The 121,384-nt window shown below is 44.5% G+C and overlaps 9 protein-coding genes and 1 long non-coding RNA gene across 12 annotated transcripts; 3 read left to right on the forward strand and 7 right to left on the reverse strand.

Annotated features, from left to right (window-relative positions):
• The first annotated feature begins 2,677 nt into the window (after positions 1-2,677).
• LOC149332044 (uncharacterized) lies at positions 2,678-5,752 on the forward strand. Its single transcript, XM_089557012.1, has 2 exons — positions 2,678-2,980; positions 5,509-5,752. The coding sequence occupies exons 1-2, from the start codon at positions 2,798-2,800 to the stop codon at positions 5,695-5,697; spliced, it is 372 nt and encodes a 123-aa protein (XP_089413138.1). The 5' UTR covers positions 2,678-2,797; the 3' UTR covers positions 5,698-5,752.
• Positions 5,744-34,721, forward strand: LOC149332045 (sulfotransferase ssu-1-like). 2 transcript variants are annotated; one of them, XM_089557011.1, is made up of 2 exons: positions 5,744-5,768; positions 33,334-34,721. In XM_089557011.1, the coding sequence occupies exon 2, from the start codon at positions 33,356-33,358 to the stop codon at positions 34,298-34,300; it is 945 nt and encodes a 314-aa protein (XP_089413137.1). In that variant the 5' UTR covers positions 5,744-5,768; positions 33,334-33,355; the 3' UTR covers positions 34,301-34,721. The 2 variants fall into 2 exon arrangements, with proteins under 2 accessions (XP_089413137.1, XP_089413136.1); XM_089557010.1 differs by lacking the exon at positions 5,744-5,768 and adding an exon at positions 30,081-30,343.
• On the reverse strand, positions 11,383-49,858 carry LOC149332046 (sulfotransferase 1C2-like). The gene is made up of 4 exons (XM_089557008.1): positions 49,717-49,858; positions 47,798-47,830; positions 28,870-28,950; positions 11,383-13,664 (listed from the first exon to the last, which is right to left on the reverse strand). Exons 2-4 carry the CDS (start codon positions 47,818-47,820, stop codon positions 12,698-12,700), a joined length of 1,071 nt encoding a protein of 356 aa, XP_089413134.1. The 5' UTR covers positions 47,821-47,830; positions 49,717-49,858; the 3' UTR covers positions 11,383-12,697.
• Positions 36,173-40,885, reverse strand: LOC149332047 (uncharacterized). Its single transcript, XR_016284868.1, has 3 exons — positions 40,575-40,885; positions 39,320-39,485; positions 36,173-36,962 (listed from the first exon to the last, which is right to left on the reverse strand). It is a non-coding gene; the product is annotated as an uncharacterized LOC149332047 (long non-coding RNA).
• A 3,182-nt stretch (positions 49,859-53,040) lies between the features above and the next one.
• LOC149332048 (sulfotransferase 1C2-like) lies at positions 53,041-64,746 on the reverse strand. The gene is made up of 2 exons (XM_089557015.1): positions 64,679-64,746; positions 53,041-54,223 (listed from the first exon to the last, which is right to left on the reverse strand). Exon 2 carries the CDS (start codon positions 54,189-54,191, stop codon positions 53,247-53,249), a length of 945 nt encoding a protein of 314 aa, XP_089413141.1. The 5' UTR covers positions 54,192-54,223; positions 64,679-64,746; the 3' UTR covers positions 53,041-53,246.
• Positions 59,225-64,753, reverse strand: LOC149332049 (sulfotransferase 1C2-like). Its single transcript, XM_089557013.1, has 2 exons — positions 64,679-64,753; positions 59,225-62,142 (listed from the first exon to the last, which is right to left on the reverse strand). Exon 2 carries the CDS (start codon positions 62,116-62,118, stop codon positions 61,174-61,176), a length of 945 nt encoding a protein of 314 aa, XP_089413139.1. The 5' UTR covers positions 62,119-62,142; positions 64,679-64,753; the 3' UTR covers positions 59,225-61,173.
• Positions 64,754-77,036: 12,283 nt separating this feature from the next.
• On the forward strand, positions 77,037-80,285 carry LOC149332050 (sulfotransferase 1B1-like). Its single transcript, XM_089557456.1, has 3 exons — positions 77,037-77,054; positions 78,082-78,443; positions 79,664-80,285. Exons 1-3 carry the CDS (start codon positions 77,037-77,039, stop codon positions 80,283-80,285), a joined length of 1,002 nt encoding a protein of 333 aa, XP_089413582.1.
• A 2,797-nt stretch (positions 80,286-83,082) lies between these two features.
• On the reverse strand, positions 83,083-85,535 carry LOC149332051 (sulfotransferase ssu-1-like). 2 transcript variants are annotated; one of them, XM_089555671.1, is made up of 2 exons: positions 85,490-85,535; positions 83,083-84,196 (listed from the first exon to the last, which is right to left on the reverse strand). In XM_089555671.1, the coding sequence occupies exon 2, from the start codon at positions 84,147-84,149 to the stop codon at positions 83,205-83,207; it is 945 nt and encodes a 314-aa protein (XP_089411797.1). In that variant the 5' UTR covers positions 84,150-84,196; positions 85,490-85,535; the 3' UTR covers positions 83,083-83,204. The 2 variants fall into 2 exon arrangements, with proteins under 2 accessions (XP_089411797.1, XP_089411796.1); XM_089555670.1 differs by having other exon boundaries at positions 85,376-85,532.
• An 11,731-nt stretch (positions 85,536-97,266) lies between these two features.
• Positions 97,267-104,425, reverse strand: LOC149332052 (sulfotransferase ssu-1-like). The gene is made up of 2 exons (XM_089557016.1): positions 104,209-104,425; positions 97,267-99,696 (listed from the first exon to the last, which is right to left on the reverse strand). The coding sequence occupies exon 2, from the start codon at positions 99,645-99,647 to the stop codon at positions 98,703-98,705; it is 945 nt and encodes a 314-aa protein (XP_089413142.1). The 5' UTR covers positions 99,648-99,696; positions 104,209-104,425; the 3' UTR covers positions 97,267-98,702.
• A 10,268-nt stretch (positions 104,426-114,693) lies between these two features.
• On the reverse strand, positions 114,694-115,662 carry LOC149332053 (sulfotransferase ssu-1-like). The gene has a single exon (XM_089555672.1). The coding sequence runs from the start codon at positions 115,642-115,644 to the stop codon at positions 114,694-114,696; it is 951 nt and encodes a 316-aa protein (XP_089411798.1). The 5' UTR covers positions 115,645-115,662.
• Between the last annotated feature and the right edge of the window lie 5,722 nt (positions 115,663-121,384).

Here is a 121,384-nt window from a genome sequence, read left to right on the forward strand (position 1 = left end):
CTTCTCGCAGCGCTGATCACCGGTAGCCGCATGGTCAAACCATTGCATCTGGAGCAACGGCTACGCGACTCGGGGAAATCGGAAATCGGATGCTTTGTGAACCCACGATTGATTTTTTTTTCACGCCACTGTGTGTTCGGAGCGCGTGTAAGGCTAACCGAGATTTTAGGCTTCACTACCCATTTCTTTACTTGAAACATAACACGGGGCACTAGTCGTCTCAAGGGAAGAGCAGCTCATAAGTATTCTAGAAGGTCTGTCCCTATAGCTACCATGTTAGGACTCCCTTGATTACATGTGTGTTCATTATGCCGGGGTGGGATAGCCTGGCTTGCATTAGCCTATTTGTGAGCACTCCAGAAGGATGTCGACCTGCTCTTCAGCACTCATATCCAGATGAGGAAGGGTGGTAATAGAACACACCACCTAAATATTTAAGGAGGGTGGAAGGGATGTCAAGTCGCTCCACGAGCACGTCGCTGCGTATATAAATAGACGCAAGTGGTGTGGACGTAGTGAAATGGTAGGATCGGTAGCCCGGGACAGTGCGGGCCATCCGAGTCTCCTGGAGAAGGAGAAAATAGGGCAGGGAGGGGCGGGCGAGTAGATACTGGCGGAGGGGGGTCTTATTATTGCACAGATTTCGGCAGTTCCACCCTGCAACGTGGCCTAGATCTCATCGACTCCTTTCTCACCACCCCCGGCCTCTCTCCTGCTTCTGAAAAATCCGAGCTTCTCCTTCTCAACCATTCCTCATACCAGCGCTCACACAACCACTTCGTCTCTCTCCACCTTTCTGGCTCTCCTATTCCTGTCGTCACGCGGTGTAAAGTTCTTGGCTTTCCTTTGCATGCGGCCAAGAACGTGCAAGCCCTCCACCGCACTGTCACCACCTGCCACTCAGTAACGCACCTCGTGCGGCACGTGGTCACTCGGCGCTCAGGTCTCCACGAGGTTCACGCGTGCCGAGTTGCCCACGCGCTGGCCGTCAGCAAGGTCTTGTACTTTGCACCCTACATTTCCTTAAAATCAGACTCAACTTAATGCTCTTCAGACTGCCCTCGTGGCCCTCTACAAGGCAGCTCTCAACCTCCCTATCACTACCTCTACCATTAAGACCTTTGCCACAGGTCACTTTCATCCTCTCCGTTCTCTTCACTCTCTCCATCGTGACTCCCAGCTTCCCCGGCTTTCATTTACCCGTCAGGGTCAGGGGTTACTGACTCAAGCGGGTATCTCGCCCATTCCCATCGCCCCGTTTACCTCTAAAATTCCCACTCCGGCTCCCAATCTTCGTATCCTCCCACTCCCGACCAACATGTCCCCCGTCCTGCACGCCGGCCGTCGTCATGCGGCAGCGCAGCACCATTCCCCTCTCTTTGATACCCAGGGTGTAGCGTACACGGATGCCTCCTTCGTGGCTCCTCGAGATTCCTGCGGCTACTCCCTGTACCATCCCCACCTCCACGCTCCTGAAACCCACACCAGCGGGCCGTAACTATAGGCCCTTCGGATGCATTCTCCCTCGAGGTCCTCGCCATTGCGCACACCCTCGTAACGTTGGTACGGTTCTTTTGCACTCAATTAGATGTCGGTGCTCAAAGATCGGTGACTTGCCTTGTTACTGATTTGTGAGGCGAGCCGTGGGGCGATACAATCACTTCAGGTATTTAACAGTTCAGAGGTGAGAATCACGCACTTTCTCCTCTTTGACAACTTATGCACCTAGATATCTATATATCCACCATATCACATCTCCACATTGGCAGTTCTTTTACCTTGTTCCCTCAGGCGCCCATCTGTAATTCTCCTCTTATGAGAAATTCTTCATCCATCTCATATGAACAGACCAAAGGAGCCTTGAGACCTGTAGTAGCCCTGTATCTGTGTTCGCCATGCATCTTATACGGTCATTCCGTACATAATAGTCATTGATTACTCCGCCCAAGCTGAACATCATTATCTCAACTAATCAACGAGGGGACCCAACACCTAACACTCGGAGGCACAAGCACGTAATTCGTTGATCGATGATTTGAAGTACTCAGCTAAATGACAGGACATATAAGCAGGCATTTAGTGCAGTAAAGATGGTCGCAGACAACGTTCACTGCTCTTAGCGCGCGGGGAAATAGGTTATGTAGTTCCAGCTCGAAGACTGCATGATGGAGCAATTATACATACGAAGTGCGCCTCCTTTTGCAGAGTTCAGCGCAATTACCGTCATAAAGAACAACTGACTAGCCTCCGTTCTTGTTTTGTTAGATGTCTTAGCCTGTATAGCACTAGCTTGTGGCATGCTGCATCATGCGCCTCGGAGCATTCTTAAAACATGCTTCCCTGCAAAGACGCTGCATCTGCGATGCTATGCAATTATGATTTAGGGACATACTAATGGCGTTTGCCACAAGAATGCGCTGCGAAATGCGTGCTGAGAAAATGCGAAAATTTTATCCAGAGGTTTTTCCTGAATTTATTTAAAACTTGCAGTTCTAAAGTTTACAGCAAACTCCAATAAGACATACGCGTCGGTAGTGTTCTGGTTGATGTTAGTTATTTAAGTTAGGAGGAGTGGCGGTTGCTCCTGGTATCTGTTGCGCATGCCGTCATTGCACTTGCCGCTTCGGTGGCTTGCCGCTTCGGTGGCTCAACAATGGTCTATGAAGAACGCCTAAAGGGCATAGTAAGGCTCTCGCTTTAATATCTGTTCCTGAGGTTACCTTATGCAGTCCAGCTGAAAGGCCACAAGGCACAGTTCCTGTCTGTTCTACGATATGACCATGTGCCCTCGTCCTCCATGCAGGTGGACCCTCAGGGCCGCGTCCTCTCTTCGTGGGTGAGTGAGGCCTCGGTACCGGCCTTCGAGAAACGCGCACGAGGCTGCCTAGCCCAGAACGAGAGCGTCTTCCCTGAAGTGCCGGCACTAGAAGTGGCCTACGCGGCTTTCAGCGATGCACCCACGCAAGACCGCATCTCGCCGGTTCGTACCAGAACAGACAGCGGGGACGCTGCTTCGACTTTTGCGCTCTATGACCAGGAAGAGGCGAGAATCGTTTCGGAGTTTCTCACCAACGCCTTTGCCGCCCAGCCACGCACTGACACCGCGCGTCGCGTCATGAAAAAGTATTTGTCTTCTTCAGGCAGCTCTGCACGCTTTGTAAGTCATTCGCCCACTTAAGCAAAGCGGATTCCGTTTTACGCTTCTTCGTTTCCTTCGCGCGAAGCGTCCCGGGAAAATAAAGTTCTGGTATGAACCTGGATGCTATTCGAATGTAAAGACAATGCTGCGATTTAAAACCAACTGGAGAGGCAAATGGGGCAAGCATACATCATGTGAACATCCAGTTTTGTTCATTGGATCGCTTCCGACCCACCTACCAGCCACTGCCTGAATTTTGCACCAGGAATCCATATGAGTACAGTGAGAAACGGGAACACGAGACACAAAACAGCACAGGACATGTGCTATTGCGGCATGCGGACGGTGAAAGTTCGCTTCTCACCGGAAGCACATTGTAGTTCTTCTATTTAACCACAATAAACCTTATTTGTATTGGGTAGCGAAGCAATAACTTCGCCTTCAAGAACATTTCTCATAATTCCTTAATTTCAAATGTGGTTAGCATCTCTACCTTCATATGTGTCTTCCGTTCTGCCTGGGTATTCCAGTGCGCGATTATATCCACGCTATGTATATGTTAATGGGAAGGCATTATATGGCACATGCCAGCAAAAAGCAGTCACTGGAAGTTGACCGCAAGCCGCGTCCGCAAGATGTGTCCACAGGGAGTTTTGCCTACCTTTTTCCCTTAAGGCTTGGTGGAGGTGTCCATCGAGATGTCGAAATGTGAAAGGTACTGCACCCTTTTATCTCCTCAAAAGCCCATTTTCATATTGAAATTGTGACGTAACCAGATATTACGAAGCGGTGTACTATGTCCTAACTGGAATGCGGAAGTGACGTAGTATATCGTAGCTGGAAATGGCGAACTGTGTAATATGTCTTCACCGGTAATTACTAAATGCAGCATTCCACGTTATGAGTAAGAAAAAAGCGAAGATAAAAGGCATGCTTTCGCATTGCTCCACGTATGCAGACTTCAGTGCTCTCAATTTTTTTTCAGAAGCACAACTATGAGGCGAAATAGGTTGCTCGCCGCTAAACTTAGCGGGGCGCACGGCAAATTGGACGACCAAGTTGTTCAAACGTGTCGGCTGCTGATGTTGTTTTTTTTTGTATCCGTCATTGTCCTCATCTATAATATGCAGCTAAAATGCAGAAAATTACATATCTATGGTCGAGGAAAATTGTGACCGAATTGGCTTTGTCATACTACCAGCCCATGGCTGATTCCGCGGGTATCCCACGACGGGGGACAGCCATCTGAGTGTCGCCATAAGTAGCTAACATCACAACTCCCGCTGGTTGCAATGACCGATTTCTCGAAAGAAACGAAAAAAAACCAAACGAGGCCACTTACCAGCCAACGCGGGCACAAATTTCAAAGCTGGTTTTCTCAGCTCTCACTCTTTACACGATTGCTATCACTGATTGCTCCGGCATTTCGTAGAGAAGGCAGTAAAATTGTCTTTTTTTCATCAATTTTTAGATTTGCTAGGAGCTCAATAAAGCCCAGTTTTTCTATGTATAGGCAAAATAAGTTTTTTCAAGTTATTTTTGTTAGAAACACTTGCGTTTTAATATGCATGTTGGAGTACAACTTCTATCAACATATTGACTATCAGCAAAAGGAACAAAAAGGTTTATAGACGAGAAACAGGCTTTGCTCAAATCTAATATAAAAACTTGGTCACATTCCCTAACTTTTTAACGCCCATAGAATAACTTTCCGAGGCCTTTTAGTGCAATTACTCAGCAACTATACCTGCTAAGTCAAGTTAAATTGCAGTTCTGTAATTTTCATAAAGAGTTACGTAAGACTGATATTCTATTCCATGCAAAATAAGTGAAACTGGTTTCAATTACTGCATACACACTTAGCGCTAATTTCGCCTTATTTCGATATAGCGTAAGGGATCACGCGTTCTCTATAGACAGCAAATGTATCGCAGACTAACAACGTGGAGTAGAAGGTTCGAAAAACTGGAAGCAGTTTACGCAAAACTGACTCATTTGAGTTCCGTTTGGCAAATTCACTGCTAGGCATAATATTTAAGGAGCTCATCAGAGAAACGCCTGAAATACATTCCAGACCATACATCCACTGAAAGCCTAAATTGAAACAAAAACTGCACAGTTAAAGATCAAAGTTCGTCCTCAGTAAAATAGCCAGACGCCATGTCCAGGAGTAAAAACGTGTGACTAAATTCCACGCAAAGTAACTTCCAATACAGGAAGCTCGTACTGAAAGAAGTTATTACACTAGTGATGCAGGTAGTTACCTTTAATTCTGACCTTGCGCTGCTGTTTAGAATTGCCAATTCGCTTGCTATTCCTAGTGGAAGACAGCTAAGCTAATGAGTTCTTCCATCCCCTGCATCTCGTAGGAGCTGACTGAGGAGCAGGTCTTCTTTATCGCCCCCTGCAGCCCCTGGTGCACCAAGTCGGCGGCCGGAAATGCGTTCTCGGGCGAGTGCAACAAGGCGGTGATGAATTTCGCTCCGTTCGCCCAAGCCTTTGGTTGCCTCCCAGGCTCCAGAATGAATCCGGAGAAAAAGTGCGGCTTCTTCGACTGACGCCCTGGGCCCTATTCCTTACTGTGACTGTGGTACATTTTTCGTGGTGGAGTCATCTCTGCAGTACGGTGGTTCGTTTTTTTTTAATTTCATTTTATTTCGGACAACAATACATGGTGTCCGCGGGGAGAGGCTAAAGGAGACTGTAGTGTCTCCTGACGAGGCCTAACACCCGCTTTACACGTCGGTGCAGATGGTGCAGAGTGACATATCAGTGAAAACAGTGGTACATAAAACACAGTGGGACAGGAATTCAACATAAGGAATTACACAAACACTGATCAGGCAGAAAATAATACTCAAGAAGTCATCAACAATGTGACACTTTCGCCATTGATCGATTTATTGTTTATTTCCTACGTTGTAAGCACCTCTATGCACGTTGCAGATTAGTTCCAATATTGCTCAAGGAAAGTCTCGTAGTTTATTCATTTATTTATTTATTTATTGTACCCTCAGGGCCCGAAGGCATTACAGAGGGGAGTGGGAATGCATAAAAATTCAGCCTAAAAAGCAACAACAAGGAGAGAAAACAAAAACAAACCAGGAATACATAAAAAGTGAAAACACAGGAAGGCAATGAAATTAGAATGCAGTGGGGGATATATTAAAACAGTGTGTAGACAGTGAGAGGCAATTTTTATACAGTAATAAACGACACATACTCAGAAAGAATCATTAAGGACTTTACGAAATGCATTGTTATCAGAAATACCTGCGATGTCGTGGGGAAGGTGATTCCAGCTGACACAAGTTCGGGGTATGAATGAGTCATGAAAACATTTGGTGTGACAAGATGGGATTCCAACTTTATGACGGCGATCAACGCGTGCTGATATGTAACATGGTCTTGACAGTAACTTAGGATTGAGAAGGCTTTTGTGGTAAATTTTATGAAAAAGACACAATGAGGCTATTGATCTGCGGTAGGAAAGAAGTGGTAGGGACAAACTTGATTTCATGGCGGTTACACTGCTTGTTCGGTGATAATTCGAAAGAATGAAACGGCATGCGCGGTTCTGCACAGCTTCCAAATCTGAAACGAGTGAATCGATGCCAGGGCTCCAGACAGATGCAGCATATTCTAACTTGGACCGTACCAATGTTTTATAGAGTAATAATTTTATTGAAGTAGATGAACGTGAGAAATTTCTGCGAAGACACCCAAGCATGCGATCAGCGTTATTTATTATGTATTCAACGTGAGTTTTCCAAGACAGCTTACAAGAAACGTAAACACCTAGATATTTATAACATGACACGGCTTCGAGAGACACGTTGTTAATGTGATAAGAAGAAGGGGCATTAGAGAGACGAAAAATGCGTACATGTTTACACTTATTAATGTTGAGTTGCATGTTCCAAGTAAAACACCAGTCAAGAACCTTGTTAATATCGGATTGAAGACAAGAGACATCATTACCATCTTTAATTTCGCGTTAAATAACACAATTATCGGCAAAAAGATTAATTGAAGAAGAAATGTTAGCCGGTAAGTCATTTATATAGATGAGAAAAAGGAGGGGCCCAAGAACTGACCCCTGAGGCACGCCGGAACGGACAGGCAAAGAATGAGAGTTTATATTGTTCGCTGTTACGAATTGTGAGTAGTTAGAAAGAAAGCATTGTAGCCATGCAAGGACATTAGGGTCTATGTTAAGATTGCTTAATTTAAGGAAGAGAAGCTCATGTGAAACAGTGTCAAATGCTTTCGAGAAGTCCAAAAATATGCAATCTGCCTGAGACCCGTGGTCAAGGATGCAATAAAGGTCATGCATGAAACATATTAGCTGAGTTTCGCATGAAAAAGACTTACGAAAACCATGCTGGGCAATGCTGAAAAAGGAGTTAGATTCTAAAAAAGAGATGAGATGAGAATATATGACGTGTTCCATGATCTTGCACGGAATACTAGTGAGCGATATAGGTCTAAAGTTATCGGGAGAATGTTTACTTCCGGACTTATGCAGTGGAATCACCTTCCCAATTTTCCAATCATTGGGAATACAACCTGTAGCAAGAGACTGTTCAAATAATTTAGTAAGAATTATGGAACAATAGTACTTTGTATTAATTAAAAACTTCGAATTAATGTTGTCAACACCGCAGGAAGAGGAAACCTTATGATTTTCTATGATGCACTGGATGCCTGACGCGTCGAATATAACTGGATCCATAGGAAGAGCATCAAAAACAGGGCACACGCGATGAACAAGAGAAACATTGGTAGAAAATGCCGCAGCAAATATATCGTTTAGAACAGAAGCACATTCGTATGGAGGAAAGGCAACACCATCAGAAGAAGTAAGTAGTATTGTGGAAGGGTCTTTCTTGTTAACTACGTTCCAAAATTGTTTACGATTATTGACCAGCATAGCAGGCAGTGTGTGGTTAAAAAACGTGTCCTTTGCGTTTTTAGCGCACCTTTGTACTCTGCAGCTGCGGAAAAGTAGGCCTCCCATCGTTGTTTAGAATTCAACAACTTCGCAGAGCGGAACAAGCGCTTCTTTTTATTGGAGAGTCTTTTTAAAACATTATTAAACCAAGGTGATTCCCGATCGCACTTCAAAGATCTTAATGGTACAAAAGTGTTAATGAGATGTTCAACGATATCCTTGAACAAATCCCAGTTAGCGCAAAGAGAACGCTGTGAAAAGCCTGGTAAGTAATCATCCAAAAAACCAGCTAGTTCGCAGTTAATAGCGTTAAAGTCAGCCCGTTTATAATCTATAATGTGTTTAGTCTGACTAACTCGGATACACACAGGAATTTGTACATCAAAATGCAGCAAAGAATGATCACTGAGACCAGGCAGGTAAAAAATCGAAGGGATAAGATCAGGCACGTTAGTTAGAACAAGATCTAAAACATTCGATGAGGATAAAGTAGTTCGAGTAGGTTTAGAGACTAACTGCGAAAGATTGAAATCCATACAAGTTGACAAAAACTTTTTACACTCAGTAGAAAAAGAGCTGAGATAAGGTGATGTACTAGTCCACATGATACTAGGGTAGTTAAAGTCGCCAGCTAAGACAATAGGTGTACTCGGAAATCGTACAGTGATCATGTTAAGGGAATCATGCAATTCATCAACGAATGTTGGGCTCGAGGACGGAGGACGGTAACATATACCCAAAATCATTCTCTTAAAACGTACACTAAGTTCCACCCAAACGAGTTCCAGGCTAGTTGGAATATTAATAGGCGATGCGACAAAGTTATCCGCGACAGCTATTAAAACACCTCCTCCAGATCTCTCACTTCTGTCAGATCTAAACACGTTATAGCGTTTTTTGCAGTCAAATAGTTCAATGTCCGCTATCTTCGAAGAAAGCCATGTTTCGGTTAGTAAGACGACATCAGCATCACACGAATCAATGATAGGATTAAGTTAATCGCGCTTGGGTAGTAAGCTTCGTATTTTGGAAAAATGAAAAGAAAGCGAGTTGCCAGTATCGGACACCGGCCCACTGCCCCTCGCGCAGCCCTACGGCGCGTAGGTCGAGCCAGAGGTACCGTGATTTGACTGCTTATTGTGGACTGGCGAAGGAGACAATCGATCAGTCTGCTCAGCATGTGACGAAGCAGCGATACCGTGACTTGAGTTACTATCAGGAGAAGTTGGCGATGCCCGAAGATTAGCCTCCATGAAAACGCAGTCGCGAGCAGGGTTATAACTGTAGCATTTGTTCTTAATGTACAGTTTGTTGTACCTAAGCTTGTAAAATGAGTCCTGACCCTTAGCGAATTGAAGCAGCTTTTTCCTGGCCTGACGCGTTTCTAACGAGTAATCTTCACTTACGGTGATACCTTCTTCTTTAAGTTTGGCTGACTGGGATAGAATTTGTTCCTTTGCTTTAAAGGAGCAGATCTTCACGATGACCGGGCGACATTTATCATCCGTAAATGTACCAATCCTATGAGTACGTTCAAACGCATCCTTCGTAAGCGCCGGACTGACGGAGTTAGAGATAACGCTCAAAAGCTTGTCTTCCGTTCCTTCCCATGTTTTCGTTGGACTGTCACGTAAGCCAAAAAACAATAGATTGTCTCTTTGCTGCCTGTCTTCAAGCTGTGACTGACTAAGCCGCAGTTTGGCATTCTCGCTAATCAGGTTATCAGCGAGTTCGCGCAGGGTCAGCAGCTCTTGTTGAGCTTCGTCAGAAGCAGAAGCTTGAAGTTCAACTGCCGACAGCCTCGCATCAATATCGGAGATATTCTTTTTCATAGATTCCTGATTTTCTTTTATTTCATATATGGAAACAATTGGAAGCAATATGGAAGCAATCTTTTATTTCAGATATAGAAGTTGCGGCTGAATGCTACGAACAATATCTGCCTTTTTCGGTTAAGTTTATGTTTGCAGCTTAAGAATACCGCACCCCATTCACCATACCGCCGACTTGGGGGCGGACATTGCTGGTGTGTATTAATCTCCATGTTTTGAACGCATACTGTTTACCTACTTAAGCAACACCTGCACCGTTAGAGTCTCCGTGAAGATAAGTGTAAGTATAGTATGATACGAAAGAAGTGCGAAGTTTGAAAGATTGTAAATCAAAGATATTTTTAAATTTGAAATACCGTAGTGGTACCTTTTAAGAGAAATTAGGTACAATTAGTAAAGAAACCATTTAAATTAATTAATGTCACATTAATTTAAAGTGAAAATTAAAAAGATACATAATTCGTTATGCTTCAACTATCATTATACTGTTACTAGTCCTTCTCTCACCTTCAAGATTTCATTTCCTATTATATTCCTGAAAGAACATTAGGCACAGTAAGCTTACAGAAAGGGGTCATATTCGGTGTCCTCAAAGATCGTACCGGTTCTTTTTTTTTACACCGTATTCGAAATATTTAAGTCTGATTTAATGACCCTAGCTTCAGCTAGCGGGTGCGAGTTTAGAAGCGAATTCATCAACGCTTTTAAAGCGCTCAGTGGCCAGCAAACGACGTTTCTATAGGATGTGCCGATAACTTCTGCAGTGGCCGCCATTTTTGGCGCGCATGTGACAAGACTAAGTAAGGCCCTCCACGTGTGTCCAATCAGCTTACGGCCACCTGATTTAGCCTGTACGGCAGATTCTGAATGCTGTACCCCTAAATCGCACCCATGACGTTACGATATTACCACCTACACGGCATTTACTAACCGATACCTTAAATACAACACTTCCACACAAAAAGTACTCCTGACCATGCTTCAGAAATTCTGAACTAAGGTCCTCATTTGAGGAATTCACAAACGCAAAATGCGAGCCATTCTAGGAGACGCCTGGAGTACGTTTCGGTACTCAACCCGCGAAATAATTTTTTGAGGCTTGTCCACATTAGTTGGTCGACGCTAGTGGTTAGTTGAGCATTAATGACTTTGAAAGAGAGAGATAGGTGTTAACTGCAGGCGAACGTTTGTTGCATCTCTGCTGTTTTGGAAAATTCAGGCGATTAGCGACAACCACGCGCTCATTACTTTTGGTTAAATTAAAAACAAATATAAGTTTATAAAACGGCAATACCTAGAATCGAGCGATAGCTGAACCAGGAGATATTAACGCAGTATCCTGACGCAAGAGACGTTTGTCCCTTTGATGCCTTGTACTCTTACAAGCATCCCTTCTGTGTATTTTAATTTTCTCAGACTAATGTATTGTTTTATCGCGTACACTTGATTTCCCAGAGATATCTATTTCCATAGTCTGTTTTCCATTGAACACTTTTGTGCATATTTCTTATTGTGTATCGTGTATCTGCATTGCGTACATTATATCGTATATCTTCATGCGACGCTTTTTGCTTTCATTTTGTACACAGTCTCTTAACAGGGTGGGTATGCCTTCGTAAGGTGCTGATACACCTTTTGCCTGCTCTCCTTCGGTTTTGTTACGGAAACCAAAATAAAGATGCTAAAAAAAACTTAACGCCATGGATGCGGCACATCGATTGTACATATTTATTTGACGGGTCGCTTTAATAACTGGCGTTTCGTCTCTGAAGTATGTGCGCATAGCCTATCAGGTGTCATCGAGCAGGACTTTTGTTGGTGCCGTCTCAAGGGCGTGCTCCGTGTGAAGTCATCCAACGCTACAACGAATATGAACTGGAAGCGCTTGTTGACATCGCCGCTTACGTCACCAGGAAGGACGATTATCGTAGTACGATTCAAACCGAAGATGGACCATACTAATGCAAGGTGATATTATGGAGAGATGTTCCTGGGTGTTGTGCAGCGTGATACGACCATGAGCCATGAAACATGGTCTGCGTGCAAGAAGAACCCACAAGATCTCTCCAGACCACTCGTCCTCTCTGACGAAAACGCAGTTTTGCCGCCCGGTAGGCGTTAAACCAGGAGGAGGCCGGGAGCCCTTTAGGCGAGGAATTTCACAAAACAAACTAAAAAAAATTACGGAGGTAATTTAAGACTACTTACGTGCTTCGAATGGGAAAGCATTGTTTTGAATTTTTGTTTCTTTTTTACTTTTCCTTTTTTTTAACTTCCCTTGTGACACCCGTACTCATTAGCATACAGTCGTAGGGCAATGCCTGTACTATGTTCACCTTTTCTGTTTTAGAAGCAACGCTGTTTTGTGGCCTGTGGCATGCGTGTTCGCCTCGCATTCTGAGAGTTCAAGGTTTACTTCCTCGCATCTTGAGAAGAAATTTTATTTTTCTTTTATACAGAGGTATCGACATCTGGGATTTTTCGTGACCACTTTTCCGGTCAACGAGGACAATACAGGGTTTCTTTGCAGATTAGCCATATAATCCTTTCACATTTTGACAAATAAGCCGAACAAGATCTGCGGAGACCAGGCAATTTATATGCATAGCAAAGCACTTGTGTTCCTTTCCATAAATTGCCCCTTTTATTTAGTCTGGAGTGAAAGTCTGGAGAGTGAATCACCATCCGGACCTCAACACAGTGTACCAGAGAAGTACTCTTCTCAAAAAATATGGTGTTTATTAATTTTCTGAGCTCAGTAAAATTCTTAAATCATGGAATCTCAATATCACTCCACAGCTTCATAACGTCTGACCCTTCGGTCTTGCAGTCAATCCACTTTTTAGTTTTTGCGATCATCTCCGGAGTGAAGTGAGTCTTCCAGTCGCCCACAGTAGCCTTGCGGACAAAACATTCACACTCGTGCATTTCCTCTTTTCGGGACCGCTTACCACGGTACACTTCGACAGACTTCAACGCCTTATCCGGCGGCAGACTCAGTAGCTCCGTCTCCCACCTACTGTTCATATCACTGAACAGTTTCTTCATATTCTCCAATCTAGTGGCGTTTAAAACTTTTTCAAACAGCGCTCGGTCACTTCGAAGCTCGCTTGCGTAATCCTCTCCAAGAAATTCTGCAATCTTCAAAGCCGAAAAGCTCGGATCTTTCTTCATTTGCTCGTAGGTGATAAACAGCATATTCGACCTATCGCGGTATGCGTACCAAGATAGTAGATGGTCGAAGTAGTCGCCATAAGGCAGCATCCCTGTGACGAATAGTTCATGGAACCTCGCGAACGATACATCCTTTACACACTTTGGAGTGAAGCCTTTTATCTGGTAGTAAAAAGAAACACACACATCGTAAGGGTTCCTCGCGACGTAGATGTACTTGGCATGTTCTGCGTAGGGTGCCTTGTTAGCAGGTAGATGAGTCTTGATGGGGCCCGGCCGAGGCATTTTCTCTGCAGCTTCGACCCCCATGAACTCAAGAAAGGGAGAAGCCAGCAGGAAATCCTGCAGAGTTTTTGGTGGGTTGCCTCTGGACAGGATACTCAGGATGAGGTACTGCATCCAGGTTGTTCCGCATTTGGGATACGTTGCAACGAACACATCATCGTGACGTGGTTTGTAGGTGAACACTGAGCGCACTGTGTCCTCGTGGAAGATCCTCCGCATGCGTAGGCCATCAATGTATATATGGTTCTCATGGTCCATCGCTGCTCTAAAGTGGCCCTCCCTGCAGCATTAATAAAGAATGGTGACGATACAATAATTTTCATTTAGAGACTTGTTCCATTTCCAAATAATATTTGTTCGTTTCATAAGAACTGAACTAATGTAAATATAGATATTTCTGACTCAAATAAATGTTCAATTGCAGGGTCATACTTGTAATAAAAAGAAAAAAGCTTGCACGTGGATCAATCCTTCAGCTGCTTGACCTAGGGCATTCCATGTTACCATGTATTCCTTCGAAGGATAGGGTCACTTTGCGATTATATTAAGTGAGCTTCCAAGAATGTTCTCGTATTATTCGAGGCTATCCTTCCTGTTTACCACCGCCTGCAGTTCAGCATTTTTCTATAAGGCTCCTTGATATCATAGATAACTTAGCCTGGTATTTACGCATTCATGTATCATGTTCGCGGCCGTATGTATGTAGGCGTATGAATACTTGTGGGCTCCTCCGTCAATTAGGAGATAGGTTACTTGTATTGTTAGGCAGTTGAGGCGAACCTCGTTGGAAGCCTATGCACTTTATCCCAGCTACCTCTCTTTTGAAAGTTTGCTTATTTACCACAGCGCATGACAATACGAAATTACCGCTGCTCGGAGGCTATAAAACTAAGTTTTCCTACTGATGTAAACTGGAACACTCTATTCGGCCAGCAGCAAAATGAAACACTGATCTTTTATTAAAAGGCAATTAAAAGTATTGGCACTGAACACTGCTCAAAACAGAAAATAAACTCATGTTTTCAAGACTACAAATACTAAAGAAAATGAACTACGTTGAATGCAGCAGGGAAAGTTTTAGTTGCCTTTGAATGACATGAAGTACAGGTGAAAACTGAACCTTATAATCAAGAATACTGTTTGAAGCAGTTTCTTTATATTCCAGTGTTTCTCCGCCGTAATTACTGCCTTTCACGCCAAGAAGGAGTTCATACCAGGCGAAGGTCACGTAGATGCGTAGCGACCGCCGAAAGCGTGCAATTCTTAAAGGCAATGCATTTTTATCAATTTGGTTAATTAAGGAAGCAGTGTTATAAGTTACTAGGTTTCTTATGTATCTTAGATACCCTGAACTACAAAAAATTTTTTAGAATCTTAATACTAAATATTTTTTGCAACTATTAAAAGCGCTTCTTCGTGAGAAGCTTATAAGGAAGTCAAATACGATGATTGCTGGTATTCCCAAAAAACATATTCCAAATATTATGTGAGTGAACGAATGCGTGATAAAGATTAACAAGGAGATGTACTCGAAAAAAATTTTGGCTTTTGAAATGACGTGTAAGTCATATCAGGTTTTTTGAGTGACTCAGCGGACGTGTCAAGCTTGTGCTGGTTATCAATCACAAGACCTCACACTTTTGGGCTAGTGGTTAGGCCTGAGTTTGAAAATTGTAGCCCGAATGGTGCGAAAGAATTCATTTTTCTGATTAGAACAGATAAAATGTTTTACTCGAATTGGGGCTTTGTCGCCAGGCATCATTTTTCTATGTTTCATACTTTTGTGTTTACTAATTACGGCCGTAGCAACGTCGTCTCCTAATACTAGCAGCGTATCCCCGGCGTGTATCAGGATTTGATCATAGTTTAATGCCTACTGCAAATCATTGATATCAAACAGAAAAAGGGGATGACCCCAAGACGGAGCCATTAGGAACTTTGACAGCAAAATCCTTACCACTGGACTGAAATTTCCAAATAGAAGAACTTGACACAGTGCTTAGAATAATTTTCAGTAATTTCTAGGAGAATGCTATTTACGCCATCACGGGTTACTTCAAGAATGCTGTCGCTTAACCAATCAAATGCTTGAGTGAAGTGAAGAGAAATTACTGCTGGTGAGAACTAAAACCTATGCAGTTTTTAAATACGTTCTCAAAGGAGAAAACACAATAGCTCTTATAGATTATCTTTTTCTGGAGAAAAATTGGACGGATAAAAACAAACTCTGCTTTACCAAATAGTTCTTAAGTCTTGCCGGAAACTAATACGGTGACTACGCATTCATGTTACCTATTGGAACGTGACTTTTATTCGACCTCAGCTATGGTAAGCGCAATGACTACCACTCTGTCTTACATGTCATCCCGAAATCATTTATTATGGCGTCCATCTAAATATTGCAGTTACGAAGTCTACGATAGCGTTTGAACCAAGCACACAGTCCGTACTGTGGCAACTGTGGCTCACATGAGACTGTACTTCATATTCTCCTCGAATGTCTAGCGTACGCCAAACATCGTGCGCACTATGAACAATGCAAGCAGTCCGTCACCCCAGTGCCACCCACAGTGGTCCCTATATTAGGTCCTTTAGGCTGCTACAGACAGCCGCGACGTGCAGTGGTATTCGTATTTGCCTATTTAGACGCTATAGGTTTTTTCTGACAAACTCTAAATTGCTCGAACACTTTACCATGTGCAGAACTTGACTTCGGTCTCGTCCAAAGAAGCCGTCATGCAGTGAACTGTTGCATTACAACCCTCTTCAATGCCCACACTATTTTCTAGCACCCTTATTCCATCTTTACTCCCCCGTTGCCTCCCCTACGCAGAGTAGCATGTCAACGAATATTCACGCCGGCTAAAATCTCTGTTCTTCATTAAAGAGCTCTCTCTCTCTCTCAATGAATGAGTTTAAATCATAGGTTACGGAGCAGGGTAATCTAGGCGTAGCATGAATGAGGCTCAAAGATTCGGCTCCTGCAAAAAACTTGGGCCCCCTTGGCCTTGCTTTCAAACCGACCATCCCAAACTCAGTAGTAGAACACCTACGTTCGCGCAGTAGTAGAGCGCTTTTCCCCTACGGGTCGTAGTTGACAGCTATGTAGATGAACGCAAATAACACTGATAATCACAGTAACAATGGCCATTAAAATAAGGACGGATTCAACATCATCGCTTCGTTCATCTCATCGTGCGCACACTAGCAAGCGTTAGTCTTTCCTGAGTCCATGCCCAACCTCTGAAAAACGCTTGAACAAATTTTTCTTAAAAAAAGGCGGTTTTTAAGGAAATAACTGTATGTGTTTGTTATTAACGGGTAATTCTTCCAGTCCTGATTACATTTTAGTTTCTTCACGACGCAATCATTATTTCATTCACCAGCATTACGGTCGTTTATAATTATCAGCGGTCTAGAAGCGGCTGACTCCGAGTTTCTTTTACAACATTTGAAAAGGAGACAAATTCTAAAACAAAGCAGAAACAATTTCCTACAGCGAAGCGTGTGCAACGTAATTGTTGTCATTGTGAACAACCGACTAGAGAATATCTTCGCCTCAATATTGTTCCATTGGATGAGGACTTTGCTGATGCATATTATGGTCTCTTTACACATATGGACTTGTTTCTGTCTCAGTGCTGGCACTTTGTTCTTGGGTTAACAAATGTTGACATAAAATAGAGCACGTGAAGATTGTTTCCACTCGCAAAGTTCCTATCTCTGCCCGTAAATGTCGGTCAGAAATAAAGATAACGGACTGAGCGCTTTTTGTGTGGACTGCAGTGCCGTCATTAGGAGGTTCGCGCTTATGATGTCTACCGTAATATTGAGTGCCCTCTTCCCACTTGCCGAAAAATAAAGTTCACACAGAATTGCCCCTCATGACATTCTCAGTAGCTGTTACCTGATTTGTCAGCGTCGTAATGGTGGTTCCCGCAAAGCCTTCAAAGGGCACTACATTGTAGGCTGCGCAAGCGAATCAGATAAGCGGGGCACGTTTCCGTGGTTTCCCGGGGCAACCAACACAGGAGCACCTATGTCGTCATTACAACGAAGTGAAATAATTAACCTTCATTCTTGTTTAGCAGCTCACACACCTTGATCACATTAATTTCTCACGGATGACTTGCGAGGACTCATTACGGCAGTGTACGCCAACACAAAACTGCGGCAATAACAGATAACGTCACTACAAACAGCAGAACACCACCCGGAAAGAGCTATTTAAAGAAACATACCCAAGTGTGTTTCACTTGTTTCTAATAAGTACTGCCTTTGATAAAAGCCTACGGCCTACTAAGTCTGCTCCTTAATCATTCAATGTTCATTGTTTCCCGTTGACACGGTTCCAAGCCACACTGACGTGACAGCAGCATTCGTCTGTCTCGCCAATATCTTAGGCAATATCTGTGAGGACGAAATGCTCGGAAGAAAACTGCGAAAGCCGCAAATGTAGTGACGGCGTTCATTTAATCGTAGCTATTAACATATATGCAAAGCAAACCGCCCAGGGACACTCCCCCCCACCCTGATCCCCCCCATCTGCAACACTCGGCGAAGACCAACTTTGGTGCCCTAACTTCCTATGACTTGCCTTAGCCTGGTTATGGCACTCGTCCGCTGACCCGAAAGACGCGGGTTCGATCCCGGCCGCGGCGGTCGAATTTGGATGGATGGGAAATTCTAGAGGCCTCTGTACTGTGCGATGTCAGTGCACGTTAAGGGACCCCAGGTGGTCGAAATTTCCGGAGCCCTTCACTACGGCGTCCCTCATAGCCTGAGTCACTTTGGAACGTTAAGTCGCGTAAACCGTAAATAATTTCATCGCAGCTGTGCGTTTTCAAGAACAAATTATCAATCAATGCCAGAAAATTTGGTACTTACTCAGGTTATAGACCAACTGCCTTCGCGAAATCGTAAGACGCGTACTCTTCGAGCGGATACGGCGCTTCAGACGCAAGGTGTTGCCGTTAGAGCCACTAGGCCTGTCTAAATATGGCGGCACTCAGGCTTCTATGCACGTTCACTGGTCACGTAGCTCAGACTACAGCAACGGAGCTCATTTACGACGAGGCGCTGAAAGAACATATCAGGAAATAGCCGCCTCGATAAGACACACAAAAGAAAAGAATCTTTCATGGTCCTGGAGCGCATGCCAGGACAATCTTCGTGACACAACGTCGACCTCCAAGAATACAAGTAAAACGTCGTACGAAAGAAAGTGCGCCGAGGACGAGATAACTGTAAGCCGGGTTTCGCAAGGAGAACTTCATGATCGCAGTGCTTGGTTCGCACTGTGGCGTATCGTGTATTTGTTCACATCAGTACTACGGAAGGTACTAAGGCCTAAGGCCAACTGATAAAGGCATGAGGGGAAGCGGCTCCCCAACAATTTATCGGTCATATAATGAAGTAATTCCTTCGCAGAATTCCTCCTTTTGATTTGGAAACTATAAAAACTTATTAAGGCGAAAGCCTTTAATGTCTCATCGTTGTAAGCAGCAGTTGTCGACAGAGAATGTCACGCTTTTCAGTTCGTCGAAACGGTCGTGACGTCACAGTGCGCCAATTTCAAATGGGGCCAATTGTACTTTGGCTAGTACCCAGGCAACCAAATGAAGGGATCGTATAGTGATGCTCCAAGTGGAACTGAGCTTAGTTAATTGCTTAATTACTCAATTAGCCTAATTAACTTTTCTAATCAGGCCATATAAATAAATAAAGCCGAGTAAGAAATTGGTCGAGCTCGGGAATCGAACCCCGGTCTTCGGAGTGTGATACGAGCGTGCTATCCACTCCGCCATGCCAGCTCGATGGTTTGGGAATAACAAAGGTGCGTCTAGTGAATACGGTGTCTTCGCTCACTCCCATCCTCCTCCCTTCTCTTCCGGCGAGGTTTAGGTGTCCATCGAGATATGAGAGACAGATACATTTCCTTTCCTCAAAAACCAATTTACCGACGATCGAGGCATAGAACCGAATGGGCGATGGCGTTCTATGGACTCGTGGAAGCGTTGCAAGACGCTGTCGCGTTCCACTCTTAGAGGCGAAGCTTAACATCTTAACCACACATCAGTGACCGCACTTTAGGTAAAAAAAGTGCCCCCCTGAATTTTGACGGGTGTGCACCGAGATGTGTAAGACAGTTACTGCGTAATTTCCTTTCCTCAAATACAATTTTCATTTTCTTCATTACGGGCCATCTTTGTCTTTCTTCTTCCACTCCCACTTCCTCCCTTCCTCTATGGTGCGGTTCAGGTGTCCACCGAGATGACGGAGAATCACTGCGCCATTTCCTTTTCTCAAAAAGCGTTCAAAGGGCAAGGTATCGCGCCGAACGGGTGGTGGCGTTCCGTGGACTCCCTGGCAGCGCTACAACACGCTGTCGCGTTCCACTCCTAAAGGCGAAGCTTAAGCGTCATTAATTAGCATTTAATTAGTATTCAGGCACAAATCAGTAATTAACCATTAATTAGTGATTTGTCGTCACTTAGTAACTAATACTCAATTACATGTGACGCCACCAGTGCCACAGAAGCAGTCAAAGTGGTGCGGAAAACGCTTTCGCCTCTACGCACTTTAGACAGTCAAAGTGCCCCCTGAATTTTTTAGGCATTCACCAGTATGCCTGCTTTGGCGAATTGCGCCAGGGCCTATGATCTCTTGCTGATGTGTCCATGAAAGCGGTATCGAATCGAAGCCACGGTGGCCGCATTTCACTCGTGACGGATGTTAGTTCACGTCAAAAAACTTGATTTGATCTAACTTTCTCAGGAACCGCCAGTTAGGTGCAGCCCAAGGGCAGCTTTAAGACTATGAACACCGCATCTGACTTGCACTATCCTTCCTTTCGTTGCGCCACTCTGTCCCGCCTTCGGGGAGCAGTTCAGGTATCAAAATTGAATGAGACAATAGCTGGACCATTCCTCCGCACTTGGGCGACCCACCATTTTACGAGGCTATAAAATGTCTTGGAGGTGCCATCAAATTCTGGCCATGGCGTCCGTATTTCCAAGGACGCTAAACACACACACGAAAAAATGTTCGTCTTGAGCGTACAGTACGCATTCATGCATCTGGGGTGTACAGTGTGCCTTCGGCTCCAAGTGGAATGAAAATGGTTTCACCAGATGCTTTCGATGATAGATTTCCTTCGAGTCTAACGAGAATAAAGCATCCCTTTTAACAGCCGACTGTTACGATTACGTGCCGGTGAATTTCTATTTAATTAACGATAGATCTTCCGCAGCGAATTTACTGGTAGCTTTCGTTCCGCCTACAGCGAAATTCGACCGCCGCGGCCGGGATCGTACCCGCGTCTTTCGGGTCAGCAGCCGAGCGCCATAACCACTAAGCCACCACAGCGGGCTATTTGTGGAGCTAAAGGTATACCGCGTGAATGGGCAGACCGCCAAACAGAAAAAGGGTGGGCCCCTGTTTAACTAAAAGGATATATGGGACCCATGAACGAGACGGTATACAAAGTGTTCACATCTTTTTGGACCCAATTCTTACTCAGGCATATGGTTATAGCAGAAATCTGGAGCAATTTATATCACGCTATATGTTCTGCATTTTAATGCCGCAGTTTCATTTCCGGCCTCCGCTATAAATATTCAAGTGCCCAGAGAAACATCGTAGTCGTACAGCACGCGCGACGCCACGGTGCTTTATTGTTGATGGAACTCGGCTGTTGACCCGAAAGACGCGGGTTCGATGCCGGTCGTCGCAACTGAATTTCGATGAAGGGGAAATTCAAGAGGCCTGTGTAAACTATGCGACGTCAGTGCACGTTAAGAAACCCGAGGAGGTCGAAATTTCCGGAGCCCTCCACTACGGCATCCTTCAAAGCCTTAGTCGCTTTGGGACGTTAAACCTTAATAAACAAAACTAAACGTATACCAAGCGGCCACATGTAGAAATCAAAGGAAATTGCACAGCAGTGTTGACTGGGTAACCCTATCGCAGCTGTAGGCGAATAGAAGGAAGCTGAAAGAAAAACAGGGGGAAAACAAAGTTCGTCTAAACGAGCGCACATTGCAGCCCTGCGCATGCGAGGATGCGACAGCAATGGCTGCATGAGATCCTAGTGCACTTTACTCCGGATGAAAGTTTTCGAGCTCAGCGCTGAGACGTAGGTCTGTATTATAGTACCGGCTCCGCGTGGTAACACAGCGCATTTAAACAACTAAGTGACAAGATGCAGCCTCCAATGAGTCTTAACATATAAATTGTAATTTAATACTGTTTAAACTTACCGAAATAAAAACTATTACGGATAGTAACCTGCAAGATTTCAATTCAGTCTGAGGCGTGAACTCATTCTGGCTTTATTATGAAAAATCAAGGCGCTAACAAACGACACAGAGGGAACACAGCCCTTCCGTTGTTTAGTGCCTTGATTTTTGATAATGAACGTATACCAACTAGCTCAGTTTACTGCCCTGTTGCAACTCATTTTGGTAGGCGTTAGGGAGCAAAAATATAATGGCATAAATTCACCGGAATTTTGCTGACTCATCCATAAGAGGCTGAGCGCGGCTATCAATCGAACTTGGCTAATGCCGAAAGGCCTGATAGCGATGGCAAACGCTGCGAAAACACGAGCTTGATTTTGAACCTTGAGTTACGCACATTTGCGCCGGGACTTCGCAGGAACAGTTCCGCGCCTGCCTTTTGTGGCAAGAGTTCTGCAACCGGTCTGCAGAACCGACTTGTACACCCTTTTAACGCGATAGCAATGAGGATTTTGTGTCGCGGAAAACCCGGCGTCGTGGACGGCGTCTTTGACCAAGCGCAAAAAATTTATTTATTTATTTATCATCATACCCACAGCGCCATTGGCTGGCATTACAGTGGGGGGGTAGAAGAAAAAGTACACAAATGCCACCGCGTGCAGGTGGTTACAAAAAAAAAGATAACAATGAGATAAAAAGAACACGGAATTATTATACACAAAAAAATGTCACAGCATGGAAGAAAATGAATCATTTGATAATATGGACACTACTTCCTCAGGCAGCTTGTTCCATTCCGAAACCGTTTTGGGGAAAAAAGACATTTTAAAAAGGTCAGTCCGGCACCTGTATTCTTTAACTTTAAGTGAATGATCTCTACGTAAAGACACGTAATCAGGGTTGGCTATATATTTGGTTCTGTCTATTCCAGTTCTAGAATGAAATATATTATGAAATAATTTTAAACGCAGTACTTTCCTACGTTTTTGAAGTGAGTCCCAACCCAAAGATTTTTTCGCGCTCGTTACACTAAAATATCGCCCATAGTTATTGAAAACAAAACGAACGGCCAAATTCTGAACTCTTTCTAGCTTTTGAACGTCAAGCAAGGTTTTCGGATCCCAGACTGTTCAAGCATACTCAAGTATGCTTCTAACGTTTGTATTATACAGCAGTTCTTTAGTCTTTAAAGGGAAAAGTTTAGCGTTACGTCGCAGGAAACCTAAAACACGACAGGCTTTGGCAGTAACGAAATCCACGTGACGATGCCAAGACATTGAACTTGTTAAATATACACCAAGATATTTAAATTCCAACACTGAAAGCAGTCTGCTATTATTTATGTTATAAGTGAAAATATGGGGAACCTTCTTTTTAGTGAAACACATATGTACAGATTTTTGTAAGTTAATATGCATTCTCCAGTTCTCACACCACTGGGCCACTTTACACAAATCCTGTTGTAATGCATCGCAGTCACTTTGATCGTTAATAATTCTATACAATACACAATCGTCCGCAAAAAGACGCATGTATGAAGAAATACCTGAAAAGATGTCATTCATGTAAATTATGAACAGTAAAGGGCCCAAGACGGATCCCTGAGGCACCCCTGATGTTACAGCCACCTCATGCGATTGTTTCCCGTTGACAACAACACATTGACGCCTAACGCTCAAATATTCCTTTATCCACCTAATAACGTTCTCATTTATGTTGTACCAGTATAATTTTTGTATTAATAAGGAATGTGATACAACGTCAAAGGCCTTCTTAAAATCTAGAAAAATACAGTCAACAGAATATCCCTTATCTAAAGCACTTGACAGGTCATGTACAAATTCGGTAAGCTGGGTGACACACGAGTAACCACTGCGAAAGCCATGTTGATGAATGTATACTAAGATGATTCATAATACTAGTATAAAACACATGCTCTAAAACTTTGCATAATACACTGGTCAAGGACACTGGTCGATAATTTGAAACAACATTCCTAGGTCCCGATTTATGTATCGGTACAACATTAGCAAGCCTCCATTCATCAGGCAAGGAGCCTTCCTGTAATGACTTTGTGAAAAGAATTTGAAGGTACCTTGACAACGCAAAAGCGCAAGAAGAGAGCAGGATCGTGGGTAAGCCGTCCGGACCGGTGGCACTGTTATCTTTTAAGCGTTCTAAGAGCGACACAATTCCTCGCTGATCAAATTCAATGTTCTCCATGGGTTCCGTACAGTTCAAGGCAAGGCGAAAATCGGCAGGGCTATTGCTGTCCTCAGCAGAAAAAACTGAGCTGAAAAACGTGTTAAAGCACTTGGCTTTCTCCAGATTATCATGAACGATACTTCCGTTGTGATCGAGTGTCGGGATAGACAATTCATCCTTTCTGTTTTTTTTTATGTACTGCCAAAATTCTTTAGGGCGATCCTGGATACGCATGTCGAAAGACTGAAAGTAGGTAAATTTAGCCTCTTTGACCGAAGCATTCATATCCTTTGTAATCTTTTTTAACTGATCCATGTTATCTTCCGACGGATTTTTTTTGAAGCGCGCATATAGTTGTTGCCTCTTTTCAACGACTCTGCGCAGCGCTTTTGTGAACCATGGCTTGCTTTTGCTGCGACGTTTCGTCATCACCCATGACGGCACATGCTGCTCACGCAAATCAAAAAGTTTGGCTGTCAGTGTGCGCCACAGCTCATCAACGCTGAGTGAATCAGACAATGTTTCGTACACATCGACATAGGATTCAAGTGCCCAGGCTATCTCGGGGAAATTTGCCTTTCGGTAACTGTAAATGCGCCGATTGCCACAGTCTTCAAGTTTAACATACTGAAAGTTCATTTCCGCTAAAACACAACTGTGATCACTGATACCGGGCACTACAAGGGTAGAACAAGCTGCCGATGATTGGTTAGTGAATAATAAATCCAAAACATTGTTGCCACGGGTTGGCTGCAGCACTAATTGGGATAAGCTGAATGAATTGCACAGATTTAACAATTCTTTGCCTACTGCGGAATTGGCTCTAGACGGAAGACATCCTGAGCTCCAGTCAAATTCAGGAATGTTAAAGTCACCTCCAACAACTAAACAGTCAGTTTTAACAGTTTCAATCATATCAGTTAGGTCGCTGATGGGTTCAAGCTGATTTCCAGGTGGCCTGTAAAACGAGCAAACTGATAGTAATTTACCATTTAAAAGTCTAATTTGAGCTCATACTGCCTCACATGTCCCAACATCAATTTCCATCTTACGAGAACTAACTAAGACGTCCACCAGTATAAATACGCCTCCTCCGTGCCTGTCTCGATCTTTTCGATAGCTGATATAGTTACTCGGAAAAACTTCGCTATCGCTAACATCCCCATCCAGCCATGATTCACATCCGATCACAACGGAAGGTCTCGCCATGTCAATTAGACCATGTAGCTTGTCCACTTTATTCTTAATACTTCTGCAGTTTAGTACTAGAATCGACAAAACACAGTGATCCGGCTTAACTTGTCAAGAGGCTCGAACTACCTGCCCCTGAGATTCGTCGTAAATGTACTTGACATTATTCAAGTAAAGGACATCGTATTTCAGATGTGCTTTGCCATTGGGTCCCTTGCGAGGTTTGGCGTAGTCCCATAGCATTTTCCTCTTGTTTCGTACTGGTTCAGAGAAGTCCTCTGAAATGCTAGTAGAACTTCCTTTCAATTTCTTCGCATTTGACAGAACAGCCTCTTTCTCTTTGAATGAACTAAAATTAACAATTATTGGGCGAGTTCCTTCTGAACGGAACCGTCCGAGGCGATGGGCTCTTTCGATTCTGGGGTCGATACCCAGAGTAGATCTACACAAATCTAGGACAAGTTTTTCAGAAATTGGTTGTGACTCGCGTTCATCCTCGTCCTTAATTCCATAAAAGAGCAGATTGCACCGTCGAGATCGATTTTCAAGATCGTCCACTTTCTTCATCAGTCTGCCACTCGGAACGCTGTCTTTCACTACTCGCCCTACAGTCCTCGACAGCGGCCCTCATTTCCTCAAGACCTGCAATCTTTGCTTCTAAATTGGCCATACGGGCATTCAGATCCACGAAAAATACCCACAAAGGCAACCTAGGAGGCAGATGGGCCACCCAGGCCAAGATTTCTTCTGGCGTCGTCACAACCTGCCCACCGGATTGTGATCAAACTGCGCACTATGGTATGCACCAGTTAAATTGATGACTTGTCGTGAAAGCAATACGGGTTGTACAAGTCCCATGATGGCAGCCCCTGCCAGAAAAGGACAGTGGCGCAAAGACGAACCGCAGCACCAGGAGTGGTATGAGGACGGCCAGGGAACTATGAATGCTCAAACGAAAATGACCGATTCTGTGTATATGGGCAATAGCTCATTAATGCTATCGCGTCAAAGCCTTAAGGCGAAGCTCAGATGTCCCCTACAACTTTTTAACAAGCGAGAGGCATGGACTGCCCGCTGCTGCCCCGGAAGAAGGGTAGATGGTTGCATGCGAGGTAAAATTCCTGCCGCTGGTGTGAGCGCCGTCTCCTAGACTATTCTGATTAGTGGGAACCAACCGCTAGCCATCATCGGGGGTTATGCGTTAGAGCCCCAAAAAGCTGAAAAATTGTTTTTCAAAAAGCGGAGAGGATCCAGAGAGACTGTCAACCATAGCCGCGCGCCTAATAGTGTTCACCGTGAGTTCCGCCTCTTCTTTTTTAGCAACACTATGCAACGCCTTTCAGTTTACTTTAGTGTTAACCAACCAGGTCATACACAAACTATACTATACTGAACTGTTAACATCCGCTTCACACGGCGTAGGTGCTTCTGAAATCAAAACACACATTAGTAAACAGCATAGCATGCCCATAAAAGCAGTTACAATGCTTACTTACGAAAACCTCGTTCAAAATGAACGTCGGTTTTGGCGCATTAACTTGGTTCAAACAACCGTTCTCAGGACGCCGCCTGCAAATGCAACCTAGGCCTAGGGTGGCGCTTCGAAAGTTCGCTCTTCCTGTCTTCTGCTTTTTCCTGTGTATGTTTGTTCGTGTGCGCAACGCCATCCCAAGAAAACGGCATATGCGTTGCGTGCCCGCCTGGAACGCAAAGGGCATAGGCTCGAACCCCACTGTCGGCGAATCTCTTCTTCATTTCAAACTTCTGGGAACATTTCTTTCTCCTTTCTGAGGCCTTGTCAATTCTAGATTAGGGCGCGACTTTTCGATCGAACCAGCTGTATACGCTATCGCGTAAGAAATTTCTTTCAGAGACATTACCTGCTCTCGGGCGGCGCTGCACGGACATGCGAGCTACAAATGCTCGTGGACAGTCAAGAACACGGCTTCCACGCCTGCGATTGTTGACACCGGCCTCCTGGGACCGGCTGTGAATTTATCCACGTTGTTCCTGTGGGATCCCAACACACCCTACTTAAATTTTTCATACGAGCCGCTTGTATGGAGTTGAGGGAATACAGAGCCCGTAATATATAGAAAATTATATGCAATTCCATTACTGGTGTGGGGACTTCATAAGCATTCCACGATAATTCCTTACGATTTCTATACAGTGTACATGACGTCATATAGAGTCCGTGAGATTTTATACGTGCTTCCATATAGACCATACCGGCACCATATGCTCCAACTAACTGCATAACAGCTCTTGTGGAGACATATGGAATTATGAAATTCGTCATAGGCGAACTTTCAGTAGGGCACAACCGTCACCTTCCTCTTCTTGGCCTCCTATGTGTGAAACGAGGAACTGGTCCACGGCCAGAGTCCGCACGGGAACATCCTATATGTTACCATGGGCCAGACGGGTTGGGTAGTGGTGTACTCAATGGCACACGGTTCGTTCGTGTAAAGAAGGACGCCGTAAAATCCTGTGCCCAACTGCGTCTTCATCGTAGGCCACCGTATCACATTGAACTAGCGGGGCATGCAGCCATGTACGGTCAGTGCAGCTCTTCGGGCAACGTTCGTGCTCAATGCATGCAACTATTCTGTGCTCTCTGCGGCGTCCATGGTCACCCGAGCGACGGAAGGGTGCGTTCCTGACAGCCTTGCGAAGACGACCTGCCTCACACTGGCGTACGCGCCCTGTACGTTGCTCTTGCTTGGACATAGCCATTGTCGAATTCCTCCCGCTGGCTCTGTCTGCAGCAGCAGCTTCCGCCCCCTTTTCTGAACTTGACAAGCAGGACGGTAATCGTCACGAGACACCGAATACAATAGAGGAGGGTCCTTCAAGTGCTCTCCTTCGAGGAGGGTCCTTCAAGATGCCACCGGAGCACTCCACGAAAGTGCGGGGCCATCTCTCGCTTAGACAGTTAACTCAGTGAGGAAGTTTACAGGCCGCTTCCCAAACATTAAGGATTTTGTGATCTCACGGGCTTCTAAACACAAAAAAAGAGAACAAGAAAACAGTGGGAGCTTTTCAACCATAGACATGAACATCGATCACGCCGTTCCTGTGCTAAAATCCGCCTTTCTCGATATCTAAACGCCAGAAGAGGTAGACGCACAAATAGAATTTAAAATACACGATTTCGCAGCCGCGCGGATAGTTTGGCTCATAGAGCAACGTACACATATACGGATGCGGCGGAATCAGATCCTACTGGTGACATGTCGCATTTTTTATTCAATTATACTTCAGGCAAAGGTTGAACGAGCTAGTCGCTTTCCATTGATCAGCAACCGAAACCAAAACAACAACATCCTCTTATGCTTTCCTTAGTTTGGGTGGCAATAGGCTTTCTTCATAACCAGTGCTCCAAGGCAGACAGACTTTTAAAACCCTGTTTGTTTCCGAAGGCAGAGGTAAAGTAGGCCTCCTTGTCATCGTAAAATTCCTTGTTGTCTACCGCCAAGACGAGTATTAAGCTGCTATCGGTAGTACTAGAACTAATTCTGGTCTTTCGCTGTGCCAAGTGTTAGCACATTGTTTGAGTGTCTGAATCGGGAAGTTAAAGCTGCCAAGCTAAGAAAGAAAAGTTTAAACACATAGACATGCTTGTTGAAGCTTTGATTAAATATACAAGCGGGGAATGGTTTTCGGTGTGCAGCCCAAAAGCTACAGCTTTAAAACTTGTTGGAAACATGCGTTAAGTACGCTTTTTTTTTATTCCTCATAAATATTCCGGATAGATATCCACTGGAAAACCAACGGCGAATTAATGCACGTGGCACTAGCGACGATGCTAAAGGCATGTGACGTTTCCTCGGAGGGGAGGGTCACCTGATAGAGACGCTTGAAACAGGACATAGCCTTGCAGCAGGGCAGGAACACCTCAGCTGGGTAGCGGACGCTTGCACCAACCTAGGCATTCAAAGTTTAGGACTGTTTATTTCTTTGACACAATAATTAAAAAATACCTGCATGTTGGGAAGAATAAGTACAGCTTAGAAAGTGCTTAAAGTTTATATAAAATGCATCACGGTGCATATAGTTGAAAAACTAAATTTATTTATTTGACTTTGCTTTGTCTCGATGTACAGCCTTTGTCAAAAGTTTAGAGCCCAGGGGGTCTGCTTCTGGGCCATATTGCTTTGCTCGTAATGCGTCCTCAGCGTCCAAAATCTCCTGAAGGTAAGAAGATTTTTGGTCCTGCTCCCTCTGATGCGTAGGACTTCCATTAGTGCTACAGGAGCGCCACAATAGTGGTTAGAAGCAAACCCCCTGGGCTATAAACTTTTGACAAAGGCTGTACGTGGCCGGGCACTTTTAAGAAAAAAACCGTACACCCTTACTGCAAGAAAGAGAGTTAATGAGTATTTCGCTAGCGCATAAAAATTGTTAATATTAAACAGACGTGATCCCTAACTTCATTTTTAAGCGATATTTATTTTTGTGAACTTAGTGTACTATCTGAGTGACTGATATTTTTTTAATTCTGTTAGTTTCCATATTCTGTCCGACAATCAATATTAAGATCTGGCGTATAGCTTTTGCACGTGGAAGAAAAAATAATTTCCGTTGATTTCATTTAGGAATATCTAAGTGTTTTCAACACTTCATGACGTGGCTTCCATTCGCCTTTTCTTCTATTCACCGCTTTGTCTCTTGGACCTGTTTCGGATTAAACTGACTCTTGCAATCGCCCACTTTGCCGCTTCGCACTAGGCTAAACCTAGACGCCTTCCTGGTATTGCTGCAGTGGAAGGAGATTCCTTTTTTAACATTCCACTCTGGTACACAGCGACCCTCTAGAGCACCTAAATAAGTCTGCTCACTTCTATACGCTTGCAATTATGCATAAAACATTCGATAAAATACCTGAGTAAAGGCATATAAGTGGAGTATCTTTCATTATTTTCCGCGCCACTTTTGCGTCTCAGTTCGCACTAAATAGCCCAGAACAAGCATCCGTTATAAATATAAGTTGTGTCCTTGAACTGCAATGCGCACTTTTATATATATGTCCACGTGCTGTGAAAGTGATCCTCTTGACATGCACAGTTTGAAAAAAAAAAAATGAACGGCAAGCGTACATTGCTTTTAATATGCTGGAATGTTTTTGGAGAGAAAGCGTATGTGGCAGGTGGCCCGTGTCACTCGTGACACATATACAGCCAAGACACCATACGCAGTGCTTAGGAGCGACTGAGGTGGAGAGCTTATGCTGTGATGTTTGTGTCTCTCGTGTTTAGACACTTCCAATCCCTGCTTGGAGTGCCTATCGTCCGGAAGAAAGACGCGGTAAAAAAGAGACGTAAGCTATCGCTCTTTCTTACTCGACAAGTGTGGATTAAAACACATTTCGTACCTCTATTTATAAAGGTTTTAGTGAAAGAATAACATTCTATCTGAAGTGCAGGCTGCAAAGTAGGTTTTACAGTCTGGGAGTCGAAGGCCAGCATACGTCTTGCCTGGAACTAAAACATTCTTGTATGTAATTGCCTAAACGATGAGAAGAATTGTAAGGCCCATCTGTGCACTGTGGATGCGGATTAGTTAATTTTATTTGCATTTCGTTCAGATAGCGTTTACTAGACCGCCTTTATAAAACTTAGTGGTCCAATTCGTGCTACGTCCGATTACCTCCCTGATGTAACGCCTCCGTGCTTGTCAGTGTTTTCATCTCATGCATACACACGAAGCAACACAAAAAAGGTTGTCAATAACGAAATTTATATCCACTCCTTAAAATCCTTTGCTGGGCGCGTTGGTATTTCATTCTTTCATTCACAGCCCTCTTGTCCGTGTTCGTCGTCGCGCTGTGAATGAAAGTATACGCACTGCTTACGTTACGTCACTTTTAAGCGCCTAGCGACGACGTAGCGTGCACGACACGTGTGCTTTGAATCAGCGCTTGTTGTCGGCGTCCCGGCGCAAGCATTTGTTTTAGCGTGGGAGCGTTAAGGGCTATGTTCTGCAGATAAGCCGACGTTGTCGTCGGTGTCGTTGGTCATGCCAGGAAAATCCACGAAAATGTTTAGAGAAGCAACCTAGGGGGAGTAAAGGAGACCAGTAAAGTGAGATTCCAGAAGTATAAAGCACTGCATACGGGGGAACCCGTGTTTAGTCCGTAATTCGAGCGGAGGTTCAGGAACAATTGGCTGCTAAAAGTTACAAGCAGGTATCGACTGTTTGGTGTTCAATAGCACACCTGCTGCCCAAAGACACAAGGAGATTGTGGTGAGGTGAAATTCACCGAACAATAATCCTCAGCTGAGTATTTTCGCCTTTGGTGCCTTCTATAAAAGATGTAAACATTGCTGAGAAAGTCGAAGTTCAATAATCGAAGGTTTGTTTTCGCTGGTCAATTCAATATTGTGACGTCGAGTTAAGAAGTCGAGATGACTGGGGCTTTCGTAATCAATGAATAGAAGCGGATGATGGTAAGCTTTAAACTAAGAAATGCGCAAAAAAGAAATCCTTATCGCCATCGTACTTTGCAAGTGAAGGCAAGATCTGGGATACCTGTTATTCATTTTCGAGACTTTTTAGACTATCAAATTTCGCTTCTCAGTTAGCGAAGTCTCTGTTACTAGGTAACGAGAATGCATCATTATACCCCAAATTCAGCCCGTTCTCAGAGTCATTTTCAGCGTCCTAAACATAAAGAAAAATATATCATTGATAGTTGGGAACCTTTAACCCCTCAGTGCGCTGTGAGTAATTGATCCCTCTGGCTGACATACCAGGATGACACCATTTCTGCAAAGCGTTCATGATTAACTTCACTTTAGCTTTGAAGTACGCAAATCACAATAGGATAGTAATACGGCCCTTGTCGGAAATATTGAAGCTTTATTCGAATGTGAAAATAACTATAATAGTTGGAAAAGAACCAATTTGTTTTAAAATAACGCAGTATCTTGTTTCTCAAGCAATTTTAAGGATGTCGTGTGCTTATTGTTATCGCTCTAAGAAATGCATTATAATTTACATATTCACTCTACAGTGCAAGCTTACCATAAGTATCACCGGGACCACTACTTCGCTCATTCCATGCAAAATCCTCTCTACTCACAATCATTAAACTCCACAACTCCAACACCAACGTTTATACAGCCCCAAAAAAGCCAAGAAGTAAGAAGTGTTTGGAAATGGAAATTTGAAAATACCCTTGCGAACAAATGTAATACTGTTTTTATATTAATTTCTTTGATACTCTGCTTATCAGCAGTTTTTGTTATGAAAATTACCACTGTTCTATTTAGTTTCATTTTTGTTGAAATTATCTGTTAGCATTGTTACGAATAATGTATGTTCCTGGTTTTGCCCAATCTGCTTGGATCATACAAGGTCGGCAGTATCGTGTATGTAGTAACAATGATTACGGTCGACAAATACTGGAATTTAAGTTAGCTGATTTATGAAATAGTCTTGATTTTAAAGTAAATTGCCTACCTATGCCTCACGCCATTTCAACAGAGAACTTCCTCTGCTATGTTCAACATGGTTTATATGAGGGCTGCCTTTGTAGCCTTGAAAAAAAGTGTTTTATCTTTCCATCAACATTCAGTGCCTACTGCTGGAAATGTTCTTTTTGAAAGTAGTAGAGTTCATTTTTGCTCTCCTTTATAGAGAATGTTTTACCCTGCATTAGTTCGGATCCTTAAACAATTTTGTTCTGTCCATGCTGTTCTTGCTTAGCTCGTTGGTGGTATGGCAAATAATTAACCTTTCAAACAAACTCTGGGAAAGAGGGAAGCTTAGATGAAATGCACGAGCTTCTAAAAGGGTTCCTATTACTTCTCGAATACACAAATAAAAGGTAACCTAGACAACGCAGTAGCAGCAGCATATCATCACTCGTACACCATCACTGATAGCGCTCTACATGAAGGCGTAGGTTGCAGGTTACATTATCCAGGAGTACTTAGAGGAAAATGCCGAGTTGGTCGAAGTAGTAAGCAGAATGTGGCCTGGAAGACTGCATGAACTTTTTGGAAGATCAGTCTGCAGAAAGTAAAGGGAAAGCTCCTCTAGAGATTGAAGGATACACTTATACACACATTGCACCATGGAGACGCGGCCGCAGCTTGGATAAGTGTGCAAGCTTTGTTTCTTTTTCTTCTTGTTATTGTTCGTTTTTTACTGCAATTCCGGATATAAAATCGAGGTTTGTTATAGCCTCAGAAAACCTGCATTTACATTGCTTCGCTTTTAAGAAAGAGCGAAGAGGGTTTCGAAAGCCAATGAATGCTATAAAAGTACAGCCTTGTATTTTTACCGTTTTCATATATCTTGCAGGGAACGCCGCTTTGGGGCAGCGATGAACACGGATAATTATATATACATCGATGGCCTGCGGATGCAAAAAATCTTCCGCGAAGACATTGTGAGTTCAGTGTTCACTTACAAACCACGCCGCGACGATATATTCATCGCTACATATCCTAAATGCGGAACAACGTGGACGCAGTACCTCATACTCAGTATTCTCTCCAAAGGCAACCCACCAAGATCTTTCCCGGATTTCCTGCTGGCTTCTCCATACCTTGAGCTCATAGGTGCCGAAGCCGCAGAGAAAAGTTCCCGGCCTGGCCTCTTCAAGACTCATCTGCCTGCACACAAGGTACCTTACTCAGAGGATGCAAAGTACATCTACGTCGCGAGGAACCCTTACGATGTATGCGTTTCGTATTACTACCACTCAAAGGGATTCACTCCAAAGAGCGTAAAGGACGTATCGTTCGGGAGGTTCCTCGATCTATTCATCAATGGGAAGATGTCATACGGCGACTACTTCGACCATCTGCATTCCTGGTATCAGTACCGTGACAAGTCCAATGTGCTCTTCTTCACTTACGAGCAAATGACAAGGGATCGGCTCTTTTGGATTCTGAAGATTGCCGACTTTCTCGGAGAGGAGTACGCAAATGAGCTTCGAAATGACCGAGAGCTGTTGCAGAAAGTTTCAGACGCCACAAGTTTTCAAACTATGAAGGCACTCTTCTGTGACATGAACAGTACGTTGGTGGCGGAGCTGCAGAGTCTGCCGCCGGAGGAGGTTTTGAAGTCTGCCGAAGTGTGCCCTGATTCACGGACCCGAAAGGAGAAAATGCATGACGGTGAAGGTTTCCTCCGCAAGGGTGTTGTCGGTGACTGGAAGGCTCACTTCACTCTGGAAATGATAACAAAAACTAAAGAATGGATTCACCGCAAGACCGACAACTGCGATTTTATGCAGCTGTGGAGTGATATTGAGCTTCCGTGATTTAAACGTTTAATTCAGCGCATAAAATTAATAAAGCGTACATATTAAAGAGAAGCAATAGTCTGGCATTTTGTTTGCAGTTCAGGAAGGCGGATATGGTGCTTAATTTCTTTATTGCGAAAGCAATACTACTTGCACTTTCATGCATTTGCCGTGCCGCGGCCGGTGGCCACCATCGTGCCGCGGCGGTGACCACCATTGACCTTCATTTGACCTTGATTGCATTAGATTGGATTGGATTGGACTGAACTGGATTGATTAGATTAGATTAGGTTAGATTAGATTCCATTAGATTGGATTGCATTGGTTTGGATTACATTACATTGGATTGGCTTGAAGTGGATTGTATTGGATTGGATTGCATTGGATTGTATTGAATTGGTTTGGATTGCATTGGATTGGAGTGGATTGTGTTGGAGTGGATTGCATTGGATGGCATTGAATTGGATTGGATTAGTTTGGATTACATTACATTGTATTGGATTGGAGTGGATTGGATTGGATTGTAGTGGTTTACATTGGATAGCATTGCATTGCATTGGATTGGATTGGATTGCATTGAATAGCATTACATTGGATTGGATTGGAGTGGATTGTATTGAATTGGATTGCTTTGGATTGGATTGGTTTGGATTGGAATAAATTGGATTGGATTCTATAACCCATGCATCACCACAAGTCTAACCACAAGCACCACCAGCAGCTACACTGCCAGCTGTACCATGGCATAGGTACGGATATTGCTTTCGCAATTACCGGACTTAATCAAGCTAAGCGACAGCGAATTTTTTTGTCTAGGTTAAACAATAAGGGAAAGAAGTAGGAGGCAACACAACCGGCTTGGTATGCATAGTAGTTGTCTTGCCTGGATTGCAGGACGGCAGGATTGAGGTTTAAAACAAATTTGGTATCGCGAATTTCCGCACTTACGCGGTGTCCTCCGACGAGCGGCATGTGCCCCGACAGTGCGCGCAAGCGGCACTTTTGGGTTCATCGGGCGGGGTTAGGGGTCACCCGTGATCTCGTGGCGACCAAATAAAGTTGGATGAAACCCACGAAAGCCATAACCGCAGGTGAGTCTCAATGCTAAGCGCAAACAAAAGAGCCGCCGCGGTGGCTCAGTGGCTATGGTGCTCGGCTGCTAGCCCCAAAGACGCGGGTTCGATCCCGGCCGCGGCGGTTGAATTTCTTTGGAGGAGAAATTCGAGGCCCGTGTACTGTGCAAGGTCAGTGCACGTTAAAGAACCCCAGGTGGTCGAAATTTCCGGAGCCCTCCACTACGGCGTCTCTCATAGCCTCAGTCGCTTTGGGACGTTAAACCCCATAAGCCAGCCAGCCAAACAAAGGAGGTGAGAGCGAACAGCCCTGCCTAACGCGCAGGAAGACGGGGATGGGGAGGTCTCCCACACTGTAAAAAAAAATCCTTCAAAATGACGGTAAATATCTTGGCAGCTCTATTTCCAAGCATCTAACCGTCAAAATGACAGCCGGCCGTCATTTCCAAATGACGGTGTTTTTGATCATTTTGACGTTCTGCTTGTCAACTAGGAATACAACTGAGCCGTCAAAATGATGGCCTCATGTCTTTTCATATTACAGTATGGCGTCATTTAAACGGTTCGCTGTCAATATGACGGCATGGCGTCTATTCATTATACAGTGTTTTTGTCAACCTGAAATGCATTTATGTCGTCAGTATGACAGCCGGAGGTCTTTTCATGTAAAGTGTGGAATCAATTCGGAATAACAGGCACCAAATTTAAGTTTCGAATCTGGTTGCAAACGATGTGTTACACATTAGAATGCATAGATCAACGCATGGCGATCCGTGCATAACCGCAATTTACTAGTTAATTTCTAGATGTCTTTCGGTTTCACCGGCCAAGCAATACATGTGACATGTATTTGGATTATTCCACGTGAGGCATGAATCAAACTACACTATAATGGCTGACACATAGTGTTCATTCACGAAGATATGAGAACAAATGACGTATTAGCAATTATTTTTTTCATGCCTCACGCGACCTAAACAACTTCTACACATCACAGCAACCAATTGGCTCATGCAACCAAAATAGTACCAAGAAACTGGATTATCTGTAGCGGTTGCAGCTAAATACCATGTGGTGATCCATTTGTTCTAATGTGTTACGCATTATTTTAAAGATGAAAACACACAAGCAGAAATTTGTCTATACTTCAAATTTTTCTGTGTCAATCTCGAGCACACTTAGATTAATACGACAGCCTGGTGTGTTTTCTGCACAGTCAACCTATAATTCTGTACAGTTACGGTCCATATTTGTGTGTATTGCTACAGGCCTAAGCAAGGTCGAGCTGATGGTCATTATTCTTGACACGATCTCAACTGTTGTTTCTGTCCGTTGTTTGAACTTTCTCTTGCTCCTTCCTTGATCAAGGGTACCCAGAATACTGGAAGTCTACAAGATCGCTTGTATCTTTTGTTAGTTTCTGAAGCTAAAGTTGCTTGAATTATGCAATATCTTATGAAAGATGCTGCAAAAATTGATATCCTTTGAAGGTATTTATTGCTCATAAGTGGTTTGTTACTTGCCGAAATACAAAAATAGGCGTCAAAACTTGCAGCTCCTGTATCACCTTAGGTGCTTCCCCCAATAACATCCATGAACCATGGCATCTGAAAAACAGAAAATAACATATATCCAGGTTAGATACAATGATGATACACAAAGAATATGTACAAAATTGTACAATATGAAGCAATGAGAAAAGGGCCACACCAAGACAAAAAATGACAAGGAACAAATTTGTTGCCATCATTAAATACTTGTAAATGAAATCAAAACATAATTCTCTTTTCTATAAAAGGGAGATAACACATCTGTCCAACTTCCATTTATGAACTGTGTTGTGTTTCAGCTGTCATGCACAACAATGAATTTTAACCTGACTCTTTAACCTGGCGTGCAAGGCATGGGCTTTGTCAAGTTGCGACGATAGCCCACCACTGTAATATATCGCACCTTGTGGAAAATTTTTACTGTAGTTCGAAAGGTGCACTGTCTTGTTCCCTTATTGCATCACCCTTTTGTAAATGTAACCATTCAGGCTATATACACGACGTTACCTTTACATTTACCACTTGAAAGCAACATAGTCACTGTACTTTAATTTGTTGAAGAGAGGTACACATCACATTTCCTCAAGGCAAAGCTTTGATCAGCAGGCAACAGCACATAAACCAATCTAGGCAGTCTTAGGAGGGCAGGTCTGGAAGTGGAAGTTATCAGAAGCATTCCTTTCAACTGGACAACTTTTGCGGATCAATGCATCATTCTGGAGGAAAGCACTTGTGACCATCACAAGGTGTACAACAAATGTACTGATAGAGTTACGCATTACTTGCTTCAAGTCTGAGTGAGCATCATAGATGACCCAAGATATTTTGAATTACATAAACAATTATACCAGGTGTTTTCTGCAATGTCCTGAAAACCGTGGCATAGGACCAGAAGAAGTCGCACACTTTTGACAGACTTACAAATGGTTCATTTTGGGCTCATCCACGTACTTGAAGCCATTTTTTTCTCGCTCAAGCGCCCATGCAAATGAAAAAAATCAAGTTCGATCATCTTTCCATCCCCAGCAAAAAGCGGCACTCTTTCTCTATGCTAAGGATAGATGGCTCGCTTATGCAGGACCGCTCATTCTTTTTGATTAAAAATGCTTCAACCAGTCCTCGCTCGTGCAAGGACTTCCACCTGCTAGTAATGTTCATGCGGTGAAACAGAGGCAAACATTTGCTACAGTCCCTCACATGCAATGCCAGGTTGCTCCCTGTGCTCACATGTAATGTGTTTCCTGAGGCATTCATTCAGGCATTGCTCAGCCTGCTCGATGTATACTTTCCCACAGCACATGGGGTTGAATACACAACTACCACCGCACACTTTGTGAACCTTGTTTGGTGGTTGGTCTTGCATGCTCGTTCTCTGCACAGCCAGAGATGCGGGTGAAAAGACCAGATAGCTCATGAGGGGCTGAAAACACCATGTTGACACCAAATTTTTCGGTTGCTCTCTTCAGCCCATGGGAAATTTTATCGAAGAACAGGATCACCTGAGTGTTTCTTGTCCCATACTTCCATAAAATTTCCCATGGGTTGAAAGAGTGTCCGAAAATTTTGGTATCAAGTTTGTGTTTTCAGCCTGCAAGACCAACCACCAATTGGAGTTCACAATGTGTGTAATGAGGGTTGTGTATTAAATCCATATGTCCAGTGGGAAAGTATACATCAGGCAGACTCGGCAATGCCCGAATGAACGTCGCAGAGAACACGGCAAGAAGTTGCAAGCAGGCACCGGCAGCAACCTTGCTTTGCATGTGAAGGACTGTAGCAAATGCTCGCCTGTTTCACCGCACGAACATTATTAGCAGGGGTAAGTCCAGGCATTAGCAAGAACTGCTTGAAACACTTCTAACAAATTATAAAAAAGAATAAGTGGTTCTCTGTCCTTATCACAGAAAAAGAGTGGGGCTTTTTATCGGGAATGGAATGACAACTGGGCTTGAGTGTTTCATTTGCATATGGGCTTGCAAAAATAAATCAGCTGTAAGTTCGGCGGTAGTGTGTGTACCTTCTCATCGGCCTGTGTCTCAGTTTTCGCTGTTTTTTTCTTTGTTAGAACACGAAATAACATGTAACAAATTTGATAAACATTGTAAGCGATGATGCACGATATGAATAGTGCCAGCTTGCTGTGCTAAGGGCTGCCAAGTTATAAGATTACTCACAAGTGCATAAACCAGAAATCCCTGAAAGAAAAGATATCAGTCCCGCACCTTGTATTGCAGCACCCTATATGAGACCACAAAGCCAAGGAAGCTGACCAGAGGTCAGCTAAGCTTCTTCGTTCGAAGAAGAAGTACTCGATTTTAAGTCATGCATATTATTTGAATAAATTTTTTACTGGTCCTGAAATTCCAACCAACCTTTATAGAAAGGGTCTTTCTAATTATTTCACACTCATTTACCTCTGCAAACGTTCCATAGTGAGAGGGCTGCCGGGTGGATACCAGATGTTGAAACCAAGAAAGGCTCCAAGAAGGAGTCCCACTGCCTTGTCCAGACTGGTTTTGGAAATGCACTCCTCCCTGTCGACTGCAAGGGCAAGTAGGTGGATGTCGCCCACACCTGAGCCTGCATGGGAACAAAATTACTAGCACGTAATACTATTAAAAGTTTTGTTGTGTAATTTCAAGACTAACACAAACAACGCATACGGCAAGCTTTGTGCCATAGGAAAGACAGAAATTATACTCGGTTCACCCTTAAGGTTATAGGACAGCGAAGGCTCTTGGTCTGGCCTGATCTTTTGTTTTCGAATATTTATTCCTAACAAGGTGCTCGTTCTAGAAAATCGGGGTCCGCTTGCACGAAGCTATCACAGCTTGCTGCAGGTGCACCGGACTTCGGAGTTATCATGCCAAACTACGGCCAGTGCAGCAGGAACATACAACAACCAGCGGGCCGCCCGCCGCCGCCTCGCAATGGCTGCAGCGTTAGGAGCCGGGGCGAGTACAGCCGACCGAAGAGCTGCAGAACAGTTCCGGACAGATGAAATAGGCGCGGCAGAGCGCGCACGTAAACGATACAGGCGTGCTCGAGATGTCCCGGCAAAAAACGAAGGGAAAGGCGGACGCACTTACTACAGGTAGAACCAATACGGCAGCGAACACGCGGGATCATCGCGATGCGGGTCAATCGAGCCCCTGCGGCTGTTCTAAAAACTGGATGCAGGCCACGTCTTGAGCAAGATGATGAGTGCGTGCTATACTTTTGGAACAGTAAGAGTTTTACAAACAGTGAGGCCGATTTAATTCGAAAGCCGAATACGCACCGAAGGAGCACTATGGGGTGATAGCTGTCACGCCACATCTTGCCAGCCGCGCGACAGCGTTGTTTACAACAGCCACAAGCGCGTGATCGGCTCGCATCGCAACGGGCTCGCGTGTTCCCTCCACCTGTGTGTAGAAACATACAAGGCCACCTTTCGCGTTAGGAAGGAGCGGGCTCACAACGAACGCACAGAAGAAAGTTTGCAGAGATGGTAACGCTTGTGTAGGAAAGCGGGCGAGCACAGCGCGAGACGTATCCACGACGGGCTCACGCACGACGGCCACAGCGGTGTGCACGCCACGACGGCTCGAACGAGACTCTCCGAGCTTGTGTCATACACGTACCGAAAGGAAAATGTAAGCAAATATAGTAAACATGCAGTACACCTACCGTAATCAGGCGCACTTGGCTTGAGACAGCAGCCGCTTCCATGAATCCAAGCCTCGCCGTCATCTCACCAACGCGGAAAAACAAAATGGCGCGAGGACACGAAAAAAAACAAGGCCCGCAACATGGCCCGCAAACACCGACCACGCCAAGATCGCACGAGGAGGAGGCCAAAAAAGCTTCGCACGTAGCAGAGTCCGCGCCGCGCCAAACCCGACCGCATCGCGATAGGTCATCGGTCGTGTGACGTATGCAAAGAAGAGCTAATCAGAAGGCCGAGAATTTTGTTTATTTTTTTGCGCTCCTCGTTGCGCTGCCCTCTCCCCCTGATTCACGGCGAAGACACCGTCTTTTCCGAATGACGCCGAGGACCCGCCAAAAACAAAACGATGACCGTCAAAGTGACGGCTAGTTTTTACAGTGCAGGCGTCAATAACCTGAATGCAGCAAATACCGTCGTATACATTAAATTCAGGCGGAAACCCGAAAGCTTCAAACACGCTGAAGATGTAGGCATGTTGCAAGCTATCAAATGCCTTTTCTTAGTTCGAGGAAACCAGGAGAACACTTTCCAAACAGCCCGGGGTGCAGTCCAAACAGTTGCGAGTTGCACTTGACAGGTTCTGAATTTCGATACCAGGGACGCAGATCGCCTGATGGTTATCGGCGAGGGTAGCCATCACAATCATTAGGCGCTGAACCACAATGGCTCGAAAACCTTGTAACCGATGCTAGGAAGTGCGCTTAGTCTGCAGCCCTCCGAGGGGACCCTGGATCACCATTGGGAACCAGGTTAATTCATCCAGCCCGAGAATAATCAGGAAGGTCCTAACTATGGAATCACCGGCATAGAACTGAGGTCATAGAAGGACGGAAGATGTCGCAGAACTGATACTGATACCTCTAATACCCGATCCTAATTTCATAGAATTTAGGACAGCTCTGACGTCCTCCTCTAGATTTGGAGATGCACAAAACGAGTCATGCAACTCAGAAATTTGAGAAGCAACCTGCGGCAACGCGGCCGTCATTCTATGTGCAACAGCAGCCCCAAAATCTGGAGAAAATGGAAGAAATGCTCGATTGTGAACGCTTTGTTCGCGAGGGTGTCGTCGGTGACTGGAAGGCTCACTTTACTTTGAAGATCATCACAAAAGCTAAAGAATGGATTGGACGCAAGACCGGGGGGTCCGACGTTATGAACCTCTGGAGTGACACTAGAATTCCACGATTTAGGCATTTTATTCAGAGCATAAAATAATTAAAGAATTTATTTTATAAAAATAGTACTCGGCTGACACGTTGTGTTCAGTTTATTATTGTTATTCGAGTAGATGCTAATCGTAAGGGTGAATTTGTAGAAAGGAAGGCAACTGCTAGCTTGCTGTGCGTATCAGCTGTCTCAGCGCCGCAGATGTTGATCGGCAGAAATATTTTTGAAGAAATGTTTGTATTGCGAATTTCCCCACATATATATGCGGCGTCCTGTCTCCTGTGGCGTTAACTCTCACTGTTCTCAATAGCATTGAACGCGTTTTCATCGGACCGGGTGAGCGATCACTCGCCAACCATAGACCACAGTTAGGAGAGTAGAAAGTTGGGCTAAATGGTTGATATGCATACTGAAAAAATTGCGCAGAAAAACGAGAACAAAGCAAGATAGACCACAGAGCATAGACCTGCGGCCGCCTCGCTTAGACACGCATAAAAACCCCGCTCATGGTCAACGTTTTTAGATCGTTGCTCATGGTAGTGCGTGCAGATATTCGTAAAGTACATCATCTTCGGTTTGAATCGTATCACGCGAATCGTCCTTCATGGGCACTTAAGCGTCAACGTCATAAAGCACTTCCAATTCAGATTCGATGTTGCGTTAGAGGACTTCAGACTGAGCAGGCTCTTGAGATGCCGCCTAATAACGCGGTGCTCGGTGACATCCGCTACGCTTTGACCACAATTTTTGGAGAGAAAACACCAGTGATTAAGCCAACCTGTAACATAAATAAGCACAGTCGACTACCGTTACCTGTGGCGTCCATTGGGTTAATACGTCTTGACGCAGCTAGCGCTGACCTCTCGTTAGAACTTTGTTATAATTGTAACTAAATTTCTGTTCCCGGAAAAATTTCAGAGGAATCTTTATCTTTATTTAGTTCTGTTTTAAGTTCAGTGAAAGAAAGGAAGATTGACAAAAAGCAAAGAAAGTATAGTTCTCACTTGAAACCGGAATTGCCGGAGCTTATCGACTCTCGCTGTCGTCCAAATTCATTAATGCTCAACAAAGAATCAATGCTCCACTAAACAATGCGGTCAAGCTTCAGAATTTTGTTTCGCGAGTTAAGATCGTAAAGTATCGTCCAGGCAGCCGCTAGAATCCTAAAATGGGCTGCGTTCGGCTGTTTGGGATTACTCAAAGAGCATCTTGCTCCAATAACTTCTAAGCATGGGCAGGCATTTTTATTATGTGGAAGAGGTGTTATTCAGGTTCGTATTAGTGCATGCCGTAAAGGCGGTATTCTCGTAACGTAACGGGCGCCACTTTGGTGTACAGCACTCAGCTTCTGCATTACATGCCGGGTCAGGTGACCGTACGCCAAGTGGACACGTGGAGGGCATTTCGTTGTGTTCCATGAGTGACAAAATGAAGGACACTGAGGGAGTAGTGCGCACACTGCGTAGCCATATCGCTTGATCGCCACTGAGTGCTTTAGAAGCTTCGGTTAATTCGCTTTTATTCGCGCACCAGCTAGCTATATCCGGCTGTGACCATTAAATCGAAACTGTAGATTTCCATTGCGGTGAAAAAAAAAAAGCAGTATGACCTTTTAGGGCACGAAATATTATCTCTTCCTCTAAGCATGTTAACGTAATGCTATTTCAGGAATACAACACAAAGCCGCCGCGGTGGCTCAGTGGCTATGGTGCTCGGCTGATGGCCCGAAAGACGCGGGTTCGATCCCGGCCGCGGCGGCTGAATTTCTTTGGAGGAGAAATTCGAGGCCCGTGTACTGTGCGATGTCAGTGCACGTTAAAGAACCCCAGGTGGTCGAAATTTCCGGAGCCCTCCACTACGGCGTCTCTCATAGCCTTAGTCGCTTTGGGACGTTAAACCCCATAAACCAACCAACCAACGAAATGAAATTTCGGAGTTGAGGGAAGGAAAAGTAACACTATAATGCTAGTCGAAGCATAATGAATTGTACATGACGTTTTTTTTTATTTCTCGTTTGGAATTCACATGAAATTTACTTTTGTGAATGCTTGTGGTTACTAGTTAGTCCTATTCTAATTTAAAAGGTACCAGTACAGTACTTCACTTTTGGGGTATCTTCTTGCTTTACGTTCCTCAAATCCCCCACTTTTTTTCGCACCATACCGAGCTTCAACTTCATCTTCCCGGACACTCTACCGATCTAGGAGTTGCCTAGCTAGAGGTAGGTAAACAGTATTACGACTAAACATTGCGACTAATACAAACCAGTAATGTTCGCTCGCAAATAGTAATTTGCTGTCGCATGGAATGCGATATTCTGAAGCTGCAGAAATAAACTTCTCCGAAAAAGACAGATATTGTCAGAGGCATTGAGGAGGAACTAAGAGAATGTCATTGAGGAATATTGAGACTAATTTGTAACGTGCATATAGGTAATAGCAAGGCAGGAAATAAACAACAAATAAATGAATGCCGAAGTGTCCCTAAAACGTCCCACAGTACAGCAGAGATAACTTCACCACGAAAAATGCAAAATAGTCTCAGTAAAGAATAGGCTGCAGGGCGTCAGTCGAAGAGATGAAACTTTTTCTCCGGATTCATTCTTGAGCCTGGGGAGCAACCAAAAGCTTGGGCGAACGGAGCGAAATTCATCACCGCCTTGTAACATCCGCCCGAGAGCGCATTTCCGGCCGCCGATTTGCTGCACCAGGGGCTGCACGCGGCGATAAAAAAGACCTGCTCCTCACTCAGCTCCTGCAAGATGCAGGGGTTGGGAGTAGTTATTAGTATAGGTGTCTTTCACTAGATATCGCAAGCGAATATCACAACTCTTAACTGCAGTGCAATGCCGTAAATAAAGGTAATTTTCTGCATCGCCAGCCAAATATTTGCTTCCAGTACGAGCTTTTTCTATATCAGGTTGCTTATACTGGAATTTTTATCTACGTTTATAATATTGGACATGACGTCTGGCTATTTCGCATAGAACAGGCATCGATCCTTAACTGTGTACTTTTTGTATTTTCAGTTGCATTATTTTAGTGCGAAAGTCCTACTTCACTGGCAATCCTGTAAAACCTGATATTCTTCTGAAGGATCTCAGATACCTGCAGAAATCAAATAAATATTGCCGTGACTGGATTTCGAACCTGTGGCGCGGCGAACAGATCAGCTTCGCAGGCCACGGTGCAAGAACTCTACGTTTCCGCTGCTGCCGAACAGGCCTCGTGTTAAACTGCAACAAACTCTCGCGCAGTGCATTGGACGTCGTCGTCATAATCAACTTCCATCTGTGCGCAGAAGTCACGAAAGGAAAGAAAACGCGCCTAACTGGCTTCCCAGTTAAGTGGACACCTCAATCGCGCTCTCAGCTACGAGGCGGTAGTGACAGAGAGATGTGCGCTGCTTGCAACTGCGTTGCAGCGCTGCAGTTTCGCTAACAATCCCGTTGCTTTAGGCAGCCGTTTGACGCAACGTCTTTGCCATAAGTAACCGAGCGGCCCCGCTGCGGTCTCCGGCGTTGACCACTGCGCCTCGGCTGCGAATGTAAACTGACGTAAGCTGGCACCCTCTCTCTCCAGCACCGCGTGCCTCGCTCGTATGACAGCACTCCGAAGGAGCGAAATCATTATCATCATCACTCTGACTACACCCACTGCAGGGCAAATGCCTCTGCGATATGGCTCGAATTATACCTGTCCTTTGCCCGCTGCGCCCGCCGTCTCTCCGCATTCTTCTTTATCTAATTCGCGTGCCTAACTTTCTGCCGCCTCCTGCTACGCTTGCCTACTCTTGGATTCCAGTCCGTTACCCTCAAGGACCAGCGGTTATCTTGTCTTCGCATTACATGCCCTGCCCAAGCCCACACCTTCCTCTTCACTGCCACTAGTATGTCATTATACCATGTTTGTTCCTCGCCCACTCTGTCCACTTCCGTCTCTTAACGTTACACCTATCTTAGCTTCCCTTTTCTTGGAATCAACTCCGTTACCACTTAAAGGTTCACTGAAGAGGAATCTGAACTCGTCTTTTTGCCGCTGGAACTCAATGTACACGTTCCGAGCATTCTTAGAAACTGCGATTTATTGCCCTGTGTGGCCGATTTCCCTAATTAAATCGAATTAACGCCCGGCTCCCGCCTTTTTCTTTTAATTCTCCCTCGTACGGTGGGCGGAGTCGACCAACGCGGGGAGTGCCTTTCACCCAGTCCCGTGGCGGCTTGCCGCTCTGCCATCGGCGGAGTAATACGTAGTAGTCCCTAGAAGCAAATAGACCGCGCGTATTTTTATTTCTGCGAGCTTATTTTGCGGTTATATTATCGGCAAATGAAACTATTTATTCGCGGAAATGTAAAAACAAAATGAAGCAAAAGCAAAGCCTCCACAGAGCTAGCTGAAAGGCACTCCCCGCGGTGGTCGACTCCGCCCACCGTACGAGGGAGAATTTTAAAAAAAGGCGGGAGCCGGGCGTTAATTCGATTTAATTAGGGAAATCGGCCACACAGGGCAATAGGTCGCAGTTTTTAAGAATACTATGAACTTGTTGATCGAGTTCCCGCGGCAAAAAGACGAGTTTAGATTCCTCTTCAGTGCACCTTTAAGGACCAGCGGATATCTTGCCTTCGCATTACATGCCCTGCCCAAGCCCATTTCTTCCTTTTCAGCGCCACTAGGGTGTCGTTAAACCACGTTTGTTCCTCACCCTCTGCTTGCTTGGGGTCTCAACGTTACACCTATCATTTTTCTTTACATAGCTTGCTGCGTTGTCTTTTCTCAAGGTGAACCCTATTCTTTAGCCTCCACATTTCTGCCCCATAGGTGAGTACGAGTAAGATAAAAGTGTTGTATACTTGCAATGTGTGTTGTAATGTTGTAATGTATGCTGTAATATAATTTTGTAATGTAGCGTTGTAAGTAATGTTGAACAGTCTAGCAAGCAAAGAGCAGTCCACAATTCGTAGCGAGCTGCTAGAAGTTGTAAGAGAATACTTCTACTTAGGACAGGTAGGGACCGCTGTTCAGGTGTCCGCCGAGATATGTAAGACAGATACTGCGCCATTTCCTTTCCTCAAAAGCCAATTTACCAATTTATTTACCGCTGATCCGGATCATGAGAGGGAAATAACTAGAAAAACAAGAATGCGGTCGAGAGCATATGGCAGGCTCTCTCAGATCATGAATGGCAATTTACCAATCTCCCTCAAGAGGGCGCGAAATAGCTACTCGCAATTGCTACCCGCTCGCTTATTATCCATCCATGGATGGAGAGCGGGGCCGAAGCCTTACGTCAGGCAGTTTACTCTCGCAGCCAGGGAGCATGCTGGGGAGCAACGGCCAGCGCCGGGGACCACTGCGCCACCGCTCGGCTGCAAACCCTCTTCGGCCGCCGTCGTGGCCGCTCGGTTCTTTTTGTTTGGTTTGGTTTGGGTTGGCGTGGTTTGGTTTGGTTTACGGAGTTCTCCGCCCAAAGTGACTCAGGCTATGAGGGTCACCGTAGTGAAGGGCTCTGGAAATTTCGACCACCTGGGGTTCTTTAACGTGCACTGACATCATACATTGCACGGTCCTTTATAATTCCGCCTCCATCTAAATTAAGCCGCCGCGGCCGGGATCGAGCCCGCGTCTTTCGGGTCAGCAGCCGAGTGCCATAACCACTGGCCAACTACGGTACATAGCATCCAAAGCTGGTTGACGGAGAGGAAAAGACTCCCATGGTGCGAAGCGCATGAAGGAGAGTGTCAGTGAGCGGCTCTTCGACAGCACGGTGTTCAACAGCGTTCTGGGCAAGTTTGGAAACAAATCGCCCCTCGTCGTTTGCATACGGCGTAAAATGGCCAGCAGTGTCCGCGCTCTTTGTGCCGGTACGAACCGGCGAGAGGGGGTCTTGCGCGCGGTTGACGTCTTGGCGGAAGGCCGCGTAGACACTTCGAGTGCCGGCACCTAGGGAAGACGCTTTCGTCGTCAAGGCAGCCGCGCAGGCGTTTCTCGAAGACCGGTGCCGAGGCATCACTCACCCACGAGGAGAGGATGCGGCCATGAGGGTCCACCTGCGTGAAAGACGGAGACACGTCTTTTGAGTGCAGAACTAACATGAGCTGCACCTTGTGTTCTTTCAGCTGAACTACGTGAAGTTTTGAAACACATATTTGTCCACTTTACATGGCCTGTTGCCCCGCCGGCAAGTGCTCCATTACTGCCTCATTGACGCGCTAAGAACAGGCTTACTCCTTAACTTATCGCGCTCCCCACCATAAAAAAGGTTCTTTCGTACGGCGACTTCGAACACGCTACTTTCTTTTCTCATCTGTCACTAGTTTTCAAATGCAAGATAGGTTAATATCTTTTTGGTGTACTCCATTTTATAGACATTTCTAAACATCTAACCGTTGAATTATTACCTCGCGGCATTATCGACTAAATTTTAACGACTCGCCACTACTCGATTTCTTTAACGCATTGAGGGTGGATAGTAGACAAAGGCAGGAATCTCTTCTCTTTCGATACCTGGAGTCCCCAAGAGCTACTAAAAATCTACTAGAGAAAAAAAAGAGTTTTCAAATCCATTCTATAGATATCAGCAGGAAAATGTTTCAGTCAACTCTCGCTTGGGAACAAATACATTCAAGACAGCATCGCCACTTTGATTGCCAAGTGCATTGGGGTAATGTCCACATAAGGAGGCTTTCATTCCTTAAATGGGTAGCTTTTTATTATTTCAACAATAAGACTACTAACAAAACGCTTAGCTGCTCATGGATTAGCTTCCGATTAGAGCGCTGAGCGTGTCTGATTCAGAGGTCCACGCCTAGTCCAAGCTAGAGAACTTAGGTCCGAGTCCGCTGCTTTGATCCCGGGCCCGGCCCAGGCCCGGCGAGTTTTCTTTGTTCCCGGCCAGTCTCAGCTTGTAAATCTCTGCATAACACCCGAGTCCAGCCCGGCCTAGGCCCACGGTGCCAGCTCAGCCAAGGGGACGAATTTCTCATTCTGTATAGATACGTACAAAGCCTACGCACTAGCGGACATGATCCAATACACCCCACACCAAACTGTCGCAAACTGCGTGTTGCACGGCTTTCCTGCTTTAGCTATCAACAAAAATTTAAGGAAATCATCCAAAAAAATTTCGTTCCCTAGATTTCACGTTTTATTCACACTTAGTAGTGAATAAAACAGGCATTGGCCCAGTAATTCATGGAGAGACCGCATTGGCATATCAGGCAGACTTTTTAAGATAAAAAGCTGTACATATCAAGGAGAATCGCCCGGTAAGCTCTGTTGTCTGTGCTGCGGTTTTCCGATTAGCTAGGAACGTTAGCGCCAAATCGGCAAATTCTTGACTTCAGCCAAGTCGACATATTGAGTCTTTCAAGAACTAGCGTCCGCTTATGCAGTAAATTCCGTTTGCTTCCGAGATTACTGTGCACATCTGACGTATTTCAGAATGAAACTTAGAATAAAAGGTCGTAATGCTGCCAAGTCCGAATCAAGGGTAGTTTCGACGTCGGATGAGATGTGGAGCATAAATTTATATATAGACTTAGAGTTTTTTTTTTCCAATCAGGCTTATTTTCACATCAAGGATGTGAGGAGCGGGGTCAAAAAGCCTATAGAGGCTTGACGGAGGTCCCCGCCCCCTTCAGCAGCTACATTGTGCACAAAAACCCGCAATCACACAACGCTACAGTACATGTTATGCCTGTAACACATTTAAATGAAGAGCAGATTGCACCGAAAATAAACATGTTCAGGGCATCAATAAGCACATAACCATCAAACATTCATGCCAAGAGGGAAGGCATAATAGGAGGCTGTGTTAGTACAGTAAAGAAAATTTTTTTGTCTAATTCTATTTGTATTTCTGTCTAATAAATGAAATAAGCAATATGACTATGTGTTTCTGAATGTGCGTAGTAACAGGTCATGGATTACTTACGTCCAGCCGGTTGAATTTTTGAAGAACAATAGGCGACGACTCCAAGCTGCTATGAATGCCCAAACGACAAAGTAAAATCTCTGCGATTGCACAGGCTTTGCGCGCTCACATGATCAAAACTTGATTAGGTGTTTCCCATGGCGGTTCCAGAGAATTGCGGTTTCGCGACGTCAAAGGGCGTGGGCGTGTTCGGTGAAGATATGGATAAGCACTCCTTATCTCTTGAGAGGATGATGGCGCATCGCCACCTGTCTTGAGTGTGCTGTGAACACAAAGCAAAAAGGGAGTCCACACAATGTGCGAGTATGTATCGAAGTTCCGGTGATAACGGCAGTCGTGGTTCTAGTTTGTCTCTCGGCATAGCGGCCAGCCGAAATGGCGGTTCAAGAGACATGTTGATAGGTGCCTTCGTTCCCTTAAAAGAAATATAGAACTCTGTCACTGACGTTGTTCCAGAAACATTATATTTCGGCCGCAGTGTTTGCGAGAGTTGGGCCCATGCGATCTAAGTGGATTTCTTAATCAGATAGTTAGAACGCGTATGTGGACGAAAAACCAGCAGTGGTCGTCGGTAGGTGAACAGACTCCGAGAAAGCAGAAAAAAAAATGGCTGAGGCTTAACTTGGTTAAGCCTGGAGAATGCGAAGCATCATCGTGTCGCGTAATTTGGAGGCGCACAACCACAGCGACGGCGCGAGGTGGGCCCCCGTTTCTCGACTGTCGTGACGTCATCGTGTCACGTGGTGTGACGTCATGTATCACGTGATTTGGGGGCGCACAACCACAGCGACGGCGCGAGGTGGGCCGCCATTTCTGCACTGTCGTGACGTCATCGTGTAACGTGGTGTGACGTCATGTATCACGTGATTTGGAAGCGCACAACCACAGCGACGGCGCGAGGTGGGCCCCCGTTTCTCCACTGCCGTGACGTCATCATGTCACGTGGTGTGACGTCATGTATCACGTGATTTCGAGGCGCATAACCACGGTGAAGGGCTGAAGTGGTAGCTAAAGTAGTATGCTTCGCATAAAAACTATGTACTTACGGCCTCGAGAACGATTCCAACCAGCGGCAGCGCGAACAGATCAGATTGGTGGCCACTGTTTAGACCCCTCAGCCATCGGCGCTTTTTTCGTTAGCTGCCAATTGGGGAACGAAGAAATATCAATGTACCAAACAGTCCACTGGGCAGAGCGCGTTACATAACCTTTGGAAATGAAACTGAAATTTGGTTAATTACTTAACACTTCCGTTCTCGAAAGACTTTCTGCTGAAGGTTGCTGTATCTTCAACGCCTCAATAGATTTCTGGTAGATTTTTCAAAATATGACTTTAGAGGCCAAGCATCGTTATCAGAATGTCTAGCTGTAATTCTAGATCGCGAAATGTGTGAAGGCCAGCAGCATTATCATATCTAGTGGCATGTAGTCAAGATCTTCTACTGACATAAAACCTGTTTCCATAGGCATCTGCTAGGAAGACTTAGTTCAGTGTCTGTTTGAGAATGTATAAGAAAAAATAACCCTTCAACAGCCTAAAAAATATGCTCAATAGTCGGCAAATAAAAGAATGTGTGTTCTCCCCGATACAAAAAAAGTCCTTCTCCTCATGATAAGTCTTTAATTCTAATGGGCGCGTGTGTAATTTAAAGAAAAAAGCTTTGATCCCACCGTAATTGCGAATAATTTTGCACGCGGGTGTAGCATTATGGCCAGGGCCTTCACACCACAGGGAACGGTAACGGGATCTGCGGAAAGATTACACAGATCCTCATATAATTTTCTTTTCAGAGATACAGTGCTAAGACTGTCAAGACAGAAGCGGGCTTAAGGAAACGGCAGGCTAAATACAGCTCTGTAAAGTAACCGAAACATCTACTAGATATTTGCGTGGTTGAGCGAATTCAATTCAGTAAATATTTGCCCAGCCTAGATTGATGTAAAGTTCTCAAGAATGGGTCCGAAACGACTCGAAAGAAAAGAAATCTGGTGATCAATTATCGCAAGTATAGGATAACCGAACTGGATTCCCCACATCGTACTTGCCGAAGAAGACTCGTTCTGTGAACTCTCTTCCATGCACACCCCAAATCGAACACAACTGCAGTACTCGTCCGTTGGCGCAGCCTTTCGGCCCGAGTGTTTACTGCTAGCCTGTGGCGCTGTACTTTGGATGTCGTCATATAAGCCACATTTATCCGTGCCTCCCGCCCTGTGCTCCGGAAATCATAGTTTTCCTCAACGCTCATCCGCTTCCATATGCAAACGCACGTGGCAGCATGGACCAAAAAAAGAAGAGCCAAGGAACTGCCATGTGCCGAGCACGCAGCATTTCACATGGAACGGCGGAAGATTTGAACTCCTTCAGCAGGGCAACAAAGAAAATAAAATGAAATCGTTGTAAATGAATTCACTTCGTCAATTGAAAATGCTTACGTGACTGGTCGCTGGGGAAGGGCAACCTGGGTCGCACACGGCTCACCACTGGGAGCACTTGCCATTGCAGGAAAGTGCTTAACCACTGCACCACTGAGCCAGGAAGGGTATCAGGACTCCCAGAGATCAATGAATGCAATGTAGAGAATGATTTTGAGCACATACAGAAATTAGACACCTTTAGCATACTGTCTACCATGTTACCGGTACCGAAGTACCGAGAGCTTGCGCGCAGCCAATACGCATGCGCAAATCTCCTTGGCGTCGCCAGATGGCGCCACATACCCGGCAGCTGTGCTCGCGCCCGCAGCGTCAGGACCAATCAGCGAGTGCTCACCGCCGGTGGGCGGGCTCCCGGTACTCCGGTAACGGTAACGGCAACACGGTACACGATATGCTAAAGGTGTCTATTAGCTCGTTGCGCTATCGCGTCATACCCTTAAAGTGTAGCTGAAGAGTGGCCTGCAATTTTTTCTTCATCACTCTAACTTCCGGTTACATCTTTTAGGATTTGTATATTTATCTGTACCTAAATTCTGCCTCATATTATCTGGCTATATTCTCATCCCTGTGAAGCTAATCCACTCGTGCGTATCTCCCAAACTCCAGTGTACAACAACGACCAAGACTAGCTGTGACTGTCAACTGTTCACAGCCACTGACTCCGTTTATCAACCAAGTAGCAATTTTAACAGCCACAATGCCTATCGCCATTTTAACAGGCATTTTTTTTTTTCAGGGATGTCAAGGTACTGAAAGAGAACTGAGGACCTGGCCTTTAGTGCAGGATGGTACAAGTTTACAATAAGAAGGGCAAAACATGAATAAGTCGAACGAGAAATTAGGCAAAGTCGGTGTTCTGCATGCATTTATTTAACAATAAAGCGGGCCACAAGCTCTTATAAACAAAACATAATACACGTTGCCTACTTTTAGGAACTCATATTTGAAGCAGTCGTCCTTGTGCTGGTTTATAAAATTCTGTGAAGCCAACCCAACACCTTTTGATTGAGCAACCTTTAAATAAAGTGGCCTGTTTCTTTGTCTTCTATGATTACAACACCGCTTTTAGGGTTACTACAAGTCAATTCGCGTCAAGGAAGATCCATATCACTCCACAAGTCCATCACGTCCGATCCTTCAGTTTTCTTCTTAATCCATTCCTTTGTCTTCTCGATTTGGTCGGGCGTGAAGTGTGCCCTCCAGTCTCCAACGATGCCTTTCCGAATGAAGCCTTCACTTTCATGGAACCCGCCCGCAGGAGTACCAAGCTCACGGAGATATTCCACAGACTTAAGACACTTTTCTGGAGGCAAACTGAGCAGGTCCTTTATTAGCGTGGTCATGCTGTCGTTAAACACGTCCCTCATAATTTCCAAGCTGCAGTTGTCCATGATCCTGCGAAGTAAGGCCGAGTCATTTCGAAGCTCTTTTCCATATTCTTCTCCAAGGAAGTCCGCAATCTTTAGGACCCAGTGAGCTGTGTCATTCTTCAACTTTTCGTAAGTGAAGAATAGAACGTTCGCCCTGTCCCGTTGCTCATACCACGAGAGGAGGTGTTCGAAGTAGTCACCCCATGAGAGCTTCCCGTTGATGAACAGCTCATGGAACCTAGCGAACGACACATCTTCCACAGATTTCGGCGTGTAACCCTTCTTTTGGTAGTAGAGAGAAACGCAAACGTCGTAGGGGTTCCTGGTGACGCAGATATACTTTGCATTTGCGGAATAGGGCGTCCACTGAAAAGGCAGGTGCACTTTCAAAGGACCAGGCCTGACCATCTTCTCGGCCGCTTCTGCGCCCATCATCTCCAGGAAAGGTGAAGCGAGATAAAAGTCCAGTGCTGTTTTTGGAGGCTCACCCTTTCTCAAAATGTTGAGGACCACGTACTGAGTCCAAGTCGTTCCACACTTTGGATAAGTCGCAATGAAAACATCGTCCGGACGAGGCTTGTAAGAGAACACAGAACGTATGGTATTCTCGTGGAAACTCTTGTGTATCCAGAGGCCGTCCACATATCTGTAAGTTTTTAGGTCCATTGGTGCTTTTACTCTGCGCTGCTTTCTAGAATCTGAAAAAAAAAACGAATGTTGAAAAAGCAGTTAGAGCCTTCATTGACGAGTGTCTTGTATCTCTAGCGCTTGATGACATTTATTTCTGAAACCACTGAGGCGCAGTGATAGCAGCCATTTATCTCTTGTTCTACACTCTCAATAATTGAAAGATTTGGCAATTATGAGCTACCAGACGTTGGCGCGTTGTTATTAGCCTTTTGAGCCTTGCTATGCTTTGAGAAGAGTAGGTTCAATAACACACATCCAGTACTCGAAAAATTGTAAGAAATTATGAATGCTGCAGGTCATCGCTAGTGCAGCCTGACTAAAGAACGGGAAAGCAATATGTCGTTCATGAGGAGCATCTAGGTTTTATGATATGGATTGACACTAGAAATGGCTAAGAATTTCAAGACAATATTGTTGTTAAGAAGGATGCCTTACACACTGACCATAAGCTTTGTAATAAAGAGAATATCGCTTTGTACTTTGAATAAGGAAAGGCAATGCTGCTTCAGTTGAATTCCTTTCATGCATCCATATTGCCCTTTTGTGTGGAAGTTATATCAATTGTAAAATTATTTGTCAGACCAATTACCTTCCCCGCTACCTCTTCCAAAGAAAAATAGCTGATGTGGCATGGTTGTTTTCCAAATCAGTTTTACTTGCTTCTTTTTGTAATGCTAACACGATAAGGTTAAGTCCCCGTCGCCCACAAAATCCGTCGTCGTCGTTCTGAGCCAAAAATTACCAGCATCACTCTGGCAGGTGGCGCCCAGAGAGCAACCTGGGAGGCAGGTGGGCCACAGAGGTCACGTGACTACGTGGCATCAACACAACCTGCCCACTGGACAGGATAATGAGCAGACTGGCCACCGTGGCAGGTGGCAAGTAAATTAATGATTGGTCGCTGGGGAATAAGAACCTGGGTCGCGCAAGGCTCGCCTCTGGAAGCACCTGCCATCGCAGGGCAGTGCCGCATCGCTTAACCGCTGCAAAACTGCGCAAGCAGGGGTGACTGCAAAGGATCTATGAATGTAGCGTACAGAATGACCTGCTCCATATATGAGAATCAACGTGCTACGGTCTCGCGGATACCCTTAAGGCTGATCAATTGTCCCATCTATTATTTTTTACTTTATACTTGTATTTGTGATTGAAGCATGTGCTTCGCACAAATCGGTTGCAAGTGCTAAGGTTTCACAAACATTCACACAGAACTTCTTGCGGAAAAACGAGGCGAGACTATCATGACCCACAGATGTTATGTATTTCAATGACGTGCTAATATCGGTCACTTGTTTTGGCATAACAGGCTGTCAAAAAAAATGGCTGCCTTCTAAACCACATTATAAAAGAAGGAAATGCGGTGGAGTTTAGGTTGCCTGCTATGATGTCTGAAATGGTTTTCTAAAGGTTTTGCAAATTTTCCGTCCAGCCTCCAATTCGAGCCGGTTTTCGGCCCTTGAAAATGTTCGGGTACCTTCAATTGATTTATCATATGGGATTGTGCTCATCCTACCCACTAACATACCTTAATATACCCACTAGTCTCCACTAATCCATCTAGACCATTTCCTGAGGTGCGCCTACCTCACAAAATAATAGTGGTTCTCCGTAATTTTTCGGAATGGGCCAACTTCCAAATTTTTGTCATCCTCAGATTTTCAGATTTGGCGGTGGCTTAAAATTGGTCTATTGGTGGTCACGTGGATATGATGACGCAAGACCCTCTCATTCGCATTCATAGATCGAGGGAAGCCCTCATACCAGTAATGGGTCTGTGGTGCAGCGGTTAGCTATCCGCGCCTGTCAATGCAGGTAGCCTTTTGCAAACACAGACACCGTTCAGGCTAGTAACACGCAGGTTGCCAATCCCGGGCTGACGTAAGGCTGATGCATAGCGCCGCGGTTGGCTGGTGGCAGTTTCACTGCATTTGGCAACACTGGGCAGCGTGCTCGCAATCAGGCGGGCAGATTGTGAGACGTCACAAGTTCACGTGACCCCTCTCAACCCATTAGGCAATTTCGTGGCAGAGAAGCTAGGAATGTTTTTTAGATGTCAACCTAAGTACTATCTGTTAAAAGTCAGGTATTGTTCCTGCTACCTTTATAATCAAACATTATGTAGCGTCAATTTTCTTTTGGGCGATAGTCACGAATCAGCAGCACTTCTTAATTAAATGCCGCACTAATTTCACTCTAATTCTTCATTGCAGCTTTTTTGACGGTAATTAATGATATTGACTTATTAGACTAGGTCCTGTTAAAAGCACAGCTCGCAACATCTATCCTGCGCTGGGATTATTCGTTGCCACTTGAATTTCAATGACGAATTCGCGCTGTTTTTAGTTATCAATAGCTCAAAGTTTTGCGGTGAGATTAAAACACACGAATACCTAGGAACTTCCCAGGCCTTTTACAGAGCGTATCTGCAGCAAAAAGTGGCAAAAGTCTGTGACATCAATCGCCGTTGTTCTGGCTGCTATTGAAGAACAAAGGTAGCTCAAATGATATGACCAAGTATGCTTTCTTCTGCTATTGCAATTCCCATAGGGGTCGTCAGTAACTGCATTTGTAAGCAATGACAGTGTAAGTCGCTGTAAGCGTAGCATCCGGCATCGGTTCCTGTGCCACACATACTGCTGCGTCCATATTAATCTTTTGAGTGCTAAAATTGCAGTAAGTACCCAGCAGATTCGCGAGTTGGTCTAAGTGAGCTTTATTGCTTTCAGTGTCTAAATATTCCACCTAATAAAGTTGCCTTTGTTTAAATGTAACAAGGTGCTGTTTCTTGATGATCCGGTGCGGTTTCAGTAAATAGCCCTCCGCCATTCCGTCCATACTTTGCTGTCCCGTCTAACTTTGTTTTCGAGGAAACTTTTGACTTTAACTCTTACGCTTCCATGTTCGAACGTATAAACTGCTTGGTTTGATGACGCGTGGAGTCAGGTCTTGAATTCGAGGCTCTAAGAGCATTTCTACGCTGCGCCTTACTGCAAACACTGTGCTCTCTGACAGTAATATAGTCGGCACTTTTTAATTTGCCTCTATTCACAGTCACTTACCATACTCTTCCGAAACTTACGGATGCCCCTGCGGCACCTAAATATAACCCTTTAGATCATTCAAGAAAAGGTGTGGTTTTAACTTTTGACATATTCCATTTTATGGGCTCAAACAAGGCTTTTTTCCTTGAGCTAAAAATTTTGTACCTCAGGATAAAGTATGACCTGGGGGACATAGGGCCATGAGCGGGAGCCATGCCTTTCAAAATGTTCCCGCCTTCAACCGGTGCGCGCACCAGTGATACGTTAGGTAGCGTTATTCTTCCTCTTTTACAGATTTTTACGGACGGTGGATATTATCATTCGTTACTTTTTTGAAACTTAAAAGAATATGCCATGCGGAATCAAGCGCACAGCTTTTGCTAAGCGTATTAAACAGCAATATATGCAATATCGTTGAGTTTGGCACATGATAGCCCTAGCTGCTTATGTGCCATTCAACTCAACACAACACAACAATACATGCAATATATAAAGATATAACGCTGCACCGCGCAGCTCGTTCGTAACGAAGCGCCGAATGTTTACAATTTAATCGCCCGGTTGTTTTAAGAGTAAGGCTAAAGAAGAGTTGTTCATGTTTTCTACTTACTTTCTAACTGTTAGAAATTCACGCATGCTTCCTTGTCTTATCACAACACAAAATTTACATTTGCATCCGTTTGTCATCGTGAAAAAAACGTTTTTGTGTTTTTACTCCTAGTTGGCTGCCTTCTCCAAGGCACGTGTTGCAAACATATGCCTATTGTATGCCTCATCTGTTCTTCCTTGTTTTCTGCTATGGTTTGTTAGTTCAAATTTTTCGGTGTCTTTTTGCTTCTTTAAGAGAGAGCTCATAATATTAGCACAATACTATATGTGAATCGCCGCGTCGAATTTACCTGCGCACGAAAAAATCTGTCCGAATGATTATCTTGTGTCATGTTGTTTCAGTTTCGATTTCCTCAAGCGAATAGCGACGTAATAAATGTTTTGTAAAGGTCAAATGAGGCATACAAAATCTGTGATGTTGTCGCTATTTCGTTTTTTTTAGCTCACTTCGACTTAATTTAATCCAGTTTTTTCGCTTTTGTAGGCTCCAATACCCAATATCCAGTATTCATTCCGCCGCCGATTTACAGTCCAAAGGGCTCATTTATTACAGATATTTTTTTACTACATTACGGCATCTTGCACAAAACCGAAGGCAAAAGGTGTCCAACCAGTGCTTAAGACTCTGAGGGTAGGCAAAGCGCTGGTATCACAAAACCTCGTGATATAATAAGCACTGGGAGTCGCTTGTTCGCTTGAATCATCCATTCATAGATGGTATTCAATCCTGCAACCCGCAGAACTGTGGGGCCGCCGTAGACAAAGAAAAGAATTTCAGAGGTTCACACGCTGATGATGATGGTTTTGTTTATGGTTTAATGGGGTTTAATGAAGCTTCGTATGTTTTTAATGAAGACTAACTACGTTTCGTTTGGAATCCCCGGTCACAATTCTCTTGAGTGATCGCTTTACAGACGAGCACCCAGATGTGCACTTAAGGCGTTACTTTTGAATGTTTTTTTTTACCCTGGGATGGCATGTACACGTCAGCTGTGGCACACACACAGCGCTGGCTGGATCTTACTTGTCTGGTTCAATCTGTGCTAGCCCTATGTCCACATACAATATAAAGGCGACGACAGTGTAAATAACCACCACACATAACATTGGTGTGCCCCTACCTCTATCATTCTTCCTGATTCTTTTCTCGCACTTAACAACCACGATGACTGCCTTCATTTGATTACATGATCATATCTACGTGTTTCAACGGAGATACTTACTACCTTCTTTTAGATGCGGTTTCACTAACATTTACGTACGTTTGTTTTTAATTATCATATTATCATTTTTATTTAATTATCATATTATCATATTATCATATTATCATATTATCATATTATCATATTATCATTTTTTTGGAAACAAATGGACTACTTTCTGAATGTCAGCATGGCTTCCGTCGAGGGTTTTCAACGGTGACACAGTTAATTGAGACAATACATGACCTTTCTAAAGCTATAGATGACCGGGGACAGATTGATGTTATTTGTGTAGATTTTGAAAAAGCCTTTGATAAGGTTCCTCATGACAAATTACTCCTGAAAGTGCGAAGGGTTGGCATTAATGGAGACATCCTTAGATGGATAGAAGCGTACTTGGCGAAACGCAAACAGGCGGTACGTGTTGACAATTGCGAGTCTGGCTTTTTGGATGTGTATTCTGGTGTACCACAGGGTTCTGTGCTGGGGCCATTGCTATTTCTAGTTTATATCAATGACGTAGTATGTGCAGTTGGAAATTCTGTTAAACTGAAACTATTTGCGGATGATTGCCTCATTTATGCACCTGTCACATGTGAAGGAGATCAGATTAACATTAACCAAAACCTGCAGGCTTTTGCTCTTTGGTGTGAGAAATGGGAAATGAAAATCAACTTCAATAAGACCACATTTACCCATATAACTAACAAACGAAATATAATTTCTTTTCAGTACAGTATTGCAGGTCACGATTTGGTTAATGTTAGTACATTCAAGTATCTGGGGGTGTCAATTTCTCACAACCTAAGTTGGCACAATCATGTCGAAAATGTTTGTGCGGTGGCAAATAGAAAACTGTGTTTTCTAAGAGGAAAGTTGGGGAGAGCAACGAAAGATGTCAAACTTTTAGCATACAAATCTCTCATCCGGCCTTCCCTAGAATATGCATCTGTAGTATGGTCTCCTCGGCAGAAGATTCTTTCAACGGAAATAGAAAAGATTCAAAGACGTGCAGCGAGATTTATTTGTTCAAAATACAGGAAAACAGATTCGGTAACGGAGATGTTAAACTCATGTAGTCTAGAAACATTAGAAAAAAGACGTAAAAGGCAGAGATTAAAAATACTTTACCAAATCATTCACGGAGAAATTAACATCAATAAAGAAAAATATCTGCAGCCTCCAGGTAGACTAAGCTCCCGCCTTAACCACCACAAAGCAATTCGGCCATACTTGGCACGAACTAACGTCTTTCGCTGCTCATTCTTTCCGGATGCTATTGAGCACTGGAATAAACTGCCCGCTCACGTTGCTGAGTCTACAGGTGTAGCGGCATTCTTGAATGCACTTGGGAATTCCGTCTAGGCATGGGATTCTTGTAGATGGGCGCGTAACTGATTGTCCAATATTGCTTTTTGTACAGCAGGTGGTTCTACAGTGGTGTGAACTGTGTTGCGTTTCAATGCTCTCTTGTATTGTATGCTCAAAGAAGCTTGTTCATTCATGGTTATATGTGCATTTCTTTGTCTCTTCACTTTCCCTCCCTGTAATGACCCTCAAATGAGGGTTGACAGTATTCATAAATAAATAAATAAATAAATAAAAAAATTTTACCGAAACTTAATAAAAATTAGTTCTGATTTTTGAAAGAGGAGTATTTTTAACGCTAATATAGCAGTATCTAAGACCTTTATTTCAATATGAAAACCTCGGTCGCAACAGAACAGTGTCTTTTATAGGGTTTCTCTTTTTAATGATCGTAACAGACATTTTTGCAGTGGTGTGAAGGCACTGTAACGGAGCTTAGCAGTGGACCATAGGGTGTCGTGGAGAGAGAACTGACTTTATGTGAGAAAAAAACGTGAATACGTAGACCGAAGGATAAATCCCAGTCGGATAATCACAAACCTTAATATAAAAAACATGCAATATTGCCTACTAATATGGGATTAATATTCCTAGGCTTGCGGCGTGTGCTGCTGCTTAGGAGCTCCGCCTAAGCCGACCTGACCCATATTCGTTTATGAATCTTGAAATAAAATCATCTTTTTTCTGCAGGGTACTGTGAATCCAGGCCAGCTTTACGATTCCTACAAGTCGGTCGAGTCAGGGAAGGTCCATATCTCTCCACAAGTCCATCACGTCCGATCCTTCAGTTTTCTTCTTAATCCACTCCTTTGTCTTCTCGATTTGGTCTGGCGTGAAGTGGGCCCTCCAGTCTCCAACTGTGCCTTTCCGAATAAATTTCTCACTTTCGTGGCACCCGCCTGCAGGAGTGTCACGTTCGCGGTAAACTTCCATAGACTTAAGAGCCTTCTCTGGAGGCAAACTGAGCAGGTCCTTTAATAGCGTAGTCTTGGTGTCATTAAACACGTCTTTCATATTTTCCAAACTGCAGTTGTCAATGATCTTGCGAAGTAGCGTCGAATCTTTTCTGAGCTCTTCGCCATATTCTTCTCCAAGAAAGTCCGCAATCTTTAGGACCCAATTGGTTGTGTCCTTCTTCAACTTTTCGTAAGTGAAGAAAAGAACGTTCGCCCTGTCCCGTTGTTCATACCAAGAGAGGAGGTGATCGAAGTAGTCACCCCATGAGAGCTTGCCGGTGATGAACAGCTCATGGAACCTAGCGAACGACACGTCTTTCTCAGATTTCGGAGTGAAGCCCTTCATGTGGTAGTAAAAAGAGACGCAAACGTCATAGGGGTTCCTGGTGACGCAAATATACTTTGCATTTGCGGAATAGGAAGTCCACTGAAAAGGCAGATGCACTTTCAAAAGACCAGGCCTGACCATTTTCTCGGCCGCTTCTGCGCCCATCATCTCCAGAAAAGGAGAAGCGAGATAAAAGTCCAGCGTTGTTTTCGTGGGGTCGCCCTTTTTCAAAATGTTAAGGACAAGGTACTGAGTCCAAGTAGTACCGCACTTTGGATACGTCGCGATGAAAATATCGTCCGGACGTGGCTTGTAAGAAAACGCAGAACGTAAGTTGTCCTCGTGGAAAATCTTGTGCATCCAGAGGCCATCCACATATCGGTAAGACTCTATGTTCATTGTGCGTTTATTCGGCGCTCCTTTCTGCAATGAAAAGAAAAAAAATGTTTATAAATCTAGTTTCATACTTGGGTAGCCGTACGGCTGCTACACAGCACCTGTACAAGGATGAGATAAGATGTAACAACACAGCGCTGTGTCTTGTCTCACGTTCCCACGTCCTTGTTATAGCTAACTACGTAGTACCAACTCCTCCATAAATTTACGTTGCTTTAGTTCTGTTAACCAGTTTCTTAGCAGCTGTAGCGCTGGATGTTTTCTTTTTTCTAAAACCATAAACACGTAGTTTAGGAGGAAATCAGCTCCTGTTCCTTCGGGACTCTAAGCGCAAGGATTGGCCAATTCTGATGTAGCACGAGTTTCTGTAGGGTCAAAAGTGTTTTAAGCCTAATGATGTTCTGACAAGACTGGAGCCATAACTCAAAACTAGTATTGGTTGGCATATTGCAAGACTGAGCGCAGGATCGCAGGACCTGTTCTTAAATTCGATGTTATGTGCAGGTAAGACAGGACAGCGGAATTCATTATCCGTTCTCGGCACGTTATTGCACTCTTATAATTGACCACCTTGCAGGCTTGGGTTGTCGTTGCTACTGAAAGTCATCAGAGTGAATGCGAAATTGTCTGGTTTCGGTGCAGCTGGCTTGAAAGCCGTGCAAGCTGGAACACTATCATAAAAAGACAATTAAACAGCGACTACTGGCCTGATGTAAACGGCAGTAATAAAGTAAAATCATGACCATGTGCTTACTGATGCAATTCAACACATTTTCTTACCAGAACTGAAAACAATCGTCATTTGAAAGAGACGTTCGACTCTTTTGCAGCAGATTAACAACTGTGCGTACGCAACGCCTTTTTGGAAACACCGATGTCCATAAACGTGATGTATTGGGCACTTTGTAGTTCGACTTAATTCATATTCAGTAATTATAACTGGTGGAAACTTCGAAACACGCATACGACGCATATATATCATTTCAGATAACTAAACAAAATACATGGTTTGAAGGCTCATATGTTCCACTCATCCGATTCAAGCAAACGTTTTTCTATGAGCTAAAAATGTTGCACCTCAAGAGGAGTCATGTTCGTGAAGATACAGTGTAGTGACGGTCGAGAACCTATTTCAACTGACATTTTTCACGTTTAAACAGACACCGCCGCAAATTGCAAATTAGGAAACTTTATTCTTTCTTTTTCTTGTTGTTTTACGGATTGCGGCCGTAAAATTCGTCGCACTTGTAAAAATTTAAAGTAATATGATATACCTTCCGAGTTGAAACACGCTCGTTGCGTCCATTAAGAAGAAATACCTGCATTAACTTAAGTTAAATTGTGTCACAAGAACAATTTTTTGTAACCTATTAGAGAATGTAGATATTTTTTTTTTTTTTGCGCAGTCGCTTCCGCCCACAGTGTAAGGAGCTACTTCTTACACCGTGTTTCAGCTTAGCGTGAATGACCAGTTCAATTTTTGCCTCCTTCACATAATTTGTTAGCATTTTTCGCTTATTTCTTTCTGGTATGACACCATCAATTTTATGATAACACCTATTTTTCATCCAAAAAGCCGGAATGGGTGTTTTTTGCTGACACATGCTCTTATAGCATTAAACTCAGTGTAGCAAGCTGCTGCATATTTTTCTTCATATTTTATGCCTTGCGCTCGAAGATGGCTTGTTAGTAATGTTAGTAATATTCAATGTATTTAAACTAGCATTTAATAATTCTCTAAAGTAATAAATTATTCTAAAGCGCCATCAAGAAACAAACTTCGCATACATGGTCTGCAGCGTAACAGAGTTACCTACTCGCTGCGGTAAGAACTGAAGAAGGTAAAACAAATTTATAACAGTTATAAACACGTGTTACAAACGGAAGTAATTCAATCATGTCGACATATTTTGTGCTCAGGCTTGTTCTCTCAGTAAATGTATGGACAACATTTCTGAACTGAAAATACAAGGGAAGCATCAGGTCTGGTCTGCTTAACCACGAACGTTTAAGTTGTAGTTGGATTAACGGATTGCTGTATTTTTACATAGTAATCTGCACAGTATAATGGAGCAGTGAAAGCGTAGTCCTTGAACAACCATGAACTCAACTAGACGTATTTATGTAGCTCGTAAACGTTACGCACGAAAGTCAAAGTTTTTTTTATTAGAACAGCGCAATTTCCAGAAGCACTGTTTTCATTAGATAGATTAAAATATTTTTCTGCTCTTGCTTGTTCATACACATAAAGCCCTACGCGTGGTAACCACATGAGCCAGCATGGAGTATTTCGTCTATGTCATGCACTGTGCATGTAGAGCCAAAAAGATCATGCCGCACCTATCAAGTTGTTACTGAGTCACAAGCGCAACATATTCTACAGAGAACCAATAAACGGGTAGAGGAAATGCCGTTCAAATTGCATGCATAATTTAGAAACTTTATTTTAACTCATTCAGATTAATTTTCTGGCCTCGTATTGTGTAAAAAGACCGGCTGCCAGCCGTAACGTTCAGTCAACTACAGCGTGATAGTCTGCGCAGTGACGCAATGCGGTACTTACGAGAAGTGTGCTGCAGGCCTAGTGAGCAGAGTTCAAACAGCGACGCCTCCCGAAGCGCCCGAAGTCTTCCAGTCGAGCGTTCAAAGTGAGAAGATGCATCCCAGAATGCCGTCTCCAGATAACGATGCCTCCGCCAAAAACAGGGCTGGGTGCCTCAAGGAAGGCTGATAAGGTATATGCTGTGGCTTATTCTATATCTTAGCCGGGCTGGCAGAGATGGCATATTATCTTTGTATTTCGCGTGTCGTGCCAAAAGCGCAAACAATGCAAGATTGTGCCAGAGTGTTGTTGCCATATTTAGGAGGTCATAGAAATGGCGACATTCAGCCTCACGAAGCCTTGTGTGCAACGTGCTACCAGTGAGGGATTCTGAGGAAAAGTGTTAAATAGGTTGATTCAAAAATACAGTTAAGGCAAGATGGTTCACGCTCTCATAGTTCACGCTTTTTTCTTGTTTCAAGTGTCTATTTTGTTCATTGTTCTGCACGTGACAATTGACAGTTGACTGCTCTTTTCAGAGGACTGTTTTATCAATTTTTGTAAAACTATGTGCTGGGCAAGTGCTTGCTGTCTGGGTGGCGGGAGCTTTGTCGAGCTGCAACTAAGCAGCTTTTTCTTCCGTCACCTTTTTTTTGCTCAAGCAAAATAAAGAAACTTCTTCTACATATTGGGAAGAAACAGCGCAAAGTGTAGTCCCCAAACTCAAGGCTCACTCACAATAGGCAGGGCGCCTTCGCATATCGCCACTCTTGAGCATATCTTGGTAGTCATCCTCATGAATATAACGCCTTTTTACTTCATGAAAGATATTTTTGCAATAATGTTAGGCTTATCTATGTGTACCAAGGGGATTTCTTGAAGCTAGAACAGATGTATTTAAAAGAGTATCGCAAATTATTTTTTGTGTTCCGGGTTGATTCATTCGAACGGAGCTTAGGGAACTAACATATTGTTATCTGCGGACAATAATGCGCAATTTATGTAAGTGCGAAAAAAATATTGTAAAGGAGTTTCGAGTTTCATGCTCTTTCTATTTCGATTTCTACAGGGAATGGTAGCCACAATAGGAGAGTTCAGTTCGTGTAAACCAGGTACGGGGTTCGATTCCCAGTGCCACCGGCTACCCACCGGTGTTACAGTGGGTACAAGTATTCCGCTGGTCTGGTGCTCGGCTTATTTAGGGTGAAATGTTTGGGAAATGGGTTTCGGACCCCACCTTGAGTAAAAAAAAAACCTTATACGATGGCGCTCTTTGGCCACAGACGCCCGTGCGCCATAACAATCCATCATCAAGTCGTGTCAAGTAAGACCTGCAATATCTGCGGTGCGATCGCTGTTACGGCGGTTGAATTCGCTAGGACCTACTTAAAGTCCCTTTTCTGTTATTTTGATTTTTTTGTTTTTCGCTGCAATTTATTTATTTATGTTTACAACTTTCATGCCAGCCTGGCCGAAAATTCGTAATGAAACCGAGTTAAGAAGCAGAGTAAGGCCACAGTTTTTTTTTATGCCACATGTCACATGTATGCGGAACACTAACTTTCAAGTCATTATCATACTCGGCTGTTCAAGCTGAAACGAGAGAACATGAGAGAACTATCGTAGTTATTATTTAAGCCAGACCTTCTGCAATCGCCAAGTTGCTTTGGTGTTCTCCTCACCCCGAGGTCATATGGGGAGTTCCGTTTTCTATTTATTTACTTCAGTGCTAAATTAAATTTTTAAAAATGAAACACGATGGTGTGCCGTTCGGTAAAGATCCTTGAGAGTTTGTAGGGGAAAAAACAAATAGCGCAGAAAAAAAAACAATGAAGTCAGCTGAAAAGAAACTGCGCAATATCGCACCGGTCGCGCAAAATATACTAAAACAACATGGCGTCGTTTCCCGCACTTGGCGGGTTTCCAAACCACAAAACAAGGCTGTGCATTTACACGATCGTGTGTGCACCTGTAGATCTGTTCCATTTCTCTATATATCATGCTGCGGTACGGACAAATATGCGAGCGCTTCCCCGCGAACGGATGTTTACCGTAGCGGCAATGACTGGTGGTGTAGGAATTCAGGCTCTGCGTTTTAGAGCTGCAGCCTATTACTCGCGCCTCTTTTTATCTATAGTATACCTGAGCATCTGAGATCCATAAACATCCCATTCCGAGCCCTGGGGGATCACAGCTGCGTAGCTCATGGACAAGCTACGTCTACTTTACAGAGCTACAAATCACGTTCGAAACAGCCACGTAGTCCAGGTAGTATCTCTAATAAACTCGCGTAGGCAGTACTTCTTGCCTAAGGTACCAAAGTCGCCACTAGAGCCAGCGTCTCCGCTCCTCTGTCGTGTTCTGGCGTTCAGGAGGTTTATATGAAGTACTAATGGAGTAATTACTCATTGGCATCCACCGAAGCGCAGCCGTACGGCTACAAAGGAAAGCTATACAGCTTTCTCAGAAACCTCGTAGTTAATGAAAAATCCGTTGTCTTCCGGGGTTCAAACCCGGCCCCACTGCTTCACCGGAGCAGTCGCTCTACCAACTGAGCTAACCAGGACGGCAAGCATATGGTAGGGCGAGACCGAATTGATCATCTATCCGCCGCCGTAGCTCAGTGGTCACGGCGCTCGGCTGCTGACCCGAAAGACGCGGGTTCGATCCCGGCCACGGTGGCTGAATTTCGATGGAGGCGAAATTCTAGAGGCCCATGTACTGAACGATGTCAAAACACGTTAAAGAACCCCATGTGGTCGAAATTTCCGGAGCCCTTCACTACAGCGTCCCTTATAGGCTGAGTCGCAATGGGACGTCAAACCATAATACACCAAATCAAATTGAATTGATGAATAACTCGAAGTAGGAGCAGTGTTGGTCAAATTCCCCACGGTGGAGTAGCTTTGTAATAAGAGAGCCATTACTCATTGGTAGAGCGACTGCTCCGGTGAAGCGGTGGTCCCAGGTTAAAACCTTGGACCAGAATGGATTTTTCTTTAGCTACGAGGTTTTCTGAGAAAGCTGCAAAGTTTTCCTTTGTAGCCGTATGGCTGCGCTTCAGTTGATGCCAGTGAGTAATTACTCACTTATTGGAGAGCTACTCAACTTTGGGGGATTCCCCTAAACATCTGACCATTATATGAGGTACCTTCCGTGTGGGTTCACAACGATTCTCTACTCACTGCGCCAAAGCTGGCAGTGTGGAGAAGTATACAAATGCGAAATGGAAAGAGAGTAGAGAGGGAAGTGTGGTCCTATTATTTCGAGGACAGTAATCATAACTGTTTTGCCTCGGAAGGTTTCCAGTTAGTGTCGTACCACGCGGTGCAGGTGAATCAAGCTATCTCTCGCGTGAACTATAAAGTTGCAGTAGGAGCATTCATGCTGATAATTTGCGCGGAGAGTATTACGATCAAAGGAGACACAGAGTACCAGGCCAGGACTACAGGACATCAGGATCATAGGACGCAGTGCTTCGCGAGATAGCTTACATTCAGGTTAGGAATCATACGAAAACAAAATGCACCACGCTGGCAGCGGAAAAACAAACAAAAAACACTTGTGGAGAGACACAGGCTCCGCTTGAAAGGTATGACGCCATAGCGTTAATATGTCTCTCAGCGGCTTGGAATCTTGGCGCGTCACTTCGCAGAGAGGGATACTGTTCTTTCGTAGCGTTTTGTTTTTCGCATAACGCATAACCCACCTTCAAGAGTACATTGCAATAGTATTAAATATCTTTTCCACACAAGTACACTTTTTCTGTCGCCTAGTTCTGACTATATGACCATATATGCGGGAAGGGTCAATCCCTTGTTTTAAATTAATGGACCTGCAGGAGTCCTCATCCCACTCCTGGCAAAGTGGTGTAGGGGTTAAGGGATGTGCCTCTGCACTGGCAAGTGGTTTTAGACACAGCCATTGGTGGAGCTTCTGAGCTCCAGGTTACGGTCCTAGTCAACTGCTGGCGACGAATCAGTACTTCAACTGCCACCTGCAATAGTGGCCGTGTTACAAGGACACATGACCTATAGATGGCAGGTGTGCCTCCTGCTTTTTCGTTCGCAGTACCGGCAACACCGACGACACCAGACTTCCTGGGGAACCACTGTCCAGGGAAGATTGGCTATTGTTTATAATTGTGTAGTACTCTTCTAGCTTGTCCATATTGCTAAATACATTGCCCTCCTTGTCTGTTGACGCGTATGTACTATTTTTACCTATGCCTGGCTTTTTCTTTACCGCTTTAAGGCTACCCCCGTTCTTTAGCGTATGCTCGATTAACTTCATATTGAACTTCCTTTGTCGGTTACCTTGCTTTCACTGCTTTTAAAGCACTATTCTGTCTGCAGGGTGAGAGACTTTCATGTTTTGGCGTTTTTTAATGAGATCTGTTGTTCCCTCACAAAGCATACCGTTAACCTGTCTAACCATTCTACTGCGCACTTCGTAACGACAGGTGTGAGGTTATCGCTCGTTGCTCAAACGCTGAGGTCGTCTTGCATGGTTATTGGCGAATATGAGTGCTACGGCAAGAACCATAATTCATCCACTTTCCTGCTTACTGCTGACTCATCGAAAGGCTCATGGCTTACTAGTTTCTTTGTTCCCTCTTCAATTTAGACTAATTCGAGAGCTTACCTTCCAACGGTCGCTACATCCCACTTCTCTAAAGACCTCCGCGTTCTGCACGATTCTTGGAAACGCGGAGTATGAAGTCTGTTTCATTATCATTGTGTCTAATTGGGTCCTTTCACGTCCATACCTGTTCGCCCTTTTGCGGGAGAAAGTATTTATTATCAGTAAACTATTTCCCTCCCCACACTCTACTAATCACACCCTTCACCTCTTTCTCGCGCCCATAGGCCATAGCAGCCCACTGCCTGCGGTCCACCCGGCTCCCTGTCAATTCATGTAAGAGGTTGTGGGCAAGTACTACACCAGGGTAGTCACAAACTGTTTCGGCGACGGAGTGCATTTTCGGCTCTGGTATAAGGCTACAAACCAGGTCTTGTTATGCGAGTCTATACACGTACGGATTTTTAATTTTTTTTTATCCCGTGGAGGATTGCACAGCACCGGAATTCGAACGGCGGTCCTTTTACACGCCAGGTGCATGCTCGACCTCTACTCCATCGCTGCTGTTTGTCATTGTAAACCTTATCAAGTCATTCCGTCAAGCCTCAAGTAATCGATAAGTATTGAAGCGTCCGCATAATGTGCTTAAAACCACCAGCCAAAAAAAAAAGTAAGGAAAATGCTGCTCCGCTTTTAAAGCCACCTGTTAAATACCGGCGCCGGTTAAGGTTTCTGGCGTTAAGCCGGAGCGATATATAACCCGCAGCTGCATATAAGCCGCCGGCATATAAGCCGCAGCTGCAGAACTATTTTTAACAGGCGCGCAGTACTATTTCGTGCGATCAAAACCTATAGGCGGTGCCCACTAGATTTATGAAGGGGAGTTCTAGCGCGCGAGATGCAAGCAGTGTGGTCGCCCAGGGAGAGAGTCAAGTGTTACAGAGGTTGCAAAGACGTCAAATCCTTCGAGCAGGGATGGCGCATCGCGGCCAGGCATCGGACTGCTGCAGTTGAGAAATGTAGCCCTGAGATTTTATTTGAAAATCACTTGGTCAGAAAACATCAAACTACCTGCATTTTAAGCGGCAAGAATTACAGCATAGGTGGATTTTATATTTTTTATTGCAATTAGGCTCATGCGTTCACGAATTTTTTTGTATTTATTGTTCTATTTCACGCTATACATCGCAGAATACTAAAAGAAACCCACAAACTTGGGCAACATGAAGGCATCGAAAAAAGCGAACGATTATCACTCTATCACACCACGAACCAGAAAAACACTACCTGCCGCTTCATTTCTTAAGCAACGTATAATCTTCTGAAACGTGTTTGCCTTACTGTTCTGTTTGATCTGACATTTCTTTGCATGTTTTCTCCAGCAATACATATCGGGGTCTGCCACTTAACTATTAACACTATAAAAAACTTACTTCTGGGCAGATGTCAGTGGGGAATATCGCAGTCTTCCCATAACATCATGACATCCCATTCCTGTCGTCTTTTCTTCTATCTAGGCTTTTGTCTTTTTGATCTATTCCGGTCTGAAGTGACTTTTCCAGTCCCCAACTTTCCCCTTCCTCGCGAAAACTGAGTCTTGGTGCGTTTCAGGCATTCCTGCCCTGAATGTTTGGAAAAATTCAAGACACCTCAGTGACTTCTCCTCTGCAAGCTCCGCCAGGCTTAGTATTTCTTCGTTAGGGCTGCAGTTTAAAATCACTTTCATTCCCTCTATGCTTGCTGACTGCAGAACTCCATAATAAATGTCTCGGTCCTCTCTCAGTGCCCTTCCATGTTCTTCACCAAGAAAATCCGCTATCTTCAGAATCCATTAACCAGCGTCGCTTTTGAACTGTTAAGCAACACATTCGGCTCATCTCTCATGTTGTACCAAGGCAAGAGATGTTCAAAGAAGCCGCCGCACACAGTCATTCCCCCAAGGAACATATCGAGAAAAGTGCGAAAGGACGTGTCCTTGAAGCTTTTGGGAGTGAGACCCAAAAAGAAGTAATAGGAGGAAACGCAGCAGTCGTATGGGTTTCTAGCTACGTAAATGTACTTTGCATGCTTAGAAAAAACCATGTTGCTGAATGGCAGGTGCGTGACCACGGGTCCTTTCCGCTCAAGTCGATTGGCAACTTCAGCTCCGGTCAGTTCGATTAGGGGCGAGAACAACATGCACTCGCCTTGCTTTACTCGAGTTTTCTCTCTGGTCAAGATGTTGGAGACAATGTACTGAGTCCACGCAGTTCCACATTTCGGATATATAGCTATAATGATTTCATTGACACGTGGTCAATACTCCATTGCTAAACGCACATTTTTTACGGAGAATACGCTTCTTATGGAACTCCGCGGATCATCGTGTAACATCGGGGATCAAGTTAAGCCTTCTCCAGTAAATGTTGAGAACTTTTAAGTATGAGCAAAATGGAGTTCCGGTGGCATTTAGGAAGTCAGTACCTACAACCACATAAAGTCGTCTGCTTCACATCCCAAACTTCGTCTGAAGAGGGCCCAAATGGGTAGGGAGCCTTTCAGTGTGCCTTTCCTCGAAAGCACAGTGTTACGTTGAGACGTTAAAATATTTAGCCCGTTCGCTATGTTGCTGTTCTTGTCTACGAGATTTCAGAGACACATTATGCTACACTGTACCGCTTTCTGGGGCTGTCCAACGTTGTTCAATATAGGGTTATGCGGTCACGGCCAGCAACGTGCAGCAAATGTGTTGGTTATCAAATTATAGTGTGTATCTAAAAATATCAGTGCTACACTGCGGGCACTTAATTTTTTAATAATTAGTCCGTGTTTTAGGTTCGAGGCTCTAAAGAACAAGAAACTCTGGTCAGACACAGTCAAAAATATACCTGAAGATAGAGAAGTGGCTAGAGCAGCTGTCAGCCAAGGACCGCAAAGTTTTACACCCTTGACGGTCACAGCCGATGCTCCATGTTAATAAATGATGATCGTTTCATGCCTGGTAACGTAGACAGTATTCCACCGGCTGCCGAGTATTCAAATCAGTGCTATTCGTACTCGTGCACCTGCTACTGCTCAGGAAAACAAGGGGGTAGATCCTCTATTCAAACTAGCAGCTAAGATCCTCTAAAAGCCGCCAGGAGCCGCTTCTGTGAACTTACGACGGACTTAAGGCTTACTGGCTAAGTGCCCAGCGATAACCACATCTGTGTACCCTGTTTTTTATAGTATGTCGTCGTCCTAGGTGTTTGCCGCCATGAAACAACCGCCACCTGGTAGAAAAACCACACTAACCACATTCTGCCCAGAATGCCGCCGTGGTACGATTTCTACTCATTTCTACTCTCTACACCCTTACACAGGGAAACACATGTTCAACTTGCGACGGTTCGTGGAGCTCGACGTCAACTGTTAATCGGGGTCATAGCTCCGGTAGAACAAGACTAGAGAAACGAAAAACCACATCGCGTATTGAGGAAATAAAAAATTATTTCCGAAGTCAGGGTGCTCATCCTCACAGGTATGCGAGAATGGGCTTCCCTGAAACGATCCTTGAGAGGAGTATAATCGCGAAAAATAACTAATAAAGCCAGTGTACAGCTCGACTCATAAATTATAAACTACGTCTCACCACAAGAATTACTTTCGGTAAGCTCCAAGCCAAAGACCCTTCGTGACGTCACTGTCCGTCTTCTGCAGCGTCGGGGATCACGGGCACCCGGCAATCTATGATGCAAGATCGTCCGCGCGAGCCTGCAGCATGCACCGGCAAGAAGTCTCCCAGGGGTGCTACACTCTAAACACGAATACGCATATATGGGATTAAAAAGAGAGTAAGCTCTTCTCTAGCGCACACCCTGCACTAGAGGACTACTTTACTCCCTTTTTTATTTCTTTCTCTTTAGAGTGTATGCAGGAAGGGCTGAGCCCTGTGCTCGTCCGTGTTCTACCTGAGTTTTTGCGAGACTGTCGTCTCGCAAAAAGCGCCTGTGTTGTTGGTGTGTGTTCTCTCCCCTTGTGTCCGTCGTCCTGGTTTTGCGCTACTCTTACGTTATGGAGACGACAGTCAGTGGACGAAGATAGCGCGGAACATGCGTACAGGCAACACAGAATAAAAGGTCGAGGAGTAGCTACGTAAGCCAACACCAGCGCATCCTGACCACACCGCTTCAAACACAGAAGATTGTGCAATGCAAGCCCCAGTGATACTCTAAGTTATCAATGAAATATCAGCGATTTCAGTATCGTGACTTCTCCGTTATCTATTTGCACCCTCGCCGGGCAGGCCTTTTTGGGGCGCGTCAAGAGCGTATATCCTCTTTGTGGCTTTATCTGACTAACCACTGTCGAAGGCGAACAGTGCACACTGGGTGCACACTTGTATCAACGCTTTCTCTTCTTTCGAATACGTTAAACAATAACATAGAATACCATAAACCTTTTATTGATTTACACGAGTGTTTTGAGATCTGACTGCAATAAAGCTTTGAAGAAGAGCGCAGTTTGAGGCAATTAAAAAAAATTTTAACTTTCTGCAGCGAGTGGCGGTAGTGAGGCCACAGCTTGCTGGGTGACTAGCAGACGGACTAGAGCGCCGGCAGAAAGCGAAGCCATTAAAACGCGCGCCGAGCAGTTCTTTTTTGTTTGTTTGATTTAACCCATGCGATTCTTGCCTAGCTCTGACCCCACTAGCAACGTCGTTAGAAATTCATGTCCCTAGCTACATTTGCTTGCGTTGGTCGCACAAGATTGGTTGCATTGATTGAGATTGCAAAACAATGCTTCTGAATTTTTAGAACGGTTTTTGGATAGTTTCGTTTTTATGTAAATTGAGTTTGGTTTTTATCCATGCACTGTAACATGATGGCATTGTTTCACAGATTTGCCGAGTTTCTTCCTGTTCTGTTTCGCGAGAATTGTTCTCTTGGGCTGCATTCTTACTGTTGCGCTCATTGCTGTGCGATGTCGTGTTTGTTCTGTTTCATCATCGCATTGTTCACTCACAATTCCGTCGAGCTTTCTTTGGCCGTTGCCATCATGTTCCCATCATAAAACTGCCATCATGAAACTCTTGCGAGTTTCAGAGTTTCTTGACGTTTGCGCCAGCGTGCGTTCGTTGTTTTCGACGACAGCGTATACAGCTCGTTCGGTCGAAAAGCCGTCACCGTGTCCTAGGTTTGACGGGAAGGCCTCAAAAACGGAACTGAAATATTCCCTGAATTTTCAAAACAAAAAAGAAGTTCGGCCACATTGGCATTCGAATCCAGTCTGTCTGCGTGACAGGCGGGCATACAACACTTTTGCAACAAATAGTTTTTTTTTTTACAAAATATATGTCACAAAAGCTCATTGGTTCAGATGTGTTAGAGGGGCACCAAGTGAACGCGTTGTGGTGCGTATGACAGTAAAGTGTTGGGGATGTGTACTTACATTATAGCAGTCACCAAACATGAAACCAAATATAAACATGGGAATAAAGCATGAGAAAAGGAAAAAAATCGCTATAACTTCTACTCGTAAGGCGTAGCTTAACCGTCCTTCTAATTTTATTTAGCCAATGGAACTGTGTCTGTGTCAATCGTGTCTGTCACCGAGGGGTCGTCGTAGAAATGGACGGACCAATTTCACCTCCAGCCGAGTCATCTGCACGATATAAGTTCCTTTACCATGAATGTGTGCCAAGCTGAATTTGCTTTTGAGAATACCCCAAGGAGAAACCCCCTCCCCCCTGATTTTTTGCCGTCACCTATCGCGCTGCTCGTCATACTAGTCCCAACAGCTTGAAGAGGGCAACTGAAACTGGCAGGTAGCAGCAGGCTAAGGATTCCACGATCGAGTGTCTGCAATCAAGGCTGGTCTGGTTCACAAGACTATGGAAGCGATTGAGTCTCATTAATTGCTTCTCCATGAGGAGGGCACAGGTCTCAAAGAAAACGTGACTTAACTGACTGACATAAGTGAAAAATCGGAATTGTTTTAATGTGGAAACGATTTAACAAATAAGCGATGTAAGCTTTGTATATAAAAGTTAAGAGTCGAACATCAACATATTTGAGCTGCTGCTTTAACGAGTACAGTTAAAACACGATCGAACGAAACTCGATTGCGCTATTTTCCTTATGTAATGAACAAATTTTGATTCCCCGGCAAGTACACATAGGTTGTAATATTCTCAATAACCGGAAATAACGAAGCAAACGACCACTAAATTCGATTTAAATAATTTTTTTCTGGAATAAAGGGGTAAAATAAAGGCATTTCTCACTTGTTTTAGCCACGATGTATTGCAGCTTGTTGACAGTGTGCTAGCGGTAACACCTAAGCGCCCAAGTTATGGCCTTGGTATTGTTTTAATGAGGCTGCAAGTTGCGCAGAACATGGACCCGGCAGTCGGTGGCGCCCTCCATTTTGCATTCAAATATGTTTTACCAGATGGCGTATTCATAGCCGAGCGATTTGGGCTGCTTTCACAGATGTTTCGTACGCGTAGTCATGGGTTGTCGGCAAATATGATGCCGCGGTGGTTTTTGAGTGCAACTAAGTGAGGATTTTAGATTTCGAAGTGCGGAAAAATGCCTTCTTCGATCTTAAGAATTTGCCGATTCGAAGAAATAATTCGTGGCTCCTCTTGACTTTTTACATCGCTTTTTAGCTGTGCGCAAGTAAAGGCTGGGTGATATGAGTATTTTGTACTGGTGTATCCCTTCTCGGTTTAAATCCTAAAATTTTCAATCGGCGATCTGTCAGGTGCATGTGCAAGTAATGACTTAATGACGCAACACATTTTCACATCATGCTCGAACGTTTCCAGCGTTGTTAGATTTGGAAACTTAATGCTATAGATATATACATTACATGACTCAATGGTTTTAAATAGACGTTTTCTTTCTTCAAAGTGCCTCAGACAGCAAATTGTAATGTTTCACCCTGCTCCTAAGTTAACGGTCGTCTACTTCAAGTGCTCCAACTTCGCAATTTCGAATCCTTCCAAAATTGCTCCAAACCACATTTTATTAGTAGAATCATTATGTAATTTTCAACGCGATGTGAACTGACTGACAGTTGGATGGACAAAAAATGTGCGGACAAAGACAGGTGAAAATGCAGAGGTAAATGCATCAGTCGTCGCCAGTTCTCCGTATGATCATCAGTCATCTGTGTTAGTAGTCATTCTTGTGTAAGACACTCGATTGATGAATGAACCGACGTACACTGATACAGAACTTCCATTATCAAACAGGAGCGCCGCGGTGGCTCAGTGGCTATGGTGCTCGGCTGCTGGCCCGAAAGACGCGGGTTCGATCCCGGCCGCGGCGGCTGAATTTCTTTGGAGGAGAAATTCGAGGCCCGTGTACTGTGCGATGTCAGTGCACGTTAAAGAACCCCAGGTGGTCGAAATTTCCGGAGCCCTCCACTACGGCGTCTCTCATAGCCTTAGTCGCTTTGGGACGTTAAACCCCATAAACCAAACCATCCATTATCAAACAGACACTATAACAAATACTGGCCAAGTGCCTTCTCTACACTTTCGCCCTGTCGTTGTTGAGAACAACCGAAGAGCTCAGCGAAGTCCATCGCTGTTTTATGAAGGTCAGGTCTGCGTCGAATAGAGCAGCCGCGTTTTCTTGGGTCCGGAAACAGAGCTACGACAACAGCCGGTGAGCAAACAGCCGCACCGGATGCGTACGAGAATACCTGAACTTCGCGAATTGCTCTCTCGGCACCACCGGAGCCGCTTGCTAAAAGAGTTCAGATACAGAGAAAACGGAAACACGTTTGCAGACAGATCCTCTGATAACCGCTGCCCTCAGTGCGGACGATGTCAGCTAGCCCCCTGGTGAGCATTTTTGGCTACAGAATAGCATATATAGACGACCAGCAGTGGAATTTTTTGTGGTTTTTTAGGGCACACAGCATAGGGAACACGCCCAGGGAATAAGAAAATTTGCGTGTTTGCTGTGGCTTGGGTAGACGCATAGCACCAGTATCGCACTTTTACTCCTGATCAGCAGCAATGTGTGCAATGAATATTTAATATTCAAAAATCTCTTGAGAGTGAAATCTGTTTGATGTTTGCCGCATTGCCCTTTCACTAGAGGCTCGTAGCTTGCAAAAGTAACAAGTCCCCTGCAAAAAGTATTTCATCTGCAGGCAAACAAAAAGTATATAAAAAAATTCTGACGACGCTTACGAACACTGAATATCCGGGAAAAGAAAAATTGTGACGCGGAAGTGTAATTTCAAAAGTACGGAGATTGTCAACTTGCGCTGTTGAAATGTGCAGAGCAGCCCATTGGAAGTTCGCGAGTCACAATGTATTTGAACGTAGCCAACAATTCTAGACAAAAGTATTTTTCAGCGGTAAATCCTTCATGAACGCGATTTTTTCATATAATGGAAAATTTCACTATAACAATCAGTATATCCGCAGATCACCCGATGGCAATCTTGAATTTTTTTTTGTATTAACGTTGTTTTTGTAATCAAAAGCGTTCCCTATTGGTTTTTTATGTTAGCCTTAAATTGTCGATGCGATCGATGGAAACACTTTAAAGAAAGATTTTGCTATACATAAAAAAATGGACGATTACCTTCAATATTTCCGCAAAAGTATCTTGCAATTTTCCAATTTTCAATATATTTGTTAAGAATTTTTCGACATGGATGACTAGTGCTTTCATAAGCAATCGCCAACGCGATTACCGGCTGCAAAACCATCATTCTCTGTTATCATCTCTTGGTTTTAAGCAAAAACGTAGTATTGCCTTCGCAGGTTAATGTAGTTAATTGGAAGTAAATGTGGGAGTCCTTAGATCTAGAGCGGACGTGGTTTAAATGAGGACGCTAATGATGAGTATTTGCAGGAGGTCAATCACGGAAGAGGAGAAAAAGCGAAGGAGCATGAAACGGAGGTTTATCACGAAATAGACGGCTACTTCGTATGCACCGGCTTCGCGAATGATTGCATCCGTGAGGCCCTGCGTTATAAGCCACGTTCTAATGACCTGTTTATTGTAAGCTATCCGAAATGTGGTACGACGTGGATGCAGCACATCGTGTACAACATCCTCAATGGCCGACCGCCACCGAGGGACCTCATGGAACAGAGTGCTCTCATGCCTTTCCTGGAACTACAGGGCACTGAGTGTGCTGATGCCATGCCGAGACCAGGAGCCATTAAAACGCACATGCCGTTTCATTTGCACCCATTCTCACCAGAAGCAAAGTGAGCGCTGCGTTCGCTACTTCCTAACAACTGCGCTCGTATGTTGTCTCATGAGGTTCGCTTTTTCGCAGACTTTTGTTGTGATTGCGGGCCGGCAGGGTTAAAGTGCCTGTGTTTTATTTTTAGTATAAGACTGAAAGAGTAGTACTGACACCTTAAAACCATTGGTCGGCAAGAATGTGACAAGGTTAGTAGGTTTTGGAATTTGTATAAAAAAAGAAAACGCATGGCGCCACCGCAGAGACCTGCGGCATCCCGATGTGACAGCGGACAGGGAACGGGTGTAATAATTGCGATAGACAGATAGGCAGCTGAAAGAAAAAAATGAGCAGAAAAAGAAAGGACATTAGTGGAATTAGAAGTAAAATGTTTTGTTCTTCTTATAGAATAATCACTTAGTGAAGATGTCGTGACCTGCCGCTCATGAAAACATGAGCCTTTAATACTTTTTGAACGCTTCCGCACGTGATGACAGTTAATATTTTGTCTTTGATTGACCATGGGCCGTATTTATAAAGTGTCCATTTTCTTTTGTCCATTTCTCATCCATTCGATCCTTTGTCAGTGGTCACTCAGATATAACTGCGGCTTTCAAGAGTCTGGGGCAAGCGACCCAGCCGTTGGATGGTTGGCGTTCGGACCTTACCATTGGCTGTAATTGGATTCAATATGCAGCCAATGGTGAGGCGCATCGCAGCGCTCTGCCAATAGGAGGTCACCGGTCTTGAACACCGGCTGTCATTGGCTCTGATATACCGCCAATAGTGAGGTCCGATCGCCAACCACCCAAGTGACCGGGTCGCTTCCGACGGATGCTTGAAAACCACGCACACATAGGAGTGACCACTGACAGAGGACTGAATGTACGTGAAATGGATAAAGGAAAATGGGCAGCTTGTAGAATACGGCGCCTGTGCTGCCGACACAGTATACAAGAGTAAACACGGGAGTTCATGTTTACAAGACCCAATCAAAGCCGGCGTTTTCACCACTCTTGTACTCAGTATTTGTTCTCGTTTTGTTATAAAAATATAAGAGGCGCAAATTTTGTCTATATTCCTAAAACATCATTTTGTATACTCCACTGTAAAACGCTCGCTTCACTGCGATAACTCACATGCGGAGAATTTTCACGGAGACGCCGCACTAGGTCAAAGTTTGAGACACCAATGCCAGTAAATTCAGGAGATTTGACGGCGTCATCTTATCTTGTTTTCCAGGTATATCTATATCACCAGGAATCCTTACGACTGCTGCGTATCATTTTACTACCACACCAAGAGCGTGCCGGAGTATCACTTCGAAGACGGCACTTTCGACCAGTTTCTTGAAATGTTCCTGGAAGGTCGTGTAGATTTTGGGGACTATTTCGAACATCTCTTATCTTGGTATGGGCACAGATACGACGAAAATGTATTATTTCTTACGTACGAAGAATTGAAGCAGAATACGGGTTTCTGGATCCTCAAGATTGCCGAATTTATCGATAAAAATTATGCGGCCACACTCAAGCTCAACGATGGTTTGCTTGAAGGTTTGATACATAACACAAGCCTAGAATATATGAAGGAAACGATCAATGAGGAGAACCGGAAGATGAACGAATGCATGAATTCCATTCCAGACGAAAAGAAACCCCGCTGGATAAAGTTGATCCAAGAAACTGTGGACGACGAGACAATGGAAAAGCCTATCGAAGGTGACTTCGTTCGTAAGGGAATGGTCGGTGACTGGAAGAATCATTTCACGCCTCTGCAGATTGCTCGCATGAAACAAACGATTGCTCTCAAAACAGCTGGAAGTGATGTTATGAGTCTGTGGAAAGCCGTTGACCTGCCCTAGTTGCTTGAAACAACACCGCTGTTTTGTAGTTCAATAAAATTTACTTGTCTATCCTTGTGAAGGTAATGATATAGCCAAAATTAAAAGAGTATCAAATGACATCACATTACCTAGGAAACAATCTTAACCTTCGCAAAATGGTAATGTTGCTGTGTATCTGGTTTAGACCATAAATGTTCACGTGTCTGATAATTCAATTTCCGTCTCTGACTCTATGATTCCTACCATTACGGGACAGTGATCCTCATACGCTACGCTCTGGTGACAGGACACGCGGAATATAATGCATTAACAGTGCTCAAGAAAGTACTGATCTTTCAAGGGCTTAATTACTTGTACAATGACGATAACGCTTGAAGCGAACGTGTTCTGTAATGTGCCGTTAACGGTATTGCATCATACATTTGATACAAATGAGCACCTTGAAGCGAATCAAGTATAGAACCAAGGAGAACTATGAAAAGATTTTGCGCACGGGGAAAGACAGGCTCAAGATTCAGGAAAAGAAACCGTCAGTCACGTTCCCTTTGTAAAAGTGTTCGTCGTGGTGATGGTCGCCAGCGCTGGCATTGTTCAAGTAGAAGAATAGTAATTTGGGCCCGTTTGAATCATTGATTGCGGTGAATGCAGCGCGAGAAAAAAAGCAAGAAAACGCCACTCAAACGTGTACAGCCTTTGCAAAAAAAATACGGGACACGTGGTTGCCTTTTAGACAATGCCCTGGCAACCTGTAGAAGTTTTACAAACTATGAAAAAGAAGCAAGAAAAGACTCATGTCCTCATTCCTCCCTGCTCTTAGAGCTTTCAGGTTTGTGGCTGTGTATTTACTTCAAAAAAGCAAGGTCTAGGATAAATGATCCAAAGGCAGATTAACTTCGCCTGACAAGGCTCATGTACCCGATAGGTTGCTCTAGGGCGCAACAAGGAAAACAAAACATAATGACTTATATTAACATTCAGAATAGTTTATCACAAAGAGAAAAAAAAACAAATAATGAACAGGCATACTTGGGCAACAACAAAATACAAGAGTAATATTACAATACAACAAAAGAAACAAACAATCATACACAATCTCTAATTGTAGAATAAACTAACGTAAGCATTGGAAACAAAGGGGTAACACACATACTTGTGCATGACAAAATACAGCAGCCTAATTACATTGCAAACTCTCTGAATGAGGGAAAGGGAGGCAAATACGCATGATTACAGAACACCAGCGATAGAATGCTTATGTGCGCATCGTGGGGAACGTAGTCGGCCGAATACACGGCTCAAACGTAAGCCCTGTGGCCTAAACCTTTTTTTATAGTTGTGTACATTAACGTAACGATGAACTGCGGATCGGAGAACAAAATCAATAAATATTCCCTGGATGATGATCTCTTGCTTTCGAATAAACGCGATGGTAAAAGACGACAACCGAAACCACAGTGTTAAACATGTATTTTTTAACTACGTTAGAGTTCTAATTGGAGTAGACTAAAGCAAACGAGCACTTTTTATTTGATTATCAGTCACCACACAGGCCTAAAGCTAACAATCGACAAACCGAGTTTTATTTGAAAGAGCACATTCATAGGATAGACGTCAAGTGGCTTTAATGTACCCCGGTCAAATCGAGACCCGAGAAATTGTTTGTGTTAAACGGACCATAACCGAAATTTGACTTCGCAACATGTGACAGATTGTAGGATGCAGGGTATGGAGGCATGCACTGGTAGAACAGGCTGAAGAAAAAAAACGTCGGGACGAATCTGCCGCTCACTCAGATGGTCATGTGCTCTATCTCAGGGAGATAGAGAAGGGTGATTCACGAACTTGGAACCACGTTTTGAAACTCGGTGTGGATCCCCAGTCTATCGGATAGCCTGGCCTGTCGTGCCGCATCTACATATTCCTCAGCTTTGTTCTGCATTTTTTTTGCTCTGCCTCCTTCGTCATAAATAATTTATCTTATTCTATCGCTGTTCTGCACAGCATCCGTTTCATTAACAATGTACGCCCACGTGCCACAGCTGTCTGTAGATTGGACGGCCCCACCAAATGTCATGCACTGCAGTTAAAACCAAAATGACGTGACCGACCACTTACATTCCTTTTCCCCGCAAGGCAAGTTTTCTAGGTATCTTGCTTGCCGCCGCTTAATTCTGCGAGCACAACACGAGCACTCTAAACTTTCACAGGGAACACTTAAACGTGCACTGAAGAGGAATCTGAACTCGTCTTTTTGCCGCGGGAACTCAATCTGCACGTTCCGAGCATTCTTAGAAACTTCGATTTATTGCCCTGTGTGGCTGATTTTCCTAATGAAATCGAATTAACGTCCGGCTCCCGCCTTTTTTATTTTTAAATTCTCCCTCGTACGGTGGGCGGAGTCGACCAACGCGTGGATTGCCTTTCAGCCAGTCCCGCGGCGGCTTGCCGCTCTGTCATCGGCGGAGTAATACGTAGTAGTCCGTAGAAGCAAATAGTCCGCGCGTATTTTTATTTCAGCGGGCTTATTTCGCGGCTATATTATCTGCGAATAAAAATATTTATTCACGAAAACCTAAAAAACCAAATAAAGCGAAAGCAAAGCCTCCACGGAGCTAGCTGCAAGGCACTCCACGCGTTGGTCGACTCCGTCCGGCTGAGGCGAAGGGTCAAACTTTTTGTATGGCGTCTACTGGCGCCATCTCGTATTGCTCGGCACTGACCACCCGGGTCATTGCAAGCCCACCGCCTAGAAGTTGTCTAACGCCTCACTGTGTCAAAAACCATTAGCTGGCTAACAATCCACAGCAATAAGCACATAAACTCCAACATGTAAAAGATACGCGATTGTCTACACACGCAATTATTGTTCAGAGATAATCACGTGCATTAGAGCTCTTTTATGCTAACCCTGATCTCAGTGCGTGCAACTTAAAACCTTCATGGCAGGTCCAAGTCCGCCCACAGTGCCATGACATCTGAACCCATAGCTTTGGCTGCAATCCATGACTTTGTCTTCTCGATTTGTTCAGAAGTGAAGTGAGCCGTCCAGTCACCAACGACACCTTTGCGAACGAATCCGTGATCATCATGCATCTCCTCCTTGTGGGCGATTCTATGCCGATACGCCTCCATAGACTTGATAGCCCTGTGAGGCGGCAGGTCCAACAGTCTTTTAATGACCGTGAGCATCTTCCCGTTGAAGACATCTCTCATTTTATCCAACCTCGTGGCGTCAACGACCTTCCGCAGTAGGGCAGGGTCCTCGCGAAGTTTATCTGCGCTATCTTCATCAATGAAATCGGCCATCTTGAGAGTCCAAAAGCTTGGATCCTTCTTCAGGAGTTCGTAGGTCAAGAAGAACACGTTTGGGTCATGGCGACGCTTGTACCAAGAAAGCAAATGGTCGAAGTAGTCGCCGTAAGACAGTTTTCCTGACACAAAAAGTTCGTGGAACCTTGCAAAAGACACGTCTTGCACCCTCTTGGGTGTCATGCTTCTCAAAAAGTAATAGTACGAGACGCACACATCGTACGGGTTTCGGGCTACGTAGATGTACTTCGCCTCTTTCGAGTATGGATGGTTGTCGAAGGGGAGGTGCGTTTTCAGGAGGCGCGGGCCTTTCAACTTCTCTGCTGCCTCAGCGCCCATCATCTCCATGTACGGCGACGCCAGCATGAAATCGACCAGGGCAGTAGGCGGCTCTCCTTCGGTAAGTATGCTAAGCAACAAGTACTGCGTCCACGTTGTGCCGCACTTTGGGTATGATACGATGAAGATGTCTTCGGGCCGAGGTCGGTAGGCCATCGTGGAGCGAACAAGAGCCTCTGGGAAGAAGGAGCGGATCTGGAGGCCATTGATATTTCGGAGCTCCTTGACGTCCATGACGGGTGTTATTAGAGTACAGCCTTTTCGGTTAGAAAGGGCACAAACTGCAACGAAACGGCAAATATATAGCATTTATAGATACCTTTAATACCTGCTAAATATCTACAGAAATGCAAGATATCTATATGACCAATATTTACGAACTAAGTGTGTTTGCCACGGCGTCGCTTAATATGACGGTTAATATGATGCTTAATATGATGCCCCTCCACCGCAATATTCATCACCAGCTTCAAAGTGCATTATTCACTTGGTGATCGGACCAGGAGCTGCCAGAGGTATGCGTGTGAGGCAATGATTATTACTGCTTTCTTCTAGCACATGCTTACTGAAACTCTTGGTATTAACGGTGCATAGTCATTTTACACAGTGAGCCTCAAGAAATTCAACCTTAATCCGCACCAGCCGTAAGGTGTCCCTAAAAATGAAAAAAAGTATTTTCTTGTCTAAGGTATGCTTTTGCTGAATTGTGAGTCCGGCAGTACGAAGGATGGAAAATTTAGAGCCATCTCTCAGACCCATCTGTGTTCAGATGAAAATCTTCAGCGTGCACGCATAACGTAAATATGCACTGAATATGTAAGTACTAGTGTGGCTCGCAGTTGACTGGCAGCGATGAGTGCGTGCATTGCAAAGAACTTAGTAATTCTGCATTACTTGAACTAATTGTAAAGCCAGCAAACGAAAGACCTAGATCCACTCTTTTTATGCTCTGATGCAGATAACGCGAATGAAGCAAAGGACGCCGCGGAAAAAGAAGAGACTCGTAATTGATATAGCCCAGGCTGAAAAGAACTATTGCAAAAACCGAGTGTTTCCAACAGATATTTGTATACAAGCTGCACTGAAAACTGCCGCCAAATGCTGCTGCTCGCCTTGTGACCGAGCTTCAGCCATCAGTTGACTAAAAACCTAGGTAAATAGATAAATCGAATCACTTTGTTTTCAGGAGAGCAAGCTGCCGGGCTAGTTGGTGAAGCATGTTAAATTGAATTCAGCGCAAAAAAAACACAAGGGACATAGAGAGACATAACGCTCGTGTTGTCTCAGTATGTCTCTCTTTGTCCCTTGTGTTTTTTTTTTGCGCTGAATTCAATTTAACACTTTGTTTTGCGTGCAGCATTCCCTAACAGCTGTTTCTAAGCAAAAATACCTTTCCAATTCGAGATAAGATTTGATGTACCATCAACAAAGAGGGAATATGCCCGAAAGTTTCCACTTACTTAAGTGATGAAGTTAAAGTTGCCGCGCCGTTTCCTACTCTCCCAATGACTCTGCCTAACACTTTGGAATTTTTCTACGATGTGTACATCTAAGAAGAGTAACACATTCTCCACCTTTGCACTTTGTGCGCTCGTCGGCAATCCCTGGGCCACTCACGGGTGTCACTTTCGTATGTCAGTCATGGCCAGCCTGAGCTATCTCCTCTTATACTGCTCTGGAATGAAGATCATGTGACTAGCACTCAAGAGAGCGCAGATGCGGAGTAAACATTTCCAGCAGCGGAGAACAGCGAGTGGCCAGAAAGAAGCGAGGACCTGGGAATTTTGGTTGGCTGCCCATAAAATGCTTCCACCTTCTCCTCCTCGTCTGCCCCGGACAGTGTTATCGCAAGCCTTATCAGCTGTCCGCTATTTACTTCCTCGTTTTCCTTTTTTCTGTTGGAACACTGGATGACATCTGTATTTACGGTGAAGCACAGAGGATAAAGAAGAAGACGTTCGCAGAGCGATGGTGGTTTCCAGCGGTTCCAACATATATCAGCCAGCTTGGGTGATCCGTTGCTGAATACCGTGGACTTTCAACATTTAAAGTTCCCATGGAATGTTCGATCATGTAAGACAAGGCGGTGTGAAGTGTCCATGACGCTTCTGCGATGCAGAATCCCCCCCCCCCCCCCCCTCAACTTGTACTTATGCAGATGCGGGTTCGCTACGACTAACCTTTGTAACACATGCGGAGAAGTTGAAACGATTGACCATTATCTCCTCTCTTGCCGGCGGTTAGCATTTCAGAGGAAACAGTATTTGGAAGACCCTCTTTCAAGGTTAGGACTCCCTTTGTCTATACCAGTTCTGCTCTCGTTTGGTGCGAGCGCCACGGGATTCTCGTTAAGCACTATTTGCGGCTACCTTCATGATTACACCACTGCAACTGGCCGCTTACCCTGTGAAATCCATATAAAATTCCACTGAATGTCCAAAAGCGTATTTTATTTTGTTTCCTGATGTATCTAATTTGCTTATTTATTAAAGGTTTCTAACAATTCATATATATTTTCTGATTTCAAACATTCTACTATTTTACTTAGCTTTCTTTCCCGCACTGATACCTCCTTGGCATTGACCACCGTACCTTGGCCAATCCCCCCGCGTGGGTATGTGCCATTTTCATATGGTGAAGAAGAAGAAGATGGTGTAGGCGGTGGTGTTTAAGTCCATGAGTGATTAGCCTTACAGTTGTCTGTCGGCGAGTTATCCACCTGAATCACTTAACTGAAAGAATGTGTCTCTACTGTTATCCTATGAGGGCACTATTCTCAAAAACTGTTTTTTTTTTGTCAGCGTTCGCCGTTCAATTCGTCAGCCCTGAGGTTACGCGATACGAGGGACGTCGCACAACGGAACGTTCGCTCTCCTCGGGCTCTGCAAGGTTGTCTCACTGTCTTCAAAAAACTTGGTCGCACTAAAATGAAATGGCTTATATCATCCACAGCGACACATTGAGGTACCTAAGTAAAGTCGACCGGGGATTCTTGCGCAGCCATTTCGGCACATAGGTAGAGTTCGTGCGCATTATGATACAAGCGAGTACCTCTCTCGCACAAGAACCCTCCTGTAACGCAAGGAATTCGCTGAGGCGACCGCAGCGCAGAAAAATGATGCTCAACTAGCTGCCATGGGAAGCTCCTGACCCTAGCGACACAAACTGAAGTTTGATACGAGCAAGCTCCTTGGGCAAGATCTCCAGCCGCATTAAAAGCGACTCAAGCGCGAAGTGGCACTGAATAGAAAGAAACTGCATGTCCTTTAAGATCTGTAAATTCCTGAGAGAAGCCAAAACCCAGGGGCAAATTTTTCAACGGGAGTCTCGTCTCAGGCGCTATAGTGCAGAATTGGAGTCAGACAGAATCACGACACACTCTGGTTCGTATAAAGAAGGACGGTTTAGCGAGTTTGCGATGGCCACTGATTCAGCGGAAGTGGATGACAGTACTACTTGAAGGCGTCCAGCCCAATTTATGCCAAGGTCAGGGTCAACTAATGTGGCCACGAATGACTGCTGATTCCTGCTCACAGAGATACAAGCGTAAAAGTAGAGCCAGCTCCAAGGCATTGCTGAGATGGTCAACGAGGAGCCAAAGAACATTCTTCCGCCACGGGCATCAATCGTTTTCAGCCTTGGTCACGTGTGCAAAAATTCGTGGTGAGTATACTTAGTGAGTATAGAAGGCTGCTGGCTGAAGTAGGTTAGTATAGCTTCAATAATGTTTAAGGACCAGTGTCACACGTCGCAAGTGGCAGACATTTCAGAAAGTTTAGTCCAAGCAGTAAGGGAGAAACGATATTGTCCACCATCTCTTTCACGTCGCATTTATCTCAAGATGACCCCAAGGTGGCAAGGATGGCTTCTCTGGCGAATCGGAGGTCATTAAAAGATAGATACAGTCCGCGAGCTCTGTTTCATTGACCCTGGTTAGTGAAGGTACCTGCCGCTCTCTTCATCAACAGACTGAAGAACTGCTCAGATATGGCAAATTCCCGAAAGCCTTGCAACCGTGCGGACGGCCAACGGGACCACAGGGGCTATGCGGAGGGTGGGTATCAACGTGCAAATAATGTGGTGCAAGTCGTTCAGGAAGAGAAGACACTTAAACAGTTTATTGCAGTAGCCAAAGAGAAAGGAAACCATGCGCTCATATTTTCGCCATCTTAAACTTTATGACCACCCTCCTGAAAAGAGGAGCAGCTTGCCTTTTTTTTGATAATTAGTTTCTTTCTCCCTTATCGACCGTTGACCTGTCACGCGCAGCTATGACCGACCTGATAATTTCCTAGTGCCAGGTACTGAGGGTGACCCACTTCCTCAAGTGCTTGTCCACAACGCTGGTCGTAAACGCATTTCGACGCGCAGTATCGCTGTTCTAATGTAATGCGTTTTTTTGTTTTTCTCGCAATAAGTATTATTACTGTGAGGTGCAGAGCCCCAATGGAAAAAAAATTGCAGCTTTTTGAGGTAAATGCAACGATTGATAGCTCATTGTCGGCGAACTAGGCAAAGTTCGTCAATAGCAATGATGAAACACTCTCCACACCTCACGAAAAAAAAAACATAAAATAGAAATTACGGATGCTACCTTTTTACGATTTGCAATAAAAACAAGCTAAGACCTTCCAGCCCAATCCAAACGCATTACTGAAGGACCTGCTTAGGGTCCACCGAAGCTCAAATGCAGTAAAGGTACTAGGCATGCGCCCACCTGCATTACGTGATCCATAGTGAGGATAAAGCCGTATGTGACCCACGAGCGACATTAATGGCGAAAATTTCATGTACGTGACGGTTTGGTAAAACTTCGCAGACTTTGCAAATACGCTCTAAGCGGATATCAAGCTTTCGCAGGCTTATGAAAGAATAGGCTAGAAGTTAATCTGATTCGTCGCTAAAATGAAGACAAATGTGAAATGTAACGAGTGACAGCTATAGGTGGCACAAGCCACCTGCCAATTTAAAGGGTTCAGCCTTATCCGCCCGTTCGTCCATCCATCCGTCCTACAGCATCGGGACAAATCAGCGGGTATCCACAGGTGGTGGGGGCCTCCAGTTACAGTCACATGGTATACGGCACTCGGTATGGTTATGGCGTCTGTTACCACCGAAAATTTTAAAGGATACCTTTCAGAAAAATACTGAGTCCCCGAAGACAATAAAATAAGGAACCTTATCAGATCGACATCGCTAACGGGTTGATGATAAGGCCTTGGGGCGTGGGTTTTCTTTAATTTTGGTCCCAATGTCCGGCACGTCCTCTGCAGTGACCAGAGGCGTTAGTCGTCCAGAAAAAAAAATGGCTGAGGCTTAACTTGGTTAAGCCTGGAGAATGCGAAGCATCATCGTGTCGCGTGATTTGGAGGCGCACAACCACAGCGACGGCGCGAGGTGGGCCCCCGTTTCTCCACTGCCGTGACGTCATCGTGTCACGTGGTGTGACGTCGTGTATCACGTGATTTGGAGGCGCACAACCACAGCGACGGCGCGAGGTGGGCCCCCGTTTCTCCACTCCCGTGACGCCATCGTGTCACGTGGAGTGGCATGGCATCATCGTGTCACGTGGTGTGACGTCATGTATCACGTGATTTGGAGGCGCATAACCACGGTGAAGGGCTGAAGTGGTAGCTAAAGTAGTATGCTTCGCATAAAAAAACTTCACGGTCTGTCTCGCCAACGTAAGCAGGTTCCGGCACGAAAAACTTTGCAGCACCTGCATCGTGCATTCTGGGATTGGTTACTGCAAATACGAGCCTGAAGGGGATGGTGCGGTGCATTTACTGCGGTTGCACTCGTCGATATAAGGGGGGGGGGGGAGGAAGAATTTTTTAAATTTTTTTACCAGGTGGCGTCATGGCGGATGGGGAGGCATGCACGTAAATGTCAGGCGGAATAGTCGACAACATCTGGATGTGCTGTCAGCCCATTGCAGATAAAACACAGGATAGGTAGAGGTACAGAGGAGGAATTTATTAATGTTTTATTTCAACTGATTGTTGATGCGCCGCCAGAATTACCATTTCCAGCAGAAGCGGCACTAACCCCCCGTCCCACCCCACACCACACACAAAAGCAAAACGAACAAGCCGGCCGTAAATTAAAAGAAATACTGTAGAAAGCAACCCAGAACACAAAAACGGGTTGACTATGTGCATCGATGCGTCTTTCTGTGGAACTACAGCAAACTTCCGTCGAGTAAGCTATATAGGATATCAGAGGCTACAAAAGACCGCCAACATTTCAAAAGGATGCTTCACGTAAGGAGGTCATAAGGAGAAAAAGTGGCAAATTGTACCCCCCCCCCCCCAACTCCCAAATAAAAACAACTCAAACGACACTCTCTTTTCGTCTGGCTGGTGTAGCGTTTGATCTACCACTGTCATACGGCAAATTTTGATTTTATTGTTTGGCTACGCGCTTCAACAACATACCAGGAGGAGAGTTTCGCACAGCAGTCGATGCGCCAAAAACCGGTTGCCACTTGTCATTCCCAAGGCTGTGCGTTTAGGTAACTGAGTATACTTTTTTGGGGGCTAGTTGGTGCGTATATCCAGAAAAGGATTGTAGCGCCTAAAATGACAACACATAGCAAGCGAGACGGTACAGGCGCAGAAGCGAGACGGGATGCGCCTGTTCCTTCTCGCTTGCAAAGCGTTGTCCTTTTCGGCGCTACAACCCTTTTCTGGAAATGTGCACTAAGGCTTTGGCCATCACACGCGTTCTCCACAGACGCGAGAGCAACATAAGCAAATAGATTTTGGGGCAATAAAAACAAAGTTTAAAGTTAAGAATTTCGTCAGGTTCCATGACGCAGTAACCTAAGAGCATGCATTACCAAAATCTCCACGCGACGTGAGCGCTTAGGTGATTGCGTGCAGATTCCGTGTTGCTTTCTTGAGTTAACCATGTCTTTTTTTGTGGCTTTTCCAGCGACAGCTCGACTCCACATGGCACAACTTCTGATTTCGATGTGGATGAGGCAGTGACCTTCAATGCCTCACAAGGTCAATCCGAACTTAACTGCGTGGTATGGCCCAAATTATGGTTGTGTGACCACGTGATCATATAACTATGACCATTCGGCGACCGACCTTGACCTTCACCCTTGACATGGTATTTGAGGCAGTGGGTACCACATCAGCCATGACCTTGAATGCCTCACAAGGTCAAACCGAAATCAACTGCATGGTGGTATGACTAAAGCTATGGTAGTATGAACACGTGATTATGTGGGTATGACCACTGGGTACCTGGGTGTGACCTTAAACCTTGACCTCAACATTTGATTTGAGACAGTGGAGACCATGCTTAACAGAGCTTTCGCTTGTAGGACTAGGTTCAAGCCACGTTGAACTCCAGCCATTTTTAAATCATGTTTTATCATTGCTTTTAAATACGACTTCGTTCAAATGTTCTAGCAAGTTTCAAAAGGCTTAAAAGTTTAAGCGGGAAAAGCTGAATTATATACAGGATTTCATTCCATGGTGTTTTTTTTTTTCTTCTCCGTCACTTAGGACCGGTATTTGCGAAAACATTTTTCTTTTTTGGAGCCGTTAGCTCCTCCGATGGGGTAAAATCTGATTCCCACTGCGGAAAGAAAAAAAGGTCACATTACATGAAGCACCACTTTAATGCAGAATTTGCCTTGCTCATCTTTGTTGTTCACATTACTCGGCGCGTTTGTCTGCAAAGAGCTACCTTTCTCACCCTAGCGATATGACAAGTGTGCACCGACTGACACCACCAGACTCTTTTCATGTATTTTAGTAAAAGTTTAGAGCAGGGCACCATGGGTTCGGTTTAGTTTGGTTTGGTTTATCGGGTTTAACGTCCCAAAGCGACTAAGGCTATGAGAGACGCCGTAGTGGAGGGCTCCGGAAATTTCGACCACCTGGGGTTCTTTAACGTGCACTGACATCGCACAGTACACAGGCCTGTAGAATTTCTCCTCCAAAGAAATTCAACTGCCGCTGAATAACTGCTGAGCCACCGCGGCGGCACCATTGATTCGGTGCTAAAAGTAAGGTGTATGGTTTTTATCGGTTTAACGTCCCAAAGCGACTCAAGCTATGAGGGATGCCTTTGTGCAGAGCTCCGGAAATTTCGGCCACCTGTAGTTATTTAACGTGCAGTTACGTCGCATATTACACGGGCCTCTAGTATTTTACCTCCATCAAGCTTCAAAGCAGGACCACATTTTGCACTTCAGAATACTCTTCGCGAAAAAGTAGACCTGTGGTACACTTTCACCACAGCAGATATAGCAACTTACTTTCGGCTTTCGCTGATATTAAGAACCAGTGAGAAGATCCGGGCTGCAGTTTGCTGCGTCAAGCAAAGCGCTTCAATACGGCTGCAGAAGCAGCTGTCTGCAAACGGCACTCATTTGGCCCGTCTACATTTTACGGCTTTTAACTGTTTAGCTTTGGCAGTCGAAACTAAGCGCAGCTGCAGGTGTTGCGCCACGATTCAGCTGCAAGTCTACCCGACCGCATAGTTCAGGTACATTTCAATGAAATATGAAGGTTCTGAAATGAAATTTTATTCCGCAAAACTCTCTCTTCATAGGAGCCATTCGATGATGACTGTTTTAAATGGTTGTGTTTGTTAAATTTTAGAACGGAGATTTTATGTTTCAACATGTTTGAACGGATTCCAACACCAATGTTGCGGCATTTTTGTATCTCCTGTATGCTCATCCAGTGATCGAAAATGCTCTTATAGTGTACATGATTTCTACTTCAGCCTTCTGGTTCATTTCTTCCCCGGTTGATGCATTTTTGACGCACTCAACGGCACTGTTCTAGCAATTTTTATTTTCCAAGCTCTTTATTTGGGCCGTAAGGTTAAACGAAATCCGTTTGAGTGTAGGGTAGGGGCAGATTAAAGGATGCGTAGCCTTTCTAACTTCATTCAACGTGACTATTTATTTATTTATTTATTTAATTATTTATTTATTTATTTATTTATTTATTAAAGGTGCAGTGAAGAGGAATCTGAACTCGTCTTTTTGCCGCGGGAACTCAATCTACACGTTCCGAACATTCTTAGAAACTGCGATTTATTGCCCTGTGTGGCCGATTTCCCTAATTAAATCGGATTAACGTCCGGCGCCCGCCTTTTTTTTTTTTGAATTCTCCCCGTACGGTGGGTGGAGTCGACCAACGCGTGGAGTGCCTTTCACCCAGTCCCGTGGAGGCTTGCCGCTCTGCCATCGGCGGAGTAATACGTAGTAATCCGTAGAAGCAAATAGTCTGCTCGTATTTTTATTTATGCGGGCATATTTTGCGGCTATATTATTTGCGAATGAAACTGTTTATTCACGGAAACCTGAAAACAAAATAAAGCGAGAGCAAAGCCTCCACGGAGCTGGCTGAAAGGCATTCCACGCGTTGGTCGACTCCGCCCACCGTACGGGGAGAATTAAAAAAATAAGACGGGAGCCGGACGTTAATTCGATTTAATTAGAAAAATCGGCCACACAGGGCAATAAGTCGCAGTTTCTAAGAATGCTCGGAGCGTGTAGATCGAGTTCACGCGGAAAAAAGACGAATTCAGATTGCTCTTCAGTGCACCTTTAACACTGCCAATGCCTTTTTCAGGGATTTTTACAAGAGTGGGTTCTGGCCGCATACAAGCAGTCGACCAGGCATAAACACTATTTCAAGTATCCAAAAAGGACAGTGAAAATCATGGGGACTATGGGAAGAGACATTGGAAAAAGGCAATACAAAGATAACGCATGAATAACCATCAACTTTTCACTTCATAAATGGTGACGAGAAATACAAATAAATACTTGGAAATACAAATACATGGAAATACAAAAACATGGAAAACCCCCAAAATCTTAGAAAAAGTAAATAAAAATCACAGTTTTTTCTCTGAGAATACACTTTCGCCAGCTGGCACTAAATATTTGTCATTAGTTATCTGTACAATCACTGAATCATCAAGAGAGTTCCACTCCCGCGCAGCTCCCGGAAAAAAAAAGAGAACACAAAGGTATTATTAGCGCAGGAGTATTCTTGTATGGTGAGTTCATTTTTGTGACGCGTTTCTCTGGAAGTGTTCAAGGTAATGTAGTAGCAGAATAAACTTTAAGTTTCTTATGTAAAACCATCTACAGAAACTTCAGACGGAGGTGCATCGCACAACTAGCTAGGGTATAAAGCCCAGTCTCAGATATCATCTGCATCGGAGAATCGGTGCGCCTATATCTGCTGCAGATAAAGCGAACACTTTTTCGCTGGACAGCCTCAATCGTAGTTATGCTATCTTGCGTGTACGGGAACCAGGCGACGTTTGCGTGTTCTATTATTGGGCGTATGATAGTAGTATACGCCAAGAGCTTTGCTTCTTTCGTAGAATACCGTGGGGCTCGTTTCAGGAACATCGCTTTGTTTGTTATGTGATCTACGTGAGCTGTCCACCCTAGATTGGCTGATATAATGATGTCCAAGTATTTGTACTCGGTGACTGTCTTGAGTGTTTGGTTTATTGGTTTATTGCGGTTTAACGTGCCAAAGCAGCTCAGGCTATGAGGGACGCCGTAGTGAAGGGCTCCGGAAATTTCGACCACCTGGAGTTCTTTAACGTGCACTGACATCGCACAGCACACGAGCCTCTAGAATTTCGCCTCCATCGAAATTCGGCTGCCGTGGCCGGGATCGAACCCGCGTCTTTCGGGTCAGTAGCCGAGCACCCTAAAAACTGAGCCACCGCGGCGGGGCTGTCTTGAGTGTAGTGCTGCTATAACCGAAAGGGAAGTTAAGTTTGGATTTATTTTTCGTTATAGTCATTCAAACAGTTTTGGCTAAGTTAAGAGCCATTTGCCACTTCGAACACCATTCTGATATCTTGCCAAAATCATTATTTAAGCTTATTTGATCTTCTCGGCTTTTTTTTATTTTATTTCGGCTTTTTTTATTTATGATGGCGAACAGGAAACCATGAAACAAGGTGAATGCAACCGCTTACGCATCTCTGCCCTCTCCGTGTCCACGACAGTGCTTAGCCGTGCTGGTAAACACATGATGGTAAGGCTTAACCGTCATTACATAAACACCTCTTCCACCATCGCGTTATGGTTACGGTTACAGTTATTATAGGTTTCTATAGGATCCGAAACATGGGGCTCCGTTTTATTTTTTGCCATGATGGTAGTTAACAACAATGTGTTGCACTTTAAAGACTACCCTGGTCCCTCTTCCACCTTCACCGCTCTCACCACACAGGAGCCTGTATACGTATGTGCCGCTATGCAGCAAAGCAACAAAGACCAAAAGGGGCTAATTTTAAGGAATTTTAAATTTTCTTAGGCCTGCGGTTGTAACGCAGTTCAAACATGTTCAGTGTTATACCTCGGATGATATAGTCGCCTACCTACAGGATGCTCCGCCTGTAGGCTACGCCTTTTCGATTGACGCCGAAAACCTGTTCTTTCCCATACCCCATGATGCCCTGTTTTGCGCCGTCAGGTCTTGTATTGAAGATAGGGGTGTAATAGCTTTTCAGAATGCCTGCGGTATAACGCTGAACAATTTTGTGTCTTTACTTGAGTTTTATCTTGGTTCTACCTTTGTATCTTTTAACGATCAGGTCCTTGTTCAGCGCAAAGGAATTTGCATTCGTTTCTGTGTGGCACCTGTACTGGCTGACATCTTCTTGTTCAGCATTTACTGTGATCTGGTGCGCTATTTTGACGATCAGACAACTCTGAAAATATTTAGGTACGTTGATGACTATTTAGTGCTTCTTAAAGATCGACCTGGCGCGACGCACACTGTGACTGTGGAAGAATTTTTATCGACTTTTTAGACGATATGGGAAGGGTCTAACCTTTACTGACTAGTTACCGGAACATGACAAGCTACAGTGTTTAGATATTAACCTGACTTTAACACCAGATTACGTTTGCTGGATGTACTTACCACGGGCACAGAAAAACTTGTTACCGCTCAGGTCAGCACATTCCAAGACGGTTAAACGGGCCATCGGAACGTATTGCTTGCAGGGCGCCTTGTCTAAGTCTTGCGCTCACCTGGTGCACGAGAGCTTCAATAATCAGGTCATTAGGATGACGAAGGCTGGTTTTCCTGCTTCAATCATTGTTGCAGGGGCAGAGAAGCTTCTGCGCAAACTGAAAAGTCGGACGTGCCGGGATAGTGGCCGTTCTAAAGAAATGAGGCCAGCGGTTCTACCGTATATTCACAGAATTTCCCTCAACTTGAAGAATGCAGCGAAACGCTACGGCGTGCCGGTAGTTTTTACCGCCCGGTGCAAGTTGGCCTCATTGTGCCCTCAGGTCATGTCCGCAGTGAAGAGGAAGGCGGACTGCGAGAAGCGTCATGCCACTCGTTTTGTCAGCTGCCAGACGGGTGTCGTATGCCACATTCCCCTCACCTGTGGCAGGGTATACATCGGTCAGACAGGCCGATGTCTGAATGATCGCTTAAGGGAACACCAGCTTTCGATGAAATCAGGAACAGGGTCGAATTTACCCCTGCATTGTGGCGCATGCCCGGATGCTACGCGCAATAAGCCATGCCTGCCATTGCTGACAGATACCAAAGTTTTGAAGAGGAGCCGTGACCAGGTGGCGCGTGAGTTGGCAGAGGCGTTTTGCATCAAACAGAAGGGTAAAGATTGCGTAAGTGACCCTTGTGTCAAACTGTATCGGAATGAAGACAGGTTTTTGGTTTCCGCATGTGTGTGACGTGACAGTTTGAAACTATAAAAGGAGTGTCGTTTTTCAAATAAACTTAGTCGCGAGTCTGCGCTTGTTGTGTTATCTTCTCGTCCGTGTCTTTTTGTGCGCAGAACCCCCTTTTATTTACCATGATTGACCGACTAGCCCAACAACGTACGCTCTTAAACAGTTCAAACAGTATGCAAATGATGGAGCCAAGAATTGTCTTGGTATCTGCATCCGCAGTTCCGAGAAACAGAACAGCACCGAAATTAGAGGAACTATGAAGCATTTTCAAAGTGCAATTTCCAGAAATATGCGTAATGTATGCATAATAATGAAAACTAAAATGAAACAGAGCTGAGAACGAAAAGGCGGGATTCATTTTTCTCGGTGCCTAAAGCACAGGAGGCTTTACATCAACCTTGAGCTAAAGGCAAACTTAGCAAGCACTCTTACTTTTTGCGCTCATACACGCTGGTATCAATACTACGTGCCTACATCAGAAGACGCCCAAAAGCACCCATTAATTCTCAGCTAATGAAAACGTCAGATAAAAGTTATGAATTTTCAGTACTTCCTCATTAATGGCTCCGTGACAGCAAAAATGTTAAAACCTTGCAATTCATTAGAAAAAAGATACTTACACATTGGTTGATTTGAACAAGTTTTTATATATGAGTGTCTAAGGAGCAGAAAACCATGTGCTAACACGCAGGCACATGAAGGAATTGAAGTGCAAATTTCAAAACTGCTCTACCATCAAAACAGAGTCGTGGCAGTATTTATTTTATTTCTGTGCTCTCAAGATCACAGACACCACATGGCTCTCGGCTAAGTTTGACCCTGTGATGTACTTTTTTCGCACTAAAAGTGAAAGAAAAGGCTATTTCTTTACCCTGTAACGGCCCGAGTACGGTCTTCCCCCTGTGTTCAATGATAATTTTTTTTTAATTCAACACGTTACGCAAAACATCGTGCTCTTCTTAACGTGACTGATTAAGTATTAATGCTTTTTCATTTCATCAGTATTGTTCGAGGAAAATAATGGTGCAGCAAATTATATTATTAAAAAATAAGCAAAGAGCCGGGCACGCCGAAGACGGCCATGCGAAAAACAAGATTTGCGCTGCCCTGCATTATCTGCGTCCTTGTTTACTGTTTGCGCTCGCTCCCTAGCAACTTGTCCATGAACAAACACGCTATCGCCCTGAAACATTTGCTATCGGGGACAACAGTCCATAGGACTCGTGAGTGGCAACCGAGGCCGATAACGCTTGTGTTAGGTTGTGGCTAGGGAACAGACATGGGGAGGTACTAGTAGCACTCGCACTCCGATGTAAGGTACTGAAAGGTACAAATCAGTTCCACAGATTGTTTTCTAGCGTACGTGAGGCTTACTTATATATCTTATATATAGAGCAGTGAGTGGTACTGCTCTTACTGTCTCCACAGGATTGCTTTGCGGACCTCACGAGCATGTTATCGTAAGGCTTGTCGCGCATTTAGGTACATACCGCTGCCAATATGGCGTAAAGTTACGTAAATTTAGCTATTTATATTCAGCGAACCATGGGCTAACATTTTCTTCTCTTCCGATAAAAGTTATAAAAAATGTCTTGCAGTTGTGTTCCCCTACCTCCTCCTTCCCAATTCCTCTCCACAGAAGGGGGCTTATATATCTGTCCCTGCTCAGAAATGCAACTGGAACAAAAAAACGTTTTTTAGCATATTTGAATTCTGAGGTGCTTCGGCTGTAACACTTCAAACGCTTAGATACTGGGATCTTGATAATTCTGCACTTGGGTGCGGCAGAAGAAGAGACAACTTAGAGAAACTATGAAGTATCATGCCTGGTTACGTGGCAAAAATATTCCCAGGGTATGTGTACTAAGGCAAAAAAAAAAGAAACAAGAAGCAGAGCCAGAAATAGCAACGCAGTTTTCGGGGGTTGTTAAGTGCAGGACACAGCACAACAACTTTGAGGTGAAGGAGAAAAAAACAAGCAATCTTATTCTTCGCACTCATACACACTGTTATCAACACTACATGCCTAAATAAGTAATGTACAAATGTACACAGACATGAGTCTAAGGCAGGTCGACATCCTTCCACAGATCCATCACATCCGAACCTTTCGTTTCTTCTGCGATCCAAGCCTTAGTTTCCCTAATCTGATCAGGAGTGAAATGCGCCTTCCAGTCGCCCACGACACCTTTGCGCACAAATCCTTCACTATCGTGCATTGGCACTGTTTTGTTCACAACATCCCGGTAGACTTCCATAGACTTGATTGCCTTCTCAGGTGGAAGGTTGACCAAATCTTTCATAAGTGTCGCCATCTGCTCGTTAAAGACCCCTTGCATGTTCTTCAAGCTTGAGGCGTCCACAACTTTGCGAAGCAGGTCTGGGTCTTCGCGAAGCCTTTTCCCGTAATCTCCGCCCAAAAAGTCTGCAATCTTCAGTGTCCAAGTGTCAGTGTCCTTCTTTAGCTGTTCATAGGTGAAGAATAACACGTTTGAGTCGTTGCGGTGCTCGTACCAGGACAGCAAATTATCAAAGTAACCGCCATAGGATGCTTTTCCGGTAATGAACAGCTTGTGGTACTTGGCGAAAGATACGTCGGGCTCTGTCTTTGGAGTCATGCTTCTCAAGTGATGGTAGAAGGACACGCAGACATCGTAAGGGTTGCGCGTAACATATATGTACTTGGCTTCAGGCGAGTAAGGCTGCTTGTAGAACGGAAGGTGAGTTTTCAGTAGGCCCGGCCTGTGCATCTTCTCGCCTGCCTCTGCGCCCATCAGCTCAAGGTATGGTGAGGCTAGCATGAAGTCTGCGACAGTCTTTGGCGGCTCTCCGTCGCTGAGTATGCTAAGGACAAGGTACTGTGTCCATGTTGTCCCACACTTGGGGAACGTTACAATGAAGACGTCGTCCGGTCTTGGCTTATAGGCGAGGGCGGAGCGAACGAGATCTTCATGGAAAAACTTGTGCATCCACAGCCCCTCTACATCTCTGTAGCTCTCGAGGTCCATGACTTGATATATTCGAGCTTCTGGCTAGCAGTGAACTGCAGAAAATGACCTGAAATAGAAACAGAGCAACGAAAAAATTATTGTCAAACCATGCATCGATTCCAGTATTCTTCTGCCACTTCTGTTCAATACGAAGAAAAAAAGAAAGTTTCAGCAGGTTACACCGAAGGACACGCTCATGTTTGTGTGACTCGCAAGGCATTGGTGCTGTTCCGTTTTACTTACCAGCAATTCAAACTAAAGACTGTGTAGCAAATACAACTGAAATAGCAAGAGCGACTGGGCAAGAATAAGATAAGGCCGTGTAAAATGCCAGCACATGCGCCTGCGTGCATTCTGTGCGTCGTTGGTTTCTGTTTCCGCTGGCTTCCTTGTTACAAAGATCATGAACAAGCAAGCCAATAAACATGTACTATCGGGGAAAATGGTCGCTAGAATGCGTGATCAGTAACCGAAGCCGATAGCTCTGATTTCAGATAGCGGCTCGAGACCAGACGAGTGAAGGTTTTAAAGTGACAACAAATCAGGCTAACACAAAAGGCACGCAGGGGCACGATGTTGAAGAGATTGACACCAGTCCCGTCTATATTGTCTCCCGATCCCGTATTTCATGCGATTTCATGCAGTTTAAAACCATGAACCAACTCTCCCACCTAAAAGTACTTCTAAGACATATATGGAGCTGATGGTCGGACTCTTGCGCTCCAGTCTCAGTTACTGAAACGACTACTTGACAGACGGGGTGACTGTACCTATATTGCTTTTCAAGCATCCTGCCGGGTTATTTATTTTTATTTATTAGTTAAATTTATTATCCCCAACGATACAACAGGGTATTAATGGAGGGACTGTCAAAAATATACTGCTTGTCGCAATGTAAAGTGTGAAATGAAACGCATGTACAATACAAGTGAAATGAACGGCGGAACAGCGACAACGGCACAAGGAAAGGGCAACACATGCGCAGACTATCAACTGTTTATTAGACGGAAAAGTGGCATATTTATATTCCTGATTTCAGTCATGTGAAGCAGCTCATTATCGCTCCGACCCTCTCTATACAATAGTTGTCGGGCACTGAAATTATTTCAGATAGCAGTCAAGAAAGCTTGAACGGTTAAGCTTGGGGCTTGACACGAATAAACCAGCGAGAACTTAACGCACGTGCTAGGTTTTGAGGAGAAATCTATCTGTTGGCTCTCGTCTTCACGCACACTATGTTCTTGTCGCCGCTGGGTATTTCGCTCCCGGTCAGGGATTTTTCGAATTTCGATGATTTGAATTATTTGTTTGTTTGTTTTTTTCGTTGGCCGCCGCGATGGCTCAGTGGTTATGGTGCTCGGCTGCTGACCCGAAAGACGCGGGTTCGATCCCGGCCGCGGCGGTTGAATTTCTTTTGAGGAGAAATTCTAGAGGCCCGTGTACTGTGCGATGTCAGTGCACGTTAAAGAACCCCAGGTGGTAGAAATTTCCGGAGCCCTCCACTACGGCGTCTCTCATTGCCTTAATCGCTTTGGGACGTTAAACCCCATAAACCAACCAACCGTTTTTCGTCGCTCCGAGGAAAAACAAACAAACCAAACAAGTCCATTTAGAAGAACAGCTATGTAACAGGTTATTGATAAGAAAGCTTCACGTCCTCAGTGAAGGTCAACGAAATATTTGATTTAAAATGGCGTCTCCCAATCGAACAGTTTGAGTTGAGGAGCGAAGTGCAATGTTCGAGAGCAGATTTTGCCACATTCGAAGGATAGGATTAATGGCGAAAATACCGAGGGTGACATGTTTTTTCATTTGTTTTCAGAGTAAAGTGGCGCGAAAACGCACATATGGAAGAGAAATGTCATAACTAAGACTTCGGATAAGCGAATAAAAGGAAGAAAATCAGCGATAAAATGTCAAGTGGCACTCTGGAGATAAGCTACTTTTGATAGCTGCACCGCACGCATCAACTATGATAGGCTGAGAATGTATTATCAGCGCCAGGTCTGCAATCAGTGTAGAATGCTCAATAAAAGAAAAATAGAGACAGCTACAAGAGGTTTTTCTGCTATCAAGATGGGAAAATAAGGTATCAGCTATCTTTGCCGTATTGAGTAGAAGTGCGTTGCAAGCATATCCGGTGGTGTTCAAGTACTTCAGCACACGCAAGTAACGCCCGTCGATCCGCTTCGTGCACTTGATACACTACAAGAGGCCGTGATGATTAATGGACAAAGCTTGGCATCAGAAACTTTTTACAGACAAAAAAATATTGATATTTCGCAGTATCTAAAGTTCTTAGCCTAAAATCTAGCGAATTACACATACAGGCCGCTGGTTCCACTAAAACATTCAAACAGCTCTTTAAGAGAGGCACCGAAGCGTGGCCTTGTGGTAGAGCATCCGCCTCGCATTCGGGAGGTGCTGGGTTCGATCCCCAGAGCCGCCGGGTACCCACCGGTTTCTTTAATGGGTACAAGATTTCCCCTGGCCTGGTGCTCGGCTCTTCTAGGGTGAAATGCTTGGGAAAAGGGTCTTAGACCAAACAGTTGCCTTGGCGGATGAGTGATAAGTTCCCCTGCCAAGCAACCATAAGTCCGCCTCGTGCGGCATAAGCCCAATTTGTGGCCCTGGGTGAAGTTTGGCCGCAGAATGCCTGTTCAAGGCTCACAATGTTGGGATTTGATTCGCGGGCTCCTTTCCCAAGCCATGCACCCTGAGAAGCCGAGCACCAGGCACGACTGCGATGATTGGCATTGCACCAGGTTGAAAAAAATATACGTGCCGGACGTAAATTGCCCTTATTCTGAGCGATTACAATTTAGCTGACGCTATAAAGAAAGACTCATTTGTTTCACATCTCTCTTAATATGTATCTCATTTTACCGAACACATCTTTAACGGAAATACATCAGTGAAGATGAAATGAATGGCGGCGCAACAAGGACGCTAACAAGAAAGGGGACACCTCATGCGCACCGCAGCGTCCTTGTTGCGCCACCGTTCATTTCATCATGCACCAACTCGCCCCTCAGGCCATTCTTCTGAAGTACATCAATGCAGGTTTTAAATATACAAGCTAATTAATACCGACACTGATGTGTAATTTTCAACTTGTACGGTTCTCATTTCCATGCAGCTTTTGTCAGCGTCAATTTCTGCTGTTGGCCAATAATTTCTAGCCTCAGTACGGACGCTTCTTTTTGGTTACCTGTTGCCCGAATGCACCCCATATCATTCTTTGCATATTCAGCGTCGTTTGTACATATTTATTTCTTGATGGGAGTAATAAATTCTAAATGCAAATTAGTGCACACTGTTTTAGGAGTCCACCCGCCTATTTTACGCTGGTACATAAGTAAGTGCGGAGGCTTCACGCTAAAGCCCCGCAAGATAGCGCCATTTCTGAGAATTAAGAATGCGGCCACGTTTACCGGAAACAGCGTAAACTAACTGCCCTAACAGGCAATCGAAAAACAAGTTTGTATTGCGCACTAAATGCCGACTGGTATGCAGCAGTGCCATCGCGAACACACCATCATGAACTATTGGCTCCTAACGTGCTGAAGACTTGTTACAGACACGGAGGATATAGATACACTTTAAAACTGCGTATTGTTTTGAAAGTGTTTGTGACGCTCGACCTCGCTAAAGAAATAAAATGAGTAAATCGTTTACTTTCGTTTTATCGGATTTTAGCTTCCCAAAGCGACTCAGGCTATGAGGGACGCCGTAGTGAAGGACTCCGGGAATTTAGACCACCTACACGGACACTACACGGGCCTCTAGAATTTCGCCTCCATCGAAATTCGACCGCCGCACCTGGGATCGAATCCGCGTCTTTCGGGTCAGCAGCCGAGTAAATCGTGTCGCTCTTCCCAACCACTTCTTCTGACTACTGTGTATCGTGAAACGATTAAGCGAGTGGCTAGATAACAAATCAAGTTTCCTGCACTTAAGTGGCAATGGAAGGACGAGGCGTTTGCAAGTATCTCCCATATCAAAGATAACACATTACCTCCATCCAACCAATCATCATTGCACCAGTCCCAGCTAATCGCTCAGTCTTTCCTTTGCTTAAAATTTCGTTCATCTGGAAGAAAATGCCGCTAGATAGCTTGAACCTGAGTGCGCAAAGTGAAAGCTGCGTTGGTTCTTGTGTGTACACCGACCGTTTTGTTTCACATTCGAGTTGCCATTGCTTCCACTGTAGCGTGTTTAAGTTGACCTCGTTTTTAAGCGAAGGAAAGAAGAACCGCGGAAGTCCATAAAACAAGTAAGGCTGCTCCTGCATTCTATTCGAGTTCACGCCAACAAAAAGTGGCATAACCAAGTAAGTGCGTCGTGTCAGGGTTCTCACGCGATAAGTACTGCGCATTAGCTTAATCTATGTAGATGCACAGGTTTCTCCTGTGTCAAGAACTTCACCTCGTGTGTTTTTCAAATTATCACTAACCCTATTCAAAGAACTTTCCCTTAGCGCTTAGAACAATGAAACTGCGATCATATTTTGGCGAAGCATTCGTTTTTAGGCGGACACCGAAATACGTATCAGAGTATTCGCGGCACAGCTACTTACCTCAGCGAGACGAAGAAACGCCTGCTATTTGTAACCCGCTTCCGGTATCTTCGGCACGCTTGGATTCCCGTACGGCGCGTAAAGAGGCCACTTACACAGATACTCGAACAGAAACTTCGCGCTGGGGTGCGTTGCGTGTTAGCGAGGCGGGAACGTCTTGGCAGCCCGCGCTTGACACGGAAAAAAAAGGAGAGGCCTGTGGCCTTGTCCGTATATTATTGGAGGCAGTCGAAACGGCGAGAGCGTACTCGTGACCCTCATATGAGAAGGAGTGGGTGACGTCATCGCGGAAGTGGCTTCTCTCCCAACCAAGGACGAGAATCAGCGCGATCTACGAGAGGGCACCGTTCCCGGCACCGGTTCTCGATACGGGCGCGGTTATCGTGTACGCATCATGTTCGCCTTTGCTACGCTGCGCAGCAACCGATCTTACCGTTGGCTGCTCGCGTATAGGCTCTGGCAATGCGGCCCTAAAGATAATTTTTCACGCTGCTTTCTTTCTTTCTTTCTTTCTTTCTTTCTTTCTTTCTTTCTTTCTTTCTTTCTTTCTTTCTTTCTTTCTTTCTTTCTTTCTTTGTTTCTTTGTTTCTTTGTTTCTTTCTTCCTTTCCTTCTTTATCTCATTCTTTCTTCCTTTCTTTCTTTCTTTCCTTCTTTCTTTCTTTCTTTCTCTCATTCTTGCTTTTTTTCTTGCTTTCTTACTTTCTTGCTTTCTTACTTTCTTGCTTTCTTTCCTTCTTTCTTCCTTTCTTTTTCTTTCCTTCTTCCTTCCTTTTCTTTCCTTCTCTCTTTCTTTGTTTCCTTCCTTCTTCTTTCTTTCTTTCTTTCTTTCTTTCTTCTTCCTTTTTCCTTTCTTCATTTCTTTCTTTCTTTCACCTTTTTCTTCTACCTGTCTTTCTTTTCCTTCTTCCGTCCCTTCCTTTCGTTTCTCTCTTATTTTTTCGCTTTTGTAAATCTAAGATTCCTGGCGGCTACACGGACGTAGCACTGCTAATGCAATAATTCGTTGGCAAGTCTGAACAGCTGCACTATGGAATGCAATTTCCTACATGGAAGGCGTCCAAGTAGGAACCCTTTATCTTCTCTATGCAAAGCGGAAGGTGTCTCGAGCACGAGGAACCGCGATCAGTTTCCAGCGACAAGCCAAGATATGAATCTTAACAGAACGTTCTTGCGGGCTGCCCGGTTCTATTTCGAGGAGGGTTAGAAACTGCGCAAAATGGCGAGAGCAGGAGGTAAAGAATGCGCCACCACGGACCATCACGGTGTCGTAATAGTTTCTTTATGTCCTGACCTCGTCCTCTTGCGAAGTTTCTAAGCTCCCTAGAAAATATGGAATGCGGCAATGGCTAGAAAAAGTGTTTCAAGACCCGCACAACACCGGAACAGCTGGTTGTTACGAAAAGACGAGGGGAACGACAATATATTCTCGATTTTAAAACTTCTTTCGCAAGTTGGCCGGCGCGGTAAGTCTTAGTTACGTTGGCGTGCTGGGCCCCTAAAATCCCGCTGGTCTCCGAATATCAAAAAATTCCCGAATATGAAGATTCCCCCACTGCATGAAAATAAGTAGAGCATGGGCAAAACGGACGGTGGAGGCATTGTTAGACTGAAAAGAAAAGATTATGCTAATGTCGTCCACACTTAGTAATCCAAGAGACTGAATGAAAACAGTAAATAGGAGGAATTTTGCAGATAGAGGGGTCTTTTTGCGACGTTCCCTGATGCCGATGCGCACAAAGCTGCACTCAAGTCACGTGACCCACCGCTTGCACGCGATACGAGCCTCGTGCTTGGAACAAGCTTTGACGTCATTGGGTGGGGTGCGCTGTACTTTGGAAGCTTCGGGTAGCCGGGAGGTGGAAGGCTGGGAATATGCGACTCGTTCGATATAGGAAGCGTTCTGCAAACGTTTCCCACGTGACGCAGCGGACCCAAACACGAGAATCTGTGTTGTTGTTGTCGATATTCTTGGTGCGCTGGCGAAGACCTTTGTCCAGACAGAGTTTAGTCTGCGCTGTGTACTAGGCTCCGCCTGATATGTCTATCAGACACACGATGCCTTCGGTAAACTGAACAAACTTTTCATGGTGGCCTATACTGCAGCCGTTGTAAGCACCATGGTTCGATGTCTCGAGCTTGCGATACAAGTATGAGCAGATGTGCGCCAATTTCATGTGAGCGACGAAAGCAATATGAACCTTATACGTTTTCGCCACGTTTTTCAGACCTTGCGAGAGACGGCGAACATACGGAATGTCTTATCCTGTTTTGTTCCTGGGTGTGTGTGACTGAATTCTTTTTACTTCTTTAATCATTTCTGCGGGGATACTTCATTGATCCGGATCATATCATTGAACCGAACATATCTAATAAATATGGGCTTGCATTCCCAGGAACAAGTTGATTTCACTGCGAACAGCTTGTCATGCTTATTTTTGTGCGCTTGGAAACCTTGTCTATTTTTTTCTTTTCCTCTAATTCTAGCCACTCATGCATATCAGAAATGTGTACGATGGCATATCAGAAATGTGTACGTGCCGTGTGCTTGCTTCCCCATAGTTTTCTGTAAGTCACGAAAATGCTGAGCGAACGAAAGAAGAAAAAATTAATTGCAAGGCAGGTGATAAGAGCCAGCTATGGAGACACAATCAAGTTTCAATCCAATTTATTGCAAAAGGATTAGCCGGGCTAGCTGGTTTATTTCTGAAATAAAGATTTAACTGCGCGAAAGGGTTCGGACACAAGGGAGACACATTCACGACATTTACTGAGCTTCTAAGTGTCGTGAATGTGTCTCCTTTGTGTCCTAACCCTTTCGCGCAGTTAAATCTTTATTATAATTTATTCATCGGCTTTACCACTCATGCATGCTAATCTGGACAACCACCAAGTTTCCCGGCCTCATGAATCCGGTCAGCGCGCCAGATTCAGCGTCTGATGAGAGCTAGCAGGGCACCAGGTACTCTTTTCGAGTGGTTTCGAAAGTCCTCTTTAGAGCAGGCTGCACAAGTAAAGTAATATTGACCATATACCTTCGTATCATATGCAGACTAACGCGATTCGAAGGGGATCACTTTACGCTTCACCCATACCATGATTTAATGAGAGCAGGTTAAGGCTGCAACGTAAAACTGAACTGCATGACAGCAGTTTAACGCTCATAAAGCTTTTTAGATAATGCATTGGACAAATTAGCGTTATCTTTCGTATAACCAAGCCGCCAATTCATTGGAAAATTACTGAGCCTCACAAAAGGAACAATTTACTGCTCCTCGTTGGCCGAGACGACAGCGATTACCTTCTAAACGCGTTCAGCTGTTCATTAAAGGAAAAAAAGGATGCGACGCTCATAACCATGAAATAAAATTTATCTAGGAAAAAAAGAAACTAGAGCCGACTTACACAGCACATGCTACTTACCGAAATTTATAATGCTCTATCAAATGTTCAAACCGCCACGTGTTTGGGATGTTCGACATGTTGCACCTTCTTGGCAACATCGTGTTACGGGTGGGTGATAATGGCCTTTTAGTGACAAAAATAAGGCCCGGAAACATGCCAGGGAGAACTCCGCACGCCATTTATAAATCTCCGTGACAGCAGCTCGTCTAGCCACGAAGATAGAACCTTAGGTGCATACACTTGCGTCGAAGGTGACGTGACGTAATAATGCGTGGTTTCTTTGAAGAGGCAACATTTGTTGCGCGTGGCGATACACTTTTCCACAATCTTTTCCGTGTCCTTTGGGTAACGCCGGTGACCAGATAATCTAACAAAAATGTCATCCTCGACGCGTGCGCTGCTTGCGACTATCTGAAAAACTTGCGTCCGCCTACTTCTGCTACTATACCAAGCATTCATTTCGCGAAATTTGCTAAGGATCATGTATCATGTAACATATTTATTTTGTTTTTCTTCGCCATATTTTTTTTTACCTCTAGCACTGGCTCAAGACAGCCTCTAACGAGGTTCCGGCGACACTTCAAACAATGATGAAGTGCCGAATTTAAAAAGAAATACGGCACAGTCACACATCTGATGCGAAATCTCTGAAAGCAGTTATATTTTGTCTAGATGAGTAGTTTGGTGCGCTTACTATACCCAATGTTGTGAGTGGAACCGGCTTCCGGCCAGCATTGTAGAATGCCTTACTACTGATACTACTGAATCATTTATGAATGCTGTCAAATTGTAACTGATGATTACGGAGTGTTCTTGCGATTGTTTTGTGTTTCTGCGCGCAACTTTGCATCATCTATTTTTGCTTGTGAGTGCATCTCATTTGTTGTGAAGGCAGCGTGTTGTGCCCTGATTTGTTTAGCGCATGTCACTTATGTTTTTTTTTCTTCTCCCACTCCTGCTTAAAGCCTCACCTAGAGGCTTGGAGTACTGTGTAAATAAATAAATAAATGTTTTCGCTCTCTGCCGAGGCTTTACACACGGAACCAAATTTTTCTACAGGGTGGAGGCCGGGGGGAGGGGGGGGGGGGGGTCCAAGGAGATGGTGGGCGTGTGGGACGCCCCATTTCGCGGGGTGGGCGGGCTGGAGGTGGCTGGCACTTCTCTATGGTTGAGGCGCCGAGGGGTGGCGGCCAGATGTTGCAGCAGCTCTTTTTGCATCGCAAGATCTACTTCGCGACCAAAGCTACAAAAAAACGGACTGTCCGTTGACTTCAAATGAATAAACAAATATTGCCGCAACTGGGATCCAAACCCGCAGCGATGCGAAAAGATCAGCTTCGCTGGCCTTTGCACAAGAGCACTATATGCTATCGCCGCAGCCGATCACGCCCAGTGTTAAACTACAACACACTCTCACGCTGTGTGTACATCGTCGTTTTCATCAACTTCTATCTGCGGCGTGAACAGATGTGATAAACTTAACTTCGATCAGATCTTAATCTGAATATAATGTTGTCGCCACACGTGCCGACGACCTAGCAAAGCAAAACCATGAGTCAGTCAGGCTTAACACATCTCTTCGAACGTCTACTCGGTTTAACTGCGTTAAAACCCTGCCGTTAAACATAAACTGCCACAACGGATTTAATCACCGAGCATGAAAGCATCGCTCGTACTTCTGTCCTGCGCAACGAAAGCAGTACATATCAACCCATTAATATTCGTTTCCCTCGTCATCAGCCCTGTTATGTTCACCACAGTACGAAGCCCTCTGCCAGTTGTGTACAATTGACTGTGCCGTGCTGTCTACTGCAAAAACCTGCGCCTAATTTGCGCGAAGTTTTCTCGGCAGGTAAGTTCTTTATTCACTCATCCTTAGTTAGGAAGCGTGTATTAATGACGGTTATTATGCACATGATGACGATTACTGTTATTGTGGTACTTGTTTGTGTCGTAAGAGCTGCTGTAGCTGCGGATATGGCTTGTCAAACAGGGAGAGAACCTAGCGGTGGGAGGGTGGAGCTTTGTTCAGAATGCCATCGAAGTTTTCTTTTCGAATGGGATGGCCACTACAGTTACAATACGCGTTTAATGAGATAGCGTTAAGGCTCCAGTTGAGCAGAAAATGCGACGTCGTTGTCGGCGTTGTGAGCGAAAAATCCTGGCTGAAGTTACCTAATTGGGTCACTTAGGTCACGTGACCTTGTGACGTCATCACAACCCGCCCACCGGATTGTGAGCAAACAGACCGTAGTGGCAGGTGGCCCTCGAATAAATTATTGGTTGCAGGAGGTTTCTCGGGAAGAGCAAACTGTGTCGCTCAAGCCGCTCAAGCCCCACCGGTGACAGCATCCACAACCGATAGTCAGTTGCGCATCTCTTAACCGTTGCACCACTGCGCCAGGCGTGGTATGAGGACACCTTAGGGATCTAGGGATGTAGTGTCGAGATTGACTGATTGCGCATATATGGGCCATAATACATTAAAGCTGTCGAGTCATCACCTTCTAGCAGAGATTAGATGTCTGCTTCAATGTCTATTTGGTGAACTAGCCGCAGGCGTGTAATACTTAAATAATGGGAAAAAACCTTAGATTTGGAAATGGCGTATTAAAAAAAAGGGGCTGTTCCACACGGAAGAACGGATCAAACCCGCTAACAACTCTACTTAAGAAATGACAACCTTGCATTAATCCTTACAATATTTCCCTTTATGATTAAGAGCTACCTCGGTGGGAAGAATTTCAGGAACGATCGCAAAGTAATAATCTATTCTTTCATTAGCGCTAAGCAATAATCAATTATTTGATTAGCTCCCATATATTAACGTAACATGGAAACAAACCGAACGAAAAAATATTATCTACTCTGGATTCCGTCGTTCAGCGTTTTCCTGCCGACGCGATAAACATGCGCATTGACCAAATGTTTAGGGGAATCCCCCAAGGTGGAGTAGATTTCTAATAAGGGAGTAATTACTCATTGTTTAGCATGCGCATTGTTTAGTAACTTTTACGCAAACCAAGGGCCATCGCATCATTGCAAAGTTTTTAAATTTGTATACAGACTAAACAGTGCATTCTTCCCAAAAACAGTTGAAGTTTAAGGACGCTGCTCTTAATGAAGACTGTTCTGCTTCCGGATGTTGGATGTGCAAGATAGGCACATTGTTTTAAGGCGGAAGCCTTTAATGCCTCTTCGTTGTAAGCAGGAGTTGTTGACAGAAATGTCACGCTTTTCAGTTGGTCGAAACGGTCGTGACATCACAGTGCGCGAATTTAAAATGGGGCCAATTGTACTTTGGCTAGTAACCATGCAACCAATGAAAGGGATGGTATAGTGATGCTTCAAGTGGGACTGAGTTTAGGTAATTAGTGAATTAATCAATTAACCTAACTTCTAGTTAGACCATATAAATAAATAAAACCGAGTAGGAAATTGGTCGAGTTGGCGAATCGAACGAGGGTTTCCGGAGTGCGAGACGAGCACGCTCCACCCCGCCATGCCAGCTCGATGGTTTTGAATGAACAAAGGCGCGTATAGTGAATACGGTGTCTTCGTTCACTCCCATCTTCCTCCCTTCCCTTACGGCGAGGTTCAGGTCTCCACCGAGATATGCGAAACAGATACATTTCCTTTCTTCAAAAACCTATTTACCGACGAGCAAGGCGTACAGCCGAACGGGCGATGGCGTTCTGTGGACTCCCTGGCAGCGTTGCAAAACGCTGTCGCGTTCCACTCTCAGAGGCGAAGCTTAACATCTTAACCACACATCAATGACAAAAGTAGCAACACCGCGCTTAAGGCTTTCGCCTCACCACACTTTAGGTCAACAAAGTGCCTCCCTGAATTTTTGCCTCCGCTTGGCCGTCGTTTTCGCTATTCGCACCCACCGCTTTCGCCGGCGTCTCGGCACCGCCGTCACTGCCACCATTGTCTTTCTCCCAGAATTGAAAACAGTGTATACTTCTTCTGTCAAATAGACAAGAAGGGCGGGTGATTGAAAGCTATCCGCTCTCTTGCAGCGACAGAGTCCGGGCTTTGTTCATTGTTCCTTCTTGCTTTTTATCTTTTTTCTTTGTCTCGTTTTTTTTTTTGTACAACGAACGCGCCCTTTACGTTGGCTGTCAGAAAGAGTTACTTTGTTAGTGCTCGTTAAAGATTCCCAGGTGGTCGAAATTATTCCCGAGGCCTCCACTATGGCACGTCTTTCTCTATGTCTTCTTTTACTCCCGCTTCCCTCCCTTCTGACGGCACGGTTTCGGTGTTTACCGAGAAGTGAGTCAACTACTGCGCAATTTGCCGCCCTCAAGATCCGCTAATGCCCTGAGCATAACAACAATTGTGAACCAAAACGTTTCTCAGGGGGAAATCGTTTATGAACGTAACTTTTTCATTTAATGTAATATTTCATTGTATTAATCAATACATCCGAATCACCTGACGGCAGTCATATTTATTTTTCTATGAACGTTTTTGCTATCGTCAAAAGGGTTTCTCATTGGCTTTCTAGGGCAGTCTTAACTGTTCTACGTAACCGGAAGCACTTTCAAAGAAAGATCTTGCTACATGTTGGAAGAAAGGACCATAACCTTCAATATTTCCATAACAGTATCTTACAATTTTCCAATATTCAAAGAATTTGTCCGACAGTGTGGGACACGCCAATGAACGAACATCTTTATTTCGGCACGCAGCCTGCAAACGAATATAGTGAATACTAGCTGAAAGAGGAGGCAAAGCCTTGCACGACTCCCATGTCCCCAGCCAGCTAGTTTCTTCGTGACAGGACACTTGACAGCAACCAGGCACTGCAATTTAATGCGCAACGTGCCATACGTGCCGTACGTGCCATGCAAGGAGCAATGAAATCAAGCTTTGGCGAGATTGAAGCTGTCGGGCGAGGAAGTCGCATGTGTTTACTCTTGGAAAAACTACACAATGTACAGTCGCGAGTAAAAAAAGATTAGCACATATGATGCAACACCGGAGCGCAGAAGTGGCAACGCGTGGCGCTGCGGGTGGCGAAGAGGCTGATAACGAGAGTGCCGGGCCGTTCCCATTCTACAGTATTAGGGGAGTTCATGGCACTGTCACGGACCAGCAAAATTACTGGCTAAAAGCAGCGCTATCATCTATTGTTCCCGCGAGTTCCTTTTGACAAACCATCGCAGACATAAAGAAAACAGTAATATAAAAAAATCATCTTTACACCTGATAACCGAGCCTAAATAAAGGCCGCATGCGCAGTCACGTAGAGTCGGCACTTCGACGCTCGGGTGGTGCACGCTTGGTAAAGCTTACTTCCTGCCGTCGCCCCCTAGGCTGCAAACATGGAAACGGCCCGATAGGCAGGTCGGCGAACCACAACGCCGCGGGGTGAGATATCACAATTCTGATCGCCAATTATCTGTGCTAATATTTTTTGCTCGCGACTGTACGCAAGAGAAATTTAGCTAATTTTGGAATTACAACTTTTGTCCTTTCAAAATTTCCTTTCAAGTAGAATATTATGATGTTAGCACATTTCAGCTCTTCCAGCAGGCGTCGTCGGTGCGTGCGTGTTTCGGAGAAGCGAGGAACACGGAAATGCCGCGGGCAGGCGCTGCAGATTTGTTCCTGCCATAGCAACTACAGCGATTTTACTAAGAGCATCGGACATGATGGCCTTCAGAGGCACGTGACTTCCGCCGCACTATTTTCACGCACAATGCATACAGTTTACAGCCAGAGCCCTCAAAAATCCTTTGCTGTTTTCGATTAACCGTACGCTACAATGGTGTAAGCGTGGGAAGCTGACTGCGGCACGAATGCTATATTTAAGGCCGCTTCTGTCTGAACAAGCCTTCTTGAGACTAGCGCAAACGGGAGTCAGGAGATAACTGTGGTATGCTTCAGTCGAAACGAAAACTTTACGAAGCGTATCTTGTTTTCTGAGCGAGCATAAAACGCCGAGTTAAGATTCCAAATCTTAGACTCTTGCCTCTCGTATAGATAACTCTCCTATCTATCCATCCCGCAAGCCTTTGCGTTAAACATACTCGATTAGAACGCAGTGAGCCTAGCGAAGAACAGAAAGACCCGCGACAAACCGTGGTATTGAAGATACGTGATATGCAGCTTGCTGTAGACCAGTTTGCATTCACCAGGGCGAGCGCAGCTATTATTTCTCTGACTGTCGTCGGCGTATGCTGAAAACAGGCACGAAAGAGGAAATTACATAGAAAAGAACGCTAGGAAGGAGAGGAACTTTGCGGAGTGAGAAGAGGTGAGGTAGCTACGCTTCAAGAATTTCCACTTCTCTGGTTCCCTACATCCCCCATCTCCCCCCCTCCCCCCAATGCAAGCCTTTGGTACAATCAGACGTGGAGAGGGAAACATGTACCATGAGGGCGACACCTGCTTTCTGTATTGAAAAATGCTTTTTCTCTTTATACATTGTTAAGCCGCCCTTGTGGCGTAGTGGTTATGATGCTCGGCAGCTGACCCGTAAGACGCAAGTTCGATCACGACCACGACAGTGGCATTTTTATGCAGGTGAAATGCTAGAGGACCGTGTACTGCGCTATGTCAGCACACGTTAAAGAACCCAAGCTGGTCTAAATTAACCGGAGCTCTCCACTACGGCGTGCCTCATAGTCAAAAGCAATTTTTTTACATCGATGATCGCCAGAGGGCGATCCGGAGCTCTCCACTACGGCGTGCCGCATAGCCAAAAGCAATCTTTTTACATCGATGATCGCCAGAGGGCGATACAGGAAGCCTTGATGACTGATTTGCAGTCTCGTGACCTTTGAGCCGATCCAAGCACTACGCCGAAACTTTGTAACAAACACGGCTATGCTGGGAAAGCAATCTGCATATATGACGCCAATTAGTTTCGTAAATGAGTGCATGGCGACCTGTTAAAAAATCAATCACTTAGGCCACGAGACACAGGTTCAGTTGCTGTTGCCAACGTACGTGTGGTACAGTTGTTTTTATTACCAAGAAAAAATTGAGTGCAGGGATTTTAGGGTGCGTACAGAAGCACTCAGTGATAAAGAAGGTAGTGACTAGCCCGTCCGTTACTTTTCTTCTGTTACACAGGAAGCTGCAAGTCTTTCCAGATATTCACGACATCCGGCATTGCCGCACACTTCTCCGCGATTTTCTTCCTCATGAGCTCCACTTGCTCCGGAGCAAAAACGTTCTTCCAGTCGCCTACAACGCCTTTACGGACAAAACCACCTCCGCAGGGCATTTCCTCCTTGCCAGTTAAGTTACTCCTGTACACCTCAAGAGAAGTGATGCGTTTCTCCGGCGGCAAATCCAATGCTTTCTGGATCCACACATTTGTCGAATCGCTTAGAGCTGTCTTCATGTTCTGTATTGTACACGAGTCCAGGACCTTCTTCAGAAGAGCTTCGCTTCTCCTCAAAGCACTCCCGTACTCTTCGCCCAGGAAATCAGCTATCTGTAACACCCAATACGACGTGTCTTTCTTCAGGTGTTCGTATGTTAGAAACAGCACGTTGGGGTCATTGCGATGTTGGTACCAGGAGAGGAGGTGATCGAAGTAATCAATGTACAGCAAGTCGGCAGACAAGAACATATTTAAAAAGACGTCGAACGGTAGCTCCTTGCAACCTTTAGGAGTGAATTCATTAATGAAGTGGTAGAAAGACACGCAGCAGTCGTAAGGGTTTCTTGTGACATAGATGTACTTGGCTGTAGTGGAGTGCTTCAGCAAGTTGAGGGGAAGATGAGACTTCAAGGCTCCAGGTCGAGGCATCTTTCTAACGGCATCTTCACCCATGAGTTCTATGGCCGGCGAGGACAACATGAAGTCAAGCGTTGTCTTAGGCGGATTCCCGCCAGTGCAAATGCTGGAAACCATGTACTGTGTCCAAGTCGTGCCAGACTTGGGGTAGCCTGCAATGATGATGTCATCTTCTTGGGGTTCGTAGTTCATAGCAAAGGTGATGTTTTCTTCGCTGGAAACTTTTATCATGCGGAAACCATCGAGGCATGCATACTGGTCTGAATCCATGATGTTCCTTTCTTTTCGGTTCTGTGACTGATCGGCAGACTTTTTTTGAATACCTTGGAGAAAAGAGCCAGTAAATGCAAATTAGCAGGCAAGCCATCGCAATGAAGCATGTTGATTATTTTCGATAATCATCAAACGGCATGCGTGTTACTTATCTCGGGCACTGTAAAAGCTTTTGAGTTATTTAAATACTGCCATTTTTTTACTAAGCTTCATTACTTTGTAAAATAGGATATCGATTGTCCGTTATCTACCTGCACTTCGGTTTTACTTGCACCTGCTGGCTTAACAAAAACATAGCTGTAAAGAACATTAGGCAACATGAGTTTCCGGCCCGACAAAGTATTATCGAGCTATTGAGTACTGATACTAATATAATAATCTCGCTGTGCTGATGGTGCATTTTCTATAGCCAATTTTATCGCATAATTATATTCGAATATAAAAGCAAACAGTGCATGCGTTATAATTCTTCCTTGCTTTTTTCCCAGAGTGTTAAGCTTTACTTAAGGATTTCTGTGCGAAGTTTAGTTCCTCCTTTCTTCATTGAGCATTTATACCCTCCGTTATACTCTGGAACTCCTTCCCAACGGTAATCTGAAGGGAATGTCATTAGTAATTGTAATAATAATTTTGACATAGAATAACTGTATAGTTATTTGAACACCTTCCAGAAAAAGCACCAAAAAGAACCCGATAGCTTATATAAGTCTAAAAGCAAAGAGGGAAGCTTAGGTCGAAGAGATGACGGGAAAGGATAGGCGCTGCCTTTAAAGAGGACATGCAATGAAAGCTCTGCGCAGTCATGACTGAAATGCATACTCTCAATAGGATAGAGATCACAAGAGATGCGTCAGCACGCGAGGTCTGACATATATGGGGAACAACGTCAAGGCATGCCAGGCAATGCGACACGATAGCGAATTCGCATAATAGGAATAGACGGGAGTTTTGAAGGAAACAGTTGCAGAAAACAAAAATAATAATAATGTCTATGATCATGGATTAAGTTTCTGAGCGTGAAGTGTGCTGTAGAAAGAAATTTTATTTGCCTATAAACCTTGAAAATGGATGGTGTGTAATTACATCGCGGTTTTCTAGTTTGAATAATCAAAGATGTGTGGAGGTTCTATAAATATTGTTGACGGACACCCGCTCGTCCCCTGATTGATGTTGACCGTGGAGTACAGCATACTGCACTTACGGTTTCCTGGAAGCTCTGCCGAGATATCGGCGTATCATAAGCACTCTTTAGAAGCTGGTCAAAAAAGCAGTCATCGAGAGACTACCACGGCTAGTAGGGTGAGAATATTTCTTAAAAAGTTGTCATCATATCTAACACTCTCTCTGACCCGAGCATGCGAAAGATCGCCTGAAGAGAACAGACACAGCTAGGTAAACAGATTACGCAAAATTCGGGATCAACACCGGGCCGTATGCATATACCCTGACTTATAACATACATCCTGCCCTCAAAAATCACGATTTTGCTGGCTCGGTAGTCCCTGCTTTGAGCCCTAGACAAGGAGAATGTTTTCGTCAACATTTAGGCCTAGCCTTCCTTTGCAGCGGTATGACTACTCATAATTGAATGCTAATTACTTCCTTATTGCCTCTTTATTTTTATTCTCCCAAGCGAGAGGTACTGCGAGAGGTACGGGGATCGTTACCCCGCACCTCCACCAGTGTCACGACCAGAGGAGCCGTGAAGGTAGACGTCGAGAAGAACCCAAGACTGGGAGCCCTTTTTTAATTATGGAGCCAGCTTCCACGACACAGAACAGAACAGCGCGCCACGAGAGCCCACTGCCGCTTCGTCGTCGTCTTCGACTCAGCGCGGAGGCCACGCGGCGCGTTAGGCGCGTGGCAATATGCTTGTTAACGAAATAGCGCAATGTAATGCAATGAAATAACACAATATAATGTAATGAAAGAACAATGCAACGCTCTCAGCCGCTTAGTAATGAAAAGGAACTCACTCAATGCCAGACGGTCGCACACAGGGGCCAGCAGGACCATGGGCGAAGCTCGCAATGGAATGTGAGCGCTCGCTTGCGAACTGGCTTTATCCCATGGGATAAGCGCAGTCTTTATCTCACTGACGTCAAGGAAGCTCCAGGAAGAGATACAAGATGTTACAGATGTGAGGGGAAAGTGGAAAGAGTGAAAGAGAAGCGGAATCAAAAAAGAGCAACAAAATCACGTTCTCAGTACTTCTCCTCGGCTGATTATGTCCATCCAGATTGCATACATAAGCAGGACAGTAGTATGGCCAAGCAAAAAAAAGCTAATTGAAGCTGATAAAAAAAAAGTGGCGTTCACAACTCCTGGTGCTTATCAGTGCGCCCCCTGTATCTATTTTTAATCTTTTCTCTGTAAACGGAGGAGCTGAAAAACTGGAATCTGGCTGGGATATATCGTATCCTTCTTTCAAGAGAGCTAAGTGATCTTCACCGCTTAATTTTAGGCCAATCTATCAAGCAAGTGTTTGTTGCAAAATCATGGAACTTATACTCACATATTGCACAGTTATTATCGCCGCATAACTTTCTTCACCCTAATTAACAAAGCTTCCGTAAATGTCGTTCCTGTGACACGCAACTTGTTGTCTTCGTTCCTAATATACATGCATGCGTCCATCATAATGTCCATACAGATGCCATGTTTCTGTATATTGAAAAAGCATTTGATAAAGTCCCTCACGCGCGCATAATTGTTAAAATGTCAGGCCTAAATCTGCATGTCTCAGTACTTGATTGGATCGCGCTTTCCTAACCGATAGCTATCAATTTGTCTTTTCTGGTTCTTTCCCTTGCTGTTATGTTTTGCTGTTTTATGCCTTTTTTGTTAAATTATGCCCGCTGACTATTGTATAACTTACTCGTTGCTGAAAATTACACTAATAGGTTTTAACTTGATTGTATACTTTTGTTCTAGCGCCTCTGCCCAACTTGTGCACTTTCTTATGTATTCCTGAAGGAAGGTCCCCCAGACAGTTTCCACTTTGGCCCCGCCGCGGTGGCTCAGTGGTTACGGCGCTCGGCTGCTGACCCGAAAGACGCGGGTTCGAACCCGGCCGCGGCGGCTGAATTTCTTGAAGGCGAAATTCTAGAGGCCCGTGTGCTGTGCGATGTCAGTGCACGTTAAAGAACCCCAGGTGGTCGAAATTTCCGGAGCCCTCCATTACGGCGTCTCTCATAGCCTCAGTCGCTTTGGGACGTTAAACCTCAATACACCAATTTTCACTTTGGGACCTCCTACTGTACTGACTTTTTTATGAAACTTATAACTCATTTGTGTTTCGTTTTAATAAACCTTCAAAAAACGTTCAATCCCCAGGGTACGGTTTTAGATTTTGTTGTTTTTCTGTTCTACGTTACTCATTTACCCTTTTAACATTACGACTAATATCCGACTACTTGTTGACCACCGCCTGAATATTCCGCCTAACATCGTCCTTGAAGATCTTCAACGCGTGGAAGAGTGGTGTAGCTCTTGGCTGATATCTTGAAATGGTATTAAAAGGACTTTTTTTTTCATCGACGCCGCAACCGCTAGTATATTGCTTGCCCAATTTTTAATATTCCTGGAATGTCAGTTAAATATTACAAATACCTCGTCCCCCACTTAACCTAGACACATCCCATTCACTACATCACTAATTCTACTAATTGAGTTCTAAGGCATTTACGTCGCAATCTTCTCTTAGCCTCACGGTCAATGAACTTCCTTCTTACTCAGCACTTACAAGTTCAAAATATGAGTAAGCATGTGTCGCGTATCATTCCTATGGTCATCTTATCAACAAGCTTTGAACTGTACAGAGCCGAGCTCCCATATATATTTGCTTCGACCATTCTTATCACACTATCGTTTTGCCACTACAATCTCAGCTGCACTCCCCTACAATGGCCTGCCGTCTCAAAACCTCGTGCCCCTACTTGTATCATAACTTCTATCACACTTTCAACCACAAAACCCCCATCACACGCGCTCATCTGAGTTATCGTAGAAATCTCCAGCTCATAGTGCGTTCAGGAGGGTTATCAATGTCGAAAAAGCAGATAAATGGGGTGGAAGATAGTATACTAAGCAGCAGAAGTAAAAAAGCGGTTTTTAATATTTTCCGAATTTTTGACTAGTAAGATATTTGAGCAATAGGGCGTCCGGACGATTTTTGTGTTTTCCAGATAGTCGAAAAGGGCATGTGCAGTTATGCATAAAATGCCGGCCACAGTTTCCGGACCGGAATCTTGTTGCATTAGTCTAAAATGGAGGACGTTCGTCTGTTTTGAAGACCCGACGTATTGAGCATCTAATTTATCTGGTCCTATGTGCCGTAAATTTCAGTGTTTACTGTGGAGCTATAGATGAGGATTATGAAGAATTTTCTATTCAATTTTTCCCAGAACACCAAGAAATACCCAACAAAACTGTGTGTAGCGGGTGCGGACAATCTACTTTTTTCTTCAGCCGTACAGCGGTTGGAGATTATATAATAGAAATTACGGTGCATATGGTGCACACAGGAGGTTGCGACAGTAAAGTGTAACACAGCACCTAGACGTACTTAATGGGACATTTAAAATTCCATCAGATCATTGCAGTCATCAAAAATTGACTTTCTGTCCCTTTTGCCATGCGAAAACGTTTGTCCTTAAGCAAATAAAAATTATTTATGACCTAGAAAATTTAATTACAAATTTTCTCGACACTCATAAGAAACTGATGAGGTCCACATTGAGATTGATTGGTTTCCGCCGGTTTAAAGTGAATGAATGTGTAGCGTAGCGTCTCAGGTCTGCGATGAAGATTCGGTGTAGACGCACGCAGCTCAGCTGAGAATGTTTAGTTGCGAATCAAAAAAAGTAAAGTAATAAAATAAGTCAAGTGAAAAAAGCAGTATTATTCAGGAGGTGCATCACAGTATATAATATGTCCCATTCATGTCGACACTGCACAAGAGTGCCTTCTTACGAAGCATGCGATTGAACTGAAGGGAATTTTTCAGTCTTCTCAGTTCAATCATTGGTCTGCCTGTGTGGCTTATCAATTCAGTGCTCAGCAAATTCAAACAGCAAGCCTGGCTAGGTATGAACGTCAAAAAAACCTCTGCACCGAAGAAGACAAAAACAGTACAGGAGGCACGGGAAGGATAGTGCTTGTGCCTGATGATTGTGGTACTTGTGTTTAAACTTTTATTTGGAAGCACTAAAAATGAACAATGGAAGAGGGGCACATGATACTGCAGCTTTCCTATACAGCGCAGCGCTTACTGCGTACAAGCTAAACTTTGACACACTAGACGGAGAAACAACTAAGAAGGCTTGGAATCGGATAAAGTGGCCTCTGAGCAAGAAGATACCATCTCCAATCATGTTCCGTGAAACACACACAAAATAGGAGGTACATCTGTGTATATAGCAATGGTTGAATTAAAATGCAAAAGAATAAATAAAAGCTGCGGCGGGCCGCGGGCAATTGCTATCTAGTACCTCAAGCATCTAGTACCTCGAGCACACGGAGCAAGATAGGGCAAGGAAGAGCTGTAGACACTATTTCTTCGTAATGTAGAGATTTTTTAGTGCATACTAACAGTCAGCGTCCTCAATATGTGTCGCTAATTTTTTTTTTTCATAGCAAGAAAACGTTCGCCACAAAATGCTTCTTTCTGTCCTTACATAGATAACTCGCAGAAGGCATGGTTTCTTGCAAGACATGTTTACAACACCGAAGTTAA

This window comes from Amblyomma mixtum, chromosome 8 (genome assembly GCF_055824585.1).
Source record: "Amblyomma mixtum isolate Tamu chromosome 8, ASM5582458v1, whole genome shotgun sequence".
Lineage (NCBI taxonomy): Eukaryota > Metazoa > Arthropoda > Arachnida > Ixodida > Ixodidae > Amblyomma > Amblyomma mixtum.

Excerpts from the sequence above, each read along its gene's own strand:
- LOC149332044 (XM_089557012.1), top strand. The coding sequence starts at position 2,798 with ATGCAGGTGGACCCTCAGGGCCGCGTCCTCTCTTCGTGGGTGAGTGAG. Across the intron at positions 2,981-5,508 it reads CGCAAGACCGCATCTCGCCG|GAGCTGACTGAGGAGCAGGT; the intron begins GTTCGTACCAGA and ends TGCATCTCGTAG.
- LOC149332045 (XM_089557011.1), top strand. The coding sequence starts at position 33,356 with ATGAACACGGATAATTATATATACATCGATGGCCTGCGGATGCAAAAA.
- LOC149332046 (XM_089557008.1), bottom strand. The coding sequence starts at position 47,820 with ATGGCCGCATCCTCTCCTCGTGG. Across the intron at positions 28,951-47,797 it reads GCCGCATCCTCTCCTCGTGG|GTTGGTGCAAGCGTCCGCTA; the intron begins GTGAGTGATGCC and ends TTGAATGCCTAG. Across the intron at positions 13,665-28,869 it reads GTTTCAAGCGTCTCTATCAG|GGAGGGCCACTTTAGAGCAG; the intron begins GTGACCCTCCCC and ends TTAATGCTGCAG.
- LOC149332048 (XM_089557015.1), bottom strand. The coding sequence starts at position 54,191 with ATGGACCTAAAAACTTACAGATATGTGGACGGCCTCTGGATACACAAG.
- LOC149332049 (XM_089557013.1), bottom strand. The coding sequence starts at position 62,118 with ATGAACATAGAGTCTTACCGATATGTGGATGGCCTCTGGATGCACAAG.
- LOC149332050 (XM_089557456.1), top strand. Across the intron at positions 78,444-79,663 it reads CCATTCTCACCAGAAGCAAA|GTATATCTATATCACCAGGA; the intron begins GTGAGCGCTGCG and ends CTTGTTTTCCAG.
- LOC149332051 (XM_089555671.1), bottom strand. The coding sequence starts at position 84,149 with ATGGACGTCAAGGAGCTCCGAAATATCAATGGCCTCCAGATCCGCTCC.
- LOC149332052 (XM_089557016.1), bottom strand. The coding sequence starts at position 99,647 with ATGGACCTCGAGAGCTACAGAGATGTAGAGGGGCTGTGGATGCACAAG.
- LOC149332053 (XM_089555672.1), bottom strand. The coding sequence starts at position 115,644 with ATGGATTCAGACCAGTATGCATGCCTCGATGGTTTCCGCATGATAAAA.